Source organism: Canis aureus, chromosome 25 (genome assembly GCF_053574225.1).
Source record: "Canis aureus isolate CA01 chromosome 25, VMU_Caureus_v.1.0, whole genome shotgun sequence".
In the NCBI taxonomy this organism is placed as follows: Eukaryota; Metazoa; Chordata; class Mammalia; order Carnivora; family Canidae; genus Canis; species Canis aureus.
This window is the reverse complement of record NC_135635.1, coordinates 1,173,937-1,308,636: the sequence shown is the minus strand read 5'-3', so window position 1 is coordinate 1,308,636 and position 134,700 is coordinate 1,173,937. Positions and strand designations below refer to the sequence as shown.

Below are 134,700 nucleotides of genomic sequence, written 5' to 3'. Positions count from 1 at the left end.
CACCCTTGCCAGGAGGAAGAAGGTGAGAAGCAGGAGACTGATGCGAGCTAAGCCCAGCATGGACGGTGTGAACTGGCCTGCTAGCTTGGAGTTCTCCCTGCCGGGGAAGAGTCTCCCTAACACACCCTGGAATGGCAGCCCCCAGAGCCTCCCACCCTCCCACCAGCACGCAGCTTCAGGTCCCTGTACAGGGTTGTGCAGAGGCATGGGCAGACACAGCACAGCTGAGCCCAGCTCCACTCCCCCGGGGCCTATGCCACTCCCCTGACTGTACTTGGAAGCAGGCACCCTCTTGTACAGCCCCAAATACAGCCCTGCAGAATGGCCGTACAATCACTTGCCCTCATCCCCCACTGGGCACCTGACACCTTCCCCACTGACATAAATGTTTCACCTGTGTACAAGTTCTCAGACATCAGCACCATTCCAGCTGTCTGCACAATCCCCTGTGGGCTGGCCCTGGGTATGAGGCATCTCCCCTTTGCCTGGTCGCCCATGTACCCCTTTATGCAGCCCCTCCTGTGACCTTGTGGGCTCTGGGGTGCTGGATTCGAGCTTCACCACTCCAGCCTGACTCCCACAGCTTAGTGGAGGAAGAGACCAGAACACTATAAAAAGGGGTGGGGGTACAAAGATATGCAATATTCTTCTTCCTGTCGCTTTAAACTGACTTCCGTGAGCTTCTCTGTCAATCCGTGTCCAGTTCTCTGTGTCCGTTGCTCGTACCTAGTGTAGACTCTGTGGGTAGATGCCCTTCCCAGCTCTCTGTAGTGTGCCCTCCTATTCAAATGTCTGTCTTTAGCACGTTTTCCCTTTATATAGTCCTTGTACAGAGTTGCTTCATCATATTAATATTAATAATAATAATTAAAACATGACTGGATGACGATGTGATTTTTTTTGAGAAAGAATTTTAAACTGGGTCCCCACGCGTGGTCTCCTCTGCTCAGAAAGAATGGGATCCCCATTCCTAGCTGTTCCCCCACTTTACTGTCTCCAGCTCAGGTGAATAATAAAAATAATAAATGTATAATGATAAAGGAAGAACGGTGCAGGGGCAACAAAAATATACGAGCAACCAAGATCTGTTGATGAGCTGCCATCTCTAGTCCCAAGCAATTACTAGCAGAGAGAAAATTGGGGGATAGTAGATTGGGGGGGAGGAGAGGGATTGCTGAGGAGTCATGGGGCCATAAAAATACTGTAGACAGCCCAGAGGGTGTCTACCTTCAGGGCCAGAAAGAGGAAGCCTGAGCTGCAGGATCTCTGAGAAGTGAAACCAGGGTAGAGGCTGCAGCAGGTTGGAGCAGCAATGGCAAGAGTGCCCTGGGACATGGGGCAGGGGCTCGTGGAAGCACACTTCAGCGCCATGGTCTAACCCCATGGCTTCACTCTGAGAGCACATTTTGTGCATGCAAAATAACCAGGTAGGGGACTGAAGACCCCTTGGAGCTGGTGAAATAGGCTTCACCTCTCAGCCAGCAGCTCCCTTTGGGCCTTGCCAGAGAGAGGCCTGGGTGGAAGCCAGAGTCTGGGTTCCAGCAGAGCCTATGAGACCTCTGCACCTTCCCTTCACCCCTTCCTTCTGGATGGGACATCCTCCCTCTGCCTCCACCCTTGTGCCTCTGGTCCCTGAGTTTTCCTTTCTCACAGCCTGGCTCCAATCAGGGAGTCTCCTCCAGATTCCCCCTCCACCCTCCTGGGCCTGCTTTGGAATAGCAGGGGCCCCCACTGAGCCCAGCGTCCAAGCCACACCTCCTGCCTTGAAATCCTTCTCCCTCTCCCTTCCTTTCCTTACTCCTACAAGTAGAAAAACTAACAAATTTAGATTGAATCCCATTCTCCATTTGCTTCTAACACACAGCTTGTCTTGTGTAGCTGAGGGGTTTGGGCAGGACAGAGATCCCAAGCTCTGGGGGTCACTCATACAAAGCCCCTCTCCCCCCCCCAGAAAACAGGCAAAGCTGGGGACAGGATAGCTTCTGGCACTCAGGAGGACTGGGTGGCCATGCCCAGGTCTGAATTAAGGTGGGGGGGGAGGAGTTGAATCCCAGTGAATCCAGGCCAGAGACTACCCTCTTCTTAAGACAGATCTGTACAGGAAGAATTAACAGTGAAGGCATTTCTGGCTTAAAAAAAAAAAAAAAGGAGGAAATTTAAGGAGGTCAGGAGTAACTGGTCTTTAGTTTATTCCCTTGATTTATTCCCAGAGACACTGCAGAATCTGAGAGAGAGGCAGTACCTTGTTGGGTGGTGTCCACATAGGTCCCAAAACTCAATAACTGGGCAGACTGTCAGAGAAGGAAAGACACTATAACCTCCTGCTAATGGTTGAAAACATATCTTTGGGTCTCTGGGCCAAAGAGAATGTCGTGATTGGAGCCTCAACTCAAGTACTCAGGCCAAGGCTGAACTCTGCATCTGGGCAGGCATCCTATCTATTTTGCAACTATTTGGTTCAAGCCCTCAAACTGCAATTTACTCCACGGACTTTAAAACAAAGAATCCCGTGTCTCTAATGGAGTCTAGAGGAGCATGGAATGGAGAGGATTATCTGGATAATTCGGGCAGACAAGGATTCCGCTGTTTTGTATCTGCCAGCTTATACCCCCCAGATGAGCTGCGTATCCGGCCCGGTTCTCCACCCAGTGCCACTCCACTCCGGGCCGCACAGACACAGCAGGGTATTTAGGGCCGCTGTGGAGCGGGCGGGCGGCGGGGAGGGGTGCGGGCCGCTGGATCCCGGGGATGCTAATGCAGCCGGAAGCCCGGCGCGCGATCGATGGCTCAGACCCGGGGCGGAGCAGGGACCGCGGCCCCGTCTCCGAACAAAGCAATCCCCCGGGATCGTGGTTCCCGACAGGCCGGAGCCCCTGCCCATCCTCCCCGCCATTACCAGGAAGGCAGCAGCGGCTTTCCGGCCCCGGGCCGGCTCGGGAAGCGCACCCCGAGCCCCGAGCCCCGAGCCCCCAGCCCCCAGCCCCCAGCCCCCGAGCCGGTCCGCGCGGCGGGCGCATGGAGGCGCCGCAGGCTCCGGCTGGCTGAGCGCTCGGAGGGCCGCAGGCGCCGGGTCCCGCAGCCGCGCATCCGCCCTCCCGCGCCGGCCTCGGTGCAGACGGGGCTGCCCGCGGGGAAGCGTCGCCCCAGCCCCGCACCCGCAGCCGCACCCGCAGCCGCAGCCCGCGCCGCGCCCGCAGCTCCGGGAGGCCCCAGACAAAGGCGCGGCGGCCGCTGGCGGAGGCGGCGCCGGAGCACCTCCGCGGCCAGGCCCCGCGCACAGGGCGCCGCGAGGTCCGCCCACCTCGCCCGGCCCGGCCCCCGCCCCGGCTCCGGCTCCCGTGCGCCGCTGGGCCCCGCGGAGGGGAGACCCCGCGCGCCTCGCAGCCCCTGCCCCTGCCGCCGGCAGCTCCGGCCCAGCCCAGGGCCGCGGGCCCCGCCGGGGACGGGATGACCCCTGCTGGCCACAGCCGCGGAGGCCGCCGAGCCCCGCCCCGCCGGCCCGGCCCGGCCCCGGGTGCCCCGCGAGGGTGCGGGAGGCCTGGGAGGACCCCGGGGCCCCTCCGCTGGGCGCGCGCGGAGCCTCGGGGCCTCTGCCGCGCGGGGAGCCCGGCACCGCCGCGGAGCAGCTGCGCTCTGAGCCCGAGCCACTCCCGGGGCCGCGGAGCCGAGCCCCGGCTTGGGCAGCTTCCACCGCCCGGAGTGGACCACGTCCGGGAGGAAAGCTCCCTGCGAACGATGAAAGACGCGTAGTCCGTGTGCGGGGCGCCGGGAAGATGCTTCGGGAAATGCACACTTGGTACTGCCGGCACAACCAGCCTCTTCTAGCAGTCTAGAGTGCACACAGATCTCTATAGCACATGTCCATACGGGCACCGAAAATCTCTTTCTCTACAAAACATACATACAGAAGCACTTTTATTTGTACGGGAAAGCAACCTTCTGGGAAAAGGTTACACACAGCATGGATAAACACCACATGGAAAGGTTCATTTGCATGAACAGCACACTTGCATATATATGTGCTGCGCGGCGACTATACAGTCCTGCATCTATTTAGCTGCGTGGATGTATGCACTCCATAGGGCGTATGAAATCGTGCATGGAAAATGCATCCAAATCGTGTCCACCGAACAAGGAAAATACATCATCTTATTACATATGATGCACAAAGTGAATAAATATCATATTATTACATAGATGCACAAAGTGAATATCTACCCAGTGTATGAAAAAATATGTTGTGTAAGTTAGTTTGTTTACGTAGTGTGCGTGTACCAAATACATTGAATACATTCTTTGAGCTCACGTGTTTTTGTATTTATAATACACATTTATTTGGCTATCTTACAAACAGTAGCAGGAGGAAGTTCAGGCATTGGCAATGACAATCTCCATCGGCTGAGCCTCTTTTCTTTCTGTTTTTCTATTATTTCCGTCTTTTAAAAACCCCTTCTCCGTCCACACTGATTATTTATATAAGTGGTCTCCCATCTCCATGTCTCTGACACATCTCTTGTTGAAGTCAGGGTCTATATTTAGAATCCCAAGTCCTGTTTGCAGCAGGATAATCAGGGCCTGTATGGAAGGAGCATTATATAATTAGGTTACCCCTGTGTCTCAGGACTTGTTCTTCTAGACCTAAGGTAAATATATTAGAGAGTCACTCTAGGCTGCCAGTTAAGAAAGAGGGAGAGGGAAGAGGGAAGTGCCGGCCTGGGAAGTTGTGTAACAGGCAGGCTGGGGTAAAGGCAAACTCCAGGTGTATGCCCGGCACTCTGGGTTCCTGAAAGCTGAAGTTTGTTTAAATTTTTAAAAATTGATCGCCTCTCGGCCTTTTGGCTAAGATCAAGTGAATTTTTTAAAAAATTGATTCTTTAAAAAAATCTCCAGTGGAGAAAGATGGCATGAAATAAAGGCTGGACCTCGCCTTCTAGGACCCTCTCAAACCCCAGAGCAGCCCCACTCCCTTGGGCCAACCAGGGAGAGGATTCCGGCCCACCCAGCTCCTCAGCCCCACCTTAGCATCCTTAATGTTGGCCAGGTCTACACAGGCAGCAGGGGCGGGTTGGCCCATAACCCAAGTTCTTCTCAACAAGATCCACTCCTAGCACTTTCAGAGAAGCAATAATAGCTTAAAACATTTTCTGACACTGAGCTAACTCTGTTTCCGCCCCGGGAAATTAGTCCCACTTGGGTCTTTCCTTAGGAGCTAAAACTCCGAGAGTACCTGACACACGCCTATGGAAAAATTCTTTGAAAGACAATGCACTCACACCCCGCCGAGATATTGTTTATGGGTTCCGTGTAGACACTGCCATATTTTACTGTCCAAAGGAATCAATTAATTAGAGCCTGGCCAGTGCCCGCGCCGGCCGCTGCTTGGCTGAGCGCGAGGCTGAGATAGATGAGCGCGGCTGGCCCGGCCTTGTTAACAAGCGTCCTCATAAAGATGCAGCTGATAAGGCGGCGGGGCGCCGGCCCGGCCTTGGGGCGCCCGCCACGGGGGGCAGCGGAGTCCCCGCTCCGCTCGCCTTCACCCAGTCTTCTCCCCTCTGGCGCCTTGGTGCTGGCACCCAGCTCATTCCCTCTCCGCTCCACTCCTCAGAATTTTCCCTCTTCCTCGTGGAGCCCCAAATTTTAAAAGAGATGTTTTTTAATAAAAATATGTCCACCTCTTTCTGTGAGTGCCTGTCTGGCTGTTCCGGGACCTGCTGCCGCCTCCTTTCCTTGCATTACTGCGCCTGCTTCCTTTTCATGTCTGGCGCTCTCTTCCCTCTCTGGCTTCGTCGTTGCTTTTTCCACCAGGTTGGTGCTGGCTCAGGCCCCAATGAGCTTGTAAAAAAAATAATAATACAAATAACCCCTGGTTATCTTGTGGCAGAGTTAACACCCCCAGATAAGCCAGACCCCATGAAAAAAAAAAAGCCAACCCTGGATATAATTGCTGGTTTGGGTTGCAACACTTAATTCTGTTTATTCTCACCAATGTGCATACTTAACGAAGAGATATTGGTATTAAAGGGCAGGGGGGAATTAATTTTACTTTTATAGTCATCTATTAAGAGCACAAGATGATCTGGGTTTCCTTTAAAGGGACCAAAAAAGGGGGGGAGGGAGCGAGAAAGAAAGGGAGGGGGAAGGGAGAAATATGACTGAAGGCGAACAAAGATCTTTGCCTGAAGAAACAATGTAACACTAGACAGAACTATAAAGTCTGGGAATGTAGCAACGCTGGACCCTCTCAACTTCCCCCATTTGGAATCCTGTCCCCTGCACTTCCTGCTGAAATCCTAATCCTGACCACACAGCAGTATTCAAGGAAGAATTCATGCAATTATCCGGATAATTGTGGGGAAAAGAGAGAAAGCATTTCCCTTTTATTGTCTCATCCTCTCCGCTGTGCAGAGGAGGAGGAGGGAGCTACATGGGATATGGAGGAAAAGGGGGGTCTCCCAGGGTCACCCTATGACTTAGAAGATGGCTACTCCTGAGCCAAGAGGGTCCTAGGCAGGAGCTTATAGGTGCTTAGAGATTAATAAGGCCTCAGGGATCCAGTTTCATTTTTCAAAATATTTGTTTGATTTTACTTTGTCTGTATAGACCTGCCTCATCTAGTATTGTAATTATCACAAGTAAGTGAATAATAGATAATTATAGGGGTGTCGATAATATCATTTATTTTATAGCCACACAAGATATGATTAGAGTCAATGTCGGAGGCTCTGTTGGAGCCTGGAAGGCAACGAGAGGCAAAGTAGAGAGGCCTGGTAGTCTTTCCTTTCCTATGGTTATGAATCTCCAGAAATCCCCAATTGTCTAAATTCTCTCTCCAGATATCTTAAGGGAAAGCTCTACATTTTCAGGGGTTGGCAGCTCGGAGAAGGGCAAACAGCAATTTGGTACTTAAACCTCCCCCACAGTCTCAGGGGCAGTAGTCTCCGTTCCCCCATGATGAAGGGCTTCACCCTCAGTTCAAGACTGCCAGGGTCACAGAGACTCGGCAGTTTAGGCCGGTGAGAGGAAGACAGGGTCTTACCAAAACCAAGTTCATTGTCATCCCCAAGTGGGCATTGGGTCCAGAATGAAGCCCCCTTTGATCCCAATCCGGTTTTCTTTCCTGGACCTCTCCCCCAGGGACACCTGGATGGGGGCAGAAGCCAGGCTAGGACTTGTGGAGGCTGGTTGGGATGGGGATGGGGGGGGGAAACCCTGAAAATATGTTTCCTTGTTTCTGGGATTCAGAAGACCAGAAGCCAGAAGCCTAGGGGGTGGGGGAAGGGAGGGAGGGAGAGAGGGAGGGAGAGAGAGATTGTGATAGAGAGCCAGGCAAGAGAGGGTCAGGGGAAACCATGAAGCAGGAAGGCAAGAATAAAAGGAATCAGTGAAAGAAAAGGGGCAGGAGGAGAACCCACAGGGAATACAGGAAGGAAATATAATGGAAAAGGTAGAAAAGGAAGAAGAGGAAATAAAAAGAAGAAAAAAGGGGGGTCATTTTAAAAGGATGTTACAAAGAGCAGGAGAGGAAGGAGGGAGACCGAGGCCGCGGCTCGCTCGGCCAGGCCGCCTGCAGCAGTCTGGGTGGGCGGGGGGCGCCACGACAAAGTGAAGGTCAAGTTAGCATCGTACCTTATAAGGAAGGCGTCGGTCCTCCATTTCAGCCTTTCTTTCTGCCAGGACGTGGCCGTAGCATTTCTAGTCTCGTAAACACTGGACTCTTTGGGGCCTTTTAGAAAAAATAAAGACCCTCTTCCTTTATTGGAGGTGCGCTCGGCCGGCTGGGGGAAGCAGCGGACAGAGAAGTCAACTAATGAAGACTCCGGGAAACTTTTCTCTCCTTTTCTCTCTCTCTCTGGCTCCGCTCCCGCCAGCTGGGGCTCCCTCCCTCCCTCCCTCCTTCTCTCCCTCCTTCCCTCTCTCCCTCCTCTCCCAACCCGACACCTCTTCTGCTCTCCGTATCTCCCTCCCGGTCTTCCCTGTCTCTCGCCACCGTCTGTAACTCTGGGATCTGTCTCTCCACACCCCCCTCCCCTACTGCTGACTTCTAAATTTGTTCCATTCCACCACGAAAGGAGCAGGAACGTAAGAATTGGAAAGAAAATTAGCCATCTCAAAGAAAAGTTCATTTACAGCCTAAATGTCTATTAAGATTTCCTTCTGAAAACCAGGCGGTAAACTCGGTAAGGAGGAGAAGTGAGGCAGCGCCAGTGGGGAGGGCTGGCGAGGTGGGAGCCTTGGATTTATTTATTTCTCAGCTCCAGAGGCGAAGAGAAGGGGGAGAAGCAGGCAAGTGAGAGAGAAGCGCTGGAAGCCGGCAGCCAGCAAAGGAGGCGGCGCGGGCGGTGCGGGAGAAGGGAGGCCCAAGGACGGGCGGCGGCCGCGACCTGGAGCCCGGGCCTGGGGTGCCCAGACACAAGCGAATCTCAAATCCGTGGGCCTGAGAAGTGGGGGGAGAGGCGAGGACCGCAGGAGGCAGGGAGGCCCCGAGGACGGCAGTGCTGCAGCCGGCCAGCCGCAGGGAGAGGGAGTTCCGGACCCGCGGGGCAACGGCGACCCGGGGACAGCGGCGACCTGGGGGTGGCGGGGCGGGCGCCAGAGGAAGGATCCCGGAGCGCCATCCTGGATCCTGTCCCTGCAGGGTGGCACTGGGGGCGAGGGGGACAGCGGGGGACGGAGGGAGACAATCCAGCCAAGGGGGTCTGTGACGGACTCACCTCTTTTTCCTGGACCTGACAGCTTGTTTTCTCCTGCTCTGTGCCCACGGAGCCCTTCTTAGGCCTAATCGTGGTTTTTTAAGTGGGAACTCTAATGGCAGGGTCAGGGTGGGATGCTCAGAAAGCCATTCTGGGGACTTCTGGTTCAATCTGAAACTCCGCAAAACCCGAATTTTGTCACCTCCTCCCTTCTCAAGTGGAAACCGGCCTCGAGGACCAGTCCTCTCCCACTTTACCTACCTGGCTAAGGTGCCTAAGGGCTATAGGGACCTGCAGTAGGACCTGACACCCAGGTAGGAGCAGCGAGGAGCCCTGGGGCTGTCAGTGCCGCTCCCAGACCTCAGTGCCCAGAGCCTCCCGCCCTGCATTCCGATAATGAAAAACAAAGGGGGAGGACTTGATTATTTCTGATGGCATTAAAGGACCCAGGCTTAGAAAAACAGCATCTGACCCTGAGATCTAAGGTGATGGGTGTCTCCCCCACAGACATTTAATCTGGGCAGATGTCCTACTGCCTGAGCTCAAGGGGCCTTAAGGGGGTGGCCAGGGTGAGGACATTTGCTGCCAGAAAGCCCCAGGGAGGGAGCGGGAGGCCCGCTTTGGTATTATCTAGAGTTGTGTGGAGAATATTTTAAAAGGTCAGAATGAACTGGGGAGGCGCTTTCTGATGTCCCCCTCAGCTCTGGGAAGGGGAGCCCCGGAAAGGAAGGAGTTTCTGAGCTGGGGCATTTCCCCCTACTGTGGGGAAGACAGAGATACCCAGACCTCATCCTGCAAAAATGTGTTCTGTGCCTGTGACAGAGAATTGGTAGCTGCTTGGGAGATTTCTGGACTTTCAGGGAGTAGGGCAGGGTCAGACACTCTGGGGAAGGCAGAGGCTGAGGTGTGAGGTGGGGTAAGTGGAGGAATCTGGGGAGCAAGACTAGAAGGTATCACCCAAATCCAGTTCCTTAGAGAAGCCACACACACACACACACACACACACACACACACAATGGGCTCCAATATTGAAAAACACCAGATGATCTGCTTGGAAGGGACATAAACAGGCCAAGCGGATGCAGGTTCATAAAACCTGCAAAATCCCAGACAGGAACACTTAAAATGCCCCAGAAACAAAGCACACCGTGACAAATTCTCACCCAACACACAAGTACATGCAGCAGAAGGTTCCCAGGCACGCAGAGAGCCTCCCCACCCGGGGCCTCCCCACTTGGCCACTCAGGTGTACCTGCCCAGCTCCAGGAGCACACACACACTTGTGCACTTCCCCAAACCTACCCGCAGCGACCCTTGGGGGCAAGGGACAAACACTCGGCTGCACGAACACCCCACAGAGCCAGACCCGGGTCCCCTGAGCCTCCATAATGCAAGATCCATACCCGGAGATAAAAGTCTAGACAATAGACGGCTGTTTATGACAACGGGGCTCTCCAAGTTTGGAGCCAGGCGATAAATCTCTGGTGAATCTTCCTGTAACTCAACTTCTGGCTGTAGTGACGAGAGAGCCGCGGAGACCGCAGAGAGAAAAGCAGCAAAATACTCTTTTAAATCATGAGCAGAAGGCGACTTCCCCGCTGGGGCAAGAGAGTGGAGGCGGCCACACTCGCTCCACATGGCGCGTCCACACTGTGGAAGCTTTCGGATCGGGCTTCAGCACGCAGGCGAGTCAGGTTTCCCGGCCCCCCGGAAACTGGGGCGAAGTGTACAGGCAGATGGCGGGGCCTGGAGGCTGGGACAGACCCACAGACCGCTCTTGCTGCAGGCACAGGGTCTCTTTTTTGGTGGTGGTGACCAGAATCTTCCTGCTATGTGTCACCTGAATTTGTTCACCCCAGTCCCCCTGTCCCCCTCTTCTCCCTAGTGCTCTGTGTGTGTGTGTGTGTGTCTCTCTCTCTCTCTCTCCTCTCTCTCCCCCTCCTTTTCCTTTTTGGATTGATGGGCTGTTCCCTTTTGCATTTTCGACCCAGGCGTCTGATTACAAGTAAAGAGCCACTGAAGTTCATCTCATAAAAATGCCGCGAGCTCACTTTGATCTGCGCGGACTGGGTCCGAGCCTGAGCAGGCGCTAAAGCCGGGGAATGGCGGCTCGGGCAGGCGGCCTGGGCCTGGGGCGGCGGGGACGCCGGCTCGGGTGGCCCAGGGCCATCCCGCCCAGAGAGGCAGCTCCGCGCCGCCGCAACTGGGTTTGGGCACCAAGGTCCAATGGGAGCGGCTCCAATTCAGACTGCTTTTAAGACATTTCCTTCGTTTTAGAGCATTTGGTGAGGGGCCCAGTGAAACTGGCTCGTAAAATGGGACTTTTATGGGGAGAAACGGGGTCGCGTTGCTAGCCTCCTGGGACAATCCCTCGGGGGAGGAAGGTGGGTGGGGCTGCGGGGGGGGCGGAGAAGCTGCCCTTCTCCCTCCCCTTTCAGCTGGGGGGGGCTCGGGTGACCTCACTTGGGCCCTTGGGCTTGGGGTGACGGCGGCCGGCCGAGGAGAGGTGGGGGCCGAGCCCCGGCAGTGCAATCCCCCAGCTCTTCGGCTGGGGTGGGATGCGTCCCGGGTGCGCGGGAACTGCTGGCCTGAAAATCCCCGAGCGCCAGAGGGGTTGGTAAAGCTGGGGTGTTGCTCTGGGGGAGAGACCGGCAGGAGAAGGTGCGAGCCGATTTCTGGAGTGCTCGTCTGGCGGCCAAGGCTCCAGCGCCGGCTGCTTACCTTGCACTGACCCCACAGCGGACTGAACTTAGAGTCCGAGCCCATCGGAGCTCTCAAGGGCCCTCTTTCTCCTCCCTCGCTTCCCCTCCCGGTGATGGTCTCTGGGGTGGGCCCCGTGCCCCACGCCCTAATCTGCTCTCTAGATCGGAGTGGACAAGCTGCAGGGCCAGCCAGTGCAGCGTGTGGGGTCTCCCGTGCGGGGATTCAGAACTCAGCAGATACTGCCCCCTTCTGAAGCCGCCTCTGGTGTGGGCGTGTGGAAGGGAGCCCCCGAGTCTGTAGAGGTCCTGGCCAGAGTGGCACAGCAGCTGCTGGCGGGCGGGTGGGCGGGCTGGAGGTGCTGACCGAGGCACCAAGGGCTAGGAAGGACAGGCCGGCCCTGCCCGGGAGGATTTCAGGTGAAAATCGGGGCGCCAGGATTGTGGAAGGGCCACAGGCACCCGAGAGATGGGGGAGGGGAAGCCACCTCCGGCCAGGGACAAGGACTTGCCAGGGTTCTTGGGAGCTGACTTGGGACCATAGTTGAGCCTCAGTTGTGGGTGGGATGCACTGATGCCCTGGGGTGTGGCCTGGGACTAGCCACTCAGCCTATGCTTTGGAGTGGTCCCGGACCTAGGGCTGCGCGGGGAAGTGGCCAGCCCGCAGCGTGGGCATTTCTGCCCATCACTGCCTTGCTGACCTCAGTGGCCAGAGCCTTATTTCCTTGACCCCAGCAGCAATCTCCAAGTGCTGGGATTTTAAAAAGTTGTTGAAAAATTAAAAGTCAGACCAAATCTAGAAAAAAAAAAAACAACAACAACAAACAAACCCTGAACTTCATGCCTTGTTTTTTTGGGGAAGAATATTAATTCTCAGAAGCCTCTGTTGAGAGACCCTAGAGTCTCCTGGACATCAACTTCTCTGACATTCTTTCTTGCCTTCTTTTTTGTTTCAAGGAAATAAAGCCGCCAGTGGCTCCTTGCAGCCGCCTGGCTCACTTTTATGGTGGCCCTGGAATAAACTTTGGTGGTCAAATTCAAGTGCTCAGGCCCACAGCTGGCTCCTCACAGGAAGCGTACCCCCTCCCCACTGTCGGCCCGGGCAGCAGAGAATTTGCCTGGGGGCTTAGGCCCCACAACGCCCTGGAGGCCAGGATGGAAAAAGAAGCAGGGCCCTGGGGGGAACTGGGGAAAGCCGAAGCCCGAGACTCTGTGCCCTCATCCCCACCTCTGCAAGGGATAGGGGTACCTCTCACTTCCCTCTTGCTGGTTCCTATCACTGTTTGGGGAACATTCTGCCTCCAATAAACTTGCGTTTAATGAGGTCAGGACGAACCCTATAAAAGCCATAGTCCATAGTTCCCCATCATTATAATTAAAAACGCTAGCCCCAGGTCACCCTATAAAAGGAGGTAGAGGAAGGAGGAAAAGCAACAGATTTTTCTTCCTGCAGCTTCTCACTGACGGAGAAGCCCCACACTTGAGCAAAGTCCCAATCTAGTTCTTCTTTGCCCCCATTTAAGATCAGGCCGGGACTAAAGGCCTCAGGAAGCTGATGGGGCTGAGGATGCTGGAGGCCTATCCCTGGGTATTTCAGAGCTACCCCAAGAAGGGGACCCATGACCAGCGTGACTCCACTCCAGGCGATGCTCTAAAGGCTGCGCACCTTTGGGGAGGCAGGAGGGTTGAGAAGGAATGGATTTGGGGAGTCTTATTTGGGGACACGATCTGATTTTTTGTGTCTTCTCCATCTGGTTTGGGGGCCTCTGTATCTCAGCAAGCTCGGCAAGGAAAATCAAATCCAAATAATATTTTTAAAGTAGAAATCAATTTTAACCAAGAGTTAGGGGGTCAAAGGGGGTCTGGGCCATTTCTGGCTTTCCCTGAGTCCTTGTGGGTTTCAGTCCTCCCCTCCTACCTGAACAAATCACGCCCTGGCAGCTCCTCCTTGGATCCAAGGTTGCTTTCTGCTTGTGGGGAGTGCTTCGGCCCCTTGGATCCAGTCCAGAACCTTTCAATAAAGTGATTCTCAGCTGCCTAGATGTGTCCCACAGTGCCCAGAGGGATGGGAGGCGAAGGAGGGCAGCTCCTCTGAGTCCACCTCTTGGGCCACAGCTATGTAGGAGGCTGGTGGACCGGGAGGAGGGCAGGCCAGGGCTAAGAAACGGGAAAGAGGCACCAAGGCCTTGCCTCCAGCCACCTGGGAACAGGGCTGAGGGCCTCCATGAGGGAGTGGTCCCTGGCCCTGCCCTGCCCAGCCCACCCAGGTTCCTCAGCTCCCTTCCCCTGCCCTGCTAGTCTGTCCAGCAGACCCACACCTGGCCCCACTGCCCACCTCCCAGCCCCCAAATCATTCAGGGATAGGAGCCCCAAACCCAGCACCCACCCACCTACCCCCTCCCTTCATATACTTCCTGAACCCTGACTCTGGGCATCTTTTCAGCCCCCAAGCTGAGGCTTGAGCCCCCAACCCAAAGGACCCCCCCGGACAGAGAGAATACATGGCTCTCATTCTGATCTTTATCTGTGGGGTTTGAGATTTAAAAATCCACAGTGGATGTAGCTTTCTGCACATTGATTGACAATAAAGGCAGGCATGAAATATTCACCCAGGGCCACTCTCTCATACTAAATATTTAACACAACATTAGAGAAGGTTTTTCCCAGACTTCGCCAGGCACCGGCTGGGCGGCTGGCGCACTGCTTACCACTCGTTTATGACTAATCTGAGTCCCTAGCCGCAGGCAGCACAGCAAGCCAGACAAAGTTGGGACACTTGGCTTGCTGCTGGGCTGCCTCACCTTTGGAAAACTTCACACACTCTTCTGAGGAGTCTCTCCAAAAGAGAAAAAGGAGTCTTGACATACAGCCCTGGCCAAGAAAAGGATGGACTTCTTCAAACTCTTGTAAACAGGCACTGGCCCTCTGCGGGTTGGCGGGGTAAGAGTCCCTGAGAGTTGAGGGGGAAGGATTCACATCTCCGGCTGAACCAGGCGGTGGGGAAGGAGGACTTCATCCCCACCTCGGTCTTGGGTTCATCTCCCGGAGGAGGCAAGACCCCCCCACCTGCAGACGTGGGCAAGACCCACCTCCTACTCCTAATCCTGGGGTGAGGGTGGGGGGAGAAGAGGAAGAGCAGCAGCTAGGGGGAAAAAAAATACAATTACCCCCTCCCAGCCACCGCCCCCGCCCATCCCACCGCCCACCCCACCCCAACCCTCTCTCTCTCTCTCCTCCTTTGCTCGCTCTGTGGAATGGAGAGGAGGGGAGTGACGAGAGAAAAACGAATACAAATCTGCAATTGATTTTCATAATGTTTCTGCGGTGTTTGCAAACCAATCGCCTGAACGTCCCCATCTTACCTAAGAGAGAACCCCTCCTACGTCTGCGAAGTGCTCCGAACTGATATATGACAATATCTACTTTGGATCACGTGCTCGGGGAGAGAGACTAAGACGGATAACGCGTCATCTCGCCTTCCCAAATTTTTCCCCCCTCGCCAGATCGGGTCCAAAACCTCCATCTGGAGCCGGCAGGAGAGGAGAACGATGTTTAACTCGGTCAACCTGGGCAACTTCTGCTCGCCGTCGCGCAAGGAGAGGGGCGCTGATTTCGGCGAGCGAGGGAGCTGCGCCTCCAACCTCTATCTGCCCAGTTGCACTTACTACGTGCCCGAGTTCTCCACGGTCTCCTCCTTCCTGCCCCAGGCCCCCTCTCGCCAGCTCTCCTACCCCTACTCCGCCCAGGTGCCCCCGGTCCGCGAGGTCTCCTACGGCCTGGAGCCCTCCGGCAAGTGGCACCCCCGGAACAGCTACTCCTCCTGCTATGCGGCGGCCGACGAGCTCATGCACCGCGAGTGCCTGCCTCCTTCCACGGTCACCGAGATCCTCATGAAAAACGAAGGCTCCTACGGCGGCCACCACCACCCCAGCGCCCCGCACGCGGCCCCCGCCGGCTTCTACTCCTCGGTCAGCAAGAACAGCGTCCTGCCCCAAGCCTTCGACCGCTTCTTCGACAACGCCTACTGCGGCGGCGGCGACGCGCCCGCCGAGCCCCCCTGCCCCGGCAAGGGCGAGGCCAAGGGGGAGCCCGAGGCGACCCCGGCCTCGGGACTGGCGCCCCGGGCGGACGCGGGGGCCGAGGCCGAGGCCGAGGAGGAGAGCACGAACCCCAGCTCGTCCGGTTCAGCCCACTCGGCGGCGGCCAAGGAGCCGGCCAAGGGAGCCGCCCCCAGTAGGTAGCGGCGGCCGGGCGGGCGCGGGGAGGGGGGAGGCGCGGGGAGCGGGGAGCGCGGAGCGCGGAGCGGGGCGGCCTCGTGTTTTGGGTCAGTCCGGTTTTATGTGGAGTTTTATAAGCATTCAAAGGATTTTATTATAACCTACAAAGCCCTCTCTCCCAACGACTCGACTTTTTACGATGGAGAAGGGGTGGGGAGGGAGGGAAAAGGGCGCTTTGGAAAAGCCGGGTGAATGAGCCCCCCCCCTTCCCCGCTATCTCTCCCTCGGTCTGTGAAATTTTTTAAAAGCGCCACCATCGCGAGCGATATTAACTTTGATCGTGAACTTAGAGGAGCGTTGAAGGAAGGATGGGGAGCCGGGCTGCCGGGGGTGGGGTGGGACGGAGGGGAGGGGTGGAGGGGGAGGAAGGGGAGGGCGAGGGAGAGACGGGGAGAAACTCGGAGAGGGGGAGTGGTGGTGGGGGGAGAAGCAATGGAGCAGAACCTGAGACCGGGGCGGCTGGGCTGCTCTGAAAAGCTGCTTTTTTTTGCAACGGGCCGAGGGTGCGTTCCGGGGCCCGCGCGGAGCCCCCCGGGGCGACGGGGAGGGGGGCGCTGGGGAGAGGCGGCTGCGGCCCGGCCCGGGGCTCAGCCTCCCCGCGCCCCGCGGCCTCGCGGCGCCGGCCCAGCCCGGGAGCGTGGAAGGCGCGGCCCGCCGGGCTCCGGGGCCCCGCGCGCGGCTCTCGGGAGGCCTCGGTGCCTGCGCGCTCGGCCCGCGCGCCCCTCTCCACGGCGCCCCGCAAAGCCGGGGCGGGGGCTCCCAGCGCCCCCGGGAGGCCGCGCAGCGCCGGGCCGAGCCCCAAGGCGCACCTGGCCGGCGCCCCCCCGCGCCCCGGGGCCCGGGGAGGGGCGGCGACCCCGCGGGCCCGGCCGGCGGGGGGTCCGGGGCCTGCGCCAGCCCCGGGCCCGGGCGCCGTCTGCAGGCAGGCCCGGCGGGAGGGCGGCCGCGGCGGGCTGGGAGCGGGGCGGCCCGGGTCTCACGTGTCTCTCTCCCCTCTCCTCGCATCGCCCCCTCCCCTCCCTCCCCTCCAGACGCCCCCCGCACCCGCAAGAAGCGCTGCCCCTATTCGAAATTCCAGATCCGGGAACTGGAGCGAGAGTTTTTCTTCAACGTGTATATCAACAAAGAGAAGCGGCTGCAGCTGTCCCGGATGCTGAACCTGACGGACCGACAAGTGAAAATTTGGTTTCAGAACAGAAGGATGAAAGAAAAAAAACTGAGCAGAGACCGGCTGCAGTATTTCTCGGGAAATCCTCTGCTGTAACCGCAGACCGGGCCCTTCTGGGGGCGGGGGCCGGGTGGGGTGGGGGGGAAGAAAGGGGAGAAATTATTTTATTTTATTTTTATTTTTTATTTTCTAACTCGCCTTCTTTCCGCGGGTGGAAAACTGGACTGTGGCCAGGGCTGGCCCCCACTGCCGGCGCCCGCGCTTCTCTCTGGAACCTCCTTCACCTTCCATCCGACTCGCTGTGGGACAGGGACGGGCCTGGAAAGAGGGTGAAGGGAAGTGTCTAACCCACGGCGAGTGGACGTGGTTGGCGCCGAGGCCAAGACTCTTTATTTAAAAAGAAAACACACCTCGCGACACTGTCTTGCTGCTCGGGTTGGGCGGGGGCGAGGGTAGTGGGCGCCTGAGCGAGCAATCCTGGGACCGAAAGCCTTCCCTTGCCCAGTGAGAAGATCTCTGCTAAGACACGGTGTCTGCCAGGGGGGACTTCCTGGGCTCCCCACCCCTGCCCCACCTACCCCCCGCTGCTGGGGGGCAGCTAAATGTGATCCTGCCTTGCTGTGAAATTTCTGTACCTTCGACCTGGTGTTAGGTGTGCAAAGTCCGTGTCCTACCTCCGTCTGCGCCCAGGCCCCGCCTGAGCCTAGTTGTTCTCCTTGTGAACGTGTAGAGCCCTCCTTTGAAATTTCTTAACTGGTGCATTAAGGTTTCCTAACCTATTTCCAAGCCGTGCCCCACTCCATGGATTTATAGCTATAGTCTATGCAGTTGTTACCTCCCTTCTTCTTTTTTTTTTTTTTAAAAAAAAAAAAAACGATTAGGGTGGAGGAGGCAGGAGGGAGGTGGGATTGGACGCCTCCCTCATGCTGGGGCCTGAATTTTTGTAAATAAATTTCACAAGCGTTTCTTTCTACCCAGAGGGGATGGGTTGGGGGTTGGGGGGGGGAGACTCGCCTGGAATGAGAGTCAAATCACCCATCTCTCTCCATGAGCGTGAGTGCGCGTGTACGTGTGCAATCCCCACCTTGCTCCCGTCCCAGAGGGATTGCTGTGAATTTTTTTTTTTTGGTGGCAAATAAAGATATTTCATTCTGTTCAATATTATGATTTTATTTGACCCTTTTATTAGCCCTTCTCCTCTTAAAATCCTCAGTGCTCCCAAGGCGGAGGAGAAGGATGGTGGGTAGGGCCCAGCTGGTGAGGGCAGGCTGTGAAGGTGAGGTAGGCCCAAGCTGGTGGGCCTGTACCCTCTCTGCTGGCAGGGGCAGGAGCCGTAGCTTCCTGCTGCTCTCTGGCCCAGGACATTCCACGGCTACTCTTAAAGCTCCCCTTTCTCACGTGCAGCTTGCGCAGCGTCCAAACGCCCAGCAACGCTTTCCGTTTAAGTACACGTTTGTTGTGGAGTTAATTGTAACCATCATCGAATTTAAATTTATAGGAAGTTTCTTGGCTCCACCGCCCTCTCGCCAGATGTCTCCGTCTGTTGCAGTAAATGTGCAGGGTTGAGGGTAGGGCTTTCAGTTTTTTTTTCTCTCTATGAGAAGACTGTATTGGAATTTTTATATACACTTTTGAAGGAGGGAGGGGAGAGGAGAGGAGACCAGCCCCTTGCCTTTCCTCACCAAGGCTGGCCCCTGAGGGTGGGAAGGTGGGGCTGGGCCCCTTCCCCTCAAGCACAAATGGCCAGGCTCCTCCAGACACAACAAGATGCTAGATTGGGGCCACCCTGATGTTTATACGCTGGGTCTCCCAGAGTAGAACCCCCCAGAGATTTGTTTTGTGAGGGGTTGGCATGAGGTGGGGCACCGGATAAGGGGGTGACCCATGGGGACATTCACCGTACCTACCTATATTTGCAGCATGGTGCTTTTTGCTTTTGTTTTTTGTTTTTGTTTTTGTTTTCTGTATAAAGATAACCATAGTCCTTTCAAGCGATTTCAGCGAGGGCACTCTGGCAGTCTCTGTTCCAAATTCATTCGTTATTTAGGGGCAAAGATTTGGAACCAATTCTCTCATCCTTTCCCTCTCTTTGGAACTGTTCTTATGCAATTCAAAGAAAATGTTTTTGTCAATATGGTTCTGGGGACGGATGGACAAACACCCCATCATGGACAATCGCATCCGGGCTCCGTCGTTGTTTTTGATGACAGGGATCCGGGCAGCTTAGGCATCTGGAGCTGTAATTTATTTGTAGGTGGGAGTCTTGAGGCAATATCTGAAAGCTAGGGTGTATATGCAGCCCCACGGCTCCCTGAGGGGCCCCCCACAGGTATGGAGGCTGCTGTACCTACGTGCCGTGCCCGGGAGGTGGATCTTCCATGCACGCTCTCCGTAGAGCAAACCTGACCACATGCACATTGAGGGCTCACGTCCTCTGTGGTGTGTAGCCGCTGGCAGTGTTGCTGAGTGTCAGCAATGATGAGGCTGAGGGTGCTCTGCGTGTGCGTGTGCGTGTGCCTGTGCACGCGCAAGACCTGTCCCGGTCCGAGGCTATTTATCCCCGAGTCCTAGCAGGGAATGTTGGCACGCTGGCCGTGTTTCCTAGAAGACGGAGATAACTCTATAGAGCAAACCTGTCTATAGAGCAAAATATTAATGTCCAAATGGATTCTGATTTAGGAGAAAAATATTTAAAACCTACAGCTACCACTCGCCCTGCCATACGCGGCTCAGAAAAGATCCGGGGCCCAGAAGGAATTTCGGGAGGGAGGCCGGGGCGTAGGGAGAGAACAACAAAGGCTTCTGTGACCCGGCCCGGGAACCTGCCAGGCCTTGGCGACCCTCTAAAAAGAGAAAAAGGGGTGTCTGTCCCCCAAACAAACCCGTCTTCTGGCCCCTGGGATGTCCAGCCCCCCTCGGGCTCGGGGCTCTGGGGCTCAGCCTCCCGGGTAATCCCCTCCAGCCGAGGCGCTGCCCGGGAACAAAAGATCCTCCGTCTAGACGCCGCCATAAAGCACCCCCCGCGCCTCTAAACCCAGTTTCATTTCGCCCTTAACGACCCAGTCTGGCCTGTGTTAGAAAATGCTTCCGCTCTAAATAGTAAACAAACCCACCGTGGATGGTCTTGGCTCCCCCAGCACACCCCAGACCCCCACGCCATTACCCTCTTGCCCCGCATTTTCCCCTCTTCTCTTCCAGCTTTTCTCAGCTCCCGGCTCCCCAGCCCCCTCCCCCCCCCAGTAAATAAACCCGAGGCCGAGTTCAAAGTTTCTCGGAGCTAAGGAGGAATGTTGGTTGTAAAAATCCAAGTTTATAGCGCACGTGGGAGTTTACAAGGGTATTAAGTGGTGTGGGCTGAGAGAGAGCACTCCGGGCCCTCCCCCTCTCACCATGGGCTTTAGGGGTACAGGGAACCTTGGGGACTTGAAAGGAGAAATGGGTTGGGGCCAGCCTTGTGTCTGGGGTTTCTTTGTCCCTCCGACCCCGGCCGCCGAGGAATGGGGCTGCAGGGGCCCCTCGGAAGCCGGCTAGGCCGGCGCCGAGAGCAGGCCGGGGCCCGCGGTCCCAGAGGGAGGACGGGCGCTGAGCGGCGGCGAGCTGCAAAGTTACAGACCAGGTGTCTGACCGGGGAGCAGACCTGGGGAAGCCTAGAGCCCGGTCAGTCGGAGGGAGAAGGGCTCCGGGGGCGATTTCTCGAGTGGGCTGAAGGCAGAGGGGCATTTTCTCACCAGAGCCAAGAAGAACTTTGAACTTCAAGGAAGTCAAGGGCGCCACCCCTTCCCTCTCCCCGCCCCTCTCGGGAATCTGTTGGGCCATTCGTTTCTGGGCCACTATTCCCTCAAGGGGGCAGTCCCTGGGGTTTCCTGGTGCCCCGGGGCTGGATGACACTGTTTGCTGAACCCTCCCTGCTCAGAGCCCGCCAGAGCCCCGTGCACGCGACTACACTCTTTATTATTCATATAAACCTTTGGAAAAGGCAACGCCCGGGAAGTTTTTATAACTTTGTTTGGCATAAAACTTTTACAAGATTCCTCCTCCCTTTTCAAAAAACCTCAAGTTTTGGTCTTGCCGTGGAATGAAGTCTCGGGATCTTTAGGAGGTTGCGGGGAGAGAGGTTCTGGGGCCCCAGTGGGGGGAGGAGGAGGTGTGTGAAGCTGCCTCTCTCCGCCCAAGGCGAAACCAGGCTGGAGGCTGGAGTCAGTCTTTTCCTGAGGCCCACCTTGGACCGAGCTTTGGGGGGTTACCAGCTCATGGGGGCTACAGGCCTGCCAGACAGTCCCGACTTCTCTGCTCTTGAGGCACACCCTTACAGACCCCCCAAAGTTGGGCAATGTCAGCAGGACCAGACCTTCCCCATCACTCCCTCTTGTTCTCCTGCAGGCATCTGTCTCTCCCTCTCTCTCTCTCTCTCTCTCTCTCTCTCTGTCCACACACTGCCCCAAACACTCCCTTAACCCACTACACAAAGTAGAGACCCATACCCTTGACTCAGACCGCCAGTTTGGGAGAGTCCACACACACAGCCTTGCGTCCCTATTTCTGGCCAAGTCCACAATGGGGTTGAAGAAAGACAGAATTCAAAACGCCAAGAAATTCCTGCCCAGAGGTTCCAGAGGTTGCAAGACCGAAGGAGGAGGGCCGGCGGGCTGCAGTCCGGGAGCTCAGAGAACAAAGGTGCCAGTGTGGGGCCGTGGCTTTGGGTTGCTTAGCCCACGGGTGACCCCTCGGATCCCGACGCCCACCTGGGCCTGACAGCCCGCTCCTTCATCCCTCCTGACTCCAGCCTTGGGGATGCCAGCTGGGCTCAGACTGAGGCCATTTCAACGTGCAGCTCTGGAGGTCAGGACAACCGTAGAGCGACTTCTCCAAAGCCAGGCCTGGTGGACGCGGCTCCTCGGAGGCAATGGAACCGAAGGTACCTGAGCCCTGGGGCCGGCGCTCCAGGGAGCCGTCAGAAGAAACGGGAAGGTCCCGGCCGGCTCCTCCTTCCCTCTAATGGCGACTGCTGAGGCCTGGCCGCCGCCGCCGCCCGCGGCCCTACACTTCGCCTTGTGGGGAGCCGAGTTGTTAAGGCTGAAGGCAGGGGAAGGTCAACTCCAAGCCCGAGCAGTGAGGCTGGGGAGAGATGCCCCCCAGCCTGGTGCTTTCCCCTCCCCGAGCCCTGCAAGACAGGGAGGAACAAGAAAGCCTGGGGCTGGGGGAGACTGAAAGTCAAGGCGGAAGGAAAGCTTTGAGGAGGAGAGAAAAGAGCAAAGAATAACTTGTGTAAGAAGGAAAAAGAGAAGAAGGAAACGAAGGAAACCAATGAATGAAGAAAAAGATCAGGGGATAGAAAATGAAGGAAAAAACGAATTGCAGGAGAAAAGAAGAGAAGAAAAAAGAGAAAGAGAAACAAAGCGAAAGAAGGATGAAGAAAAAGAAAGGAAGGAAGGAAGAGAGAGAGAGAGAGAAAGAAGGAGAGAAAAAAGGGGGAAAAGATGCAAAATGGATCTTCGAGAAGGAATTTAGCCGGTAAGGGAGGAGCGGGTTTCTCGGAGCAAGCCGGCCCAGCCACAGCCCTGACTCCCCACTGGAAACCCAATCCACTGGGGCCACTTGGGAGCAAATCCCTAAAGTGAGGGGCAAGGCTACCCACCCCCCCAAGACATCTTCCCATCTGTCTCCTTGTCTCAAAGCTTCTTTCGGAAGAAGTGTTTGCTGCTGTCTGGTTTCGATTCAGGAGGCAAAGTTAAATAACTGGCCGGTCTCCGGCAGGCAGGGCAAGAATGCAGTTGTGCTGGCTCAGGTTCTCAGGCTTCAGGATGCGGGGATTGCGGGGGGAACGCTGTTTTGTTAGGTAAAGGTGAATATTTGTGGCGGGGTGCACGCAATTAAGCACAAGTTAGACAAGTGTACATAAACGGTAAATTCCACAGCATCCGTGTGCAAAAGTGTGCAGCGTCCAGATGCGAGAGGGACTCTGACGGCCCGGCTGCCAGGGTGGCTGCGCGACCCGGAGTAGACCAGAGGGCCCTCCCAGCGTCCTGGGTCTCCCAGGTCTCCCTGGTACCTGTTTGAAAATCTCTCTCTGGGGCTTCTGGGCATTAGCAGTTTGCCTGGTGCTGCCCTGCTCCCAACTCAGCCCTGGCGGAGCCCGCTGTTAGCAAAGGAGAAAAGCGAATTTCTCCCCCAAGTTTTGGGATGAGAATGATTTCCCTGGGCCCCCAAAACAAGAGGAAAAAAGCCTGCAATTTTCCCCACTGGTGTGATTTTGGTTTCCATTTCACTTGAAGAGATTTGAGTACACCAACTTGATTATTATTTTATTTTATTGTTTTACCCCAAGGAGAGAGTCGCTCTTCCTTTGCTCACTTCACCCTTGGAAGGTCCCGGATGATGTCCTTCACCTTTTGGGGGAAAAGCTCCTAATTTTCCTTGGAAAAATCGGGGTGTTTCCGCAGGCATTTTGAGGGCCAGAGCCAGGAAGACAGGCGGCGGTTCCTTTCTGTGCGACGAGCACTACATGTTTTCTTCTTCTGTTTTCACATGGGGACCCCTAGTGCCCCAGCCCTCGGCCTGCCCTCTGGAACCACGGATCTTCCTGGAACATGCAAGGAGCCAGCGAGGGGCATCCTCCTCCGCTCCCTGGCTCACGGAGCCACTGGCAGCAGGAGGCCCAGGCCCGGTCCCTGCTGCCCTTCCAGGTTCTGGATGCTGAGAAAAAGTGCAGAGTGCCAGGGCTCTCGGGAGGGTGGGTGCGATTGGTCGAGGTGTAGGCACAGCCTGAGCTCCGCCGCTCTGGTCTGCCGCCCCTGGATTCTCACAGCCCCAAGTTGAGGCAAGAAGGGGGAGCCCCGGGGTCAGGCATGGGCACAGGTCTCTCGGCGCTCCAAGAAAGTTGGGGAAACGGGTTAGCTGGGTGAGCAGAGCCACACAGACCTCTCTTGACCCCATCCAGCGCCCCCAGGGGACAGGCCTGAGGGTCTGGGCTCTGTGGGGCAGGACCGGTGGGTGCCTGGCCGTGGCAGCCCGAGTGCCTTTGAACGCCAGGCCCGGACAATAGGACGGAAGCGGCCTTTGCTCGTGGCCTCGGGAAAGACCGAGCCCAAGGGGGCAGGGCTGGGACCCACGTCCGACTGTACCTTCCTGGACCCGCTCAAACGCTTCCCTCGCCCCGTCCTCATCCTCTCGTCTTCCTTTCCCTCCCCCCCTCTGGCCCAGAATCCCAAAGTCTGCAAAACCCCAACAAGTGAGGCAAGTCTGCGTCGGCCCGCCCCGCTCGGGGTCTCGTTTAACAGCTCGGGGGTTGCGTTTATCCTGCGTAATTAGAGGCAAACATTTGTCCCACCGGGGGTCCCACTTAGGCTGATGAATTTGATTCCTTTTTTCATTAATGGGCCGTGTTTATCATACTTCTAATTATTTCAACTTTAAACACTATTCGTTCTTGTGAGGAGGTGAGAGCCAAGGCGGGAGGCTCCCTCTCCCCGGGGGGGATGATTCCCGTGGAGAACGGCAGGAATTCTGAAGCGGCCCCAACCCCTCCCAGGGCTGAGGCGAGGGGTGAGTTTGGGATGGGGGTCGGGCTGGTAGGGAGAGGCAGGTCCCGAGGCGAGCGACTCTGCTCCTCTCCAGTTGGCTCCCCAGGTCCGGTCTTGGGGCTTGCTGGTTTGAGAGGTAATCTGGAGTTTGTCTTCTTCGCCCTCCGCCACCTCCCTCGCCCCCTCCCGGGCTGGGCTCGGATCCTTCCCCTGCGAGGCTCCTGGCAGCCTTCCACCACCCCAACCAGACCCCATCCTGGCCCGGCAGGGGCTCCGGGAGCTCTGTCCCAGCCCCCAGCTCTTGACACGGAGAGAAAAGCCAGGAGAAGCTAGGGTTGGCCAAGCGGTACCTGGGTGTGGAGGAGAGGGCCCAGCAGACCCCCAAACAGGGGGCAAGGGCAGGGGACTGCGACGCCAAACTCCACGGACAGGCACGCCAGGCGGCAAAATAAAGGAGATGTGAAAGAGGGGGGGAGGGAACCCCCCAAAGCCATATAATTCTCAATTGCTTTGGTCTTTAATTTCATCGCCCCATAAATGAGGAAATATCAGTTCCCATACTAAATTTTTATCCCCGGCTGATAAATATGACGGGGAATTTTCGTTGGGTCCTCGTAAAAGCGAACAGTTTCGATCAAACTGGTGGGGAAAGACTTATGCAGATAATACAAACAGAGTGGCCATAAAGTCTCCGCCGTTTCCCGCGGGGTGGGACAAATGGCTCCCTGGATTGACTGCCGCCCGGGCTGTCCCAGGGCTTGTCTGGGGCCTAAACAGCCTAACCTTGCCCCGGCCCACCCCTGTGCCGAGCCCGCGGCAACCCCTGCAAATGAAAACACAAAACCATTTCTGAGCTCCCCTGGCCGGCCCTGCAAGCGAGTCCCACGGTACTCGTCTTCTTCCAGGATTCCCGGGTCCGGGGACCCCCGGTGCCTCCTCTCCTGCCCCCGGGATGAGCGAGGCCGGCGGGTTTCCTGCCGAGGTCCTTTTCTAGCCGCCGCGGGCTTGGGCCTCCTCTAGGAGCGATCGGGCCTCCGCACTCCTCCACCCGCGCCAGGGCGCCCTGAGCCCAGGGCCTCTCCCCGCCAGGCTCCGGCCCTTTGGAAAATGGAAACCCCAGGCTTCGTCCCGGGGAAAATGCGGGGCGACCGGAAAGGCAAGTTATTTTCCAGATTCCGTTTCCTGAGGAAGGGGTGGAGAGCTTTAGTTCGCTTTGGGAGAAAGGCGATGGAGAAGCGGAAAGAACTGTCTAAAACATACCTGCCCCCTTATTTCTCGTTTTCCTTTATTTAAAAAAAAAAAGAAGAAGAAGAAGAAGAAGAAGAAGAAGAAGAAGAAATGAAACCCACAAAAACAGGCTGGTTCCTCTTCTCCGCTCAAAAATGCAAACGCAACCAGCAGCAGCCGCAGCTCACTCGCCCTGGAAGGGACACTTCTCTGGGTCGGATGTTGTCGCCTGTGCTGTCCTGGTTTCCCCGTGTGATACGTGACTCCCACAAAACCAGCGCAGGGCCTGCAGGTTCCCTCTTCCTCTCTGGGAATATTCCCTGTGTTAGTGGGGCAAGGTCAACTGGAAAGCGGGAGCCGCCAAGGCCTGGAGCGAAACGGCCCGGCCCCGGCCCGGCCTGGAACCGACTCCAAGGCCAAAGGCTCTGCAGCCCCAGAGGCGGTGACCCAGGAGCCGCCCAGCCCGCCAGCCCGGGGCCGCACTCCCGGACGGTCCTGGAGCCCGTGGCTCCCTCCACCCTGCGGACCCCTAGATGCCCCCGGGAACCCCCTTTACCTTCCTCCAGCATCCTTGAAGTGATGGTGACCCCCTCCCAGGCCCACCCAGGCCCTGGAGATGCCCACAGGCAGCCTGCAGCTCGCGCAGCTCCCACCAAGGGAGGTTCCCCCAAACTGAGCTCCCGGGCCCAGCCCGGCGAACCGGGGCGCGCCAGAGCAGAAAGTTTAGTTCTGTTGGGGGAATTCCTGAACTTTTCCTGCCTTCCTCTGCCCACTGGAGCCCTCCCCGCCGCACCCCAGGCCTCGCCGCACACCCATCCCCAGGGAAGGAGCGGGGAGGCTCGGGCCGAGGAGAGGGAAAGAAGGGGCAGGGAGAAGGGGAAGAAGTACCTGAATCGTGTCTTGACCTTTTAATTTGAATTTGACTGTTTTGAGCACCGACTGGCCTTGCCCGCTCCCTCTGTCCTGCCTTTCCCCCCTCTCCGCCCCACCGTCCCCAGGCGGTGCAGGCTGGCTCCCGGGTAAACAAACCCGGTTCTCCCCAGCGCCCCCCCGCGCCCCGGCCCCCGCCGCCCCCGCCGCCCCGGGGGCGCTTCCTTTGTTCGCGGGAAGGGCTCGGGCGCCCCTACCCCGCGGCGGCTGCTAGGTGGCGCTGTTGCTCCACGCTGCGCGCTCCGCCCGCCGACAACTTGACCCCGCTGACGTCACGGCCGTCTGAATCATCAAGGCCATTTTCAAATCCCATTGGTCTAGCCGTCACATGGCGAGGCCCGAGTGCGCGGATAATTATGGGGCTGGTGCCCCCCCGCTCCCCTCCCGCCCCTCCAGCCGCCCCTCCAGCCGCCCCCCCCCCGGATGGGGGAAAAAAAAAAGATGTCAGCTCCTCCGCCGTAGTGTTGCTCCTTAAAAACCCCTCTCTCTGAAAATGACATGCCCTCGCAATGTGACTCCCAACTCGTTCGCGGAGCCCGGGGCCGCGCCGGGCGGAGCAGAGCGCTACGGCCGGGGCGCAGGCATGTACATGCAGCCTGGGAGTGACTTCAACTGCGGGGTGATGCGGGGCTGCGGGCTCGCGCCCTCGCTCTCCAAGAGGGACGAGGGCGGCAGCCCCAACCTCGCCCTCAACACCTACCCGTCCTACCTCTCGCAGCTGGACTCCTGGGGCGACCCCAAGGCCGCCTACCGCCTGGAGCAACCTGTTGGCAGGCCGCTGTCCTCCTGCTCCTACCCACCTAGTGTCAAGGAGGAGAATGTCTGCTGCATGTACAGCGCGGAGAAGCGGGCGAAAAGTGGCCCCGAGGCAGCCCTCTACGCCCACCCCCTGCAGGAGTCCTGCCTCGGGGAGCACGAGGTGCCCGTGCCCAGCTACTACCGCGCCAGCCCCAGCTACTCCGCGCTGGACAAGCCGCCCCACTGCGCCGGGGCCAACGACTTCGAGGCCCCCTTCGAGCCGCGGGCCAGCCTGCACCCGCGCGCCGAGCACCTGGAGTCGCCCCAGCTCGGGGGCAAAGTGAGTTTCCCCGAGACCCCCAAGTCCGACAGCCAGACCCCTAGCCCCGGGGAGATCAAGACGGAGCAGAGCCTGGCGGGCCCCAAGGGCAGCCCCCTGGAGGGCGACAAGGAGCGCGCCCGGGCGGCGGACTCCAGCCCGGACACCTCGGACAACGAGGCGAAAGGTAAGGCTGCGCGGCCCGCGGCCCCGGCCGGCTCTCCCGGGCCCGGGCGGGGCGGGGCGGGGCGGGCCGGGGGCGCGCGGAGGCCGGACGGGCCCGGGATGGATGCGCCCCAGCGCCGGGCCCCGCGCCCGGGAAGGGGAGCGGCGGCCTGGCGGGGCCGGGGCCGGGGGCCGGGGGCCGGGGGCCGGGGGCGCCGAGCCCGGGACGCTGCGCCCGCTGCGGCCGCCCGGGCTGCGCTCGCTGGGCGCGGGGCCGCGGGGGCTGCCGAGCCCGGGCGGGTCGGAGGCTTTTGCAAAAAGCTTAAAATGGCGATGCCGGGCCGGGGACGGGGGAGGCGAGGCGGGGCAGAGCGAGGATGCCGCGGGGCTGCCGGCTGCGCTCTCCCAGGTGAACGTCGCTCCCCTCGCAGCGCGGCTCGCTGCCCGGGGCTCTGGTGCGTGCGCCGCGGGCTCGGCCCCGGGGCAGGGCCCGAGGAGTGGAGGTGAAGGGCTGCGGCCCGTCCTCCCTCCCCGGGCGCGGCTTGGGGCTGCCCCTGGCACAGGGCGTCTGGCGTGGTGCAAGTTTCTGGTCTCCCCCTGCTAAAGGTTGTCTTTTTTCCTTTTTCCTTTTCTGTTCCTACTTCAATCAACAAAATGTATTTTTCCCCCATTGTTTCTCCAAAGGCAGCCCACAAATGAGTGGTTGGGCGATTTCTGTGTGCGTGGCAAGCGGTTTTCTCCCGAAAGGGAGTGTTGCGTTAGTCGGATTTATCTCACGGTGATTTTGGTTGGAGGGGGAAAGCCTGGCCAAGAGTTCAAGCTCAGGGTTCGAGATGCATCTCTGCTGCAGGAACCGGGGGCCTCCAGGACGGGTCTCTGACACCTGGAGAAAGAATGTGCCAGACACGGGAGCAGTGGAAGGGGCCTGAGGGGACCGGCTTTCCTCCGAAAAGTTGGAGCGGAAAGCATCAGCAAAAGGCCCAACTGGGAGGAGAGGAGTAAACGTGTGTCCCCACGCCCCCACCCCCGTGGCTCTGGCTGCGGGAGGCTGCTTGGAAGTGGGGCTCACTGGTTGTAGAGGCAGATGAGATCCTGAGAGCTGAGCAGACTGGGGGCGGCCTGGATCCTCAGAGTCTTGTGGCGCTTTGTATACGGATGCGGCGCACACGCATGCCTGGCGGCGACCTGTGTCACACTCACACACACGCCTCTCGCATGCTTCGCGCACACTCACGCATGCCCGCTCACACACACGCGCGCGCACTGTTTTGGCGGGCAAGGGGCAAGGACAGCGCCTTGCCCTCTTGGGTCTCCTCTGCAAAGGTGGCCTTGGCAAACCAGCCCACAGAGACCCCAGCCAGAGGAGCCCGGGGGTGTGTTCATGAGGCTCAAGGAGAGAGTGAGGTACTCACACCCACCAAGGCTTCCCTCTGGCACATGTGCGGCAGGCAGGAGGGCTTAATTTTGTGCCCTCTCCCCAGACCCTGAGCTCTGTTGGGATACAATCTTAGGGTAGGAAAAGCTGGATCCCGGCCCCACCAAAAGCAAAGTCAAGGTTAACAAGCCCACCTCCTAGCTCCAACTGCCCCCATTCCTGTAGGCTCCCCTTTCTCCCCTCCCTCCCCACTACCACCTAAGCCCTTCCACCCCAACTAATCCCTCTCAGTCAGCCTGTGCCCTTCAAGCCTCCACATCCCCTCTTACCGCCCCCTCCCATACGGTGTCTCAACCAGGCCAGAGGCAAGAGGGCTTTTGGCCAGACTTCCCCATTTGTAATTTCTTCCTTCCCCCCAAACCCAATAACCCCGATAAGAAAATAAATAAGACAGGGTTAGATGTGGAGAGCCCTGAAACAATCTGGCAAGAGGCTGCAGGTGCAGAGGCAGGAGCAGAAGTAAGGACCTTCAGATCCCTTGAACTACAGCCCCAAGTTTGCATTTTTTTTCTGGTGCCTCTCGGTTCCCCAAGGGCCCCTGCCTCATTCCCCATCAAGATAAGATCCAGGAATTGGGCAGTTCCATTTGGCAAAGGGGGGAAGGTAGAGCACGGAGCTATCAGCAGCCCCCTTCGCTGGGTGCCCTTCTTGGGTCTCTGGACTCTGGGGGGTTTTTTGCTAGAAAAGATGGCCAAGGTCTCTTCTGCTGCTTGAGGAGCAAAGCTGGTCCATTGCACCAAGACTGTGCACCAGGGAGAGAAGCTGTCACTAAGATAATGGGGGATAAACACTGTATCTGTGGCATCTCCTTGTATGAATAGACACATGTGCACATCTGTGTGTGTGTGTGTGTACATTTGTGTAGGAGTGCGTACCTCTACAGGAATGTACGTGTACATACAGGCACACATAGCTATCTAGGCTAGATGGAGATTTCCAGGAGGCTGCATTTCCTCAGGGTATCTCTCTCCCTTGACCTTAGGTCCTATGGCTAGGGCAGTTGTCTGAGGACCCTTCAGCATGCCCCAGAGCTGTTGCCCCTGACCTCTGCTGCCTGCACAAGCAACCCTGCTTCAGCTACTCACACCTGGGGGAAATGGCCAGGAGAGGAAGAGCTGGCAACGGGAGATTGAAAGGGGCAGAGTTGCTCTGTGGCACTTCAGGTGGGAACAAGGGCTGGGGGTCTGGAACAGGGACAGCTGCAATGGCCTCTGGCCACGGGGACTAAGGCGAAGTCCCTCTGTCCCTCCGCTGCTGAGTTGAGAGGGGTCAAAGCTCTCTGGGAATTGCTCTAGGCAGCGGGGTGGACTCCGCAACCCCCCGTCTGGGGCCTGGGAAGTGCTCCTCCTTTTAGTTGGATTTTTCCAGAACTGGATTGGAACAGAGAGGAGGGAGGGCCTGGTGAGGTGGAGAGCGCCCGCCAGGGTCAGTAAGCTGAGGGAGAGTGGGAGTACTCAGAATCTGCTAGGTCAAGGTGGATTTGGGTCATTTAATTCATAAATGCTTCGGAGGCAGGAACTTTCTGTCTTCCCCCGTGGAAGCCTAGGCCATCCAAAGAAATCCTAAGAGCCCTGAGCCCCAGAGGACCCAGCAGCCAGGCCTGTGGGGCGAGAGCAGCTCCCCGTGCTCCCCCAGCCGCCCCCCCAGCAGGCTGCCAGAGGCTGCAGCGGCTGCGAGGCTTTGCCTCTTCCAGGGATACTTATGTAAATAATGTTATTTTTAACAGAGGAGATAAAGGCAGAAAACACCACAGGAAATTGGCTGACAGCAAAGAGCGGAAGGAAGAAGAGGTGCCCCTATACTAAACACCAGACGCTGGAATTGGAGAAAGAATTTCTGTTCAATATGTATTTGACGCGAGAGCGCCGCCTGGAGATTAGCAAGACCATTAACCTTACAGACAGACAAGTCAAAATCTGGTTTCAAAATCGCAGAATGAAACTCAAGAAAATGAACCGAGAGAATCGGATCCGGGAACTGACCTCCAATTTTAATTTCACCTGAGCGCGCGGCCTCCCCTCCCCCGCCCCCGCCCCCCGCTCCTTCCTTTCCCCGCCCCTCCTCCCTTTGTGCCTGGTGGTATATTTTTTTTTTCCTCCCCGAGTATAAATGCAACGCGCCTGCAAAAAAAGGCAAAGACCTCAGACTCTCCTTCCAAGGGACCTATGGTTCGTGCCGCGAAGATGCATCCACCTAAAGCATGAGAAATGGGGTGCCGGGGCGTGGGGTGTGGTGTGCCCGCATAGATGAGGGTGGGAGTGTGGCTGGTGTGTGTGTCAACCCCTCACTCACCCACGCACTCACGCACACCATCCTGTCCTCCATGCAAAGTTAAGGTCGAATCCACCCGGTCAAGGGGGAAAAAGAGGGAAAAAAAAAAAAAGAAATCAACCAGAGAAGGTCTGTAATCTCGCAGAGCACAGTCAGGATCGCTCCTTCCTTGCTGCATTTCCTCCTTAGCATAATAGACGTTTTGGAAAGTTCGGCTAGTGTTTATGTGTTTGTCGTAGCGCCCAGCGCCTCCACCAAACCCTCTCCGTGTCTTTACCTCCCAGTCGCTCTGAGAATCTGCTTGAAGTCTCGTATTTGTACTGCTTTCTGCTTTTCTCCCATCCTCCCAGCAGCCCCCACATCCCCCCCGCCACTGACACCTCAGAAATTCCATCCAGAGGAATACAAAAAAAAAATTTAAAAATTAAAGCTAGAACATAGTGAAGCAAAGACAGACTGCCCCCCCCCCCCCGCCAAATATCACCCTGTCCCTGTCTGGGAGTTGTGTTATTTAAAGATATTCTGTATGTTGTATCTTTTGCATGTAGCTTCCTTAATGGAGAAGAAAATCCTAATAAATTTCCAGAATCGTAATCCTCAAATGGGTGGTTTTTTGTTTTCAAGTGTTTTTTAGCAACACCCCCACCCCAAAAGAGGCTGAGTGTGTGGATGTGTGTGTTTTGTGTTTGACTCATCTCCTAGAGCCTTTCTAGAATGTCTCTTGGCGGGTTTAATGTAAGTGAGAGACCATAACGTTGATTTAAATATTATCCAGGTGACCACAATAAGTCAAGGTCATAAAACAGTAATGTCAGGACGGTCTTGGTGCGCGCGAGAGGTGGATTTTATGATCTGCAAATATAATGTGGTGCTGCAGTAAAAGATGCATTTAAAGGTGACTGGAGGAGGGAAGAGGCAGAGAGCAAACTGCAATCTTGAGGAGCAGACGGATCTGATTGCCTGGGGTGCTGGGCCAGGCGCACCCCACCGCTGCCGGGGGAACCCCAAGAGCCCCCCACCTATCCAAAGAGAGGAATAAACTTAACCGCCGGAGGGGGACGAGGAGCCCAGCCACCCCCCCTCGACAGCAGCAGCAGAAGCACGGGCAGAGGCAGGAGGAGGAGGCGGCGACAAGGTAAGAGAAGCGGTTTCTTGTTCTTCTCTTGGCTCTGGAGTGGCGACTGGCGGCGTCCCCAGGTGCCCGGCGTGCAGCGGGCACGACGGGGACGAAGGTGTTGCGGGCATCCGGGCTTGCCGAGAGCCCAGGCTCGCCTCGTGGCCGCTCGAAGCGGAGGGCAGTGGCCGGGAGCTCCCGCTCCTCCCCTCCCCGACCCGCGGCCGTGGGCTTCGGCGGTTAAAGGGGTAAATTGGTGGTTTTTGGCTTCTTTCTCTCCGCGGGCACTTAGGGTCGCCTCGAGGTCGACACATGGATGTAGATGTGGCTCAGTCTGGTCGTCTGCTGGGGGAAGCAGAGGGAGGGTAGGCTCGGGGAGGGCTGGAGCTGGGGGCTTAGGTTTCCTGCTCTGTGCTGGTTTGGATGCGAGCCTTGTTCAGGCTCTCGGTCCCCACGCTCCCTGGCCGTGGGGCTTTGCCAGGCAAGTGGCCTGATTGGAAGAGGCTCTGGAGCTCGGGCGCCGTGGGTCGGCCACCCATAGAGGCAGGGAAGCCGAGCAGAGCTGCGAGAGGGAGAGGCTCAGAGGGGACCCAGGAGGAGGGCACGGGAGAGCCAGCTGGGCGAGCCGGGGGACCCAGCTCAAGAGTGGAAGGGCGCTCCGGCTTCCCCCAGGGCCAGGGCCGGAGGCAGGGGAATAGCTCCGCTGCGGGGCGGGGGGCGGGGCGGGGGTTTGGCGGCTGGAGGTCCCATTTCACCAGAGTTTCCCTGAGCAATGTGCTCAGACCAGAGGCTGAGGAGGCAGTCAGAGCCCCCTACCCACCCAGCCACCCAAAGTCTACTCTGGTCCTTAGGGAGGTTGTGGGGGCGGAAAGGGGGACGGGGCTGAATTTCTTCCTTCCGCAACCCCCTTCCCTTCTCCTCCCGATAGATGCAAAGCCGAATCTCCCGCCCTGCTCGCTCAGCTGATCTGTGGCTTAGGTAGTTTCATGTTGTTGGGATTGAGTTTTGAACTCGGCAACAAGAAACTGCCTGAGTTACATCAGTCGGTTTTCGTCGAGGGCCCCAACCCACCTACCCCACTCCTTCCCTCCCCAGGGGCACTGCCCCTTGGCCGGCCTCCTCCCAGATAGGGCAAAATGGGTACAGACTGAGGAGGGCAAGCTGTGCGTGGGGCCGCAGGACAAGTCTGGGGAGCCCCGCTTTATACTGTCCACTCCTCAGCCTGTCCCAGTCCCCGTGACTGAGGGAGAGGAGTTGTTCCCGCAGCTATTGTTTCCTGGACCCAGCTGATGGAGACAGACAAAGAAAGTCTAGCCAATTCCAAGGAAATTGAGGAATTGGAGTAAGAGGTGGCCTGGTGGGCCCGCTCAGTTGGGCAGCAGGGTGGGGCAGGATCAGTAAGAGAGAGAAGAGCTCGGGGCGAGAAGCGAGTCTCTGAAGGGGCCAGCTTTTCTCACCTGCCACCTCCAGAGACAAAAATCTGTCCCCAGTCGGCTGGGGCTGGAGTGGTCCCTTAGAAAAGTGGGGTGCTTGGGGGGCTCCTGAGAGTCAGGGAACTCTGAGTGCCAGCTCAGCCACCTCCCCTTCCCTTTCTACAGCTCCATCCCCGCGAGAAGGGCAGATTTAGCGTGTTAGTAGGTTAGAGGAGAGCCATCAAGTCCAAGTAGACCCCCCCCCACCCTACTGGGAAGCGTCAGGGCAGGAACCTGGCTCCAGCCTCTGTCTAGCTGTCTGTGGCCCGTAGGCCTGGGTCTGTGGTGTCTGTGGCTGTCAGGCAGCTGCTGGTGCTCGCGCTGTGTGGAAGTGTCTGGGTGAACGGAGGCTGCCAGCGCCCACCATTACCATATTGTTGGGAAGGCTGGTGGCTGTGCCAGGGGGAGGAGGGGAGCCTAATGGAGTAAAGGAGGATCTGAGCAATGTGAAACTTTGCAAAGCGTCTTCGCCTCCTTTCCCCACCTGGTTCCTCAGTTCTGGCCCTGGTTGCTCGAGAGAAGGCTCTCAAAAGAGGCTTCTCTCCCTGCGGAGAAAAATGGGAGGGGGGCTGGGGAGAATGGGGAGATACACCCCTGTTCTCGGGGAGACTGGGAAAGAGAAAGCCAAAAGGAGAAGGACTGGCTCTTGGTTCTCTTACTTTGGAATTATTATGAATATTAAAGCGTTATAAACTTTGAGAGGGGAACAAAATTATGTCCCTGTACCAAAATAGATACACGGAGTTCTATGACTGGGGGGGTGGGAGATATAGCTAACCTTGGAGACGAGTGGGGGTCTCTGTTTCTATATCTCTGTCTCCTCCAGACTCTCTCAAATCCCCAGTATATTTTTACGTGCGTTCTTCGTGTATTTCTCTCTCTCTCTCTCTCTCTCTCTCTCACAAAGAGATTTCTTTTGACCCCAAGGAGGCTAGCAGAGAAAATGGGAATAGAGACTTTGTTCTCCCTAGCTGAATTTGTTAGTCTGTCTTTCTGTCTAACCGCCCCCTCCCCAGCCTTTCGTGGGGGAAAATAATCCCTTCCCTTGAAGGGAAGTGCTCCAACCTCTCCATGGCTCCCGGGGAAATAGGGAGGTTTTCAGAGAGGGAGGCCAGCTGGTGCGAAGCAGGCAGGGGCTCCCCTGGTTTGGGAGCCCCTCGCCGCCGTCTCTGAGTTCTCAAGCTGTCAGAAGCACAGGGCCAGTTGAAGTGAAGGGAGTCCCAGGCAGGGGCGGGGTGCTCAGGAGTGCCTGGCTGGAGAGAGTGTCCCTGATGGGCCGAAATTCACCAATGAACGACTTTTGCGCTCTGGGTCTCTCTCTGCCCCCATTTCCGTTTTAAAGTCGGTGGGCTTAGGGGAGGGTGGCCACAGAGCCACGAGTCTGGGGTGTCCCCCTCCCCAGATCCCGGGGAATGGGGTGAGTTCTCATCGGGCCAAGGTGAGGGCCAGTCTGGTGGCCAGAGTCCACCCTGGGGCCCTGGGACCGTAGATGATGGCTAAGGCGACGGTGATTATTTATTCGCTTCGCTGGAAGGGAGTCTTCAGAAGAAACAGCGTGAAGAGGAGGGAAAAAATTATCTCTCTCGTCTGCGGATATTAAGATGGATTTTTATTTCTTAAAGGACCCTCCCCGCCGAGAGCGCATAAGCGTAAACTTAATATATGCTCCGCAGCCCAACTCCAGAAATCGCAATAAAAGTTAAAACCTCCCCTACTGGTTTTTTTTAATTATGATATGGGAAAGAGGAGCAGGATTTATAGAGCTGAACTCCCGGCGTGTGAGTGTTTAAGACTTGCGGGAGCCGGAGGACGAGGCAGGCGAGAGCTCGCCAAGGAGAGCCTCGGGCTCCGAGACGGCTCGCGGGCGGCGGGGGCTCCGGCCGGCCCGGCGAGCCTCCGCGGCCTCCCCGGCGGGACCCCGGCTCCCTCCTGCCCGGCCCACGGCCTTGCCTCGGCTCGGAGACGCAGCCTTTCCCGGGAACAGGTGAAGGGCAGCGGCGGCTGGGGCCTGGGGGCTGCGGGGGGGCCCCGGCTTTGTGTGTGCGGGGCCCGGGCAGGGGCGCGCGGGGCGCGCGGGGGTGTCGGCCGGCGGGAGCGCGGACCGGGAGGATCGCGTGTGGACTTGGGCCGCGGCGGAGCAGGGCGCGCTCCGGGGCCAGGCGGGCGGCGAGGCGGGCAACCGGATGTGCAGCCGCGAGCGAGGGCCTCGGGGTCCGCTTGGCGTGTGCGCGGCCGGGCGCGGCGGCCCCAGCGTGGAGCGCGCGGGGCGCGGGGAGGCAGCAGGCCCCGCACCCCTCGCCCCTGCGGCGTCCGCGCGGAGCCGGCCCGCGGTCGGAGCCCGCAAAGGGGGCGCGGGTGGGGGTCTTCCTTCCTTGCTTTTCCGCCCCGGAGCTCCTCGTCTCTGTGTGTCTCTCTCTTTCGGAGATACCTGGATTTGGTCCAGAACAGGTTGCCCGCGGGAGGGCCCCGCGAGCGGCAGCGCGAGGGAGGGAGAGAGGGAGGGAGGGCGAGAAGGAGGGAGGGAGGGAGGGAAGGAGGGCGGGCAGCGGCGGCTGCGGTGGCCGCGGCTTCCCTCCCCCGGCGGCCGCCCTGCATCTGTGGCCGTGGGGAGCCGAGGAGCAGGTAACGGCGGCGCTTCCGAGGCGGGACTGGACCGCGCCGGAGGCACCGAGGCTGCCGGGCTGCGCCCAGCCCCGGGGGCGCGAAGGTAGGGAGGCCGGCGCCGGCCGCGGGGAGGCCCGGGGTGTTGAACCTGTATTTGATTTTCCGCTCGCACTCGCGCTGCCAGCCTGTCTGCGTCCGGGCTGCGACGCCCCACACCCTTGGCTCTGGGCGGGGGCCCTGGCGCTCGGGGCTCTCGGCGGCCTGTGCGCTCCGGGCCGCGGGGTCCCGGCCGCGCGCCCCCGGGGCGCTCCCGGGGCCGCTGGAGGCCGGCGCCCCGCTCGCCTCCGCCCGCGCGGGGTCCCGGGGCGCCCCGGGGCCGCGGCCAGACAGCCCCGGGCCGGCGGGGAGGGCGGGGGGGCGGCCCGCCGCCCGCGCCCCGGGCTGCACTTCGGGCGCGCATTGTGTCTCGGTTCGCCACCTCGGCTCCGTCGGCCCGGCCGCCAAAGTCACCGCAGATTTCCCGGCGACGCGCTCGGCACACAAAGGCCAGGTGGCCGGGCGCGCGGCGCGGGGCGGCCCGGGGCCCGCGAGCACCCCGCGCGGGGCCGCCGCCTCCCGGCCACTCCCCGGGCTGGGCCAGCGGGGCGGGCCGGGGCGCCGGAAGTAGCCCCGCTGGCGGCGGGCGAGCAGGCCGTGGCGTTGGGAGGGCCACGTTCACAGGCCGCGGGGCCCGCCGCCGCCCGGGGCCCGGTACCCACCTGGGGGGCGTCCGCGGTCCCCTCGCGGCGGCCCGGGCGGCGCAGCCTCTGCGCGCAGCGCAGGCCCAGGCCGGGACGAGTCGCGGGTGGGTGCGTTTCCCCAACAAAGAGGCATCGGGAGCGAGAAGGGGGGAAAGTAGCGGGGACCCGGGGAGGGGGCGGGACGGGGAGAGGGCGGCGGAGGGGTGAAGCGAGCCCGTTGCAGGGGAGAAGGAAAATGAAAGCAAACGGAGCGCGGCCTGCTCGGCCGGCGCGGGCGGTGCTGGTGCAGCCGAGCCGGAGCGGGCTCCCCTCCCGCCTGCGCCGCGGGGGCGCCGGGAAAGCCTGTTTTAAATTTAATCCGAACTTGACGGTGTGGATTGAACCGGAGGGAATTTAAATCACTGAGAGGGAGGCCGCAGGGCGAGGGGAGGGGACGCCTCTAACCTGTCTGTCTGTCTGTCCTTCCCGGGGTGCTGCTAGCTGGGTTGTGGTGGTAGCTGGGCGGGTCTGAGGTGCTGCAGTGAGGGTGCCCCTCCCCCGTGGGGGGCTCTCCTGTGCCCAGTGAATTCTTTTGGGGGGTCGGAGGCAGGCTCTGAGAACCGGAGCGAAGGCAGGGCTGCTGGCTGAAGCTGGGGTTTCCCCCCCTCGCCAACAGGGACTCCCAGTGTCCTCCAGGGCCTGGGGTTGGCCCCACCGGTGCCGAGGAAGATGGAAGGGAGTGCTGGGGTGGGGTGGGGGGGGCGGGGAGGGAGTCTGGGAATCCGGCAGGAGGTTCAGCAGGAGTGGATGAACCTGGAAAGACCAGCCCCTGCATCCTTTATGCTCCTAGGTCTGGAGGCCTGGATTTGGGGTGGGGGGGGAGCCTGAAGTTCAGCTTCAGAGCCCTGACCTGCCACCCCTCCTCCCCCACATGCAGAGCCAAGGGGTACAGCCCACATGCAGCTGTGAGGCCCCGGGGACCTGGGCCTGGTGAACTCAGGGACTCCCAGCCTCTTCCAGCCCCCCTCCTCGCGGCTGCTGCTCTGTGCAGGGCCTAGGCAAACCCGGGCCCTGGTGGGGAGGGGGCTGTGGGCGAGGCCTGCTTCCTGATCCACAGCTGTGTCTGTGCCTGAGTGGGGAGGGTCTGAGTTCGCGCTCTGGAACCAAGGCGACAATCTCCCCTCAGTTTCACGGGGACTTTGACGGCAGCAGGGAGCCGGGGCCGGATCGGCCGCCCGCTGCCGCCGCCTGTGCTGCGTGGGCAGGGAGGGTGGGCAGGCAGCTCGGGAGTCCCAGAGGAGGAAGTGGCCACCGGGGCCAGGAGAGGAAGGGGCTTCTGCTTGCGGCCCGGTGTCAGAGGGGCTCTCCCGGAATGCAGAGGCCCACGGGGAAGGGTCCTCAGGGGCGCCTTTCTTCTAGGAAAACTGAGGTCGGGGCAGATGGGCCCTGTGCACTGGCGAAGACGCCAGAGGAGGAGCGGGCGTGAGACCTCCTGCTTCCTCCTCGGGTCTCCCTGGCTCCCTGACTAGAGCGTGGCTCAGCCCCCGGACGCCGCCGGGGTGGCTGCCTGGGCCGAGATAGGGCTCTGCATCCTCCGGAGGCCCAGTGTGCCCACCCCGGCGGGTCGCCCGGGAGGGGCCGGAGAGGAGGCCTCTTCCTCCTTTGTGTCCGGACAGAAGTGGCCGCCGCGCCCGAGCCGGTCCCGCGGCAAAGGCCGGCAGCCAGCGGGCTGCACAATGCCACGGCTGCTCCCGGCGCGCCCCTGCCCCGTCCGCGTCCCCGGCCTGTCGGCCTGTCGCCGCCCTTCCTCCCTCTCCTCCCCGCACGCCTTCCTCTCCCTGCTCGCCCATCTCTTTTCCTCTTGCCCCCTCTTTCCTTTAATTCTCCCCTCTCCTTTTCTTTTTATCTCGATCCTCCGTTTTCTTCTCTCTTTCCCTCCTTCCTTCCTCTCCATGGGCCTGGCGCCGTGTCTCAGTTGTTGTGTCTCAGGCTCAGTCTCTCTCAGGCTCTGTCCCCTGGTGTCCTCTAGGTCTCTGTCTGGCCCCGGGCCCGCTGAAGGCTACACGTCTCTGCTCACTGCTGCCAGCAGCCGCCCAGGAGCCAGGCGGGGTCCCCCAGCCGCCGGGGCTGGGGGAGGTGCTGGTGGTGCTGGGGGTGCTGGAGAAAGCCTCGGCAGGGGGACGGGAGGGAAGCTCCTGCCTTTTCCTTGAACTAGTGAGGGCGAATATCTGATTGACAGCTAACCCGACTCCATCAAGGCCAAAGAGATATTCTGTTTCTTGCTGTAATTTGGATTTTCCACACCAGTCCTGTCCGGGGGAGGGGAAGACAATCAGAGCTGAGGGCGAGGAGGCTGAGGCCCCGGGTCGTCTCTCCCCAGCCGGGCACTTCTCACACACCCCCGTGCGCGTCGAAATCCCAGCCCCGCTAGACCGAAAGGGAAAGAACCGGAGAGGGGGAGGAGCAGGGACTGGGGAGGGGACCTGGAAAGATGGGGCCAGTGCTGCGGACTGCACATCTACCCTCCCCCGCCCTGCCAACTTTCCTCCCCCCCTGCACCACAACACACATGATGCACTCTCTGGGACACCTCTCTCTAGCCCTTCTGCACACCTCGGAGGAGGCAGGTCGACAGAGGTGCGGGGGAGCACCATCCTCCACCCCCACCCCCAGCGTTTGGTCCCCTCCTGGGGACAGGAGTGGGAAAGCAGGGCAGGCGGCTCCTGTCTGGGAACCCTTGTCCTTCCCTGCTGCCTCAGAACCTGTGTCTCAGCCTCAGCTCCAGCCTATTTCCCAGAGCACAAGCTGGGACTCTTCTGTCCTGACCCTGAAATTGCATCCCCTGCTTCAGACTCACTCTGCCGTGCCTGGGGTGCATGGTGTCTCTGGGGGACACCGCCTGCCCTTCTCTCTACCCCCCAGCCATCCTCCCTGCCCCCTCTCCTGCACCCACACTGGCAATTTCCTGCTTGCCCAAAGCCCACCTTTCCTAACCCTCCATGGGGCAGTCTGACCGGAAGCAGGGGGCCGGGGGACAGACCCCCAAATTCAAGGAGGAGGGTAGCAACCAACTTATTGGGGGGGGGAGGAATCCAAGTTGTCTGATCTTCCCTACAATCACACTGCCCCCTCCGGAATTCCTGCGTCCGACCCCAAAGAAATGGCTTTCTCCCATCCCTCGGTTGCTCTTTTCCCGTTCCAAAAACAGCCTACAATTTTATTTAATGAAAGACACATTTATGAACAATCAAATGATCCTCATAAAAATTTTATTGAAGGACGTAAAAACAAGCTACTTGCCCACGACCGAGGTCGCTCTCTCTCTCTCTCTCTCTTGCCTTGCCCGCGCTCACCCTGGCTCTCTGCAGACAGAGCCCTGGAGTGACTTCTTTTTTTGGGAGGGGGGGGCGCGGGGTGTCGCAGAGATGGAGTTGGGGGGCAAAGGAGGGCGAGCAGGAAGACGGGATGGGGACGCCCCAGTGAACTTGTGCTGGTCTCTCCTCCACTGCTCCAAGCTGGCAAAGAAAGATAAATAGATACAGACAATAAATTTAAAATAAAGGAGCGTGCGTATCTGTGCCAAAGCAAAGAGAGGGCTTCTGATGATGAAGGTGTGTGAGGTCCCGGGGTCCCACCCCTCCCACGCGCAGACCCCCTTCCCCAGGCTGCCCTGCCCCGGATTCGGGGGGCCGAGTTGGCCAGTGGCAGGAGGACGCTCCCCTTTCCCTCCTTCCCTCCCTCCACCCCAGCTTCCCCAGTCCCCTCCCACCCTCCCTCCCTCGCTGCTGCTGCTCCTGGAAGAAATACATACAGACACAGTATTTAAAAACGCATTTTTAAAAGCCACGTTCCGAACTGACAATCGCTGATCTCGGCTCGCGCGGAGACTGCGGGCGCGTCGGGCCGACAGAGACGGATTACGTCAAGAAATAGTTCCTCCACCTACCTCGGCCTCTCCGCCCCTGCGGGCTGCGGCGCGCGGCTCGGCCCCGGGGGTCCGGGCGCCCTGGCCTCGGGGGCCCGCAGCGCCGCCCCGCCCCGCCGGCGAGCGCTCGGGGGCGCGGGGCGCAGGGGTGCGGGAGGCCCTGCGCGTGCGGGCGGGCAGGGGCAGGGGCAGGGGCAGGGGCAGGGGTGCGGGCGGGGAGGGCCGGGCTGTCCTGAGCGGGGGGAGGGGGGGGGTGCCCGGCGCGCTGGGTCCGCGGCTCCGGACCCCCAGGAAAACGCAGGGGTCGCGGGGATCAGCAGAGAGAAGGGGGTGGGAGAAGGCAGGAGAAGGGAAGAGGGGAAAAAAAAAAAAAAAAAGGCAAGAAAAAAAAAAAAAAAAAAAAAGCCCCTGCGCATTGATCCGCGCCGTATTTTTGGGTAAATACGATCACGTGGGGGCCGGGGAGCCAATGAGCTGCGGGGAAAAGGCTGGAAAAATAATTACCTGCCTTGATTGTTCTGTGAGCAGATAAAAAGTACATATACAGTTCATACAATAATCTTATGTATGTAAAACCCCGTTACGATGTCGGCGACGGGGCCCATCAGTAACTATTACGTGGACTCGCTCATCTCCCACGACAATGAGGAGCTGCTAGCGTCCAGGTTCCCGGCCACCGGGGCTCACCCCGCCGCCGCCAGACCCAGCGGCTTGGTGCCCGACTGTAGCGACTTCCCGTCCTGTAGCTTCGCGCCCAAGCCCGCGGTGTTCAGCACGTCGTGGGCGCCCGTGCCCTCGCAGTCGTCCGTGGTGTACCACCCGTACGGCCCCCAGCCCCACCTCGGCGCCGACGCGCGCTACATGCGGACTTGGCTCGAGCCGCTGTCGGGCGCCGTCTCCTTCCCCAGCTTCCCGGCCGGCGGCCGCCCCTACGCGCTCAAGCCGGACGCCTACCCCGGGCGCCGCGCCGACTGCGGCCCGGGCGACGGCCGCAGCTACCCGGACTACATGTACGGCTCGCCCGGGGAGCTGCGCGACCGCGCCCCGCAGGCGCTGCCCTCGCCCGAGGCGGACGCCCTCGCCGGCAGCAAGCACAAAGAGGAGAAGGCCGACCTGGACCCCAGTAAGTTGGGAGCAATCGCCCTTTACAACCGGCGCGGGCGGGCGGGGCTGGGGGCGGGGGGGAGCCGGATTACAGCCCCTCGCGGCCGCGGCGGCGCAGGGAGCGCGGGAGAGCGGGGGCGAGCGCTCCATAAAAGCGAATTACCTCGGGGGAGCCCGGGGAGCCAGGCTGGGAGAGGGCCGAGGGGGGCCCGTCCCCGGAGCTGCTTTGATGAGGCCCCCCCTGCGCGCGCACACTCCACCCCCAGCCCAGGCTGCCCCCTTTTCTTTTTTTTTTCTTTTTCTTTTCTTTTTTTTTTTTCTTTCTTTATCATTATTATTATTTATTTATTTATCTTGGCTCAGTCCCTACTTTCCTAGAAATGCAGACAAGGAGATGAGGAAGGGGATGGAGCGGATGGGGATGGGGATGGGGATGGAGATGGAGATGGCATGGAGATGGGGAAGGGGCAGGGGTGAGGGTCATTTCACGCTTTGAGATGGGATTAGGGGAGAAACGAGGAGGAGGACACTGGGGACACAGAGGAAATACCCCAGGGAGAGAGATCACCCCTGCCTCCCCGCCTGCCAGCGTGGGAGGGGGGTGGTAGGTTCTGGCCCCACTAGGGATCCATGACACAGAAGGTGCCTTGCCTGGACTTCTTCTCCTCCCCACCCCTCAGGAGCACTAGGTGAGGGGGTCTGCGGGGATTTCACAGCCTGGGAACTTGGGAGAGATCAGGACTTGCAGAGTTGGGGAAGAGAAGTGGGGTCCCAGTCTCCTTAAACTTGAGAGCCCTCTTCTGAGGGTCTGCAGGAAAGAGGGTTGAGAACCGGGCTCAGGGATGAGGACTGGAGGAGGAGAGTCACATCCTCAGATTAGGGAATTATATATATGTATGTATATACACACACACAGACACACACACACACACACACTCCCATCAAGGAGACTGGAGCCTTCTGAGTATTGCAAAGAAGGGCAGGGGTAGGTTGGGGGGGGGCAGGTGGGAGCTGCTGGGCCAGAGAAAGGGGAGAGAAGGGGAACCAGCAGGGGAGGGGGTGCAGCCCCTGAGTGTGAGGAAGTGTCTGGGGGAGTCCCAGGAGGGGGCTGCAGGAAATCCTTTCCTGCAGCCCCATAAGGGGCCAGGGCCTAATTATACCCCTCTGAAGGCTTCCCTCCTTGCCCTCAGCTACTCCCATAAACCTGAAATTGGAGGCTTGGCTCCTGCAAAGCCTGTCCTGGGGCTGGCAGGAGGGGGGCACTGGGAGCCAAACAGGGAGGCTCAGATATGGGGGAGCCTGTCCCAAGGCCAGCAGCTCTCTAGGGAGAGGAGAAAGGCTTTCCCCATCCTAGCATCACTCTGAGAATTCGCCTCAGCAGGGTTGAACTCCGAGAGGGAGCGGAGACGGGCGCTGCAGAGGGTAGTGAGGGGCTCAGGGACTCTCAGGGTCAGGAAACAGATCTGCTGAAATTTCAGGACTTGGTCGTGGGCAGGGAGGATGGGAGGGGGCAGAGGAGGAGGGAAGTGGGGAGGAGAGAGACCTCGCTATAAAAATAAAAAACAAGAGAGAGAAGCGTTTATGGGCCTATGAAACGGTTGGGAATTTGGACTTTTTATGAGCATATTCTCGAATTACTACTCTTGAAGCTGACGACCAGACTGTAGGGGCTTTGATAGCTTTGATTTCCTAGAGTTTGAGGTGCTAGGAATGGAAGAGGGGGAAGATGGGGAGGGGGCAGCAGGCAAGAGGAGTCAGGGAGAAAATTGCAAAAGCAAAACGTGTCCAAATTCAGGTTCACTCATTGCATCTGGGGCGCCTGGCTCAGCCTGGGGGTAGGGGTGGCGGTGGGGGGGGTCCTGGGCTGGAAAGGGGGCTCCACTGACCCCTGCCTGTGTTTGGCCCTCCAGGCAACCCCGTGGCCAACTGGATCCACGCCCGATCCACGAGGAAGAAGCGCTGCCCTTACACCAAGTACCAGACGCTGGAACTGGAGAAGGAGTTTCTCTTCAATATGTATTTAACCAGGGACCGTCGGTACGAGGTGGCCCGGGTTCTCAACCTCACCGAGCGGCAGGTCAAAATCTGGTTTCAGAACCGGAGGATGAAGATGAAAAAGATGAATAAAGAGAAGACCGACAAGGAGCAATCCTAAACCCTGCCCCAGCCTGCTGCCTCGGCACAGCCAAGGGAAAAACAAAAAACCCCACAAAAATACCCCAACCCAGGCGGGAGAGAGCACGAAAAGGAAAGGAAAAGAGCAAGAGAGAGAAAAGCCAATCAGCTTAAAAAGAAAAAAAAAAAAAAAGGAAGGGGAAAAGGAAAACTCTTGCAATTGGGGAGGGTTCAGTGTTGAGAAATTGGTGTTTTAGAGTTAGTTCTACCCAGCAAGGAGGAGGAGGAGGAGGAGGAGGAGGAAGAAGAGGAGGAGGAGGAGGAGAGAGAAACCGCGTTCTCTTCTCCCAGCGCGACTGAAATAAATAACACACACAAATGTGATTTTTCCCCTCCTTTCTTCAGAGAAGCCAGTACTTGAATCACTATATTTCTATTTTTTTTTCTGTATCGTATTTGATCCGGGCCGTCCCTCCCCGGGCCTGGGGTGCTCCGCGTGCAGATTTTGTACACACACACACAAAAGCAAAGACACCCACACATACACAGTAACAATCGCCAGCCCAGGAGCTGAGGGCCGAGGGCCCGGACGGTGCCGAGGCCGGGTCGGCGCAGGCCGGCGCCTCGGGCGGGCGTGTACATAGCAGTGTCTCTCCTCATCCCAGCCGCCGTCCTGTAACGTGCTTCTGTTTGTTATGGTAGAGCAGCTCTGTGTTAATATATCGAAGTCACTTAAAAAACCAGAAACCCAACCGCATCCAGTTCTCGTTATTTCTCCTCCCTGTGGCTCCCAGGCTGCTGTCGTGGAGGAGGCAAGTGCTCAGATCCTTTGGGGAAAGCCGGGGCCAGGGAAGGGGCTCCCTCGGCCTCCTCGGAAGGGCAAGTGCCTGCCGCCGCTCTCCAGGCAGCGTGGGGTGGGCGTGAGGGCTCCAGGGGTGGGGTGGAGGCTGCTGAGGCCCGGTCGCAGCCTGTGTCTGCCGGGGCGGCTGCCTGAGAGCTTCCTGGTAGCTCGTTGGAGTCCAGGGGGGTGGGGGCATGGCATGAATGGTTTTCCCTGGCTGTAATTAATTGTAATAATTTATGAGTACACGAGATCGGAGGGAAGAGATAGGTGAAGATGAAAGTTGGGTGCTGGGTGAGGGCCCGGGCTGGATTCTTGCCTGCCTGCATTGGTGCTTCGAGGGATGGCTGGGAGGGAGGGAGGGAGTGCGGTGAGCGGTGAGTGGTGAGGAAGAAGGCTGAGCAGGCCTCAGGGAGCAGAAGAGTCTCTGGGGACTGTGTTCCGAGTAAAGGAAGGGGGAGAGGGACAGAGAGAGGAAGGTAGAGGGAAGGGGAGAAGGAAGCAGGGAGAGGAGGAAGAAGAAGGAAGGAAGGGAGAGGGAGGAAGGAGAAAGATGGCAAAAGCAGTACAATCCTCATTAGGTTTAGTTTCAACTTCTCTGTGCATTCTCAGCTTTTCTCTTCGCTCTCCTCCGAGTTCTCTTTTCTCCTCCGCCCCCCTCTCTCTCTGTCTCTCTCTGTCTCTCTCTCTGTCTCTCTCCCTGTCTGGTATTTAGTTTGCATGTTGGTTTGGGGGTAACAGGGTGATGCTTGCTGAGTGGCTGCAGCCTTTCTGGGGGATGACATGGCCAAGGCCTAAGGCAGCTGGTCAGGGATTAGCCCAGAGTGGGGTGTTCCCTGGCGGTGGTGGGACCCCAGGCTCAAGGGTAGGGGCCGGGTGTGTGCCACAGCCCGTTGGTCAGTTGCACTGCACCCCAGCGCCTGCCCCAGCCCCGGCAGTTTTCATCCGCTAATCAGAAGCAGACACAAGCTGCTGGGTATGCCTCGGCCCGGCGCCCCCTTTCTCGGAAATCCCCCAATCTGGAAACTATTAAACTCAGACGGCTTGAAATATAGCGCTTTAATATCTCAGGCTGCCCATTCTGGCGAGGGATGCAGGGTGTTGTTCTGAGTACTTGGGGAATACCACCGTAAAAGAAAATAACTGGGGATCCCAGTCTTTCTGGAGCTTCCTCCATCGCATGGCCTTCCAGGATTGGTGAGGCACTTGGAGGGACCAGCCCCTTCCCCATCATTTGAATCTCCTACCCCCTCCTTCCATTCAGCAGGCCAATTTCGGGGGCTAGAGGAAGGCTGGAAGGCAGGGACGTTTTGCTGGGATGATCTTTGAGGGGGACGGTCAAAAGTCGCAAACACTGGTTTTCCCAGTGGCTGAAGCACCTTCTCCTCTTGCCCACTGCAGAGACCTCCTCCCTGATTCCAGAAGCAGTTGTTTTCTTGGCCCTTTCGCAAGGTGCTTTGCCAGTACTTTATTCTCTTTTCTCGGTCCTCACACACCCCACCCCCTTGGCCATTTTGCTCTCCTGGGGCCCTGGCCTCAGTTCCGCTCCAGGACCCACTCCCCCCCAGGTCCTGACTGCCTCCTGACTGCGGGGACTCAGGCTTTTCTCCCAGCCCAGGCTCCGAGGCGGCGTTTCCGGGCTTCCACCCCGCCCCTGCTCCAAGGCCCTGTCGCCTCCCCTTGTCCATCAGCGCGGCCTGCTTCCTGCAGCCGCCCGCCTGCCCGCCCGCCCAAGCCGGCCCTGCTTGGGGCAGGAAGGAGGGCCGCAGTGCTCGGGGCTCCAAGGGCCCTGGCGAGAGCGTGGGATCCAGAACAGGCCCACCCGGCCCCAGCCCAAGCCCACTGTTCGGTTCCAGCTCAGCCTCCGGCCTGCAGGTCAGGATTGGATTCCATTTTTTATTTATTACAATTTGTGAACTAAAACCACAACACAGCACACATCCCGAGAAAGAAACGAAAGCTGGGGTGGGGTGGGGAGAGGGGCTAGCAAACGCCCTCCTGCCCTAATCTTCCCTCCCACCTCTCCTCTGCTCCTTTGTCAGAATCACAAAACCCTAAAGGTTGTTCCACTTGGGAAGGCAGCGGATAGGTACATTTCCGCAGCCCCGAAATGCCACTTTTATGGCGCTGTTTGTCTCCCTACGCTGGATTCTGAATGGGGCTGAACAAAACAGCAGCGCGGAGCTGGCTAGACGTCTGGGCTTAATTGTTTTATGGTTTAAATAAGGTGGACACTCTTTCCTTTGAAATCGGATTATAGGAATGTTTTGTCTATGGCCCACGGAGAACAGGACCTCACTGGCTGGGAGAGAGAGGTGGAGAGAGAGAGAGAGAGTGCGTGAGTGAGAGAGAGAGGGAGAGAGAGAGGGATGGGCTACAAACCAGGGGGCCAACAGTCGGGAGAAGTCAGAGTCCCACCCCAAAGTCCTGCAGACGGCGGAATAGGCGGTGCGGAGCCAGCGGCAGGGTAAGAGGAGCGAGGAGTTTAGGGTGCGCGCCGCGGGTGGAGGCCTCGGGAGCCTCGGGGCGTGCATCTGCTTGAGCTGAGGTGTTCCGAGCCCAGAAATGCGCCTGAGTAGGGGGCAGATCGCGGCAGCTCCTTGGCACAGCGTCTCTCGATGCGGGAAGGGAGGGTGACAAAAAGAGAAAAGAGCGTGAAACCGTTGACAAGGCTTATCTGGAGACCTTGGGAAGCTAAAAGGACGGCGGTCCCCGGGGGAGCTCCCTACTGGGGACCCCCCCCCCCCGTGGCGCGCCCGCTTGGAGACTCCTGCCTCTGACCTCCCACCTTGGGGGCCAAGGCGGGGACCTGCTCGCCCCGGCCGCGGGCCCTGGCGGGGCCGCGCTGCGTGGGGGCGAGCGGACGCGAGGTGGCGCTGTTGCTCAATGTTAGAGGCGGCGGCGGGGCCCGGGCGGCCCGGCCGCGCTGACATCGGAGGCCGGCGCCCGCGAGCCGCCGAGGAGGCCCCGCGCCCGGCCCGGCCCGGCCCGGCCCGCCGCTGCGAGCAAAGCCATCCTCTCACCTGCGAGGTGCAAACAAATCGCGCGTGGCGGCGGGACACGGGCCCCGGCTCGGGCCGCAGGCTCCTGGGGCTCGGGAGCGCGGGCGTCGAAACCCGCCGCTGGCGAAGGCGATAAGGAAGGCGATAAGCGCCGAGCAGGCCGCGCGTGATTGACACAAGAAGGCAGGATGACCCGGACAGACGAACCGAAATCCGTGGTACCGAGGAGGGCGGAGCAGGCCCGGGGAGGCCGGGGACGCCCCGGCGAGGGTGGCTGCTCGGGGTTCCTCCATCTCCAAGCTCCCGGAGCCGCATCAACCAGACACGTGGAAAAGAAAAAAAAATAATCATAATCATAATCATGAAAAGGAGAATCAAATGAAAAAAAAAAAAAACCAAGAAAAGGCAAGGGACACCCTTCCCAAAACAAAACAAACAAAAAAAGGAGGGGGGGGAAATCGAGTCCAGCCGGGGGATTCAGGACTGGTGGGCTCTCAGAGCAGACGGTGGTGGCGGCACACTCGGGACAGTCGCATTCCAAGACACAAAGGCCTGTAAGAATAGCTCTGTGGCAGGGTTTTCGCTGGACCATAAAATGTCGAGATATCCCCCCCACACACACCCTCTAAAAGATAAGGCGCAGGCCCCACAGCGGGTCTGGCCTGCCGAGCCTCCTCTTTCCAGGCAGGGAAGGGAAAATATTTATGACAGTCCCCAGTGACCCAGATGCTGGGAGCCCAGAGCCTATCGGGTTCAGCTTGGTACTCTGAGCAGAGGAGGATCAGAGAAGGCAGGGGCTGGAAGCAAGGCTGGAGCCTGCTGTGCTGGTGGAGGAGGCCCCCTCCCCCCCCCACATGCCCCCTCCCAGCTGTCCTGGACCCCAGGGAGGCCTGCAGCCCTGGCGCAGCCCTCCTCTGGCCCTCCCCTCCTGCTGCTCCAGGGCCAGAGTTCTGGACGTTGCAGAGTTTGGGCAGACCCTAAGTCAGGTGGAGGTGGGTTCCTCCAAATTCAAGGGATCCTGGAAGTGTCTTTTGCTGAGGCACCCTTGAATCTCCTTTGTGAATTTGACTGACAGGGGCCATTTTCCCAGAGATTATTTAGATGATATAGGAACTGGGCATGGGCGGGGGCAGGGGGGTGGTGTTGTTCTACACCATACTTTCCTGCCCTGCCATTCCTTCATCCATCCCCAGGGCTGGGCTCCTGATGGGGAAGGAAAGATCTGGTTTTCTAACAGCCTCCTTCCTCATCCAAACCTGAAAGCCCAGGATGTGGAAAGAAAATAGGCAGCAAAATTTTTCGTGATGCAAAAAGCTAAAGACGCAGGCGTGTCCGTCAGGTATTATTTCCCTGCGTGCCTGGGTGCACGGTGCCCGTGAGGGGAGAGGGGTGCTTCCAGGCATGCATGACAGTTGGGGGAGTCTGCATGCGACGCCGTCTCAGGGTGGAAGGTAGCCCATCCAGGACGTGTGTATCCTGAATGTGCCCCACTACTGCCCTGTGTGTAACGGCCTCAGCCACCGTGGAAGGGGAGGACCGGAAAAAATCATTCTCTAATTCCTCTTTCTCATTCGTATGCACACAGCACACGTAGTATTCACAGCCCTCTCACTTTCTCCTTTTTCCCTCTGTCTGTGTTAAGCCCCACATAACCGTGCACACTTATGGCCAGAGAAGGGTGTTGATGGACTGAGGTTCTTTTATCCGTTAGAATTACCTTGAATTCACCTAGTCTCTCGGGGATGGGCGAGGAACCCCCTAGAGAAACTGTGGGTAAATATTTAAAGAGTGTCTGTTGACAGTTCCCATCCACATCCCGGCCTGGGCAGCCTGCCTGGGGAAGCAGGGGGTGCGGCGGAGCCAAGGGGCCCCTCCAGGCCCAGCTGGCATTTCCTATGGGGTTAGAGTACGCGGGGACGAGTAAGAGGCCTGCTGCAGATAGGAATAGTCTCCGAGAGGGAGCAGCCCGGATCAGCCCAGCCAAAGGCCGGGGACCCGCCGGCTGCCCTGTCCTCTGTCCCCATCCACTGCTTTGCTGTCAGCACCCCTGGCCAAGCTTGGAGGCAGGAGCCGGTGTGTGAAGGGGCGTGTGAGCGCCCCCACCTCCGCCCGCCTCCTCTGCCCACAGCAGGCAGGCACCGAGTCTTAGGGGTGGGGGCAGGAGGGGCAGGAGACCCCCCGGAGGGCTGCAGGGAGGGGGGCTGCTGTGCTGCTGCGCTCGCCCCTTGGGAGTCCCAGACCTGAGGACCCCCTGGGGAGCCCATCTCTGGGGATAGGGGCCCTGCTCCGGCACGCCCGGCGGCGGGGGAGGGGGAGGGGGAGGGGGAGGGTCTCGTACCTGTTGAGGTAACCTGAGTTGACCCGCGGGCTCAGGTGTCTGGGTCCGAGGGCAGGCGAGGCGGGAGGGGGCTGGGGAGAGGCACCTTGGGCTGTGAGCGCGCACCTTGGAGAGGCCGCCCCCGCCCGAGCCGGGGCTGGCTCCCCCCACACCACACCCCCGCCCTCGCGCCCTCCCCTCCCCTCCCCTTCCTCGCGGTCCCCCAGCCCTGAACCCCTCAAGCCCCGCCGGCTCTGCCTCTCCCTCTCCCTCTCCCTCTCCCTCTCGCTCTCGCTCTCGCTCTCGCTCTCGCTCGCTCTCCCTCCTCTCCCTCTCCCTCTCTCTCTCCCTCTCGCCTGTCTTCATGTCGTGGATTGATGAACGCGAATCGCGTGTAAGCGCCGCCGCCGCCGGAGCCGGAGGAATTCGCCCGGGCTGTTAGAGCGAGGCGCCAAGTGCGGGAGCGCGAGCTGCACGCCGAGCCCGAGCCCGGAGCGCAGCGCGGCCCGCGGAGCCCAGCCCGGTGCGGGGCGCGGAGGGCGCGGAGGGCGCGGGGGGCGCGGGGGCGCGGGCGCGGGCCGGGCGGGAGCGGCGGCCGCAGGGGAGGGGCGGCGGGTTCATGTGCCCAGCATGAGCTCCTACTTCGTCAACCCCCTGTTCTCCAAGTACAAAGGCGGCGAGTCCCTGGAGCCGGCCTACTACGACTGCCGCTTCCCGCAGGGCGTGGGCCGCAGCCCCGCGCTCGTGTACGGGCCCGGCGGCTCGGCGCCCGGCTTCCAGCACGCCTCGCACCACGTCCAGGACTTCTTCCACCACGGCGCCTCGGGCATCTCCAGCCCGGGCTACCAGCAGAACCCGTGCTCGCTGAGCTGCCACGGAGACGCCTCCAAATTCTATGGCTACGAGGCGCTCCCCAGACAGTCCCTTTATGGGGCCCAGCAAGAGGCGAGCGTGGTGCAATATCCCGACTGTAAATCCTCCGCCAACACTAACAGTAGCGAAGGACAAGGCCACTTAAATCAAAACTCGTCTCCCAGCCTCATGTTTCCATGGATGAGACCCCACGGTGAGAAGCCTTTTCTCTTTCCCCCTCGGTCGCCCGCGCTCCGGGGTCTTCCCCCCCTCCCTCGCCTCCTTTCTTGTCTGCCCTCGTCCTCTCCCCTCCTGGCTTTGGGGTCTCTCCGGCCCCACCCCCGGCCCGAGTGGGTTTCTGGAGGTGGGGAGGGTCAGCTGGGGGTGGGGCTCGGGGCTCGCCTGGGGTCCGCGGGCGCCGGGGGTGAAGGTGGTGGCCGGGCGCAGAGGCTTTCCGATCCTGCCCTCCACCTCCCACCTCCCACCTCCCACCTCCCACCTCCGGGGCCGGCTGTCTGTCTGCCTGTCTCCCTCTCCGTCCCCGCCTCTGGCCACCTCTGAGGTCGGAGTTGGGGAGGCGGCTGGCCAGGGGCCCGAGCACCCTGAGGCTATCAGCCTCTGGAGCAAAGCAGCCTCTCCACAAGGCAGAAAGCCTCAGTCCCCACAACAGTGGCCAGGCTGTCTTGGGGACAAGGGGGACCTCTGTTTCCCTCCCCTACCTGGACCTCAGGGTGACAGGACCCCCAAGGACAGGTGCCCCGGCTCTCTGGGGGTACCCACCGCCCCCTCGCAGACAACTAGCCTCAAGGCCACCACCCCAACTTTGCTTTACTTCCCGCAGTTGGAGAGAAGAGAGGGAGCCAGGGAGGAGAGAAGAGAGGGCAGGGGAGGAGAGGGGCCATGCAGATTAGAGGGCTCAGGGGTCCAGAGGACCCAAGCCGAGCTGTCCCCAGTCAAAGGTTTGTGGGCTTTGCCTGACACCTTCAGAGTGGCTCAGGCCATGAGCCCCTCCAGGGGTGGCCCCTCCTGGCCCAATTTCGAAGTAAAAGGGGAAGCGAGAAAGCGACAAGTTCCAGCGGGGATGGCCCGTGATTTATTTGCTGGTCTCCAGTTAGCAATCAGGCCAAGCAGTGATACATTCCAGGAGATCAATTATTTTTCTTCCTGGCAAGGCACTAGGCAGGCAGATCGAGGAGGGGGCAGTGAGCAGAGCCCCTCTTCTTCACCCCCAGACCTTTTTCCTTTCTTTTGGAAACAGACTCTGTCCCCAGCCCTGCTCACCAAATGCCACTCTGCACTTGTAAACAAAGCTGCAAGGGCCAGTTTCCTGAGACTGCAGGCCTGGGGTGGGTGGGGGACTCTGCAGTGCTCCTCCGGGCCCCTGCCATCCCCGGGTTTCCTGATAGACCCCAGTCCCTGCCCCCACCCCCACCCCACCTCCCAAGGTGAAGCTAAACCAAAACAAGCCCCCAAACTTTCCTGCCCTTGCCTGCTTCCCTGCTCCTGCCTTGTCTTCAGGAGGGAGGGAGGGGAACTGGGGAGACCATGGAAGGGGGGGGAAACTTTAGGGGAGAAAGGAGAAAGAGTGTCAGGGGAAAGCCAAGCCCCCTCCCAGACATAACCAGATTGGGGTTCTATTCTGTCCAGCTCCGGGGCGGCGCAGCGGAAGGCAAACTTACAGCCGGTATCAGACCTTGGAACTAGAAAAGGAGTTTCTCTTTAATCCTTATTTGACACGAAAGCGCCGGATTGAAGTCTCTCATGCCCTGGGACTGACTGAGAGACAAGTGAAGATCTGGTTCCAGAACCGAAGGATGAAGTGGAAAAAGGAGAACAACAAGGATAAACTGCCCGGAGCCCGAGATGAAGAGAAGGTGGAGGAAGAAGGAAACGAGGAAGAGGAGAAAGAAGAGGAGGAAAAGGAAGAAAACAAGGACTAAGCAAAAAAGAGAGAGATCCCCCCCCCCCCTTAGCAACTCCCTTGAAGTTTCGTTTTATGGTAGCGGATAAATTGAGAAGTTTACGACTGTCATTTGCTTTTATAGAGAATAGAATGACACTCACAACTCTAACTACCTGTCAGATACTTGCAGCTCTGGTTTTATTACCTTTGGACTTCCCTCGATCTTTATTTGTTTGGGGGCTTGAGGGGGGGGGGAGACCGAGACACAGCGAAAAGTTCGGACTCTGTCTCAGTCCTTGCCCCAACACACACACTTGTCCCTACCCCCACCCTTCGGAGTCCTGCCTGGATTTTAAGGTCTGAGACCTGGCCTCTTTGCCCCTCTCTCACCCCTTTCTTGCCACACTCCCACCTCCCTGCTTCTCTGGTATTTATTTTAGAGGGGAGCCCTCTCAAAATGCGGAAGAAGACTTGTGGCTTTGTTTTTATGCTAGGATTAGTGTATTAGATTTCCTTCTTTGCAAAAGAAAGAAAAGTGAGGGAAGGCAGGCAAGGAAAGGGAGATGTTTAAAGAAATTTTTTCAAAATGATAGCAAGGAATATCCCTTCTCCCTCTCTGGGGCTCCCCCACTTAGAAAGACTCCCCCCCCTTGACTTTCTCTAGAAACCTGATGGAAACCTGAAGGAGATGCAGGTCTCTCCCCTCCCCCTCTCCCCACAGGGTAGATAGGAGCCTGCAGTCGCCGCTAAAATCCTACCTAGCCATCCCATGGTCACTCGGGCCCATGCCTTCCTCCCTTTCGCTGTCTGATTTCTGTTGTTGGGCCCAGCTTCCTCTGAGCTGTACTAGTATTAGTGCTCAGAAATCACCATAATCATGAATACGAATGATAATAATAATAATACTGATAATAAATCTTTAACATACTACCTAAAGGGAACCTGCAATAATCTTGAAAAAAATAAAAAAGAAATTTTAAAAAATCCTAATATGCAAGAAAAAAAAAGAGAAAAAATTAAAATTCAAAAAAAAAAAAGAGAGAAACCTCCAACGTATTTTATCACTACCTATAGAAAGAAATCCTGCTTTGAGAGTATTCGTAATGCGGTTTTGTTGTTGTTTGTTGCTGCTTATTTCACTAAGAAAAACCCAACAACTGAGACTGCCTAGCCCGCCGGTCCTGTGCGCTTTTATTGTGCTTCTAACCCCAGTAGAGTAGAACTAAATTGCACTGAATGTATAGTTAACTCTGTCTTGAATTCTCTGTTTATGCAATGTGCTCGAAAGAAAAAAAAACGTTAAAATATATCTATAATAATAATTTTTGGTCATTCGTCTTTATGTCCAGCTATGAATGTAGATTTTGTGTCCCGGCAGCCCTGTTCCTGGTCCAAGTACTTTGTATTGTATACGTGAGTCATAATAAAAAAAAAAAAAGGAGAAAAAAATATTTGAGGCTGGAATGACTTGCTTTTTCTCCAAAGCCCCCCTCCCACCCCCAATCCTCTACTCCTCCTTCCCTCCTTATCCCCTTTCCCCAGCACTGTGGAGAAGGGCTCCGCCACTGATCTGACTTTGAGGTGGGGAACTCACGTGGAGGCGCCTAGGAGTTGAGAGGGCAGGCCTGGGGAGGGAGGGAGGGAAGAAGGGCAGGTGAAAGGTGGGGGAGGTGCAGAGGGGGAGGAGGAAGGGCAGCAGGCTCCCGGGTGCTCTTGGGAGAACCTTGGCTCCAAACAAAATGGGCAAAACATCTAGATGCCAGGATCCCAGTGGGAAGAAAGCGTCTCCCCACTTGCTCACCTTCCTCTTCCTTGGCCTTGGGCTGGGCCCAGACAAAGAATCTGCCCCCACGTCCCTCCCACAGTCAGGCCTCTTTCTTCCAGGGGCTGAGGATGAGGCAGTGGGGTTCTTTCTGAGCTCCACAGTCCCTCACGGTCAACCCTGGGCACCCAGCACCCAGCACGCAGCACCCAGCACTAGAACAGTGACCAGGGTGGGAGGAAGGTGAGGCTCAAGGCAGCCTGGAGGACTTGGCTGGGGAAGATGGCCAAGGGTGGGGGGCGAGGGAGCTTGAGCCTGGGGGAAAGGAAAGGGGAAGGTGAGTGAGTTGGTACACCTAGCAGCCTGGGTCCATGTTCTGAAATTCAGATTCCGTCAGCACAGAGCCATCACTGTCACCCAGGCCGCCAGCATCTACTCCAGCCTCTGTCCTGGCTGTTTCAAGCCGGCTCCCGGCTTCACCTTGGCAATTGGGCAGCCTGCCCTGCCCTGGTAGTGTGGGCCATTGGCCTGGGGGCGAGGAGGATGGGCCTGCTCAGTGGCGGGCCCTCCGTCCCAGCCACAGCAGGGTGAAGGGAGTCTTCATTGGACTCCTCAAATAAGGGGTTGAAGCCTCAGGGACTCAGGGGGCAAAGGGGTCTCTCACTCCTCCCTAGAGGGTCCTAGCCAGGGAAATCTGTTTATGCCAGTGAGATTCTGGTCAAATAATCCCAAATTCCAGAGATACAAGTCATCTGACTCAGTCAGGAGAAGGGGGAAAGGGAAGGAGATGGGATCTTCTGGTCCATAAAACCAGATTCCCCAAAGACTGAAATATTTTTGAGGCCAGATCTCTTTTCCTCTCTCTCTATCTCTCCCTCTCCCTCTGATCAGTGATTTTCCCAGACTTAGACCCAGGCTGACTCTTATTTTGTGTAATTTCACCTGCATCTGGGTCCCTGACTCCCTCAAAAAGTGGTCATGAATACAGGATTGGGTCAGGCATCCTTGATGGGGGCCGAGAGAGGCTGCGGATTTCCGAGCTTAGGCTGCAGGCAGCCGGGAACAGCTTTGAACGGCTCTGGGGGTAAGGGTGGGGGGTCTTTGGAAACCTGGGGTCCCTGCTGCGAGCCTCTGCGCCAGCCAGGTAGCCCCGTTTGCTGCAGGAGGCACGGGCTACCCGCCGGGGAGGCCAGAAGAGAGCATTTGGCTCCGACCTCAGGCCTTCCCACGGGCATCCCTGCCAGACTCCGAGGGTCGGCCGCGGGCCGTTTCATTTTTTATTGTGGAATTATGATTGCTATTAATAAACATCGCTGGCCCCGCCGTAGCCAAGTTGCTTGAACCCTACGCTAAGTGGCTCCGAAGGATCTCGCCGAATTTCCCCCACACCCAGCGCCCCATTCATCCCTGGCCCTGCTCAGCAATGCCCGTGGCCCCGAGCCCGGCGTCGGAGGGCGGGGTGCGTCTGGCGCCCGGCATCGCTAGAGATGCGAAGCCTCGGGTGGGCCAGACCGAGAGAGCTCCCGCCGCCCCTTCCAGCAGCACCCGCTCCCCCACCCCTTCTGCCCACCGCCTCTTTTTTCTCGTTTGGAGAGAAAAGGAGGTAAAACCCGTTTTATGGGGGAACTTAATTGCGAGCGGGATGCGCTCTCTTTAGAAACGCGTCCTCCCAAATGCTCCCGCCGTCCCATTACCGGAATGGGGACCATTCGGCTGCAGCAGATAGGACTTTCTCCCATTCTTTACTTTTTTATTAGCCAATCAAAGTGGCTTCCGAAAGCTATTTGTGATTTGTGAAAAATAGTATCTTTCAAAATGCTGAGTTGAAGCATCTCGCTCATTTCGCCTTGAATTTATTATTCTAATCTCAACCGTAGAGACGGGATAATGCAGCTATTAAGTTGGGGGGCAAATTCGTTTCTCTGGATTTTTTTTTTTTTTTTTAGTTCTCGGCATTTTATCTCCCTCCCCACTTCATTGCAGAGGCCAAGGGAGGTGCGGGCCTGCAGGGGACCTGGGGATGAGGGAGGTAGTGAGTGCTCTGAAGGGCTTTGTGGGGGACCCTAGGATGGGAGAGCGGACTGGCCTCCCCCAGCCTCATCTTCCTCAGATGGGATGCCCCACAGGCTGCCTGCCGGCCGCAGAAAGTTACCTCGCCCCAATTAGACCGAACTCGGGACAGGTTGTGCCACAGACGATCAGTAAAATTTCCGGTGAGCAGCCCGCAGCGCTGTCCCATTCTCCCAGCGGCCCATTGTGAGAAGCTGGGCCAGAGCTCCCTTGTCGTAATTTTTAACTACCTGTTATAAAATTTATGGGTGGGTTTGTAAAAGAAACTAGGTCTCTGCATCCGGCGGAGGGAACTGCTTCCCTTACTGAGGGAGGAAGTTTGGGGAGGGGATGAGGGACCCCCTATTGGTTGGGGTGGGGCACCCAGCCATGGAAGTCCCCTTGCCAGCTCCGTGCGGGATTCAGGGGAGAGCTTTGGGCCTTCAGATCTCGGGCTGGTGGGGAGTGTTGGGCTGCGACTCGGCTGGGCTGCGACTCCTTGTTGGCAAATAGTCTCTATGGGGGGGGGGGATTTATTCTGGGTTTCCCTACATTGAACTCATCGCCAAAATCAGGGGTCTGGAGAAAGGTGGGGGACATCTCTGGTGCTGGGAATTTAGCACAGAAGGCGGAATTAGGGGAAGGATAAGTTTCTTTGTGAGGGGGGGCTCCCCAAGGTGCGTCCCGGTGAGCCAGGCAGCAGAATTTTTCTGAAAACGGCAGGCGGGTGTGGGTCACCTGCCAAGACAGAAAAGGCTTCAAACCACCTTGCACCCGAAAGGGGGAAAGAAGTAGGAACCAAGATCCTGGGCCTTGGTTTTATTTGTAATTCTAGACAGATTGGGAGTAACTGCCATCTGAACCTAGGAGCCGAGGAGACCTGACGCTGGGGATGGTCCTGGAGAGGGGGCAATGGTCCTTTTCTCGGAGAAGGGAGCGTGGGGGTGATAGGCACTTTGGGGGGGTGGAGGCTGCCCGCAGCCCTCACCCCTGCCGGCCTGCGCAGCGGCCCAGGGAGCGTCCCAGCCCCGCGGCTGCAGACCTCGGCCCGCGGCCGGCTACGGGGCCTCCAGCGGCGCGGCCCTCCGGTTCCCGCGGGGCAGAGCGGGGGGCAGAGTGGGGGGCCGCCGGGGCTCCCCGCGGGGACGGGCTAGCTCCCCTGCAAGGAAAAAGGCGGGAGGAGGGAGCGCACCCCGCCTGCGCCCCTGCGCCCGGTGCAGAGCTCGGGTTCCCCCGCATCCCACCCTGATACCCCACTTATTAGGGGAAATATTTAGGATTCGGCGCGGCGGAGGGAGGCGGGCGGCCCGCGCGGGAGAGCCAGAGCCGGCCCGCGTCCCCGGCGCCCCCGCGCCCTTCCCGCGCGAGCGGCGGCCGGGCCGTGGCAGTGGGCGCGGGGCGCGCGGGGCGCGCGGGGGGCGCGGGGGGCGCGGGCGGGGCGGGGGGCTCCCTCTCCCGGAGAATTGGGTAAACATGGCGACCGCGGCGCCCATTTGCACACGCTACACAAATGCATCGCATTCCCGGTTGTTTGCAGAAAATTTACAGCTGAGTAATAAAAGTTTACGATCGACTCACAAGTTGGATTGGCCACAAGAAGTCATGTGGATTCCATCCATGAACGTGAACTTTTTATTGTGGTTTGTCCGTTCGGAGCGCTCCGCAGAACAGTCCTCCCCGTAAGAGCCTAACCATTGCCAGGGAAACCTGCGCGGCCGCTCCCTTCATTACCAGTATTATTTTATTTTTTATTAATCTGATTAATAATTATTTTCTCCCCGCATTTAATTTTTTTTCCCTCCCAGGTGGAGTTGCCGGAAGCTGGGGGCACCTGGGGAGGGGGATGGGGGAAGGGGCAGGAGTTGGGGGCGCCTCTCTCTCCCTCCCGACGCCCGGGCCCCCCAAGGGGCAGGAGGCTGCGGGAGCAGGAGTGGAGCCGCGAGCTGCAGAGCCTCCGCCCCTCCCCTCTCCCAGCCTCTCCCTCCTGCCCCCTTCTTGCAACTCCCCTTAATTTTATTTGGCTTTTCGATCATTGGGACTATTCTCTCCTTTTTTTTTTTTTTAAATTTTTAAATTTATATAAAGTGCCCATGTATGTGTGGAGCTGAGACAGGCTCGGCAGCGGCACAGAATGAGGGAAGACGAGACAGAGAGAGTGGGAGAGAGAGAGAGAGGCAGAGAGAGAGAGGGAGAGGGAGAGTGACAGCAGCGCCCGGTAAGTGTTTCCTTATTGGTTCAAATATGTAACTAATGGTCCGTAGCTGGGTGGCGGTTTCGAGATAAGGACAGCAGCGGCTCGTCTCGGTTAGAGAGGAGAGGGGGGCTGGCGAGAGGGGGGCGTGCGGGCCAGCAAGGGGAGGAAAAGTGGGGGTGGGGTGGGGTGGGGTGGGGTGGGGGTGGGGGCCGGGCTGCCAGCCGGTGTCCTGATGTCACCGTGCGCCCCAGCTGGGGTCGGGGGGCTCAAGGCCCGCGCCCGAGGGGCTCAAGGCCGGGGTCTAGGGCGCCGACCCGCTGCGTGGTGCCCACCCCGTCCTTACCTAGGAGGGACCCGCGGCCTCCCGGCTAATGGGACCGGGACGGAGGGGCCCGGAAGCTCAGGCTGCAGGGCCCGAGCGAGCACTGTAGGCCCTAACCATGGCCCCCCGAGCAAAGCCGGCCCCCCCAGCCCCAAACAAACTTCGCACGGCCCCCGCCGGGCCCGCGGCCCCCTCCCTCCCGGAGAGCGCGGCGGCCGAGCTCACACATGCGCAGTGCGGGCCCGGAGCGGGCGGCGGAGCAGGAAGAGCGCGCAGCGAGGCGGGCGGCGGGGCCTGTTAATTGGCAATTAGGGGGGAGGCCGTTGGCTGGTGCGCGTCAGCGGAGGAGGGTGCGCCTGCCCGCCCCGGCTCCCGCCCCCCGCCCCCCCGGAGCGGGCGGAAGGCAGGGAGGTGGCCTGCACTGCGGCGGGGGCGGGGGCCGCGGGGCTCCAAAGCCATCTTGTGCTGGGAGAGCGGGGCCGACGCGCCTTCTCCGCCCGGCGCAGCGCCCCCCACCCCAGCCGCCGCCGCCCTGCCCGCGGTGCCCACCGGGGCACGGGACGGGGACGGGGACGGGGACGGGGACCCGCCTGGGCAGGCCCCGCTGGCTGCGGGCAGGCCCGGGCCTCGCTGGCGAGCCGAGGCAGGGAGCACCCCAGGCGCGCCTGGCCCGAGGGGCGGGGACGTCGGAACGGGGCGGCCCGGAGGGTCCCGGGCGCTCGGGATCTTCCTAATAATTGGTGCTAATGGCGTGTTGTATGGTCTTAACCCGACACATATGGTTTCATAACACAGTGGCTTAATTTCTTCCAAATGTACGTGGCCCTGACTGTGTAGCCGCGTGATAGATGACCCCGCCCTGCTCCCTGGCCTGGGTCCGAGGCCGCCCCCCGTGCGGGTGAGCTTCCGTTCGCAAAGGGCGCCGCACGCGCAACCGCTTCCACGCCCGGGCGGACACGCCCCGAGCCGGGGGCGGGGGGGCGCGCGTGCCCCGGGCGCCCAGGGTCGCGGGCCGGGCGCTGCCCCCGCCGCGGTCCTCCGGGGCGGCCGCGCTCCTCCGCCGAGCCGCGTGGGGGAGGGGAGCGCTCCTCGATTTCCTGTTTCAACCCTGACCCGTCGCCCCGGGGGTCGGCGCTGGGAGAGGGAACCTGTTTTTATCAAATTCTTAAAAACACCATCCGACTGCATTCAAATCAAAGCCCTCGGGGTCCGAGGGGACGGGGACTCTCCCCTCCCCTCCCCTCCCCCGCAGCCCCTTCCCTCCTCCCCTGCCCCCCCAAAAGTCCCGTCTCGCATCCGACATAAAGGCCTCCGAGGTATTCTCTCGGGGGAAGAAATGGCATTTTCTCTCCCCCTTCCACTCCCCCCCCCACGAGGACTTGTGTGTCGGCAGAGGCGTCTGCCGAGGGGCTAATTTCGTTCCTTGTTTACGATCGAGAAAAGCGCTTGGCTTTCCCCAAATGGGCCCAGCCGCCTGCCTGCTCGGCTGCCGCGCGCTCCGCCGCTCCGCGCCCAGGCCGGCCGCCCGGCAGCCACGCGGCCCCGGGGCCCCGCGCAGGGCAGGGGGCGGGCGGGGGCCCGAGGAGGCCCCCACCCCACGCGGAGGCCTGGACGTGGGAGCCTCTCTCCTGGCGTAGTGTGGGAACCGCCGACCGGTGAGGCCTCTATTTCTCTCTTTCGCCTGTATTTTGTCTGCCCCCCACCCCCCACCCCTGCAGATGGCCGGCCCGACTGGGTGGGGGGGCCACGAGCCTCCTTTGTTCACACCCCCGTCTCTCTCTCGGGAAAACAGTTCGGAAGGCCACTCAGGACAGTGGGGATTCACCTGGGATAGTAGAGGGGCCCCCTCCCTTTGGAGGGGTGGGCCTGGCTAAGGCTGGGGTATTGATCTGGGCCCACAGGCAGCTAAAGAGACGGCTGCCGGCCAGATTTCAGGGTGCTAGGGTTCATGGGTGACGGGTTAACGGCATCATCCTGAGGTGTCCTTGCATAATATTTTTCTCGATTGATCTTCTGTCCCTTCCTGGCTAGGGTCCTGCGGTCCCCCATGTCCTTCACCCCCCAAGATCCTCCTCACGAGGCAGAGGGACGCAGAGAAAGCCTGGCAGCAGTTTTCTAGTCCGGCCAGGGGATAAATCCAGCCCTGAACGCCAGCCCCTTCCTTCCCTCCTTACTTTCGATTTTCTTTTCCTTCCTTCTCCCCCACTCTGGTGCTCACACAGGAGCACAAGAGAGGCCATCAGTGGCACCCGCCAGCCTCCTCGTAGGCCAGATTCCCTGTAAACGTGGTCGTTAGTGCAGGAAAGCCCTGGTGTGAGTATCTAATAATAGCCAGGGCCGCTGAGAATAGAATCTGGCCGGAGGACTCTGCACGCCCAGGACTAAAGCTGGCCAGAAGCACTGAATCTGTGGGTCACGTTCTGGCGACGCTCCCTGGAGCCCAGGGCCCCCGGCGTTCCCCCTCGGAGTCCACTCTTTGGGCACCTCAGGCCTGCCCCTTGAAGGCTTTGTCAGCCCTGCCACGGGCTGCAGTCCACGCGCCAGTTCCTAAGCGAAGGGCAAACGGGCAGAGCAGACCCTTTCTCTCCCTGGTCTGACAGTTGTGATCCCTACAAAGAATGCACCCTTGTTTGGAGAAGGCGGCCTGGTTGGGGTGGCTGTTGTGTTCCAAAACCAGGCTTCGTAGCTTTATACACTTATTATGTCCGGGCTCAAATGTACAGACTCCGACTTATGCGTGAATATATACAGACTCATATTTCCTCGGTGGTTAATTGTATAGCACCATGCTTGTCCTCGCTCAAACACCGTTTTATGTGCATGCAAAATTTTGTTAGTTGGGATTGGGCTCAGGGAGGCAGTGGGTGCACCCAGCAGACCCTCTCTGGGCACGCTCTCCTGGGAACGTGTGTGTGCGCGCGCGTGTGTGCTGGAATCGGAGTATGCGGGTTGCAGGAACCAACGGATGCCACGAAGGCTTTCTCGGACCTTCTTGCCTTCACTGTCCAAGCAGCTGGGCTGGGGCAATAGTGAATCCCTTCTGCTTTCTCTCCACCCACCCCCCAACCCAAACCCCAAACTTAACCAGCTCAGAGGCCGTTTACCAGGGGAGCCCTGTCGTGTTGCCAGTGAGTTTTGTGGGGAACTCTGTGGGTGAGGTGGGTCTCTGCGCAGTTCTGCGCGGCTGGCTAGGCCCTGGCGCTCCAACGTGGCTGGGACAGTGAAGGGGATCTGAGTGGTCAGGAAGGTGGCCTCTGGGCCGAGGCCGAGGCAGCCGCTTGGAGAGGCTGGTGCAGAAGGCGAGACAGAAGGGGCAGGGGTGCGGAGAAGGTCTGGCTCCCACTCCGCACCCCAGGTTCGCCTGCGTGACTGTGGGGGCCGCTGAGGGGCCCTCTAGGCGTCCCCAGAGCCCCGGATCTGGGGACTGGTGGCGCCTGTTTCAGTTGTCCCGCGTCGCAAGCGGCCGGGGAGGAGGCTGCGGCCGGGGTGGCTGGCGGGGCGGCCGGGCTCCAGCCTCCCCCGGGCCTCTCCCGCCGCCGGTGGGGCGCAGGGCCCGGTACCGTCGGAGCAGAGCGGTGAGGGGACGCGGGCCGGGCCGGCCGGTGCGGCTGCAGCACTGCCTGGGCCGCCAGGTCGCTCCAGGCCCCTTCGACCTCGGCCCGCCGGGCCTGGGGGCGGCCTCCGGGGTGCTGGGGTGAGCTGGCCCCGGGCGGTGCCCCTCGGCGGCCCGCGGCCTCCGGCTCGGTGGCGGCCGCCCCCTGTTTATTGTGTCTGTGGGTTGTTTACTTGTTTTGTCTGCTGCCACCCTGCGTCGGAAACCCGCCAAACCAGCAAACTCACCCAGGAGAACAAAGTGCGGCGCTGCCCGAGCTCCCTCCCCTTCCCGGCACCCTGCTCCGCCGCCTCCGCCCTCGCTCTCCCTTCCCCGGGGGAGGAAGCGCCAGCGTCCTGGAACAGGGCAGCTGTTTATAGGGGTGGGGAATTATGGGGACACCATAAACCTCCGGGTGTCCTGGTGCTGGAGAGACTCCGAGCCGCCTTCCCCTCGCCCCGGGCTTTTCTTCCTTCCCCCTGGCAACTGCCTGGCCGAGGGGGCCACAGTCGAAGCCGAGGCCCCCTCGCCCCAACTCCTCCACGCCTTTCTGCAGGAGTTTTCTGAGACACAGGTTGTTGGGTTTTAAATCAGGGTAATGGTGGCAGATTCATAAAACTAGATAAAGCATGTCGTTCCCCCCCGCACCCTCCCTTCTCCTCGACCCCCCAAAATAGCAGTGAATTTAAGCAAATCCTACAAAATTAAATTGCCCCTTCGCTAAAGATCCTATAAATCTCCAGGCCCGCCAGGTGTAGAGTCGGAGAGGCCGCTGTTCGCCTCTAATTTTGCTCCCGGCTATCAAATCTAAAAGAGTATCATCGAAGTAAGTAATATTCTCGTTTCTGAAATTAATTCCCCCCTCCCCATCTCTCTCTCTCTCTTTTCGCCAGCGCAGATTAAATGGTTCTCTCAGATCCCCAAACAATAAAGGATAAAATTATTTATAGGGAAATGAGGACGATGTTTCACTGTTGGCTTATTGTTCCAGAGCATAATAACATTTTATTTGCAAGTGGGAGAACTTAGGCCAGGGGGGGATAATGGGGGAAAGGAAAAGAAGTGCGGAGTGGCAGGGCACCCTCCCCCCCCCCCAGAACTCCTCCTGTATATAACTTCTATGACATTTACAATTTCCTCATGACAACTCACTGTGACGTCATAAATGCTGTGCTCCTGAATTTTACAATTCTCATAAACCTCCAAAGTGGGTCCACAGTGCTTATGTGGAGGGCTGTAAGAAAAGCCAGGAAGTTGGGGGTCCTTTGGCCCCATTCTGGGGGCCAGAAATATTCTAAATATTATTCTCCTCGTTCTTCATTTTTCCTCCTTGGCCAACCAGGGCCACTTGCGTCTCCTCCCTGAAATGTCACTCAGCATCTGAGTTCCCTCCCCATTCCCAGTGGGGATAAGGTACCGCGTGTCCGAAGGCTCTCTGGCGTGCCCTCTCTTCCTTGGGACAGAGATGGGGTGCGTGGGGACCAGGACCCCCAAAGCCAGAAAAGACTTCTTCCAAAGGGAGCCCAGAGGCGCTCAGGGCTGAGTGGGATGGTACAGAGACGCTTGGGGTCTGCTTTACTTTTCAAGCTCCGGTTAGTGAAGTGAATTGAGAAGCTAAACAACTGCCATGGTGGGAGTCTGTGTCTGCTGAGGGTAGCAGCCCCAAGTGGAGTGGTGGTAAAGAAAGGTCAGGCGGAAGTCTGGAAAGAGAGAAGGAGGAGAGAAAATATGACGTGAGTTAGCAGAGCCTCTCCACGTACCTTCCTTCTCTGTTTAATTGCACATAAAGCAGAAGCAGCTTGGGCAGCCTCGCAACCTCTTGGCTCAAAAGAGAATTTGCCAGCCCAGGCCTGAAAGGTGTTTGGGGCAGTTAGTTCTCAGGCGCCTGATGTGCCCCATCTGGCCTCATCCCCCTTCGCCCCTCCCTGCTGACCCCCAACTCCATTCAGCTGGCCAGCCTGGGCCTTGTCCCCGGAATATCAGCACCCCCAAATGGGATGCATTTCCGGGTTGGATGTGTCAGATTTCACCTTTCTGCAAGCGCCTCCAAGCCTGAACTTTGAGACTTAGGAGAAACATTCTGTTTTGGAATGCAGTGTGTGTGTGTGGGGAGGCGTCCCCCACCCTTCCTGTGAGAAGCTGGAGGTGAGCTATGCTTTGGTGTCCCCAAGCAGACCCAGTTCCCCGCATTCAGGTTCTCTGGCGGACTTGGAGACTCTCCTTGCACTCCTTTAACTCCGGGTTCTATGGAGATCAAAGGAACTCCTACACAAATCACTGGGCATTTGGAGTAGGATTTAGTTTTTTAAATTTTTAAGTTAAAAAGGTGTCTACTCATAAGCCAGTCGGGCCACCCGAGCAATAGCTCTAGAACAGCAAAGCCTTAACCAAACAGTGCGACTGTAAGGTGAGCTGAACAATTATTGAAACTGGGCTTTCTCCGCAAGAGGGATTTCAGCCCCTGCCCAGTGGCGCAAAGGGTGCTGGTTGGGCAACCGCCCTTCCCCTGCTCTCAAAATCAAGAATTGGCAGGGGTGAGTCAGGCGGCTGCTGTGGCTTCCAGGCAGCCAAGCGCCCAGGCCGAGAGCGCCGAGTCCTGCGGCTCCGGTGTCCAGGTCCTTGAGCAGCCTCCGGAGGCGCCGAGCTGTGGTTGGTGGCGCCGGCAGGCAGGAGTGGAGTGTGTGTATCTGTGTGCAAGGCTGGGTGAGTCACAGACATCTGCGCAGAGTTGGGGGATCTAGGGAAAGAGAGAAGACTAGCAAAACACCCACTAGCCAGGACCTCTGGAAAAGACTGTCCCCCAGCAAAAATTCCAGATCTCCTCCTCCTCGCTGCAGATCCCCTTCCTCAAGAAAGTACTATGTTTCCCAGGGCAGGGTGGAGAGGAAAGGCAGGCAAGGTGAGGCCTGCCCACGAACCCCTTCCCAGCCAGAGTCCAGGCACACCCACCCGCTCCCCCGTTCAGAGCTACACAGGCCCCCAGCCCCTGCCCTGGAGCAGGTTAAGGCTGGGGTAGGAGCGCTTGACTCATTCTGCGAGACCTTCGAGTGCGCAGCCTCCAAAGCACCCCTTAGCCTTGGGGACTCCAGGCCAGTGACTGCCCCCCAAGCAGGCCCGTGGCGCCTGCAGCAAGTTCCACTCCTGTAATTAGCGCTCATGAGAAGCATGTGTTTGGGGCTGAGGAGATGGGGGGACTGGAGCAGCGAGCGGCAACTTTCCCCCTTTATTCCTCTTCTGTGTTTTTTGAATTCTGTTTTCGAATCCACTAATTACAGCTCCGAAAGCGAAAATCTGCTCTGCCGCCAAACCCCCTCGGAATGCCTGATTCCGGAGGCCCAAGGGGCAGAGCAACTCGGAGACCTGCGGGCCTGATGGGGGTGTTCTCTGATTGCTCTAGGCTTGTTTTATAGAAACAAAGAACAAGTCCCCCCCTTCCCAGAACTTGTGCATATTTACAGAGCTCAACTGCAGTTTTAATAAAACATCTGTTCTTGCTTCTGCTGATGAGTTTCCATAATTGTTTTCAGACAAATTTAACAGGAAAATATAAATATATTTAGAAAAACCCAAGTCCCAGCTATCCCCCCATAGACAGCCGTTCTTTCGCCAAAAAGATAAAATTAACATAAAATGAGAAAAGGAAAATATAATCCAATGGAGGGAAGATCGGGTTCATCTGACCTGCTCTCCCCCCTTGGAGCGAATCCTTCCAGCAAATTTCAGCTGCATAATTAAAGACCAGACTGAAAGAAGGAGGCTCCTTTTCTCAGGATGGAAGGTGATGGGGGAAGAGTATGTTGGGAATTAATTTTGCCGAAAATCTTTAAGTAGTGGGGGAATTTATTTGTATTTCTGCTTCCTCTTCTCTCCCCCTTCCAGCATTTCTGCCTCTTTCCCCCAGCAGCTGGTTTCTGTTCATTATAAATCGGCGAGACCTTTCAGTCTCTGCCCTCTGTTTAGGGACGTAATAAAACACTTAACTTTCCGGGGCTGAGACTTACATTCTGCTCCTCAGGTCGCCCACCCCCGCGCCCACTACTTTTAGGCCCCAAAGGAGACTATCCCCAACTTTGGGGGCCCCTTGCCCCTCCAGACTTTGTTTAGGAGGGGCTCAAGGAAACCCAGGCATCCTTGCTGGGGAGCTGCAGCACATGCTTCCCCAGAAGCCCCTTCTTTCTCCCAGGGTCCTTCCTTCCCCCACCCCCCACGAAAGAGATTTTAAAAATACATAGAAAATCAACACTCACTGAAAGTGAAACCTCATTAAGACATCCTATCTTCCATCATTCAATTTGTTGTACATTGCAACAATTTAATATCTTGAAGGAAATATCACTGACATGATTTATCCCTCTAGCAATCTCTCTGAAATGGGGGGGGGGGGATGGAGGGAATTTACTCTCTCTTCCGGCCTGCTCTACGTGTTACTCTGCTACCCTTAGGGCAGAGAAGAGGCTGGGGACTCAGAGCGGCTACTTGTGTCCAGGGTCCAGGGGTGCGCCGACCTGTTTCTTAGCTCAGCCCCCTGGGTCTCGCCCCCCCTCCCCCCCAGTTCTTTCTCGCTCTACCTCTTGCCCTCCAGGGGGCCTGGAGCCCCAGCCAGCTGTTGAAAGCCTCTGTCCAGGCATGCCATGAATTCGAAGACAGCTGGATTCTAGAGCAAAAAGCAAGTCACGCTGGTGTCTGTGTTTATGTACCTGCCATGTCACCCCCAAACGAGACAACTCATCTCAAAATTTCTTTCTTAACTTGGAACCCTCCTCTACCCTTTCACTTTTATCTCCTTGAGCAGAAGAAAGTATGGTCCAAAGAGGAGGAACCTTGATAATTACAGGGGTCTTTCCCCCCACCCTCTTAAATACCAACAATTTCCCCTCCTTTCTGAAGGATTGGGGCTGCACTTTTAAAAGCCAACACAAATTGTCCGGCAGGAAGACTCTTCAATCCCCTAACGAGGTTCATGTATTAGCTAACATGTTGTCTCCACCAGCTCCTACACACTGTCTGCTTTTGGGTTCGAAACTTTATTTTTCCCCCCTAGCGACACTCCAGGGAAACCTTAACGTTACAGAAGATGAATAAACGAGTTTTTTCCCAGCGTAGTCCCGTTTATGGCTTTATTGCTACCCATTGATTACTCCGCTTTGTTACACAGAAGGAAAAGATCATAAAATCCGGCGACATCCGGGTTCTTGTTATAGCCAGCCCCCCCCCAAAATGGTGAAGAGAAAATATGAGCTTGCCCTGCTCCCGTCGCTAGCCCCACCGCCCCCTCTTTGTCAACTCAGAGCATTCTCAGCCTATGTCACGATATCAAATCAAGTTTGGGTTAATCAGGAGAAAAACCCCATCTGCACACCTTCCGCAGCTTCAGTCCGCCCACTGCCTCAGAGCCTGGAACTCAGCTGCCTTTTCCTACCCTTCTCTTCCCTTTTCTCGGCCCCAAGGTGGAGAGAAAATGGGGGGTAGGGGCTGCTGGGAGGCCCGGCTGCACCAGGTGAGGCTGGCCCTGGAACGAGAGCTCCCCAGGAGCCCCTTGCTGGACTCTCCCCAGCCCCAGGGCTCAGGTCCAGGGGTGCCTCCCTTGGCTGGGGGCTCCTGCCTTGTGCAGGGGCTTGAGCCTGCAGGACGCTAACTGCCCTTCAGAGCCCCACCAGCCTTCCCTCTCTGCCTGGATCCTATGTGAATCACCCCACCAGCCCTCGCTGGCTCCAAATCATAAATTCTCACCAACATAAACAGGAGTTGATGTGTCTAGAAAGACTCTCAGAGTTCTTTCTTCTTCCTTCCTTTCTTCCTTTCTCTCTCTCTCTCCCACCTTTTACTTCTCTCTCTCTCTTTCCTATTGTATTTTTATACATGTTCCCTTTTTGGCAGAAATGCTGCAAGGGTTTCCCCCAAAAAGGGTGTTCTGAGGGGCAGAAGGGGGCTAAGAGGAAGAGGGAGCAAATACATGGCCCCTCTGCCCCCTTCAGCTCTGCCACTGTACCCTGAGGTCTCATCTTTCCCCCTCAGACCTGCTTGCTCCCCATATCCCCCCTGACACCTCAGACTGTCAGCCACGCTCTCCTTCCTCTGAGCACCACGTTTTGTGCAGTTTCTGTGTACTTTTGATTTTTTTTTTAATTATTGGGGGGAAAAATACTGATCTAGTGATGAGAACTCACTCCATGGAGGGTCAAGCTAGGATTTCCTGTAGGATTTCTGGGGATTTCCCCTGAGCTGGGAAGGGGCTCTTCCCATGGAGAAATCAGGACATAATTTTAGAAGGGGTGGGGGAGATAGAAAAGATGAAATCAGATTGGAAATAGAGGGATTTCTCCAGACCTGGCTCTGGCCACAGCACAGCAAAGTTAGCTGGGACTGAGAGATCTCCCAGCAGTGCAGCTCTTCTTCCTCGGGCCCCAAGGCCCTGCTGATGCCTGCTTACCGTCCTTCACCTCCAGATCAGTTCCCTAACATATATGTTTTTTAAAAAGAAATCCAAGTCTTACTTTCAAAGCACACACTTAGTCTCAACTAGGGAATCAACAGAAGCAGAAGCGATTTTTTTCCCCCTTCTTGACATCTGGCTTGCGATTGGCTGGAAGGGGGTCAGCTGACTTTGTCATTTTGTCTGTCCTGGATTGGAGCCGTCCCTATAACCATCTAGTTCCGAGTACAAACTGGAGACAGAAATAAATATTAAAGAAATCATAGCCCGACCAGGTAAAGGCAAAGGGATGAATTCCTACTTCACTAACCCTTCCTTATCCTGCCACCTCGCCGGGGGCCAGGACGTCCTCCCCAACGTCGCCCTCAATTCCACCGCCTATGATCCAGTGAGGCATTTCTCGACCTATGGAGCAGCCGTTGCCCAGAACCGGATCTACTCGACTCCCTTTTATTCGCCACAGGAGAATGTCGTGTTCAGTTCCAGCCGGGGGCCGTATGACTATGGATCTAATTCCTTTTACCAGGAGAAAGACATGCTCTCAAACTGCAGACAAAACACCTTAGGACATAACACACAGACCTCAATCGCTCAGGATTTTAGTTCTGAGCAGGGCAGGACTGCGCCCCAGGACCAGAAAGCCAGTATCCAGATTTACCCCTGGATGCAGCGAATGAATTCGCACAGTGGTGAGTTTTACAGCTCCGAGATATAAATTAAATAAACTGAACTGGCTTTATGACCGGCTTCCCTAGAAGAACGGGCGGAGAGAGTTTTTTATGGCCCCATAAAAACAATCACGCTCGTCTCCTCGCCGACGCCGAGACAGGGCCCCCTCTTCTGCCCCTCTGCTCGCCTCCCGCTCGCTGAGGCTCGCTCGCTCGCAGGGGCCTGGCCCCCTCGGGCCCTGGCGGATTGGAGGGCTCCCAGGCAGGCCGAGGGGGCAGGGACGGGGCAGGGGGCCAGGGGCGGGGGCGGGGTGGGGGAGCCCCCCCAAGTCAGGCTGAGGAGCAGGGAGGGGGCAGAGAAGTGGGGAGAAGTTTGCAGGGAGCTGGGGCGCTGGGGGAGGTGGGGGCGCCCAGTTGTTGAGCAATGGGGCCCTCACTCCCCACTGTTGGGGGTTTTTCCAAACCCAGTTTTTAGACTTCCAGCTTTCTGCCTGGTTCTTGCCCCCCCTCCCTCCCCGCCTCCCCCCCTCCCTGCCTCCCCTTTCTTTGGGACACTCACCCACCAGCGTAGGGGGGACTGGATGGAGTTGGGACCCTGGCTGTGCCCCCAGTGGGGGTGGGGCAGGGCAAGAGGGAGAAGGCTGGAGCCCGGGGCCCGGGAGCCGCTGGCCACGCTGGGCGGGTCAGGACCTTGCCAGGCGCGGCCGCCCACGGAGGACGCCTTGCTGACGGTTCTCAGTGTGTTCTGTGCCCGGATCTCTAGGGGTCGGCTACGGAGCGGACCGGAGGCGCGGCCGCCAGATCTACTCGCGGTACCAGACCCTGGAACTGGAGAAGGAGTTCCACTTCAACCGCTACCTAACGCGGCGCCGGCGCATCGAGATCGCCAACGCGCTCTGCCTCACCGAGCGCCAGATCAAAATCTGGTTCCAGAACCGGCGGATGAAGTGGAAAAAGGAGTCCAACCTCACGTCCACGCTCTCGGGGGGCGGCGGAGGGGCCGCGGCCGACAGCCTGGGCGGAAAAGAGGAAAAGCGGGAAGAGACAGAAGAGGAGAAGCAGAAAGAGTGACCAGGACTGTCCCCGCCGCCCCCTCTCCCTCCTTCTCCCCTGCAACCCCCCCCCTCCAATTCCCTGCTAATCACACACTCTGTATTTATCACTGGCACAATTGATGTGTTTGGGGTCCCTAAAACAAAATTAGGGACTCAGATATGGACCTGAAAGTCAACTCTGGACCCCCTCCCTCGCCGCACAAACTCTTTGACCACGCGCCTCCTCCTCCTCCTCCTTCTCCTCCTCCTCCTCCTCCTTGCTCCCTCGCTAGCTCGTTCTCGGCTCGTCTGCAGGCCCCTTCCCCCCGCCCAGGCCTTGGGGGCTCGTCCCTGAACCTCGCTTCACACTCCACAGATGGCCCTCCAAACGAGGACTCGGCCCCCACCCCCTCGGCGCCCCCACCCCCGCCCCTGCGCGGAGAGCAGCTCCCGGGCCAAGGCCTCCGCTCCCGGGCCTCAGGGCCCGGCCTGGCAGCCGCGAAGGCCGGGAGGCCCAAGGAGGGCGCGTCGTGGCCCCGCAGCAACCCCCAGGGCCTCCCCGCAGCCCCTGCCCGGCCCCTCTGCCCCAGCAAGTGCCCGGCCCAGGCAAATTGTATTTAAAGAATCCTGGGGGGGTCATTATGGCATATTACAAACTGTGACCGTTTCTGTGTGAATATTTTTAGCTGTATTTGTGGTCTCTGTATTTATATTTATGTTTAGCACCGTTCCGTGTTCCAAGCCCATCCTAAAAGGGGGAAAACAAAACAAAAAAACAAAACAAAAAAAAAAAAAAGAGGGAAAATCACAAAAAGGGAGGAAAAAAAAGTGAATGACGTTTGTTTAGCCGGTAGGAGAAAAAAGAAATAAATTTAAAAAAAATCCCCTCGTGTTACCCTCCTGTATAAATCCGACCTCTGGATCCGTTCTCGAATATTTAATAAAACTGATATTATTTTTAAAAGTGGATATCGGGGATTTCTGTTAATTCGCTCGTGCGCCGGCCCGGGGCGAAAGTTGGAGCAGGCTCCGCGTCCGCCGCCGCCTGCAAGCCCCCAGCCCCCTGCGCTCGCCTCTCCCGGGAGGCGGCGGGGGCGCAGGCCTGCAGGGGCGCAGGGGCGCAGGGGCGCAGGCCGGGCCTCCCGGGCTCGGGGACGCGCTGGGGGGCTTCCCCGCGGAGCAGCGCACTCACCCCGCAAAAAAGGCCGCAAAGGATCTCGCTGGGGGTGGGGGAGGCCTGGGCTGCTCGCCTGGGTCTGCAGCCCGGCACAGGCCTTCCTTCCTGCCCGGGGAGGCCTGGGGTCCTGGGCGGGTGAGCCCCGCGCCCCCAGGGCCAGGAGGGAACCCGCTCGGGCCCGCGCCCCGCGGCGAGCAGCCCCCGGCCCGCGCCAGGCCGACTGTTGCGAGCCGTGGCGGAGGCGGCGGGAGCCGAGGGCCGGGAAGAGCGCGGCTCCGAGCCCTTCGGCGCGGCCCGAGCGACGCGGGGACATGTCGGGAGAGAAAGCCTGGAAACTGAGCCTGCGCTGGGGCGCCTGGCAGGCCTGGGACAAAATCCCTCCTTCCCAGGGCCCGGCCCGGGTCGGGCCCCTCGCTCCTCCGCCTCCCCAGCCTCCCCGGCCCCGCGGCGGGGGCGCAGCCGGACCCCGACCTCGCCAGCTCGGGCCTGGTCTCCTTCGGCCCAGCCGGAGAAACCCGAGTGGGCCGGGGGGAGCGAGGAGGGGCTCTCCCGCAGGGAAACAATCCGCCAGAGTTTTCCAGACCTTCCAGATCCCCGCCAGCGCCCCCTCCAGCGCCTCCGCCGGCGGGGGGGCAGGAGGGGGCTTCTCCGGGCAGGGGCGGGGATTTCCTGGGGAGAGGCAGGCAGGAAAGACTGAGACGTGGGGCTAGGGGAGGGGGTCGGGACGGGGGCGGGAGGCTGCGGAGCCCCTGGCCTCGGGCTGCCAAGGTGGCCCAGGCTGCGGCCCTGCCCACCTCCTGCACCCCCCCCCCCCAAGCCAGGTCCTTCCCACGCCTTCAGACAGCTCGGAAATTGCTCTCCTGTGGACCTTCTGTATCTGGGTCCCTGAAAACCTGTTCCAGAGGCCTTTTCCAAAAAGGGCACAAAACAGGCCTCTGCCTCTGCCCTGCTCATATGATACCCGTGGAGGCTTCAGGCTTGCTTCTGCATGCCCTCAACGAACATCTATTTTCTATCCCAAATATGTGGCAGAGGTACCACGTGAGGGTCACACACAGGCATGCAGAGCAGTCCTCCAAGCCCATTGTGTCTGATGCTACACACACACACACACACACACACTCTCTCTCACTAGGTGCCACTCTGGGGTCCCAGGATGCTGAGGTCTACTCAGCTCCCCCTACACATCCTCACCTCCAGGCTCATCCCAGACTTCCCAGCACTCTCAGCTTCCTGACCCTCCTCCCCCCGCCATCCAGTTCTGCTCACTCAGGACCCCCCTCCCCTGGCAGGCATCTTGTCATCTTGTCCACCTCCCCAGGGACTGGGTTCCCTTCCCCACGCTGACAGTCACCTCCTCAGCAGTAGCAGGGCCTTGGGGCCTCCAAGGAGAGGGGCCCTCCACCCTTGGTTGGGAGAACCTGGGATAAATCCCGTGGGATCTCCAACCTGGGCACACTCCCCCCCAACACACACACACACACACACACACACACACACAGACACACACCCCTAAAATCTCCTTTTCCTCAGCCATTCTTGAAGATCGAAAGACTCTGGGTGTGGGGAGGACGGGGCTATCCGCTAGTGCTTGCACCCTAAGCAAGACCTCATCTTTCCTTAAAATTAAAGACAATTTAAAAGGCCATTTCAAGGGTTTGTTGCAGCAGCAGCAGCAGCAGCAGCAGCAGCAACCAGCCTTCTCTACAGGGTAGAAAATCCAGCGGTCTGAAGGCGGGCACACAAGCCAGGCTGCAATCCCCCCAAGTAGGCACCGGGTGTCGCTGTGGGCTCGTTGTCCCGGCTACCCCCCAATTCCAAGAACCATTTTTTTCTCCCCCTTCTCTCTCTCTCTCTCTCTCTCCCTCTCTCTCTCTTTCTCTCTCACTCCCTCTCCCCCCTTGGTTGGGCTTTGCCAACATATCAAGATGCGTTTCGCCGGCTTCCATCACTAACCTCCCGGAGGTCATCAAGCCAAATTTATGAGTGGCCGCTCGAGTCACGTGACTCTATTTAAGGCTCCCTTATTTGGGAAGAGCGCATAGGATAAAGAAAGAGATATCTCCACCTATAAATTGTGCACTTTGGAGAACAAAAAACCCCTCAACTTCAAAGAGTCACAAATCACCCTTAATCAAAAAGGGTGCAGAAAATTTTTTTTTTGGGCCCTCCCCGCCATGAGCTCCTACGTAGCCAATTCATTCTATAAGCAGAGCCCCAATATCCCTGCCTATAACATGCAAACTTGTGGGAACTATGGATCGGCCGCAGAGGTGCAGGCATCCAGGTACTGCTACGGTGGATTGGACTTAAGCATCACTTTCCCACCGCCTGCGCCTTCCAACTCTCTCCACGGGGTAGACATGGCAGCCAGCCCCCGGGCTCACCCCGACCGCCCCGCCTGCAGCGCCGCGGCCGCTCCGGGACACGCTCTGGGCAGAGACGAAGCGGCTCCTCTGAACCCCGGGATGTACAGTCAGAAGGCGGCTCGCCCAGCGCCGGAGGAGCGAGCTAGGAGCACTGGGGAGATCAAAGAGGAGCAGGCGCAGACAGGGCAGCCCGCCGCCCGGAGCCAGCCACCGGCCCCGCCACAGATTTACCCGTGGATGACCAAACTGCACATGAGCCACGGTAAACTTTAGGACTTCATTTTGCGCGCTCGGGTCCGCCTGGGTTTTATAGGCCATGCGGGGCAAATAAAGAAAAAAAAACCTGCGGCCATAAATTTTACGATCCAGGCATCAATGGCTCGTAAAACTGTCCACTAAAAGGCTTAGAGGCTGTGTGCGCCCAAATTTACGACGACATAATTGGATCATAGGAACAAAACGTGTATAAAAGGCAATATTCAATTTTTGGGGGAGAGGGAGGGAGTTAAAAAAATAGAGGGATCTGAAGGGTGAGGAGCGCGGGGCTGCAGAGCGGGGATCCCCCCCGAGGCTCCCTCCCTCCCTCCCCCGTGCAGCCGGCGCCCGGCCTGGGCCGCTCCGGAGGCTTCCAGCGACTCGGGAGGGGCGGGAGGGGGGTCCCCGGAGCTCGGTCTCGAGGGTGCTTATTGTTCGGTCCGAGCCCGGGTCTCCCTCTCCCCCCAGCCCTCAGCCCCTACGGCTGCAGAGTGAAGGCTGCGGTGCAAAGTTCCTGCCGGGCCGAGGCGCCTCTCCCGGGCGGGCCGGGCCGGGCTGCACCGGGCTGCGCCGGGCTGCGATGGGCCGGGCCCGCCTGCGGCCCGCGGGGCCTGTGCCGGCCGCTCCGGGCTCCCTGCGGCCGGGGTGGGGGCCTGGGCCGGGGCGGGCCGCTGGGGCGCTGCTCCCTATTCACCCCTCCCTGGCTTGGGGGGGCTTCTATTCCAGAGACGGACGGCAAGCGGTCCCGAACCAGTTACACGCGCTACCAGACTCTGGAACTGGAAAAAGAATTCCACTTTAACCGCTACCTCACTCGCCGCAGGCGCATCGAGATCGCCAACAACTTGTGTCTCAACGAGAGACAGATCAAGATCTGGTTCCAGAACCGCAGGATGAAGTGGAAGAAAGATTCCAAAATGAAAAGCAAAGAGGCTCTCTAGAGGCGGGGGGGCCCCCCCGCACACAGCGCCCCGAGCCCGCTTTCCTCCCCGCGCCTTTCCTCCTCGGGTTTCCTCTCTCTGTGTCTGGGGCACGGCCGGGCGGCCGGGCACCGGCTCGGCCCCGCAGACAAAAGCGCTTCCCCCGGCTTCCCGCACCCTCGCCCCTCGCCCAGCCCAGGGCCCGGCGGGGCGGCCCGGGCTCCCTGCGTCCTGGCGGCCCGGCCCGGGCTCAGGGCGAGCTCCGCAGGCCTGCGGTGCCGGGGCTGCCGCGAAGGCCCAGGGCCGGGCGGCCTCTCCGGCTTCCCCCCGGCGCCGCCCGGCCGCGTGAAGGGGGGCCCCGGGCGCCCCAGGCCCCGCGGCCCGACCCCTCGGCCTCCCCTGCCCTTTGTTCCCGGCTTAGGCCGGCGAGAGTGGTTGTGCTTGGCCGGGTCGGCGCCGGACTCGGGGTGCTTCCGTGTAGCGACTAAACTCCACGTTCGGTCTTTAAATGATTTGCATATGAAAGGGGGGAGATGACTGAAGGCCCGCCTAGGGCCCCCCGGTTGCCCTAGGCTCTCCAAACCTTCTCAGCCACCCCTCAGCCCCGTAACGTCTCCAGCCTGCGCCCTCTGCATGCCCTCTCAGGCCCCCCCGCCTCAGCTCACCAGCTAGCTCAGCTCTGGGGGTTCCCTGCCACTGGACCCCAGCAAGCAGTCCCAGAGGCTCCTGGCTGCCCACTAGTCCCTGCCACGACTCTGTGCCCTCCTGCCCCATCGCTGTTGTCCAACTATTTATTGACTCCAGGTCTTTCCTGAAACTATATTTTGTCATATCAAATAAAGACAAAGAGAGAACAGGACCAAAGACGCAGCGGTCCTCTCTGTTGGGGGCATGTATTGGGTAAAAGCGTCTAAATGGGCTATGGGACATAGGAGAGGCCCACAGCCTCTCGGCCTCTTTGTAAAAAAAAGAATTTTTAGGGACTTCTAGAGGGATTGAGGGCAGGGAGGTGAATTTGACCTCCTTTCCAGATCCCTGGTTCCCAGAATGGCCTTTGCGGGAAAAGGGGTGGGGGTGGGGGCATCTAGCTTGTGTGGACTGGCTCTTCCCGTGATGTGGCTCTCCGGGGCTTTCAGGCCTCTGCGCCCCATTCCCACCTTGGCTGGGTAGATCTGAGGCCTCTAGACTGGCACCAGCCCCATTGCATGCCAGGGCTAATCTGCAGGGACGGGGGGCTCCTTGGTTCTCAGACTCGGGCCCTTCTGGGCCTCTGAAGATCTCTCCCAGGGCTAGGTGGTCTTTGAGAGACCTTGCTGGACATAGAGGGAAGGCTGCCATTTGGTCCCAGAAAGAGTTGGTGCTGCTTGGTGAAGGGGTCTGGGGAGCTGGAGAAGGTGTGTCTCTGCCTTTTATGATACTGGGGGAGATGGGAGGAAGGAGGGCAACCCACAGTGTACCTGCCTGGCAAGAAACGTTCAGACTGTTCCCCTCACTTCTAGGGCCTAAGGCTATGCAGGACAATTAGCTGGGCAAGGAGCTGCATAGACTGGTGCCTGAGTCCTGTCTGTTTGCCATCATTTGTCTCACTCTCTGGGATTTTGTGTGGAGGGGGAGGGTGGGCTAAAGGGAAGGGGGGGGAGGCAGATAATTCAGGTGGTGCCGAGGCTGGCTGAGGCCCACGCTCTGCTCTGCTCCAGGCTCCTGGGATGGGATGGGGGAGGAAGTACTTTATAGGAGAAACAAATGTGGGAAGGGTCCATAAAACTTTACTGCATTTCCTCTCCCGCCTCCCACAACGGGGTGATTTCCTGGAGCCAAGCCTAGGCCCCCCACACTGGGGGAGGGTGCGGTTCAGGAGCTGGGCTAGGAGGCTGCTCTTGAAGCCAAGAGGGAGAGGGAGCAGAGAGACTCTGGGGAGGGGCAAGGGGAATATTTATGATTATTAATGCTGATGCTCCTAGGATTTATTATAAGGACTGACTTCTCTGCATCCCACTGCCTAAGCTATCCATCTGTCATTTTTTTTAAACCCGAGAGTCTGTCCTCACCCCGTGCCTCGCATGTAGGAGGTCTCAACACATGTTTATTGATCTGTGCCCATCGCGACACCCTTCCCTCGCACGGCACTCAGGCCAGGTTGGGGCGCCTGTGGGGTCTGTGCCTGACTGGCACCCGGCAGTCCGCCGGCCTAGCACCGACCCGGCTCCCCTCTCAATCCCTCGCTCTCGCTCTCCCGCAAATAAAATGTGTAATTTTCTTCAGGGAGTTATTTTAATTTTTTCTCCATGCTGAGCAAAACTATTGGGCGAGCGGTGAAGCGTGGAGAAGCACTGGCGTCTCCAGTGGGTAACAGTTAACTAAGAAAGAGGCCGTGGCGCCCGCCATCCCGCGCTCCAGCATCCCTGGCTGCCGAGGCCCCAGCTTCCTCCCCAGGGGACGCACCGGGGCTTTGCCAGGGCCGGGGCAGGGTTGCTCGGAGCCGTCGCGGGCCCAGCAGCCCGCCGTGCACTAAAGGCCTCCTTGCTGCAGCGCTAAGGCCTCTGTCCCTGCAGGAGCTGGACGGTTGACTCAACTTGGCCAGACTTGGGCGGACGCCGCCACGCCAGCCTGCCCCCGCCCCTCCTGTCAGCCTGCAGGCCTGCCCCAGGCCCCAGGCTCTGCTGCAGCGTCAGCTGCCACCGCCCAGCCAGAGGCCTCGGACACCCTCCCCTACGTGGGGACTAGGTGCGGCCCAGACCCTGGCTTGCTCCCTGCGCGGAGGCTTCTGCTTCGAAGCCTGGGGTGGATCTCCCACCAGCCAGCCTCCTGGAACAATCCCCAAGCGCCAGGATTTGGCATTGCTCTGGGAAAGTTAGTGGAGGGGCTTCTGGGTCCCCAGCAGAGACCAGGGAGCCTGCCTCCCCACTTTGCCCTGAAGCCCACCCCCTCTGGCAGCCAGTAAAAAAAAGGGGAAGAAGCGTGACTTACCTTCCCGGGGGAGTGGGAAGAGGGGGACACGACCCACTCTGAGCAATTAGAGGAGAGAGGAGGAAAAAAAAATAGGAGGAAAAAATATCAACACGACCTCGAAGGCGACAGGTCCTTATGGAAATAAGTAAGTAAATAAATAAATAAGGATCCACCCTCTCCCCCCTCCCCACCCTGCAAGGGGGGTCTGGGGGTGGGGCAAGGAGCAGCACAAGGGCTTTTTAGTGTAACTGAGCATTAGAGAAATACGCACGGCTTCTATGTGAATTTAGGAGTTTGAAACTTTTGGAGGTTATTTATGTGAATGGCCCGAAGGCAAGCCCGTGAGTGGCTCTTGGGGGACCACGTGATGTCATTAAACCAAGTTTTATGGTGTAGGGAGAGCTGACAAACCCACAATATATTTACATCATATATAATCTTAACTGTCCAGCCACGCAGCTGCTGGTGAGGTTTAATGCTAGGACAGAGGGCCCGGCAGTTAGAGGGGATTACGGCGCTGGGGATGATGGTGAGAGGTTACATCTTCGCAAATGAATCCCAGGCGAACGCTGTAAGTTAATTTTCTCTCTCTCTGACCCTTTCTCCCGTTTACCTAATCCCCCCTCCCCGTGATAGAAGGCAGTTCCCACTCATTAAGGGGAGGGGAAGGAGGCCGCCCCGGCATTCCCAGGCTAGGGTGGGAGAGGAGTAGGAGCCGCTGGGAGGTCGGCCGGGAGCTGTCTCCTGTGGCCGGCCCTCCCCTCCCTGCCCTTTATTCCCTCCAGCTGCAAGGCAACTGCGGTGGAGAGAGGCCTGGGTCCTTTAGAGCTTGGCCAGGTCTCCCTGGCCCCCTCTCCCTCCTCAGTTGGGAAGAAAGACTGCGGCAGACACCTGGCTGTGCGGAGTCTGTAGGAGTGTGTAAACTCTGGGCGCAAGTGCAAAGTGCGCCTGGGGCCCTCCCTGGGCTGGAGGGCCCGGGTCAGCCCTTGGGCCAGCGGCTCCGCGTCCAGGCAGGTGAGGCAGCTGGAGAGGGAGGCCAGGAAGGCAGGCTTTGGGACTTCTGAGCCCACAGGCTGCGACCTGCGACGGCAGAAGCGTCTTAGAGGTGGCTGGCGGAGCCCAGAGAGTCTCCAAGCCTTTCCCTTTCCTCCCCAGCAGGCCTGGGGGGACAGGACATCTGTCCCAGCGTCTGTAGTCTGGGGTCAGAGTGGGCCAGTGCGCTTTCAAGCCACCTCCCCCTAGTTGTTGGGTCTTTGCTAGGGTCTTTCCCTAGCCCTTGCCTGAGATAAAAGTAGGCCCCGGAGGCCTGGCCATCCCCGAGGTGAGTAGAGTGTAACGGTGGGAGAGTGGAGGCAGGCCAGGCTAGCCCCAGCCCTGGGGGGAGAGGGGCTGTGGGGCCCGTCTGGGCGCCGAGTTCTGCGGCCGCCCCAGCTGGGCTTCCCTAAAGGTTTCTGGGAAGAAGCGGTGGAGGCGTCGGGAGCCGGAGGCACGTGTCCTCCACACCTGCCAGTGCCTACCCCTCCCCACGGTCACCCGGAGCTGCGCCGGGACAGCGCCACAGTAGAAACCCGGCTCCCTGAAGGGCTGACCCGGGGGACCTCGGGGACCCCGTGGGAGGGATGCCGGTGGGGACCGCTCCAGGCCCGGGGAAGGGGGCGGACAGCGGGGGCAGGGCAGGGAGCTGGCCTGCACCTCCCAGAGGGAGTCTGGGGGACGACGGGGACCTGACGGGGAGGGAGAGGACGCAGTGCCGCGCCCCAGGCACCGAGGAAGGGGCGGGGAGCCCAGGCCGACTGGGGAGGGGAAGGGGAGCCGCGACCCAGGACTGGCAGAGCAGCGGCCTTCCCCAGCTCTGCACCCCTGCGTGAGGACTCCCGAGGACTCCCGAGGCCGGCGCTCTGGGCCTCCGGGGTCCCCTCCACACCTTTATGTCCCTGGGAAGCGGGAGGATCCCAGACGATCTCCCCAGTAGCCCAGTCAAAAAGTGACCTCGCAGGTTCTGCTCTCTCACCCTCACTCCGAGCTCCCCACCCGTCTGTGCGGAGGGGCTTGCATTCAAGCCTGGGGAGGGGGGTTAGAGGGGTTTTCCTTGCCCCCCCCAGCCTCCCCAGGGCTTCAGGGAGCGAGTGTACTGGTCTTCAAGGACTTCCGGCCGGCGCCCCACACCCAGGCAAAGGCGGCCTTCCTGGCCTCTTGGCCAAATCGCAGCCCCAGCCCCTTCCTCTGGGGGAGCCGGGTGAGTGTCTCTTAGGGGTTCTAGGACTTCCTCATCTCCTATTCTATTTCTTAGGCTCAAAAGTTCCCTTTAAATATCACCCCTTCTTCCTACCCCAGTGATAATAGATCATCCTTCCTCACAAATAATTTGTGTGGGCCAGTTTTTCTTCTTGTTCCTTTTTTTTTTTTAACGTTTTGTAGGACAAATCTACAAATGGAAGAGAGACAAATATAAATTGGATCTGAGACTCTTGGTTCTCCACCCCACTCCCTGCACTCGATTTTGGGGTCTTCCTGGAGCGGGAGATGGGCGATCAATCAAGTGCCAAGGTGCCCCAGTCAACCCGGGAAGCTTTTAATTTTGTTCCTAGGTCTTTAACCCTAGAAGAGGTCAAATAACCAATCAGAAATGCTCTAAGCAGGGTCACATGGCCCACACCATCCAATCAGCCAAAAAGTACTCGGGTCTCTGTGTCGCCCTTCCCCTCAACTGCTCTTCCTCCTTCCCTCCCTCACCACCCCCTTGAGCTCCTGGGTCCGCCCTATCTCAGATACCTAGGGGAAGAGCGATGCTGAGAATATCCTGGCCCCTCCCTTTGTCCCTGAACTGCTTCTGGGGCGTCTTTGGCTTGCATCCACCAGTTCTAACAACGTGCTTCGAGGTCGGTCTCATTTGCACAGGGACTTGACGTTGTGGGGGTGTCCTCTGGATCATTCCCATATTCGCGGGTCAGATCCTACCCAATTCACCGGGCTTTATAGGTGTGGACTCTAGATTAGGGTGTACAGTAGGAGTGGATATGAACTCCAGCCCTGAATTCAAATTCTGACCGTGATTATTGCCTAAACACTTACCTTGTACCAGTTTGCATTCTTTTCTGAGCCTCCTGGGGGTCAGCTGGGAGCGATTAAAAAAGACCTCTTTTTGATTTATCCTTCTGGAAGTGCCCAGGAGCCGTTTATCAAAGGACCTCTGATGTGGTTGGAGAAGGGAGCAGAAGCGGAGACTTTTTTAAAGTTGTGTTTGGTACCTTTAGTTCGTTGAATAACTTTGAGCCAGTTGAAAAAGGGATTTGGAAAAAAGAAGTGAGCACAGAAAATCAGGATCCTCCCTAGATATGTTATAAGCAGTTGATGAATTTAAATCTTTTTCCTTTGCATTCTTTTTAATAATAATATAATAATAATAATAATAATAATAATAATAATAATAAACAACTACGTGATGATCCTGTGTTCTGGCCAATAGCTAGCTATCCAAGGGCACAGCCACCAAAGGTATGGATTTCTGGGTTTGTGTTTACGTGGGTCAAGTCAGAATAAGCAGTGTGTGAGAAACTATTTCTGAACCAGGGCCTCTGATGACACAGAAACTGTGCATGTAGGACAGAGTGCTTGTGTTTCCTGAACACTTGGGCTGGTCCCTGAGCCAATCCACTCGTGGGTCCAGACCCAAACATTTCTCCTTCTGGTATCCTCCAGTCTCCAGGACTTTGTTCCATGGTTAATTTTATGGTTAAGTTCCCCTTCCCTCCCCTTCTCTTGATCTGCCCTCTTTGAGCTGATTTGAGGGTTAGGAGCTCTGATGGCCTGTGCCACCCAGACCTCCAAACTCTCTTTGGGGGCATCAAGGTTACAGGGGTGGAAGGAATAACCCAGTTGAAGCTGGGCTTTGTCAGCACTCCTCTGCTTGTTGGTCTTCCGGGTGGGCCTGATTTGGGGACAATGCCATAGAACAGATGGGAAGACGGAGGATGAGAAGTCAGAGGAAGGGCAGCTCTCCTCAGAGACATGGAGTCCCCCACTTCCCAAGTCAACTTCCACCACACCGCATCACTGACCTCTTTCATGAGTTAGAATTAAAGCACGCAGCTTATTATCATCAAAGGACCTGGTAGGTGGTGTGCTGGTCTTTGAGACCAACTTTCTCCTCCAGCATGGGTCTCTCACACTGGAGCTTCCAGGTCTCATGAAAGGTGGAAAAAGAAAATGGGAGCTTGCTCCTATCCAAACAGGCACTGGGAAGAGATTGTATTGCCTCACTTCCTCCTAATACCCCTGTGAACTTTATCTGTCTCTTTGACTCTCCCTTTCTGTGTACAATTGCTTTGGGCTCAGTTTTTGAGCTGAAACGTCCTTGTCCTAGGTTTCAATTCTGTTTTCTTTGGCTGGGGGTGCATGAATTACTCTGAGCCTCCTGTTGGTGGGACTGGAGACCCTGGAGCTCTTTGAGGTGGAGAAGAGAGACAATCTGGATTTAAGACCCCCAAGCTAAGGCTTTCTGGGTTAGAGATTCAATTTAAGGAAGGAACTAGACTGCTGGAGGGCCAAGAAAATCACATTCCCTTTTATTGGGTCCTTGGTAACCCAGAATAGTGTATCTGTATATATCCCCTAGTTGCTTTGATAGGGCCCCAGAAGCTCAAGGTGTCTGAACTGAGGAACTGGAGTGATAGAGATCTCTTTGCCCTTGAGCCCTACAGAACTCTGGGATTCCTCTTCCTCTGCCATTCCTAAGGGGCAAAAGGAAAATAGAAATACCTAGGAGGATTCACTCTGTGTGTGTATGTGTGTGTGTGTGTCTGTGTGTGTGTGTGTGAGAGAGAGAGAGAGAGAGAGAGAGAGAGATGGGAGTGGGATGGGATGCAGTTTGGGACTTGGGAAAGTTGGGCAAGGTAATCCAGGACCTTGTTCAGCCCCTGAGGACCTTAAGATCTACAGTGATCTCCAGGCCTTAAGATCTACAATGAAAAGTTGAATAGAAGACGTATGCAGGAAGGCAGCTTCTTCTCTACACTTGGCACCTATACAGAGAAAGTTCTACCATGACCTGCAGCTGCACACGGGCTGGGTGGAATGTGTGGGCGCCGTTACCTGGTGTTCCTTCCGTACTGCGGGTGTCCCAGCCCTCAGAGGGGTAGGGCAGGCTGGGTTCTGTCCTTGAAAGATCCTTACATCTCCCAGTCCCTGGCCCTGAGCACCCCACTGGAACGCAGGGAAGTACATACACGTGCCCCGGTACAGTAGGGTGCCTCTACCCCAGGCAGAGTACAGTAAACCAGCTGACTTCAACCAACTTCCCATTCGTTGTCCTGCCTCATTCTTCTCATGGTTCAGCCTGGAGACCATTTGTCCTCCCAGCCCACCCTGCCCCCTGAAGCCCTGGATAACTGTTAAGTTTCCCCTCTTCTGCCTCCCTGGAAAACCTAGACCCTGGAGTAGCCCCCACAGATGGTGGCAGCCGGGCTCCTGATGACCTTTAGTGTCCTGTTGGCCTGTTGGGTTGTGTGTAGAGGGGAAGCAATGTGGGACCGTGAGACCAGACCCTTGTCTGATCAAATCCTTTTTTTACTTGCTATTCTAGGCTCAAACTCAAACTCAGGGCTGGTTCTTTGCTCAGTGCTGGGAAATTTTCATCTAGTAAATACTTTTTTAAAAAGTCAACTTTCTGGAAAATCCAGTGTGTGTGTGTGTGTGTGTGTGTGTGTGTGTGTGTGTGGTGTGAATGAAGGGAATAAGGGTCAGGTCCCTCATTTTAGATTGTGTCTCTCCCCTCCTCTGGGTGGAGGATAGGGGCGTGGGCTGAGGTTTTATTGAGGGTGCTTTTCCTGTTGGGAGTAGAGACAGGGTCGTAAAAGCCTAGAGGAGGCTGTTTTGATCTGGTGACTTCTCAGGAAGTAGCATCTGAGGTTTTGCTTTGTAAATCACTCTCCCCCAAGCTGGCCAGCTAGATTGGATTGCACTTCCCCAAGCCCACCTGGGGGCCCTCCTTACCTCCCTTTCCCCAGTAAACCAAAGGAGAAATATAAAAGGAAGTCCAAGGCTTTCTAAATCCTATGCCTCCAATAAGAAAAAGGCTCATTGGTGATTTTTTTTTTCCCTCTCAAAGTTCCAGATTTAAAAACCATGCAACCTTTCATTTTTCTTTTTGCCTACAGAGAGCTTGGTCCCTACCCCATCCCCCCACCCCTCAATTAAAAAGGAACTAACATAGAAGGCAATCAGCTTCTGAGCCTGGTGGTTAATACTATGATTCCTGGACACCCCACCATGACTTCTGGGTCTGCTATTCCCCTGTGACCCCTTTCCTGAGCCCCAAGCCCTGTCTTGGAAAGATGGGACTTCAGGTGTATAGAGAGCTCTTGAGAAGAGGCATTGGGAGTGAGGCATATAGAAGAACCCATCTAGCACCGAATGAATGGAAGAAACTTTCCATAGTCTGTGACTGGGTTTTGTGTAGTTAAGTTCCAGGTGTGTGTGTGTGTGTGTGTGTGTGTGTGTGAAAGCCCACAGCCTTCTCACAGCTCCCAGTAATGCAGTAACTGAGCTGTCTCCAAACAAAATCGCATTTTACCTGAATGGCTCCATTTTGTAATGTTAATGAGCCTTCCCTAAAAACACCTCAACCTCCGACGGGTCCCTCCACCCCCAGCCTTGGGCCAGGGAGCCAAAGGGAACAGGAAGTAAAGAGCTCTCTACCTCCGCGTCAGGGATGCTTTCAGGCCCAGGGATCAGGGCTCCTGTCCATCGCAGGAGAAATGCCCCCATATGCTGGAAATGAGGCCATAGATTACATGAGTTCTTGGGCCTCTTAGCACTTGCGCAGGCTCTAGTCTACCCTCATTTGTTTCTCAGAGAAGTCTGGGCTGGGACATCCCAAACGGCACTAGAGAATCTCCCTCGTTCCTAGGTCTCAATGCAAATACACATATCGTTATAGAGAGCTGAGCAGCCCAATAGCTACACATGTGAAAATGTATTTATGGACCCATCTATGTCTATATAACAGGATGCATGTTTTATATCACTCTCTACTCCACATTTAAATGCAGGTGTATAGATCTTTAGATTTATAGATCCACAGTGAACATACCAGTCCTCTGTCGAATTCCTGTGTGCGCATTACCTATCGTTCTGTAGTGGTTGGATGTATACGCTGGGAGGTATCGGTACAGCTCTCTCTAAACACCTAGATGAATATTTGGGGTTGTTTTCTCGAATGGAAAGAACTATGTGTGTGCTGCTCAATCTCTATTTTGAAAATTTTATCTAGATTTATGCAAGGACCTCAACCCATAAAATAACTACATATCGAAGCTACGTATTTGGAGATCTTTATGGTCTTTGCAGTTTTGCAGCGAACTTAAACTTTTCAGCATATGTTTGGGGATGGTTCCATAACACGTATATCTGTGTGTAGGGGCATAGATCTCCCTCTGGAAGGATTTAACCTTAATGCATCTCTGTCTATCTCTGTGATCAATAGAGACATCAGGCAAGTGGGGATGGAGAACAAGTATCTTTTGGATGTTTTGCTTATTGAAGGGAGCGATTCTGTCCAAATCTAGTCCAACTGAGTCATCTGCCCCATCCAGGAACCACAGCAGCTCTCTCCAGGCTGTCTCTGTGACCCGAAGTCCCAGCCAGGCTCCCCATCCTGCAGCACCCCTCAAGACAGCCACAAAGGGGAAGGGGAGAGAAGAAGGGGAGGAACCCTTCCGTTGGGCTCCTCTTGGCTCTCAGGTGGAGAGAGGCATGAGGAGTCCTTCCCAACCCCAACTGGGCCTTTGGATTTGGGGGGAAAGGGTGTTGAAGTCCCCGGCTATTTTTGTAGGGTGCCCAGGCGGTGCCAGGGTCACTGCCCGACCCGACGTGCCCCCTCCCCGATTGTTCCCGGGCTCGGGGCCCAATTAAGCGGCCGCCGCGCTCCCTGCAGCCGCGCTCTTATCGGCCTGGATTGATGCCTCCGCGGCTCCTGTATATCATTTCCAAGATTTTTTCTGTCCAACTCCTCGGCTCCTTTGGCTTCCGCGGCTTTGACTAATGATTGCTACAGATGCCAACGTCTCCAGAATCCTAATAGCCGGGCGGGCGGACTCTTATTTACCCGGCAACATTGCTGCGTGGGGGGGGGGGGCGGGGTGCCGGGGGTCGGAGGGCGTAGGGGGGACAGGTGGCGACCAACTCAAGTTTCAGGGAACTTCTTCCCCAGGGAGAAAGCCGGTCCCAAGTCCCTCCTCTCCCCAGGGGGGAGAAATATCTGAAAATACTAATAGTATTTTATCCTTGCTCGCCTCGTTGGAAGGGGGCAAAGGATGGGCAGGGCGTGGGGAGTAATCGGAGGAGTGTTTAGTGGTTGGGCACCGACGGGCGAGGCCGCGGGAAGGCCGGCGGCCTGGGGGAGGGAGCCGGGGCGCAGGGCGCGGGGCGCAGGGCGCAGGGCTCCCCGTCCTAGGCCGCGCGGTCCCCTCGCTCTCCCCACGCCGGCTCCTCCCTGGCCCAGGTCGCAGCCCCTTCCCCCTGCGCGGCCCTGGCCTCACCTCCGGGCCCTGGCCCAGGGGCCGCCCCGCGCATCCCGGGGGCGCAGGTGCCCAGCGCGCAGGCCTCCGGGCCGGGCGGGGAGGCAGGCGGCCCCCAAGGCTGCGGCCGGCCCCGCGGGGTCGCGGCCCGAGCGCCCCGCAGCCGCAGCCGGTCCCCGGCGTGACCTGGGGCGCGCCCCGGGCGGGCGGGAGAAGAGGAGGCCCAGGCCCGCGGCGGGAGCTCCCGGGCCGGGCGTGCAGCGGAGGAGCGCGGAGCGAGCGGGGAGCACCGCCCGGGGTGCAGACCCGGCCAGGGCCGCCGCGCAGGACGCCCGCGGGGGACCCGCCCGCACACACCGACGGAGCCGAAAGGTTGAGCAGGCGGAGGCAGAGGCGTCCCGACGCGGCCGAAGCGAAAATCAATCACGTAACTAAGCCGGGGAGAGGGCGAGGCCCGAGGCTGGGCCGGGTGCGCAGGCGGCGGCCAGACCCCGCGCGGCTGCGGGCAGGCTCAGGGCGGACCGCGCTGGGGTCGCCCCGAAGCCCCCCTCGCGGCCCTCCAGCCTCACCGAGTCGGGGAGCGCGCAGTTCGGCTGCTTCCCTAACCCCGCGCTGCCCGGGATGCGTCCAGGGAAGTTTCTGAGACAGCCCAGGGGGCACCGAGAGGCTGCCTCTGGGCGTGAGGAGGGGGGAGGGAGGGGGCACCCCGGGGTTCAGGCTCTTACCTGGTGGCCTGGGCCTCGATGCCCCTCAATGCCCCAACCTGGGAGTCAGGCAAGCCTTTAGAATGACTCCCATCTGCGGGCCAAGGCTGGGAAGGGGCTCAGGAGGCAGGTGGGTTTTATTAAAGGAGAAACTTGGGGCTGAGCAAACCGGGCCCCTTTGGGTGGGGAAGTGGGGAAGGAGAAGGAACTGTTCCTGGAAGAAGGAAAGGAGGCTCGCTGGGAGCTGTTTGGTGTGGGGGGGGATGATGCCCCGGTTATTACAGAGGTTGATAATGGTGATGATGTCCTACGGCTGGGTCAGCCCGGGGAGACCGAGCTCTCCGCAGTCCTTTCTCCAAAAACGGTTTTCTGGAGAAGTCAAGCGGGCCCCAACTTGGTCGTTGTTGGGAAGAATAAAATAAAGACCTTCCCTCCCTTCCCCTGCCCACTCCTCTCTTACTACTTGAGGGCTCTGGAAAATCAGGGAATCTTATAAAATCTCCATCACCCGCCCCCCCACCCCCCGCCGCCCCCATTATTTCCCTCTGTTCTCTGCAGTTCACTGAAATGCACCGTCTTGGGGGGCGGTGGGCTTTCCTGGTGCGCCCTTCTCATGAAGCAAGCAGCTACCGATCCAAGGCTCCAGGAATGATGTCTCTGACCCTCGATGAGACACCCAGGATTCTCTTGCCTGCTCGGTGGAATTATCCCTCCATCCTTAGCCTTTCCCAGTCTCTGCTTTCCTTGGTCCTGGGTGCCTGGTCCCACGGGTCTCTGGTAGCTCAGAGGCCAAGAACAGACTGGACCATTTTGAGGTGCCCTCATCAAGCCCCCAAAGGGTTCCCTGCCTCCTATCATTTCCTTAATCCTGGGAGCACCAGGCCAGGGAGCCTTCCGTAGCTACCCTAAAGCCAGCCTAATTCCTAGAACTTTCAAAACTGCATTTCACCTCCTTTAAAAAAGTAAAAATCCTTCCCCCACCCCAAACAGGAAAGTTTAGGTTACAAATCTCCAGCAGGGCAAGCTTCCTACAGCTTCAAGTCAGAATTTTCAGCAGCAGCAACAACAATATTAATAATCAGAAGAATTAAAGCTTGCATCAAAGGCAGAAAGGGACACCCCAGCTCAAGTTTTAAAGGGGACATAATCCAGCAGCCTTGAATGAGAGTGGGGGTCAGTGAGGCCAGGATGAACCAGGAAGGGGGTGGGGAACCCAACCTCTAACTAACAATTTCTCCAGCATAAAAATGAAACATCAAATTCGTTAGCCCAGGGCCTTCATTTTTCCCCTTCCACATTATAACTAGTTATTGAACTCGCTGGAAGATCTAAAGGCCATTTGCGAAGAGACAAATTTCAATGGAGTTTCCCCATCAATAACCCCATGGCAGTGACCTATTGGAACAAGTCAAACACCCGAGGTGAAATGCAGGTCACTCTGTCTAACCAATATTAAAATGCGGCCACTTTTTAAAAAGCCACTTTAAACGAGATTTGAGGAAAATTGAATTCCAAGGAAGGCGAGGCAAGGAGGGGGAAATCCAGGAGAGGACCTTGCCTATGGTCTCCGAACAAACAAGAGAAATTCATCTTTAATATTTTAAAGGGGGGCAAATTAACATTCCATGATTGCTTTTTTTTTTTTTTTGAGACTATAAGCGATTCCAGGAGAAAAAAAAAAGGTTTAGTATTTTCTGGTGACACGTCCGGGTTATTAAAATCATTTTAGACCAATTCATTACTTTTACTGACAAGAGATTTAAGAAAAAATCAATTAAGCATTTGCATATTCTTTTGCATACATTACTTCTGCCTGCTGGCGTTAGAAAGGGACAAAAAAACACATATATACATACACACACGGCAAAAAATGGGATGAGAGTCTTGCTTTAGTTTGGGATTTTCAAGTTGCTCAGAGAAAAAAATAAAAATGAAATGAATTACTTGGCGGCATACCATCTAAAAGTCAATTTATTTGAGGAAGAGGAAAGAGATGTGTTGCGATTTTTAATCTCTAAGACAACAATAACAAAAACCACATACACACACACACACACACAAAATCCTGCACTTCTGAGAGTGGGAAAAAGGAGTGACCCTCATTTTCCTTCTCTTTGCCCTCCAAATCCTGAGTTGGTTCTCCCATTTATTTTTCTCCCTAGGAAAATCCAGGGAGTCTAAGAGGTGAGGTTTTAATGCAGCACAGAATGTGTGGAGCCGCCGAGGTCCCTCAGCCGGCAGCTTGTTACTGGGGAGGGGAGGAATATGGGTTATCCAACGGTCAGTATGGTAATCCGGGCACAATAAGGCCTCGCACACAATGGACACATATTTTTCTTCAGCGGTGTCAGAAGGGAAGCGCTTTGTACTGAAACATGTTTCCGAAAGAGAAACCAGATCGAGATTTAGAAAGGAGGTGGGGAGGGTGGCATTCAGAGAGCGTTTGGAGGCTGGCAAAGGGTGGTCAGAAAAAATAAAAAATAAAATTGGGGCAGAGAGAGGTGGAGGGCAGAGCGGGGCTGGAGATCCTTGGGCTGGCAAGGCAGGAGCAGGAGGGCAAAGCACAAAAGGAGACAGGACCAGATACAGGGACTCCTCACGGAAGAGCTGCTTTAGTGCCCCCCCCCCCCAACATTAAGCCAATGCTAAGTGCAGGAGCTCTCCAGAGGGATTTTATTTCTGTGCTTGTAATAATATCCAGGTGAAATGTTTGCATGTGTGTGTGTGGTAGAGACTGGCTGGCTTGCTATTTGCCCCTTGTGATAGGCGACTTCCTTGCTATGAAGGTATAGGCACCCAAAGAGAGTTTTTTTTCTTTTTTTGCAAATGATGTAGATGAATGTGGGTACATGGGGGGAATCTCCCAGATTTCACTTTCTGGAGGCGCACGTTGAATGAGCTGTGCAAACCTGGAATGAGAACCCCACCTATTTATGGCCTCATAAGGAGGCATTTAATGTGTTAATAAGTATGAATAGCATGTATGCGTGCATGTTTGTTAGCTGTGATAACCAAAGGCAGGCTTGACATTCAGCTGGAGGCAGCTGAACTCTGTAGCTACTTACACATACTGGCCCAAAGTGGGTTTCCTGCTCCCGCTCCTTGACCCACCTGCAGGAGCTCAGAATCCCGGGGAGCAGGGGCGTGGGATGGGCGACGCCTTGGGAAAAACTCCTTGACAAGCCCAAGAAGGCGAGGAGATGGAAGAAAAGAGGGTTGTGGCAGGGGGCAGGGCAGGTACAAGGTGAGAGTGAGGGCTGGGAGCGGAGGAGCCAGGCCAAGACCTCACCTTGCCAGGGCGGGGAAGAGAATATTCTGGGCCCGGAATGGGTGGGGCAGCCCGATCCAGGTGTTGGCCTGAAAGGGAGGCTGGGGGTGGGGCTGGAAGGCTCCTCCTGCCTCAGCCACCCTGCCCCCACCCTACCTGAGCTCCCCGGAGCCTTGGCTCTCCCTGGGGGACGGCCTGGGGCTGCGCTCCTGACTCTTTAGGTAGGCGGCGTTCAGCTTAGGTTTCCCCTTGCCCTCTTCCAGCAACTTGTAATTAACCCACCCCTGCCCCCAATAATCACAACAGATAAAACCCTCCCAGGCTCCAAACCACTAGCAATGGAGCAGCAGCCTTCTCCTCCTCCCAGTTTCACGGTCCTCTTGCAACCAAACTGGCCAGTGCTCACAGGCAGGCGGTCCCAGGCAGGAATGGGCTGGGGCTCTCCTCTGGGAGATGGTGGTCCTCCAGGGAGTTCCAGTTCCCTCACCCGCCCGGTGGTAGGGGGCAGGGCACCGTCCTCCTGGGGCTCGGGTCTGGGGGGCGGTGCCCCACGCCGGGAGCCTGGGGTGAGGAGGGACCCCGCACTGGAGACTAGCGAGCGGCCCGCGGGCCCAGGCGGCTCTCCTCCCTGCCCTCGGGGTGAGCCCCAATTTGGACGTGGGGACCCCCTCTCCTGCATCCCTAAGGTGGTGAAAGACAGGTGGGGAATCTCCCGCCTTCAGTCTCCCTCTCAAGAGGGCTTTATTATTTTTTTCCCTTTCCCCTCCTCATTCCCTTAATTGCAGATGTTCTAATTAAACCCTCAAATAGTTGTTATGCCGTTTTAAAAGGTACTTATTCAAGTGTCAACCAGGCTGGGCTGGGAGGAGGCAGCGTAGGGCGGCGAATTAAAGGTAGATTGACTAATCACGGCGGCGATCATAATAATAAAATCAGAGGGAAAAAAATCACATTACGACTTTTCGTGGAAAGGAGGGTGCAGGCAGCCAGCGGCCGCCAGCCCTGCGCCGCCGCGACACAAAGAGTGCGGGCGATTCCGCGAGACTGATTTATGACGTTTTACAGCCCTATAAAAGCTGGAGCGACGAGGCAAGCGCTCCTACCACCGCTGGCAGATTTAGTCTAATAAATAAAACATAAACAGTTAACTTTATGTGTCACTTTTATTGTTATCAAGTAAAATATAGCCAAGCCCCGGCAAGCTATGATTTTAAACTATAATTGTTATCAAGTACAACAAGGGGACCCAGCTTCCTCCCTGGGCTCTCCCCTCCGCCGCCCCCCAACTCTGAGTTATGGGATCAGCTAATTGGGATCCGTGGCACGGCGTGGCCACCCCCGGCCGCCGTGGGGCGGGGGGGGGGGTGCTCAGAAAAAGCAGCCCTTTTTGGCCTCCTCCCTGGCCCCGCCACCCCACCATCAGGGTATTGGTGTGGGTGGGCGGCCGAGGGAGGGGAGCGGGGAGGGATGGCCTGGAGACCCCCGGGCCTGCCCAGCCTCCCCAGCTTGGTGAGCTCACCCCTCAGCTTTTGGAAAGCAGCCTGGAGCTGGCCCTCGGGAATGTGTGTTTACATGTAAACACATGTGTTACGTGGCTACGGTCCCTGGCCGGAAGCAGGCTCTGCCCACACAGGCCTCCCTCCGAGTAGGTCGGGCCCTCCGTGGGGATGAAGGAAGAAGAGCTCCCAGGGCCTTGGCCGGGCACGGTCACCGGGCACCGACTCCTGGCACGGGCCGCCTTGCCCCGGGGCCTCGGGAGCCAGGCCCGGAGGTAGTTGTCAGGAGGCAGCAGGCCAGACGGGCCGCCGCGGACGAGCAGCGAGCCTGGGAGAGTGTCCTCGGGGCTGGCGCAGGGGGTCCGCGGGTACCAGGGGGGAGGGCCCGCTGCCGAACTCCGCTCTTGCCAACCACTTCCTGTCTCTCTTCAGTGGGGGCTCAAGCCCCAGACCTCCAGAAATGACGTCAGAATCATTTGCATCCCGCTGCCTCTACCTGCCCGGTCCAGCTGGGACCCTGCCTCGCCGGCCCCAAGGCCAGAGGGTTGGGTGAGTGTGTTTGGGGAAGGGGGCTGGACTCTGGTATCCTTGGATGGGGGGCACCCCAGGCTCTCCAGCCTCCTGGGCTCAGCCTGGGCCCCTCCCCATCCAACCTCCACTCCAGTCCTCCTCATTCAACTTCCTCTTCCTGCAAAAGAGGGGCGCTGCCCGGTGACCTACACAGACTGAGACGGGATCGCCATGAATGGAGACCTCTGGAAAAGCTCAGGAGCCAGGCCCAGGGGGCCCGCCGGAGGCCCACGGGGAGCCCCAGCGAGGGCGCTGAGCCGCAGCCTCCCGACAGCCTCCCGGTGCCCAGGCTTTGCAAGGGCGCCGGGCGCTTCCCATCTCCTTTTGCAGGGGAGGGTTGTCAGTTGGTGGGGTGCGCGCTGGGGGCACCGCCGCCCCCGCCGGCTCACCCCACACCACCACCCCCACCACCCCCAGCACCACCACCACCACCACCACACACAAAAAAAATTGGATACATTTTGAATAAAGCGATTCGGTTCCTTATCCGGGGACTGGGTTGCTCCGTGTGATTGGCCGGCGGAGTCACATGGTGAAAGTAACTTTACAGGGTCGCTAGCTAGTAGGAGGGCTTTATGGAGCAGAAAAACGACAAAGCGAGAAAAATTATTTTCCACTCCAGAAATTAATGATCATGAGCTCGTATTTGATGGACTCTAACTACATCGATCCGAAATTTCCTCCATGCGAAGAATATTCGCAAAATAGCTACATCCCTGAACACAGTCCGGAATATTACGGCCGGACCAGGGAATCGGGATTCCAGCATCACCACCAGGAGCTGTACCCACCACCGCCTCCGCGCCCTAGCTACCCCGAGCGCCAGTATAGCTGCACCAGTCTCCAGGGGCCGGGCAGTTCGCGAGGCCACGGGCCGGCCCAGGCGGGCCACCACCACCCCGAGAAATCCCAGCCGCTCTGCGAGCCGGCGCCTCTCTCGGGCGCCTCCGCCTCCCCGTCCCCAGCCCCGCCAGCCTGCAGCCAGCCAGCCCCTGACCATCCCTCCAGCGCCGCCAGCAAGCAACCCATAGTCTACCCATGGATGAAAAAAATCCACGTTAGCACGGGTAGGCAACTTTGCTTTTTGCTCTCCCCCTCCCTCCCCTCTTCCCCAGCGCTCCCCACCCTCCCCGGCCCCCTCCGGCCCCGTCCTCCTTTCTCTCCTTCCCCCTCTCTCTCCAGGAGCGACTCTGGGTTAGCACAATTGAACTGGATTTACGAGCGAGAATGGGTAATTACATCCCCCATAAATTTTATGGCTTAGCTACTCTGGGCAGTCCGAGCCATGTGCTACGATCTGTTATGTATGTGTGAAAACTATGCTCGCTTTCTAAGGGCGCATAAATAATTCAGTGTCGTTACAATGAGGATTCCCCTCTTATTACACTACAAAGTCTCCAGCTCCCTTCAACTTCTTTATAACCCATTTAGCTTGATGACTTTATTTCCACCACCCCCTCCTCCCGTTCCACAGAGCTGAGGATGGGGTGAGGGTGGGGGGGCGGGAGCCTGCTGCCTCTGAACCCCACTATTTGCTTTTCCCCTCCTCCTCCTCCTCCCCCCCGCCAGTGAACCCCAATTATAACGGAGGGGAACCCAAGCGCTCGAGGACAGCCTACACCCGGCAGCAAGTCCTGGAATTAGAGAAAGAGTTTCATTACAATCGCTACCTGACCCGAAGGAGAAGGATCGAGATCGCCCACTCGCTGTGCCTCTCTGAGAGGCAGATCAAAATCTGGTTTCAAAACCGGCGCATGAAATGGAAGAAGGACCACCGACTCCCCAACACCAAAGTCAGGTCAGCGCCCCCGGCCGGCGCTGCGCCCAGCACCCTCTCGGCAGCCACCCCGGGCACTTCTGAAGACCACTCCCAGAGCGCCACGCCGCCGGAGCAGCAGCGGGCAGAGGACATTACCAGGTTATAAAACATAACTCACACCCTGCCCCCTCCCCGCGCCCCCGTCCTCCCCTCACACACAAACTGACTCTTATTTATAGAATTTAATATATATATATTTTTTGGTTCTTTTCCTCTCTTCCTCCCACCTCATCCCTTGTCAATTCCAAACTGACGAAACAGATAAACAAGCCCTCTGCCCTTCTCTCCCTTTCCACTGTTAAGGACCCTTTTAAGCATGTGATGTTGTCTTAGCATGGTACCTGCTGGGGTTTGGTTTTTCTGTTTTTCTGGTTTGTTTTGTTTTTTTAAGGCCGTTTTGGGGGGTTATTTATTTTTTAAGGAAAAAGCTGCAAAAATTATATATTGCAAGGTGCGATGGTCTGGTTTGGGTGAATTTCAGGGGAAATGAGGAAAAGAAAAAAGGAAAGAGCGATTTTTAAGCCAATTCTCATCCTTCTCCTCCTCCTCCTCCCCCCCCCCCTTTCCTTAGGCCTTTTGCATTGAAAATGCACCAGGGGAGGTTAGTGAGGGGGAAGTCATTTTAAGGAGAACAAAGCTATGAAGTTCTTTTGTATTATTGTTGGGGGGGGCTGGGAGGAGAGGGGGGACGACAGCAGACAAAGCTAAATGCATCTGAAGAGCCTCTCAGAGCTGTTCAGTTTAAGGAGCCAAAAGAAAATAAAAATGAACTTTCAGTTCAGAGAGGCGGTCTATAGGTAGAACCCCCACCCCACCATCGTGGTTATTGTGTTTTTGGACTGAATTTACTTGATTATTGTAAAACTTGCAATAAAGAATTTTAGTGTCGATGTGAAATGCCCCGTGATCAATAATAAACCAGTGGATGTGAATTAGTTTTACGTCAATGTCTGATGGTTTCTTTTTATCCCCCTCCTCCTTCTGGCCTGCTAACATCCCACCTTCTCCATAGTTGCCTAAGTTTACTCTAAGCAAACACACAAATCTTGACTCTCAGCTCCTTTTCCAGTGTCCTTAGGCGAACCAGCAAGGGGGTTGGGGCAGGGGATCCTCAAAAGAGGGGTTGTGGAAGATTAGTGCTGGTTTCTCGGGTCCCTTCCCAGAGTCTGCAGAGAGGCCAGACTCCCGTGGGGGGACTTACGGTGGGGCTGGGAGGGTCCCACTCTTCTGTACTTAGGCACAGTGTCTTCTTTTTGTTGATTTCTCTCTCCCCTCTTCTCTTTTCTCTCAGCTGAGTAGGCCTGCCTGATTTGCAGACAAGAAGGCAAGTTTAGGGAGTGGGAGAGAGGAGTTTTCACCTTTTAGGACTCTTTTGGGAGGAGGGATTAAGGAAGATGCCCCTTCCACATGCATGTGCTTCTTAAAAGGAGGAAGATTTTGAGCTGGTGATTCTGGAGCAGCAAAGTGACCTGTCAGGGTGGCTTCTCTGTTTGTTTAGACTTGGAAAGAAGGGTGAAGTGGAGGCCAGAGGCCTGGGAGGCCCCCTTGCATGGGTAGGCCTCAAAGCCTGCTGCCTGGAGATAATGAACAACTTTGATTTTTTTTTTCCCCTAACTTTTATCGGGGACCTGCCAGGTGTTGAGAAAAGACACAGGGAGAGGCAGGGACCACCCCTCTTCCTATAACCTCCCAGGTTCTGACAAGGCTTGGGTAAAGCTGGAACAAGGCTCTCCGGCTGTTAAAAAAAAAAAAAACCAGAAAGCCCCCAAAACACCAAAAAAAATTTTTCCAATCCTTTCCTTGGGGATTAAAAACAAGGGGAGAGAAACAAACAAACAAATAAACAACAGCAACTGGCCTGGATTACCTGAATCATTAATTTAAGCCAAAGGCTCCCAGATAATCCTGATCCTGAAGACCAGGCCCTAAGCCAGGCCTGCTCAAATTTTTGCTTGTTTGTTGGGAGGAGGTCAGGGTGGGAACTTGGTTGAGCTTCTTGGACAATTCATTCAAATTGCAGAATAGAGGGCAACCAGAAGTAGAAGAGGGAGGGAGAAGAGATGTGGGAGTTGTGGAGGAGCTGGGGATACTCCTCGCCTCTCTCCCCAAATTCTGGGGTGGAAGGTAACAATGGGACCAGTCGTGAAAATCTGTTGTTCAGTGTGTTTGGATTTATTTCCTCTCGAACCACTTGCTGGCTGGTCCTTGGAGTGGAGTGCGTGTGGGTGCGCGTGTGTGTGCATATGTGTGTGTGTGTGTTTTGGGGGGAATCACTTGGCCCTGGAGGTCTACTTTCTCCTCCCTCAATGGTGCCCTGGAGACAGCAAAACACGCTGCCTACAGAGTGAGGAAGTGGGATCCACAATTATCTGGAGTTATTTTATGTAATCAAGTGAATTAGAGGCCAAATCTGACTGCAGCTCCTATCATCTTGAGGCAATTGACTTTGGGGCAGGACAAGGGGGTCTAATTGTGCTTGGGAAAAGGGAAGGGAAGCCTGAGGGGTGGACTTGGGGGGTCTTTTCAACCCTGTAAGGAAGTTTAAATGGGAAAAGAGGGGAAGAGAAAGAAAAGGAACTTGAGATCCATAGTCTTTTCTAACTTCGCTCCTTTGGTTTCAGAGGAATTTATCTCCATCTCTTCCCAAGGGCGGAAGAGACGAAAGCAAGCGAGGAGGAGAAAAATTCTCTTTTCTTTCCTAAGCTTCTCCCTGAACTTGCCGAAGGGACGCTCTAGCTCAGGGAAGCAGCAGGATCATCGGGACAGTTCTTTCCTCTGCCTTCTTTGGGGCTTCAGTTTCTCCCTCCTCCTCTCACACGTACGCACAGAGTTGCTCCCTGTCCCTCCTGGTCTGACAAGGGGAAACATCAGAAATCCACAATTCTTGACAAATGAAACAAAACTAAACCCCCTTACATTGAAGATTCTGGCCTCTGGCCTTCCCTCCAGTGGGTTCCAATCTCTCTTTGGCCTGAGCTCTCCTTTCCTTGGGCCTGACCACCCAGGATGGGATCAGGGTGCCTGAGAGGGCGGGGTGGTGAGTGGGGGGCCCCAGCTCCAGCAGCCTGGGTCCCCGCCGCTCCCGCTCCACGCCATGCTGCCACAGCCTCCCTGGGAAGCCGAGGGCCGAGCTTTTATGGAAGTTGGGTTGAGCAGAGGGGAAAGGCTGGTGGGGGGGCGGGGAGGACGCAGCCAGGTTCACGGGGAGGACACAGCATTTTCTCTCCCATCGCCTTTATATTCGGCAGCGCCTCTGACCTCTCCCCCACCCCCACCTCCGACCCTCCCAAGCCAGCCCTTGCTCAGCCCCTGGCCTCCACAGAGGATGCCACTGCTTTTGCAGGGCTGGGGATTTCTTGCCCAGAGTCATGGGAGAGGCCGGGCGCTGAGTGCCTGCTGGCGGTTGGACCTCTCTGCAATGGCTAAGTTAAAAGAAGACGGGGTGCACGCGGCAACGCCAGCCGTCCAAGGTCCTCCTCTCCCAGCACCAGGAGATGCCCACAGGTCACAAGTCCCCCTGCCATGTAAGTAGTTAGCACTGGATCTGCCCAGGGCGAGGAGCACAGCAGTTTCAACTCCTGCCTCTGCTTGCCATTCAATGCGTAGCTGAACTCCCGGGCTTGGGGACGGAAGGCGGGAAGTCCACTCAGGAGCAGAGGGCTTCTGCTGGGGGGGATGGAGTTTCGATGCCGAGTCCTGCATCTGGGGAGTGAAGGCGCTGGGCTCAGGAAGGAGAAGGTGTGGAGGGAAAGGGAGCCTCGGTGGGGGAAGGACTGGGGAACTCGAGTTCTCTGAGGGCGCCTTTCTGCTGCTTGTGTGAAGTTTCCTACAAAGTTTTCTCTGCAATCTGTGCATCAGCTTTTTCGTTTTTTTTTTTTTTTTTTTGTCTTCGTGCATGGACTTAGGGGATTGCAGCTCAAAGCTGCCTTGCTGCTGTGAGATGTATGTGTATGTGTGTGTTTGGGGGAGTGGAAGATAAAGCAAGGGGTTCTCCAGAGCTTGGGACCAGGTACCGTCTCCTAGGCACCATTTGCTTGTCCAAGGTTAGGGAAGCGGACTCTGGAGGGGGCCCTTCAGACTGACGCTGTGACGGGAGGAGCAGGGTACTGGCCAGCCCACCTCTGCCTTCTGCCTGGTCCTGGGGGAGCATGGGATTGCCCTCACAAAGCTGCTTCTCCTAGTTATCCACAGCTGTTATCTGGTGCCCCACCTTCAGAGAGCTAATGCTAAGAGGCCCTTCCCAGGCTTGGGAAAAGAGACGGAGGATCCCCCAAGTCCAGCGGCCACCAGAGCAGAGGGAGTATTTATTACCTCTCTGGATATCATTATCTAAGAATACAATTTTATGAACTTCCTAATCTGTTAGCTTGATTTATCTAGATGGGCAGGAGCCCAAAATAAATATTTGGGGGATTTGGTAGGAAAAAAGTCTCTGCCTGTGACCAATCTTTCCGATAGAACTGATCACCCCTCTCCCCCCAACTTGGCCCGCTTTCCCTGCGCCCCACATGCGCAGCCCCATTTGCGTGTTTCTCTGCAGCGCGGGGCTGTTCTGGGCTATGGGAGTTTTCGTTGCCTCTTGAGAATCAGGAATGGCCTTGTCCACTGTCTGAACCAGAGGCCTGAGGAGGTCCCTCAGCCACCTTAAAATCTGTGTAGCTCCAGAAGCTGGGATGCCTTTTGCATTTGGTAGCAGAGGGAAACCAAGGTTTGCTCCTCTGCCCCCCAGGCCCAGGAGCCCCTTCTCAGGCCTGGCTCTGCCTCTACTCCCCGGAATTTGTCTTCTCTCCTCTCTGGGGTCAGCTCCGTAGCTTCTTTACACCGAGGGCGCATCGGGAAGCAGAGCCCACATCCGCGCAAACAGGGCAAGGGCCTGGGCCGCCCCATCTCCCTGCTTCCCAGCCCTGCAGATGCGCTGGCTGATAAATTAGGAGGCAGGGAAGAGGAGGCTGGGCAGGGAGGATCTCCCACGGCTGAGGGCGAATAGGTTACAGAGGCCAACAAACCGACAGGGCTGTTTGGAATGTCCAGGCCCCATCAGCCATCGCCGCTTTCCCAAGATGTAGGGTCCCCTAGGGTCTCCTCTTCCAGCCTCGATGGGGTACGGGTCCAGCCTGAAGAAGTGCCACCTCGGCTCTCTCCTCCTTTCTGACCCAGTCCTCCCAGGTGGGAGAGGGCGTCAGCGTGAACTTCCGGGGAGAAGCCTGGGAGCGGCGCGGGAGGCCGGGGTCTTCGGGACGGGCACAGGGCGGCGGCTCGGCCCGGCTCCCTCCCGGCTCCCTCCCGGCTCCCTCCCGGCTCCCTCCCGGCTCCCTTCTGGAGCGATCGGGGCCCTGAGGCTGGCGACGGCGGGCCCAGCCCGGGCAAAGGTGAGGGGCGCCGGGCTCCAGGGCTCCGGGGCTCCGGGGTGCTCCAGCCGGGCCGACTGGGCGCCGCATCGCCTGTAGCTGGGTCACGACCCCGGCCCGGCCGTGGACAATAGGGCCCTGGGGGGGGGCGCAGGCTGCTGACCGGCGGGCGGGTTCACAGCGCGGTGAACTCCACTCCACCCCGGGCTCCCTCGCTCCTGGGAGCCCGGCTCCCTTTTCTCTGCCCTAGTCCACTTTTTTTTTTTTTTTTTGCATGGAAAATCGAGCACAGCCTCAGCTCCTCCTCGGCCCCCCAACATCCCACCGTTACCGCCACCAAATCAGACTTCATTTTCTTTAGGAATGAAAACCCCGTTCTCTGCCCAGTCACCGAGCCGGGGAGTGGGACCCTCCCAGGATTTTTGTGGGGCGCAGAGAGGAGAAGCACCCCAGGCGGCCCACCCACCAGCAAGCGGTCTCCTCCATCACGAGAATTCCGGGCCAGGACGGTCCTCCCTGCACCTCCACCCCAAATCTTAGGAAGAATTGCTTCCCTCTTGCCCGGGCCTTTGTCTCTGGGCACCAGATTAGGATCAGGGCTGTTGTAAAAGGGGGAATGTGCTCTCAAACCTGCGGGGCAAGGACGGGACTGGGCTGTCCAGGGGGGGCGGGGGCGTGAGTGGGGGGTGCGGAACCTGGGAGTTGTCCCCCAAGCAGTGTGTTCGGGCTCCTTGCTCTCTCCCCATCCCAGGGAGCGCCTGGCTCTTATTTGTGACTGTCCCTTTGGGCAGTAGCACAGTGTTCGCAACTTTGTACACGTGGAGTCTCTGCACTTGCCAGAACAGACCTTGGAAAATAAGGTTGCAGAAGAGCGGTTGGTTCTAGCTGGAGGCAATTAAAAAAAAAAAAAAGGCAGGCAGTTTGGTAAGAGGAGAAAATGGGGGAGGTATGGAGTGTTCCCCACGTCCGTTTGCTCCTGCCTTTCCCCAGCTCCCCACCTCAGCCCTCTCTTGCCTGGCCAAGCGCAGAGGTGAGGTGGAGGGATGACCCCCACCCCCTACAACCCGGAAACCTTTCTTCCATTTCGACCCATTTTGCAATGCGACTGCCTGTAGCCCTGTCTTCGCTTGGGCTTGGCCGTTTTGGGGTCTCCGACTGGCACTTCTACTGCTTTCTGTGCTCCATTTCCTCACATCCTTGCTCCTCTGCCCTTCTCCTCCGCAGCAATCCTCTGGGGCCAGCCCCAGCCCCAGCGCTCCTCCCAGAACCTCCCTCCAACCGAGAAAGCAGAGAAGGGGAACCAAAATGGGGGGGTCAGCAATCTGGGCGGCACAGCTGAGGTTCAAAGGTTCCTGGCTGAGCCTCCAGTCCAGGCCACCTCAGGAGGATGGGACCGGCCACTCCAGAGCCAGCAGCAAATAGAACAAGGTTTTACAGCCGGGCAGATGTCAGCTTAGCCAACTCACTCGGATTCCCCTTTATCTCCTCCACCAAAGAGGCTCCAATCCCCACTATACCTTTGTTCTCTTTCCTTTCCCCCCATCTCCCCCTCCTCTTCCTCCGTTTGATCCTGCCTTTCCCCCTCAAATTATTTCTTTAGATCTGAAAGCATCTGTTCCTGCCCGCCCCTCCCCCCACACCCTCCTTTCCTCCTTTGCCTCCTCCCTCCACTTCTGGGAGTCAAAGAAGCCCCCAAATGGAGGGCCTCTGGCTTCTAGCCTGCTCTGCTGCCCCAGGGCCCAGAGACCTGTGAGGCCAACCCTTGAGAACCCCCACCCCCGCCCCCATCACTTACATTTCATTCTCCCAGCTGGAGAGGGCCCCGGAATTGCAGAGTTTGAGTCTTGGCCCCCAGGGACCAGTCTCTTCTCCCACTGGGACAGTTACCCATTAGATTCAGGTGAAGGCGAGGAACCTGAGGTCGAAGGGTTTGGTGCAGAAGTACTTAGGTAATTGCCTCAGTTCTCTGGGGGCTCTATTGGGCTCCAGAGTTTGAACATATCTTCATATCCTGACTATAGAGGGGAGATGGCCTTGGCAGGAGAGCCTGCCCCTTCCCTTGATGGCAAAGTCATTTTCTGAGCAATTAGAATGCCCCTCGACCCCTCGGAGAATTCCATCACCCAAACAGGGGAGACCCAGACAGTGTCCACACTGTGCACATTAGAGGGCCTCCTTTCTCTCTCTTCTCCAAAATAAAGAAGAAGCATATCCAGAAATACGTGGTCTCCAAAGCTTCAGGAGAGGGTGGTAAAGCCAGTCAGGGTAAACAATAGACTGTCTTTTCCTCGCTTATTCCAGTTCGGTCTGAGTCCAGATAATTCAGGCCAAGACTCTTGAACTCTGGCTGGTAGGCCTGTCTTTAGCAAGAACCCACTTTCCATCCCAGAGCACCAGGACCATCCTAAGGTCTTTGCCCTAGTTAGTGCCCCCCCCTGCCCCGCCCCCCGGGCCCCGTTGAAAATTGGTAGAAGAGTAAGTCCTCTGCTCCCTCCCTTTCCTCCAGCTCCATCCTGAGAGTTAGCCCTGCCTGGCATCCTGCTCCCTCTCCTGTCCTTGAAGACCAGTGGTTGGCCAAGAGCCCCAGATTCATGCTCCCCGTGGCTCACCACTCAGTTTCCATGGCAATGAGAGGCAGCCCAACTAGTCCCTGCCCTTCCACTGCCTGGCTAGACCTATCCCAGCCAGGATGTTCTCTGGGGGAACCTGACCTAAGAGAGATACAGGAGACAGGAGTCTGTGTTTTGTTAGGGCATCTTTGCTAATTAGTCAGGATGGAAGAGGGCAGGCGGGGAGAATCCCTCCCTCAGGCCTGTGACTTCACGCGGCCCTTTCTCTCCGCATTCTGTTCACATCTGCGTGGGTTGGTGACTTTGCTGAGGGCGTGTGCGCGTGTGTGTGCACGTGTGTGCACTCGTGCACGCGTGTGCGTGTGAGTAGAGGTAACGCATGACAGCAAATACCGTCCCGGCTAGGGCGCCTGTGAAATAGGCTCTTCGACTTATCACTCATGTCCCTGATAACAGGCTCCCGCTGTTCCCTCTCCACACGCTGCTCTCCAAGGCTTGCCGCTTTCCTGAAGACCGTGTGGCCTGAGGACTCACCCTCCATCCTGCGACTTGGCTCCTTGGGCCCCTTGGGCCCCGGGTGACTGCAGAAGGAGGCGGAGCCAGAGGCCTCTGGAAGATTAGATTCCTCATTTAATACTTTCACTTTTTCCAAGTTAAACCCAAACCACAAACATTTATCTAACCCTCCAGCCCACAGTGCTCTGCCCATAGGCAGGACCTGGGAAACCACGGGCACCATCACACCAGCAGCAGCGATAGCAGAGGACTCTCCGAGGGCCGGCAGCTGCCTTACGTGGCCGTGGCGGTGGCGGTGGCGGTGGCGGTGGCGGTGGCCGTGGCGGTGGCCGTGGCGGTGGAGGAGGACGTGGATTGATGTATGAAAAGCACTTAGAGTAGTGCCCAGCATACAGTAGGCTTTCAATAGGCTGTTTTGCCGTTGTTGTTGTTGTTGTTGTTCTCCTTCTTCTTCCCCCCCCCCCTTTTTCTTTCTAGTAACAATAACAGGCATTTTCTTAAGCGCTTACTATAGACCAGGCACTGTGCTAAATTTCTACTTCATGGAGCCTTACAATAACACTGTGAGGACGTCGTTGTGTATCTGCATTTTACACTAGAGGAAGCTGAGAGAGGCCCAGGAGGCTAGTGACAGGCCCCCCCCTCCCCAGGCAGAGCCAGAATTCCAGTCAGGCTTGCATGACTCCAGAGTGGGTGCCCTGAACCCCTGTAGTTCTTTGCTCACGGAGGCACTGGCCATCAGGATGGGCTGAGGTTAGCAGGGAGCACGCCAAGGCCACGGGGCCGTGCCAGCCTGAGCGCAAGCAGGACCTCCAGTAACCTGGGCTTTGCTCCTCACTTGGCCTTGGCAGGTTCTTGTCCTCCTCAGCAGGCTGCGACCCAGTGGTTCTCAAATCTTTTGGTCTCAGGGTCCCCTTACACTCTTAACAGTTATTAAAATCTCAAAGAACTTTGCAAATATGGGTTATACCTATCAATATTTACCTTATTACAAATTAAAACTGAAACCTTCTAAAAAAATCTTTGAAAACAATAATAACGAATCCATTACATTTTAACATAACCAACTTTTCAGGAAAAATAACTCTATTTTCCAAAACAGTTTAGTGAGAAAAATGTCACTGTTTCACATTTAATGTCTAGCTTAATAGAAGACGAATGGATTCTGCATTCAATTTGTGGCAATACGCTGTTTTGGTTGAACTACGTGAAGTACATAGCCTCCTGCAGATAAGTAGTTGGGAGAGGAAGGACCTCTCGTGGAGCCCCTTAAAGGGTCTTCAAGAACCCCCAGGGAATCCTTGGACTATATCTTAAGAACCAATTGAACTAACCAGCAGAAGCCACTCCATACATTGTATCATTGGCGGTGCCTCTAACTCCAGAACCTACCATCATTTCACTATTCCGTGTTGTACCCGGAATGTGTTATCTTAGGCAATTTATCCAATTTTTCTGTTCCATAGATAGATTAACAGATAGAAAGATAGATACATAGACATACATATATGTTATGTATGTCGTAGATACGTACTCATCATTTTTTAGTATGAAAACGTAGAATAAAATACAAATTTATAGATGAAATGACCTTGCTAAGTTTAGCCCTGTTTGAGATGGGCAGTTTAGCTATTAATATCAGTCTTGTTTTTTTTTTTTAATTTTATTTATTTATGATAGTCACACAGAGAGAGAGAGAGAGAGGCAGAGACACAGGCAGAGGGAGAAGCAGGCTCCATGCACCGGGAGCCTGACGTGGGATTCGATCCCAGGTCCCCAGGATCGCGCCCTGGGCCAAAGGCAGGCGCCAAACCGCTGCGCCACCCAGGGATCCTATCAGTCTTGTTTTTGAGGAGGGGAAACAGAGCCAAAGTGGGTGATGTGACATGCTGAAGACGACATGCTTAGCAAATGGTGGACAGTAGACTAGAACCCCTGTCCTCTGACTCCTAGACCTGTATTTACCCACTCAGAATCCCTCTCTAAAAAAAAAAAAAAAAAGAATTCCTCTCTAGAGACATGGCTGTATCATGTGTATGGGAGGTGGGTGTGTGCCATGCATAAATTCTTTATGGAAGAATGTATGATGCTTGTATTTATCTGAACATAACTATGTGTGGAGGAGAAAACTACCTTGCACCTGCGTCTAAAGTTATAGTTTTGTCAAGAGGCACAAGGCACCAGCCTGACAGTGTTTTTTCCCTCCTCACCAAGCTCTCCATGTGTCTGTAGTCCTGGGCTTGATCTGTCCATTGTCAGGAACAAGCCTTCCCTCCAGATCTCCTGTTGGTACCTTCTCACCGAGGGTGTGTATATTGCCCAGATCTTCACATGCGCACACGCAACAGGAGTAACAATCTGACATCCCCTTCTTTTCTTCACCCGAGCATCATGTCTAACATGTTTTCAGAATAAGTGATCTACAAGTGTACAACCAAGGAAAGCATAGCTGTGTGAACCAAGGTGTGTATCTGTCTCCATAGATGCAAATGTAGAGCTCTTGGGTGTCCATATACTTGTCTGGGCAAGCCCCATGCAAATGTATGAGCTACTGGAGTCTCAGTTATTTCATTAATCTGATAGGTATTTATTCACAAATTCTATATTTTATGGCTGTGTGAGACTCATGTTTATGCAGGATCCACTGAGAAGAACCTTCGGTCAGAAGTCAGGCTGCCTGAATTCCACTCCGAGCTTTCTGCTCCCAGTTGCTGTAAGCAAGTCCCTTACCCAGTGAGAGCCTCCACTTCCTCATCCTTATAATGGGGGAAACAGTCTCCGCTTCATCTCTGGGGACATAGTGCCTGAGTGAACATGATTCTTTTTTTTCACTATCGAAAAGTCCAAACACAATAGTAGAGAAAACAATATAATCAAACATTCATATATCCGTCACCTCACTTTAACAATGATCTTACCCATGGCCAATAGAATTTGATCTACAAGGAACCCAACACTACCTCATATATTTTGAAACAAAATCTCAGGCGTCCTATCATTTCTCCTATGAACATTTCAACGAACACCTCTAAAAGATACTCTTTTTTATGACATAACCACAATATTATTATCATACCCACCTAAAAATTTTTTAGTAAAACTTGTTAGATTTTAAAGAGTGGAGAAAGGTCTTTGCCAATGCAGAGAGGCTGACTCCCTTGTGCCTCATGCTGAGTTGATGAATATCAATAAGGGAAAATGAGTAGAATGGGGAGGAAAGGATGAACTTTTCTTTTTTATTTCCATCTTAAAATCCTAGTTCAACTCCAGACACTCCCCTCAACTCAGTAGGTCCATTAAAAATGGGCTGACAGGGGACCCTGGAGGTCTAGAGCTGGTGGAGGCGGTCAGAAGGGGCCCTTGGAAGACTGTGCAGATCTCATTTTGGAAGAAAATAGTTGTTGAGCCAGAAGGAAGCTGAGCAGAGGGCCTGCCCAACCATTCTCCAGCATCAGATTTCATCCTTGGGTTGCCAGGCACAGACTTCACAGCATCTGAAGTCTCACTAGAGTTACTGATCTCCAAAGGCCTGCAGACACGTAATAGCATCCTCCTACAGAAACCCGAGAGCAGATGCCCGCAGAGGCTCAGGCAAATCCACCTGCCCATACTCAGGCCGTGTACAAACACATGCAAACCCTCAGAGACAGATGCAAACGTACAAGTACATATCAGCAAACTTAGCCATGTGGGAAAACACAGAGACGCAGATCCAAACACACTCAGACCGATGTGGACATGCAGGGATCCAAACAAAGTTCTAGAACAAAACCACAAAGAGCCAAATACAAAAGCCTGGACACGTGCAAACACACATTATGCCACCTTCACTCACGACCAGTTAACACGGCCAAGGTCCATTGTAGCTGGCTCCTTCCCTCTCGTCCCATCCAATGCGTCACACATCAGCCAAAGCTACAATCTGTGTCACATTCTTGCAGATATGCACCAGAGAAAGTCATCCCAAGGTCGTCCCACTGCCCCTGACAGCATGAGTTCTCTGTCCCCTAGTTCTCTCTCAAAAGACAAGGCTAGGAGTACTGTGGCGTTGTATGTATGATGTGAGGGTCCATATGGACACACGTTCCTCTGCCCTAAGAAGTCTGCTCAGCGAGAAGGGGGAGGACACTGGCCGTGTCCAGACTGTAAGTCAGCCGAGACCGACAGGAGAACGTTGCTTTGCTGACACTGTCCTACAGGTATGAGTGGGCTGATTTCTCGCCGAATTGGTTAACCCACGTGTGTGTTTTGGCATCTTATAGATGTGGCCCGAGAGTGCTTTCTCTGGGCCTGAGTGAGGCTGCGTCAATTGTCGGGTATGGGTTTGACTCTTTTTAATGAACTTCCCAATCCATTCAAAGAATAAGGTGAAAAAAAAATAAAAAAATAAAAAATAAAAAATAAAAAAAAGAATAAGGTGATGCTGCTGAGCGGATCAGATGGTGCTTGGCTAGGCCCTGCGTGGCCACAGGGTGGTGGCTGAATCAAAAACGGTGGCCAGAATCCGACAGTTTAAAAATAAAATCCATCGATTAAGCAGAGATAAACCAGTGGGGCTCTTTGGCACTATGTTCACCCAAACCAGTCAACTGACTCAAATGTCCTTGTTTCAACCAATTTTGGTGAGATGCAGCAGCAGCCACAGCATCGGACCCGGGGGACCCAAATACGCTTGCACTGAAAGCTGAATCTGCACTGGCATTTAGGGTAGGGGACGGGCTGGGTAAGCGGCTGTACGTCTTTCGGAAGGCTAGAGCCATGGTGCAGGGCTGTGTGTGTGACTGGATGAGGACGTGTGTCTGGCCCTGTGCCCGTTTACAGCCGACATCACTGGCGAGGAGGTACAACCTGTGGAGTATAACCGGGGTTTCCCTCTGCACCGAGTCACAGGCTCATGTGGAAGGGACCTTCGAGCTCATGTGGAAACCGAGGCTTGGACAGTTTTAAATGCCCAAGATCACGCAGAGGAAAAAGGGCCGCGGCACACTCAGACACCATGGGATCCGCTAGGGTCGCCGTAATCACGCACCACAGACCAGGCGGCTTAAACAATAGAAATTTATTTTTTCGCGGTTTTGGAGGTTTAGGAGTCCAAGATCAAGGTGTGGGCAGGGTTGGTTTCTTTGGGGGTCCCTCTGTCCTCGGCTCGTAGATGGTCTGCCCACGAGGTCCTGGCTTCGGGTGGCCTCTCCTCGGTGTCCGTGTCCTCGTGTCCTCCTCCTACCAGCAGACCCGTCCGGCTGGACTAGGGCCCAGCCGTGTGACCGCGCCTTACCTCCGCTGCTCATCAAAGGGCCCATCTCCACATGCCGGCGCGCCGAGGTCCTGGGGACTAGGCTGTCAACACACGAATTTGGGGAGGAGGGTGATCCAGCCTGTAGCCGACCCCAGGACTCCCAGTCCGGCGCTGTTGTGCACACAGCAGTGGACAGTTCAGTTCTGTCCCTGAACTGGTTCAATTTCGTTTTGTTTCTTAGGGATGTGGACGTTGTTTAGGGCCAACATGAGACTTAAAGATGTTTCCGGGCCAAGGCCCGGGGGCCCTGAGTGAGCACTGCCCGAGGAATCCAGGATTAGACGGACCAGCAAATGCTGGGACAAGTAACCAGAATCTTCGGCCTGGAAGGAACCTGTGAGGTTGACTTGCCTGGACCAGGGGATGAGAATTCACGTGGTGCATTCAGAGTTGACAGTCGTCTGAAGACTGGGGACAGGGCGGGGCGGGGGGGTGTACTGGCAAGTTCCTTCTTATGTATGATCAGCATTCCTTGTGCTAATTAAGCTCACCCCCCCATCCCTGACCTTCAGTCCTCAGAATTGGACAAGAAGACAGGGTTCTTGTTTTTTCCTTTGAAGCTTGGAGAAGGCTTTACAGCATATTAAGGAAACTTCTCTCTCAGGGACAACCTCTTTCCTCATGTGAGGCTGGAGGGTGGGGAAATCAGAGGCAACAAAGTTGTGCTTACCCCTTTGCTTCCTGCCTGAGATCTTCAGCCCCTCTCCAGGCCCTGGCCAGCTCTAGGGGCTGGTGTAGAAAAGGGGGAGCACAGAGTCCCCCAACTTCACAGAAAGCACAGGTGGGCTCTGGTGGGATTATGGAGCATAGTGTGGACATGATGGAGCCTGTGCCCAGAAGTGGCTGCCACCAAGCAGGAGGGCCTACATCACTCTGGTGGTCGCTGCTGCCTGTGCTCTCTGCGTGAAAAGGCAGCTTGGATCCTGGCATCCAGAGGGGGCAATTTAAAAAGTATCCAGCTGAAGTGCAAAGAGAGCCAGATGCAGCACAGCTTAGGGATCAAAATCCCTGGGTTCTGGTCTCTGTCTGAGCCTCAGTTTCCCTTCCTTCACAGTGAAGTGGTTCGATTAGGTCATCACTAAGATCCTTCCAGCTCTGAGCAAAAACTAGAGGATGCTGGGGGGCAGGGAAGGAATACTCTTTGTAGAAAATCAAATGATGGACTATGTGTCTCCGTGAACCAAACCAGGCACAGAAAACTCTCCATCTTCATTCCAGAGTTGGTGGGGGGTGGGGAAGAGGGGGTGTTAGCTGTGGTGTCTCCTCATTTGACAACTCAACCTTTTCCGCAGAGCCCCTGCCGGCACACCACGGGGAGCTGTTTCCCTTAGGGACCCTGGCCCAGAGAGGAGGCAGGCAGAGACAAGATGGGGCAAGACAATGGGAGGGTATTTGCCTGATGCCAGCGGTCAGGTAAAAGCGGAGAAATTAGCCCCCTATCTGCTTAGTTTCAAATATCAGAATAAAGGGATCCCATTTTATAGCTTTCGTCTGAAGTTAATGGATAATGAGATGCAGGATCAGCCTTATGCAGTGATGCAGTTTAAAGCCCCTGGGAAGACTCTGTTTCCCCCTCCCCAATTACCTCGCCAGGGAAATGCCGTGAGTCCCACCATTAGAGCACATGGTGTTAAGTGCAGTCCTCTGCAGATCACATCCTTTCAAATACAAAAGCACCGCTGGGATACTTCATCAAACACGGATAGAACCAGAAAGGCAGCGCTTGGTGGGGGAAGCTCAGGGAGTGAGGGGTTCTGAAGATTAATCTCTAGATACTTCTCAGAGTCACGTTGGCTGACCCTTGCGAGAAAGGTAGACTGTGCTTGGGGAAGTGGGAACTCAAGGACTCCTCTAGAACCCCGAGGCCCAAACTATGGGAATATTTCTAGTTTCAGGAAAGGGGTGGACTCCAGGTGGTGAGGGTAGTCATTATGTGAGAGATCACAGGGGCTGCCAGGAAAACTGAATTCAGAGAGATGAAGATGCCAAGTGTACGTGCCCTTGGATTGGCCACTGTAGAAGCCACTGAAGAAGTAGGCCCCCGTCTGTATGTCCACAGGATGTAAAACTATTTCAGGGAAAAAAAAAAAAGTCAGTTTCATTTCCATGATTATCTGCTGTTTATCTAACCCAGGAGGCATGACTTGGAAGTGTTAGAACGTAGCAGATGGGGAAACCTGGTTCAAACCTGGCTTTGTGACCTTGGGCAGGTGACTTAACCTTTCTGAAATTACATTTCCTCATCAAATTTTGTGTAAAGCACCTGGCATATAGTCATCGTCTATAAACGGAAGCGATTATATTTATGAGTATTGAGGGGGCTTTGAGGCACTATCCATAAATCAGAACCAAGTCGTGGAATGAACGGCCACCGTGTTCAGAACAAACCAGAAGCCCACATCCTGACAGTTCGTGCATAATGTTCTTTTTACCCGGATGAATCCAGTTTATTTCCTAAACTTAATTTTATCTCCCAAGATCTGGTCATAAAAGGTGCAGAAAGTGTTCTGGATTCCTCTAAGCAGCCTGGAAGCCTTAGGTTTGGGGCCCGGATAGCTTTATCCACAGACACGATGGATGGCTGCCTCCGTGATAGGGATTAAGAAAAATCATAAACTTCGCTCACACAGATCTATATCATGCCGCCTGCCATGGGTCGGAAATTCCATCATTATGGCTATTTCCTTCCATTTGGGCAATGGCTCCTGAAGGCCTACACCAAGAAGTCCGGTGTCCCTGGAGAATGTGCATGCCAACACATTGGTGTCTTCCTAATCTGGCAATCTGGTTGTTACCCAGTAGACAGATTAGAGTGGGGCTCAAGACAAGTACGTTTCGATAGGACTGGGGACATGAAAGGGCCAGAGGCAGACAGCGACAGAAAAGCTTGAGGACTAGGGAAAGAGGAAAAGACACCAAATAGGTTATGGGATCCACCAAAAATGTCGACTATGCACCTATGGTTTAGAGAGCTAAGAAGCAGATTCAATTCTAACTCTTTATATTGACTCTTAAAATAAAAGATTTTATTTATTTATTCATGAGAGACACACAGACACAGGCAGAGGGAGAAGCAGGCTCCATGAGGGGAGCCCAATGTGGGACTTGATACCCGGACCCCAGGATCACGCCCTGAGCTGAGGGCAGATGCTTAACCTCTGAGCCCCCCAAGCGTCCCCCTATATTGACTCTTTATATTCAGTTCATCTTTATAGTGACTCTACCTGGCTCTTGTGTTCTCCAGCCTGGACTGGCTTCTTCCCAGGAGCGACTGTGTGTGCTTGGACAGGGAGGTGGAGAGCTCGGAGTCTGCGTAGTCTGAGCTGCAACGTCCAGGATCTCCACGACCGGCCAAGTGGCCCTGTCTGTGGTCAGGACTGTCGTGATGCCGGCTGTAGTTCTCTGTCCTGGGTTGGGGCTGAGGAGGTGAGCAACTGGGACTCCAGGGGGCTCCTCGGGTGGTCCAAGAGACCACTCAGAATCTGTCACCCAAAAACACGTGTCTGGTTTGTGTTTTCATTATGATCTCTGAGAAGGTATGAATTTTTCTTTAAAAGCGAAAAGAAATGAATGTTCTAAGAAGGATAACCATCGTCATGATGATCCTCTCTGGAAAAAATACACGCGTGAATATATAGGCATGTGTACATTTATAGACATATATACACGCGTGCACATGCCTGCCTTCCTTCCTTCCTTCCTTCCTTCCTTCCTTCTTTCCTTCTTTCCTTCTTTTCCTTTCTTTTCTTCAGTGCCAAAAGAGGCTACGGCCTCTAAGGCCTGGCCTGAACCACCTGGAAGCCCCTGGTGTGCATGTTACATCTGCAGGACGGGCCATACCCCTACACCTGCCTCGGATGTCCTGGCATCGCGGCATACCCGTCCCCTCCCTGACCCGTGTGCCTCTAAACCCTGTGCAGGCGATTTCTGCCCCCGGAGGAGCGATCAGAGAAGTAAGGGCTGGGTTCCGTCCACACCACCCTCAACATCGCTGTAATGTCAGGGAAACGGTATGAATCCTTAGAACTTGCTGGGGCTCAGCTACTCTCCTCCCCAACCGTTTCCCCCCCAGATGAGGGGGAAGGTTCCTGAACAGGGCGGGAGAAGGCTGAGAGTGGGCGAGGAGAATTGGGAAAGGGGAGGCTGAGCTGAACAGGTGTCAGCACAGGGAGGGGCTGCGCACATGCTCCTCTCTGAGAGGGGGACTCGGTGGATGGGGGGAGGAGGGGAAGCTGAAGGGTGGTAATTAGCCGATTATTGTTTCCCCCGGGTGTTGTGAGAATTCCTTAGGAGACACTTGTAAAAAAGCAGAGGGAAGACAGTAAATACACATCTAATGATATGCTAAATAAATTATTATTGTTATTATTATGACTATTATTATAGCAATTGCAACTTGCTCCTTGCGTCTGAGTTTCCACCAGAGATGGGAATTGGTCCCCCCACAGCCGGGCCTGCAGGCTGCCAACACCCCCGGGCTCCCCCCAGCCCCCGAGAGTGGTGGGAAGCAGGGCGGGGAGAGCAGGCCTGGGGAGCAGCCACTGTCCTGGTCTCTGCGGGGAGCAGGTCAGCTCGGCCCACGGCCTGCGGCCCACGGCCCACGCGAGGCCTCTGCCTGCTGCCTACTGTAGTGAAGGGCAGAGGAGGACAAGGGCAGGGGAACCGCCTGACTCCCAGGCAAAGGCACCCAGGGAGGGCGCGGAAGGGGAGGCAGCTGGAGACGGGGCGCAGGGAGAAGGGGTGCCTAAATCGGGGATACTGGGCCCCGAGGTATCGGTATCGGAAGTCTGGCGGGGAGGGGCGGACCGCCTCCATCTGCTTCTCAAAGGGGCTCTGGGCCTGGAAGCGGCTAGGAGCCCTGACACCCCAGAGGAAGGCACCCAGGACTCCCCAGGATCACCGGCAGTCCGGCCAGCATGTCTCCTTCCCGGCTTCTGGCCCAGGACAGCCAGGAGCTGACCTGCGGGCTCCGGGGTGTACTGGGGCGACCCCGCCCCGCCTGCCCGGGCTCCTGCTCAGGCAAACGTATGAATGTGGGCCCCGTTCTCCCTCTGGGTGTTCCTTTCGGCAAGGCACCGCCATCCCCATGGGATTAGACACCCTGGGGAGGAAGGGGCTGGGGTCCCGGTGTGACTGAGCCCCCTCTCTGGACCTTGGACCCTCACCCAGACGCACGGCAGACTGCCCCCCAAAGGCTCACCCCTAAAGGCTCTCATGTTAAAAGGGAGTCAAATCTGGGAGAATCTTCCCTGCCCCAAGCCCACCCTTCCTACAAAACCAGACCCTCGCAGGGCAACTGCCTATCTTCGCCCATCTGCTGACGGTGACCCACCTGTCCCCAAACTCCGGGACCCGTTCTACAGGCACCAAATCCACAGGGAATGATGACGGTTTATAAAAGAACTATGCAAAATGACCTGATTAGGAGATATTACTGAATCAGAAAATTTGTGAGCTTTTTAATGTTTAAGAAATTTTTTTTTTAAATATTCAGTCATTCTGATGCATTTGGTAGTAACCCTGGAGCCCGGCTGAGGCATAACAAGGCCTTTCCCTCCGCCAGGGTGGCTGTCTCAGGCTGATTTATTTTTGTTTTATTTATGTATTTCTTAATGGACCAAGTGGTGGTTCCTCTTGGGCCCCTCAGGCTGACAGGCAGCTCCTTCCTCGCCAGGTCCCGCTCTGGGTTGGTTTTCATGTACTCAGGGGTCTGGGGAGCCAGGACGCTGGTGAGGGGGTGCCGAGGTACTCCGGAGAGGCAGGGCCTGGCTCTGGAGCCTCATGCCACCCCCCACTCCCCCGTCTCAGCTCGGGTGCTCTCTGCTGGGCACTAACCACTGGCCCCACCAGAGCCCACTGCCTCCAGCAGACACGGGCTCTGGGCCTGGCTCCAGTCACGGTGCCCAGGTGCCTGCTGGCCCGCAGGGTGGCCGCAGAAGGGGAGACTGCCTCTGTCCAAAGCTGTTGCACTGGTTGCCATTCTGTACTTCAACGCCTATCAGGCCACCCCTCTGTAGCCGGCGGCAGAGTCCCTGTCTTGGAGAAGCTCCGATCCCATGTGCAGGGGTGTGCGGGGGGTGGTGGCAGTTGGCATTTAACCACAGCCCAGGGGTCTTCACTCCCGTCCCAGCATCCTAGAGAACTTGGAAGCCCGGCCGGCCACTGACACTGAGTGCAGGGAAACTCCCACAAACAAACCATTGAGCAAAGGGGTCTGTGACTCCCTGGTTTAAAAGAAGGAAAGAAAGAATGAATGAACTGGGGCCAGGAGAAAAATGTCTTTTCTTCTGGGATGGTTGGTGGCCAAGGAAGGCTTGTGGATCCTGGGCCCAGTGATGCCTGGAAGGAGGCCGGTGGGAGAGCCAGGTAGATGTATGTAAACCGGGGCGCGGGGCGGGGGTGGAGGGGATGAGATCCAGAGGTGCCAATCCATGTTCCCCACTTATTAAAGTCAGGTCCTCCATAAGGGCCCATGGCTGTGCTGTTAGGGAGCTGGAAGGTCGAGCCTTCTGTACCCAGAAGGAAGGGAACCCCAAGCCGGGAGCCACAGAGCAGGAGTGGCACAGTGGTGCAGATATAGGTCCCTGAGGCCCAGGGCGTCAAAGAATGGGGCTGAGGAAGGCCTCCGGAAACTCCCACCAGAACAAGCCCAACACTTGAAAATTCACCTCTGGATCCACCAGGCTCCCACCACACAGCCCTCCAGGGGCTCAGGAGGCCCAGGTGAAAGCAAGCTTTGTTTGGCCACAGCACCTGGCTTTCCTGGTCCTCTAACCAGAGAGCAGCAGCAGTGAAAGCCGCCCTGTCCCTGCCCGGTCCCTAAGCCTCTTCACCTCTGAGGCCTACCTACCCAAAACCAGGGTTCAAGAGAAGTGCCGAGAACGCAGTAGGGCCGAGGTGGCGGCTGACCTCCAGCGGCCTGCTCCCTCGTGGAGAGCTGGAGCGGATCTCCGGGTTGTGGTACTTACTGTTCACTGCCTCCCCTTCCTTGAGCCCCTCGCCCGCCCGTGGCCACCTGCCCTCCCCAAACCCGCACCCCATCTCCGGATGGGTGCCCCAGCTATGCCCCGGCACCTTCCATTTGTCTTCTCTCCTTGAGGCTTCCTATGTTGTGTTTACCCTTTGGTAACTCCCTCCCCCCGTAAGTGGAGATCTCTGCTAGCTGATTTCCTAGATGGCCAGATCCTGCTTTCCAGTTGGTTCCCTGGAAACATTTCCGTGAACAAATGTCTCTCAGCCCCTACATATAAATATGTCTGCACGGAGATAGACTGGCCTAAGCCCCCATACACACACATCACGAGGTAATTACACCCTTATATACATACAGATATCTCTACAGAGTTATATTCACAAGTGTCTATAACTCCGCGGAGAGATAGCAGCGTGTACGTATAGGACTATAATTACTTATGTCTATTTTTATAACTATGCAGTTATAAATAGATATGCCTATATATAGTGATAATAATATAGAAATATCTCCATGGCCATATATGGCTCCAAGTGAATGCTCTAACTACCCTATATCACAATCAATAAGTATATATCTCCTGATACATAATTCCAGCGATATACATTTATCTATATAGCTGCTCAGAGATATAAATCTGTCAGGATATCAAATGTCCATAAAACTGGATGGCTATAAGAGAGTCGTATTTTTTCTCGTATATAAATCTGCTTCTGTAACTGTTGTATATGCACAAATACAATGGAAATAATTATATTTTCCTCAAGCATAAATCTGTAAATACAAGCACAGCACATTTAGGTATGGTTAGAGATAGAGCGATATTTCCCAGACATCAGTCTGTCAATAGAGCCACCGGTGCCTCCAAACAGAGAGAGTTATAGTGGGGGTTATAAATAAAGTCTCCAGATGTGAAGGCATCAGGAGAACTAGGTGGAAACACGGCTCTAAGCCGGCCTTCCTCCTCCTCCTCCTCCTCCTCCTCCTCCTAGATGTCCCCGAAGTGAGCAGGCTCACCTAGGCCAGGGTGCAGAGGTGTCCGGGCCCTGACATTCCCCCAAGGAGGGCTGGAGGCCGCCGGGCTCGGGGAGAGGGCCCAGGAGCCCCAGCAGCCCTCTCCGGGGGCTGGGAGCTCGCTCGGGCAGGCGCACGGGCCTGGGGGACAGAAAGGGGGAGCGTGGCTTGAGTCCCTCGGCCCATCCCAGGCCCGGCAGTGGGGAGCCCGGCAGAGGGGAGCCGGCGGCAGGGCGGGAGGCCCAGCGCCCGGGGCGGCCTGTCCCCTCGCGCCGCTCTGCTCGCCTCCGGCCGAGGAATTTTACTTTATTCGCGCTCCCCCGCCCGCCCCAGCCCGCGGGTCCTCAAGGCCAGGCCGCCGGGTCCCCTTTGAATCTGCGCCCGGCTCCGGCTCGGGCTCCGAGGTGACCCGGGGAAGTGTACTCCTCCGGCCCTTGCAGCCCAGACGGGCACCGGCTGTTGAAAAAGAACCAAAACCTCTGAAAAGGTTTGTGACTTAAATCTTTTAAAAGTTCTCACGCCTGTTTGTTATGGTCATTTCGCCCCCCCTTTCCTTTCTCTTCTAAAAAAGTTGGCTAATTTGTGTTGTTATATTTACGCTTTGATTTCTTTTTTCTTTTCTTTCTTCTTCTATTTCTTTTCCTTCCTTTCTCTTTCTTTCTTCTTTCTTTCTTTCTTTCTTTCTTTCTTTCTTTCTTTCTTTCTTTCTTTCTTTCTTTCTTTCTTTCCTTCTTTTTTCTTTTTTTGGATACAATTGTTTTTAAAGAGGGGGATTTCGTTGGACCCGAAACTTCGGCGGGCGGCGTAGTGTGCGGCCAGCGCCCTCTCCCTGCACACCTGCCTCCCCGCCCCACCCCCGCCACAAGAAGTGCATTAGTGGGATTATCAGAAAATTGTACCTGGAGAGAATGAGGCGAACGTGGAGGGATCCGGGATCGCGGTCTCCTCTTCCTTTCTGGAAATCCGCTGGCTCCAAGCGCACCAAGGACAATTCAGCGCCTCAACCCCTCCTTCCTTCTTCTCCTTCTTTTGCTCTTTGGGTTTTTTTGTTGTCTTGTTGTTGTTGCTGTCGTTGTCGTTTTTCTTTGCTTGTGTGTTTGAAAAGCCCCTAGAAAGGGAACCTGCCCGGGCCTACCGGAAACCCGGCCCTGCTCTCCGGCTCCCGGGGCCGTACGTGCTTTCCTGCTTCCGTCCGACCCGCGCGGCCGCCCGGCACCTGTGTCCCCAGAGGGGCCGACCCGCTCGGCCACCGCCTCACCCCCCTCTGCCCCCTCGCCTCACCCTGTTCGCTCGCCCTCCTCTTCAAAACGGGGGCTCCAGAGACTCCCCAAAGCCACTAATCACCCCCACATGTGGGAGCCCTGCCCTGATCGCACAAAGCCAAAGCCGGCGAAAAAGCAGCAGGCGGAGCGGCCTCCTGGCTCTCCCTCTCCTCCTCTGGCCGGAGGACCCGGGCGGACAGGGGTTCCCAAACCCGGCGCCCCCAGGGCATATAGGAAGAAGCTAACTTGCCTCCTCCCTCCCTTGTCTTCCCCTCAGATGCTGTGATGGTGACTCGGTCCCCTGGCCCCTCCTCAAAATCTCTCCTCTTGCATTTTATTGTTATCCTGCTAGGGAGGGACTGTTAACTACTGTTTTATTGTTATTTATTATTTATTGTTATTATGATTGTTGGTAGAGATTTGTTCACGGGGTTCAGGGGACAGCAGCCAGGCCCGGAGGGAGGCCTGCTTGTCTCTCTCTTTCTCTCTCTCTCTCTCTCTCTCTCTCACACACACACACACACACACACACACACACACCCCTAGCACAGTGCACACACTCCAGGTAAATGCCCACAGATGCCTGCTGGATGCAGGCCCTGCACAGCCATTCACAGGATGCAGGCGGCCTTCCACCCCGGCTGGCAAACAACACGCTGCCCACGCACACCAGCGTTCAGGCAACCACCGCCCCAGCCCCAGCCCCAGCCCAATGCCCAGACCCACGCACAACCAGCTTGTAAGGAAAGCAAAATACATAAGAACCCACTTGCAAAGCTCCCTTCTCTCCCACAACCTGGAGGGGTGAGTCAGGCCTCTGTCTCTTTCCCCCAGTCTCTCTCTCTCTTTCTCTTTTTTTTCTCCTTGTTTACAGCTTCAGAGAGCTCAAGGCCCATAAATCTTGAGGGGCCTACAGAGCGCAGAGCACATTTGTATGCATCGTTAGGACTCGCTAATACCTAAGCCCATTAACGAGCGTGTATGCGCGTGGTTTCCGGTGTGTATTAACTTATAGTTAAATTCTGGAGGAAAGGGCATTGTGAATTAACATATACCAAATCCATCACCGGCTTTTGTCATATCATATTAGTCAGCCATGAGTTTTGGGGAGCAGGTTGCTAGATTTGGGGTGTACCCACCCTCCAAACTTTCTGGAGCGAGTCTGGGGGGTGGGTTTAGGGGAAGACAGACACCCCTATTCCAGCCCCGGTCATTCAGGGACTCCTGGCCCGTGGCCGCGGACCTGCAGGATGGTGGAGGGGCTGGGGACCGCCCGGAGGCTTTGGGCGGTGGAGGGAGGCCGCGGGCCAGGGGGAGGCCCTGAGGGCTGCAGGGCTGCAGGCCAGGACCGTGCTGGGGCCGCTTGGGCCACGGGGACGCTTGGGCCGTCTGGTTTCCGCTTTGGAAGAGAGAAGAGAAAAGGCAAGTGGAGTCGCTAAACTTTAATTAAACCGAAGAGGAGGCGGTGGGGGGAGGGAAAAGAAAACAAAACCGATGGGAGGAGGAGGAGGAGGCCGAAGGCCAAGGAAAGGAAGCGGCCGGCGGGAGCGGGAGGCCCGGAGGTTTCTGCAGGGCCGCAGCTGGGCCGTCCCCCACCCGGCTGCTGCCCGTCCAGGACGTTAGCTCCAGCCCTCTGCTAAACAGACGCATAGAATTTAAAACAAAAGATTTTATTAGGAGAAAGGGGGAGAAAAGGAAAAGGATAAAAGGGAACCAAAAAAAAAATGAAGAAAGAAAGAAAATCCTTTCTAATTATACAGCACGTTTCAGCCAGGTCTTCCTGGTCCCAGCGACTCCGAGCCTCTTGGAACCCCAAAGATCTGTGTAATCGGGCCGTGTAGACAGAGATGAAAGACGCCAGTCCTGGAGAGAAAGGGGGGAGTGGACGGTCCCTCTCTTGGGGTCCCGGAGCAAATGCCAAAGACAAGCTAAATTATTGTGTCCGTGTGGATGCCGCCGCCTATTTAAACAGGGCGAGGGGGCTGGGGGTGCAGGGGGCAGGGGAGGGGGCGGCCCTCCCCGCGCTGTGAACTTTAGCGGGGCCGCCGCCTGTCAGCCCCAGAAAGCGTTAAAGGTGCAGAGCCCGCGCCAGCCTCGCAGCCGCCTTTGTACGCGTGATTTATGGCTTCAATCTTGGTTCACCGAGAGTTCACACGGCTTTCGCTGCTGTTGAAGGTTAAAAGATGGTCTTCGCTTGACAAGTGGGACTATTGAAAATTCCTTCTTCTTCGGTTTTTTTTTTTTTTTTTTTTTTTTAAGAAGCGAAGAGTGGAGACTCAGAAGAGAGCACATTTGGGGGGAGGGGACGGAGTTGCAGGTGGGGGAAGTGGTGGGTCAGGAAAGTTGGTCCCCCTGCGGTCCGGATTTTGGGGTGAGGACGTTGGGAAGGCCGTGGAGAATAGGAGGAGCTAGGGAAGGGATCAATGATCTCCGGAGGCCGAGGGGCGGCATTCTAAAAAACACAAGTGCTGCTGCCACAATTACTTATCTGGACAATTTGGATCCCACCTCAGTGGTCCTCCTCTTGAGACTGAAGCGGGGCCCAGGAAGGAGCTGGAGTGAAGGGCGAATATGGGGTCCCCATGGCACCAGGTGCCCACCAGGTGTGCTGCACTGACCGCCCACCTAGCCCAGGCTCTCAAGTGCACCCGCGTGCCCACAGGTGTGGAAGAGAGGGCCTTAGATCCCAGTTGTTCCAACTCCCTCCATCCTGAGGTGTCACCTGACACGCAGATTTGATGCAACTGCTGAGGCTGATGGGAAAACCATAGCATTGGGACTGAAAAATCTTTCTAAAGCCAGATCCCCTTGGCCACTGGCCACTTGCTCCTTCTTCCTTCTGGCATTTTGAAAGCAGAGGTGGTGGTCAAAGATCTCCTCGTGGCCAGGAGATAAGGCCCCTGTGGTCCACAGCATTGAGTATCTGGAAGCACAAGAATCTCCCTTCCCTTTCAGATGCCCGAGAGAGAGATCTCCTGAGCTGTGAGGGTCTGAGTGGCTCTTTGAGTTTCCTTTAGAATATTTTAAAATGCATTGAAGTGGGAACTTAGGATTATGGGTGCTGAGGAGGAGAGCAGCAGAGAGCTGGATCTGGTGCTGGGCGTGCCTGCGTAGGCCTGTCTAGGTCCCACTGCCAGGACTGATGCCATTTGGAGGTCTGCTCCCGAGATCAGAGTCGGCCCCTCAAATCCAGATCCTGGAACTAACGGCATCCACGCTAGAAGGGGCACTCCCTGTTGCTCTTCCCGCCTGGAGCTGGAAGGCCTCCTCCCACCATAAGATGAGGGCTCCTAGGCAATCCCAAGACAATGGGGAGGTGGAGGGAGAAGAACCAGAAAGACAGGCCACCCATCTCTCCAGGACACCCAGTGCCAGCTCCTAACGCAGGGCGCCCCACAGAACAGGCAGCAGGGAACAGAGAGGCCCCAGAAATCCAGAGTCCAGGTTCTGGCCTCAGGAAAGAACAGAGGAGAGTGGCCCTGTGTTTAGAAGCTTGGGGGTGGCTGTTAGGAGGAATTAGCCAAGGAAGCTAATGAACCCCATCCACGGTCTGGTTGGGAAGCAAAAGAATGAACTTAAAAGGGCCTCTAGAAGTAATGGCTGCAATGAAGTCCCCTTCGCACCCCCTCCAACTGAATTCCTCCCTGGGAAATAATTTCAGCAGGCTTGTGCTTATCTGCAAGTCTGGAATAATTATGAATTATTAATTCATAATTAAGACTTGATTGTGACCATTGCTCTCCAGTGGGCTCATTTATTTCCTTCTCCTCTGTGAAGCGCAGGGCAGCCTCTGTTAGCCCCTGCCCTCAGAATAAGCAAACTGAGGCCTGGTGCCCTGGAAGGCAGCCCTTGAATTCAGGTCCTTCTGTGGACCGGTTGGATGCCTCACTACCAGTCGGGTATGTGCGTCCCCACAGGGTATTTGCATTCAATAAACCAGCTTCTGCCAACTGCAGGTTTCAAAGTGCTTTGCAGGCTTGGCCCCTAGAAGGGGGGCGCGAGGAGTGCTAGTGAGACTCCCGTGAGGGAAGCAGCTTGGCCAAGCCCTGGGGGGGAGACAGGAGTTCAGGCCTCGTGGCAGGACTCCCAGGCCCAAGAACCCAAGTGATCTGGGATCCGGAGGGCCCCCCACCCTGCCCTCGGAGATGCCGGTCTCCCTCAGCCCTCTGGAGACGCCCAGTGCATACCTGGCGCCTTTCCTGACCCCCTCTCCCCAAGCCCCACTCCCCTTGGGGAGGCAAAGGCTTCAAGACACACCGCACTCTGGGATGCTGGGGGGTGGGGACGTGGGATCTGCCGGTCTTTTCACATCTGTAAGGGCCTAGAGAAGAAGAAAACTGTATCCTGTGAGATCATTTCCATCTGAATCCCTGCCTGCAGCTCCCGTCCCCCTGCGTCCCCCTGTGTCCCCCTGCGCTGAGACACTCTCTTCATCCTCATCCCCTCTTCCCTCCTTCCCTGCCCTCTGAAAATGCCCACCGGACGGGGAGGCAGCGGCAGCTCCCACAGCTGTGTCTAGAGAGGCAGCCAGAAGTAGAAAATGAGGGGGGCCTCAAAACCCCTGCTTCCCGAGAGTTTTCCCTCTGTTCCTCAAAGCCAGATCAACACCCCAATCCAGGGCCCCTCCCTCCTCCTTCCCTCAACTCTGCCTCCTGGAGATGGAGCCCTTCCCCCTCCCGGGTGGAGGCTGGGACTGCTCTCAGAACTTGGCTCTGAGGACACCAGCCACCTCTCCTAGGACATTTGGGGACCCACCCCCTTGCCTCTCCGCGCCTGTCTGGTCCGAGGGAGCCAGGGCCCGCGCACGGGAGCGGTGCGCTCACCTCCACCGCCTTCCCCACCGCACTCGCTCCCCCTGCTCCAGTGGCTCCAGCACCCCAGTTCTCCCCAGGCCGGAAGGCAGGTAGGAAGCCCATCCAGAGAGCCCCCTGGAGTTGGCAAGCATATTTTAATTTACTGTTTGATGGCAAATAAAGAGACCTGGGAAAAAGGGAAGGAGCAACTGTGCCTGGCGACCTCCCCACCCGCCCCTCCTCTGGACATTGGCTTTCTCCATGAAACAGTGCGCTGTTGTTCTTGGACAACCGTTCCCACCATCTCCGTTCGAAGGGTTTGAGTTTCACCCTCCGTTCACCCCCATTAATCACCCCAGCAGCTAAACATCACCCAGCCCCCTCTGGCCCTTTCTCTTCTTCTTGCCCTTAGTATTCATGGCGGGCATTCCTCCCGGCTGCGGCCTCACAAAGACCCCTCCCCCGACACGGCCCTCCCCCAGCTCCCCAGCCCTCCCTCCGTGGGCACCACTCACCTTGCCCTGCGTCCTGAATGCCAGCTCCCACTCCTGAACCCGTCCCCCAGCTTTCGCCCCGGCCTCCGCCCGGTTCCCTCCCCACACCCTCCTCCCGGTGCCTCTTCCCATCCCCTCACCCCCTCACCCGTCCCCCTGCTCCATCCCACACGCTCCGTTCCCCTGCCCTGCCCTCCCCAAGGACGTTCCCCAGGCCCTACCCTCACTAGCTTTGAAGCTCTTCCCTTCCAGCCTTGGGAAGCGGAGAGGCAGAGAGGCCGTGCAGCCCAGTGGGGAAAGCACGGGCTTTGAATTCGGATCCCAGACCTGTCCCTTGCTAGTCTGTGCAGCCCGTGGGCAGACTGCTTAACCTCTCCGAGCCACCCGTGGAGTGGACCTACCCACTGACCTTACGAGTTGTTGTGTGGATCGGATTAAATTTTATTTGCATAGATCCGAGCATTCAGCAGGGCCTTGATAAATGGTGGTTATTAATATGAGAAGCTTCCTGTAAGGGGAATAAAGGATGCTCTTCAGATTCCAATAAAAGCGCAGGGATTGCCCCTCCACCACCTGGAAGGGAGGGGGCAAAGCTTACACAGCCTTGCAGGTAAGCGGCCCCTTTACCGGGCAGCTGGCCGGTCTCCTCTTTGGCTGCACGTGGGAACCCCATGGAGAGCTTTAAAAAATACCGATGCCAGGCTCCCGGCTCCGGAGGCTCTAATTTGGTTTGGTCTGGAGCAGCGCCCAGGCATCTGGAGTTGGAAAGACTCCTCAGGTGATGCTAACGTGCGGCCTGGGGTTGAAGTGTGGGCCCCAGGAGGTGACACCGCCACCCTGCCCTCCCGTAGTGTGCCAGCAAAGAGCAGGGGGGAAGGATGCTCAGCCCAGAGCTGCCTTTGCAGTGCAGTGGGGGTCCCTCCTCGGCCCCGCGGGGGGCGGGGGGCCCATTGGCTTCTCTGGACACCTCGGAATTTTAGAGACTCGTCCTTTTCATTCCTCAGCACTGCTAGGATTTTGAGAGGGGCCGCCCCCAGAGGAGACAGGGGAGTGCACAAACTGACCTCTCTGGGGCCCCCTCTCCCCTCAGAACAGCGGAGGGCCCCGGACCACCAGTGGCAGCGGCAGAGGCAGCCAGGAGGAAAATTTGTAGTTACATAGTAAATGGAATTTCTACCTGGTTGCTACAATAATAGGCCAAGCAATTAGGATACAAGTTTCCAGGATCTTTTCCTATATTTCCAAAAAGATAAATCACCCCCAGGAACAGAATCTGCATATTGTAATTAACTGATAAATATTTCATGCCTGGTTCAAACTTTCTCCTCTTCTATTTAATGGCCGCAAACTTGAGCGTCAGGAACCAGGGGAGGGAGGGGAGGGAAGGGAGGGAGGGGAGGGAGGCCCCACCTTGGCTTTGGGGGAGGGAGACCCTGTCTCTACTGCTCCTCTATTTACTTGCCTCCTGTTCCTTTAAGGAAACATTGCTCACCTGCAGAAATTGGGTCCCAGGTGGTAGGGAGGGATGCGGGCTGGGGCTCAGCCCCGACCTTCCCCAGGGGAGGCGGTCTCTGGTGACCCCGGCCCGCATCCATCCCTACCACCTGGGAGCCCAAGGGCCCGCTGTTTGGCGGAAGCCCGCTCTGCCATTTATGAACCGGTTGGCCTAGGCAGTGTACTTAACGCACCTGAAACTCAGTGTCTCCGTCCGGGAAACAGGCACGGCAGTCTTTTCCTTGTAGGAGTCCTTGTCGGGGCACGTTCTCGGGCTTATGAGCGGGAACATCTATAATAAACAGTCACCCCATTGCAGGGCAGCCCTTCCCCTGCCCCCCCAGGGTTTAGGGCACTTAAGCAACTGAATGCTACCTGGAATATGATGCGTGCATATCTCATCTAATCACTGCCAGAGCCCTGAAGGGAGGGTATTAGTGTCCCTATTTATTGTTTGTTTATGCAAATGAGGGGGCTGGGGCCTGTAGCGCTTCCGGGGTTCCCCAGCGAAGTGGGGGGGGGCGCACAGGCTGTGTGGTGTTACAGTTGGGCTCGTGGCTTCCCATCTCCCGCAGGTGCGCGTAAGCTACCCACATCGACGGTCTCAGTTTCTCCAGCTGTACATTGGAACTCTTCAGGGTACCCAGCCAGGAGGTCACTGCGAGGGATGCACGCGCAGGGCCCAGCCCAGGCCTGGCACACGGTGGGCGCCCAGCAAGCATCAGCAGGCGCCCCGGCCCCCTCCTCCTCATCACCATCACCGTCACCACGGAGCCACCGGTGGCTCTGGGCCGCGGTGGCTCCTGCCCTGTGGGGGTGTTGGAGGCCAAGTGCGGGCGAGGGTTCTCCGCAGGCCACAGAGCAACTCTCTCATTAACTGTCCCTCCCCCCCCACACTTCAGTCCCCAGGACTTGGGAAAAAGGACACTAAACAGATTATGACTCCATTTCGGGAATTAAATCAAAACTCAAGACTAACTCAATTTGGCTTCTGATGAGAGAGAAAGGTTAAAAGGGAGTGAGGAGGCGTCTGGGTGTGCTCTCAGAATTGTAATCGGCTCTGGATCCTTGCCCCGGCCCCTCTGCGGGGCCAGCACCCATGGGGGACCCCTTGGGGTGGAGGAGCCTCAGAACTCCGTAGCCCGGAAGCGGGCGAGGGGATTGGCCAATTGTCCCAGAACGTGTCCTCAGGAGGGATCCTCTCCTCGCAGCCCTAAGTCAGCCTAGCCCCGGAGGGAAGGGGTGGAGGGGACCCCAAGGCGGTGGGGTGAGGTTTCAGCAGTGGGCAGGCCTCACCGGAGCCAGCAGGAGTCGGGCTGGGGCAGTCACCTCCCTGGAGAAATACCTGGCTGCAAGGGCCTCTCTTTAAAGACCCCGAGTCAACACTGACCCTGCCATGTCCCCCGTCACCCCCCAAAACATTACCACACACGTGGGTGCGTCAACATGTACTGGGTGTGGGGTTTCCGCCCAGTCGCTCAGCAGGGCCCGGCCAGCCCTGGGCCTGGGAGCTGAAAGTGGGAATCGATTTCGGCTTCGGGGAGGGGGTAATTTTCCTCAGTATTTTTTTAACTAAAAAGACTTTTTAAAAAGATTTTATTTAGTTAGTTATTTTTAAAAGGTTTTATTTATTTGTTCATGAAACACACACACACACACACAGAGGCAGAGACACAGGCAGAGGGAGAAGCAGGCTCCACGCAGGGAGCCCCACGCGGGACTCGATCCCACGACCCCGGGGTCACGCCCTGGGCCGAAGGCAGGCAGGTGCTCAACCGCTGAGCCCCCCGGGCGTCCCTCATTTTCCTCAGTATTTTGCCTCGGCTGCTAACAGTCTCCATCCGGGCTTAGAGCCTGATTTCCCATGATACAGAAGGGGAAACTGAGGCTGCGGGCGCCGCGCGAGTAGCTGGCTCGGCATCAGAGGCGGCGCAGGACCTGCGGACGATTCCCCAACACAAACCGGGGTGCAGAGGGACAGAGGGCAGGGAAGGCCCCGCCTCGGAGCCCAGCCGGCCGGCGGCGCGGTGCAGGGGGGCCGGGAGCTCCGGCGCGTCCTCAGCCGGCGATTACTGTCAGGGACCATCCATCAGCGCCGCCGGCCCAGACTGCCCGCCGCCCGCCCCGCCCCGCCCCGCCCCGCCAGATCGCATTAGCCGGGCGGGCGGCCGGCTCCCCTTCTCCCCTCCCCCCTGCACCCCTCTCCCCTCCCCCGCCCCGCCCCTCCCCTCGCCCCCGCACCCCCCCCCCCGCACCCCATCTCCTCTCCCCTCGCCCCTCCCATCACCTCGCCCCCGCCCCGCCCCTCCCCTCCCCTCCCCTCGACCCCGCACCCCCCACCCCATCTCCTCTCCCCCCGCCCCTCCCATCCCCTCGCCCCTGCCCCCCCACCCCTTGCCTCAGTTCCCCTCCCCTCTTTTTCTCCCCTCCCCCTCCCCTCTTCTCTCCCCTCCCCTCCTCCCTGCTCCGCCCCCCTCCCCTTCTCCCTGCCCCGCCCTCTCCCCTCCCTCACCCCGCTTCCCTTTTCGGCCTCCCTCCTCCCCACCCAGCTCCCCCCATCCCTCCATCCCCTGCTCCCTCCCTGCATCCCTCCCCCCATCCCCCTGCTTCCCGCTCCCCTCTTCCCTGCAAACCCCCTTGCTCCCCTCTTACCCCCCTCCCCCAACCCAGCATCGGTGGGGGGGGGCGCTGCTCCCGGGAGGGGGCCATGCAGGGAGGGACAGAGGGATAAATACGTATAAGGGGGGGCAGGAGTGAGCTGGCTGGCGCTGAACAGGGGGTGCAGAGAATGGGGTGCTTGGAGAGAAGGGTTTCCAGGGGGAGAAAAGAGGATGCAGGAAGAGAGAATTTGGGAAAGCAACCAAAGGGGTTGGAGGGAATCTTGGAGATAAGCTACGCTGCGCCGTCACTTTAGTCACTTTACGGAGGGAGAAACTGAGGCGCAGGCTGAGACGGCCTTCTCAGCCCCCCACTGCAGCTGCGGGGTGGCTTAGTGTGGCCCCCAGGCTCACTCAGCGCAGGGGCTCCAAGGGTCTGCTCTGTGCTGGCCTCAAGGATGCCAACCTGCCTGCCCTCTGGAAGCTGCGGTCTTTCCTGGGCGCAGGGGGGTCTGGGAGCCCCACTTCTTCTGGGTACTCAACTCCCCTTGCCCTCTGCCCTTCCACTTGGACCCTGGAGGCCATGGCAGCTCCATAGAAGAGTCCCCTCCTTCTTGCAGGACTCCCCAGGGGCTGAGACAGGTGCTGAGACAGGTGCTTGAAGGTTTGGCCACCTTGTCTTGCCTCCCGTGGCCTAGGAGCTGGACTGAAAGCTGGGGCCAGTTAGTCTTCTGGGGTGGACGGGGGTGAGGTGGGGGTGGGTGGGGGGGGTGGAGGGGGGTTAACCCCGCACATCACAGGGGTGAGAGCAAGCCAGCGTGGAGGTCTGTGCAGGATGTGCTTCGGGCCACTCCTGCTGGTGCTCTGAAGCAGCTGCACTTCCCTGAGGCTGCGTCATCCTCCAGGGAGGCACCTGTGCTCCTCACCCAGATTTTCCAGAGCCTTGTGTGGGGCTTCGTGCTGGCATGTTAGCAGCTCCGGAGAACCTGGTCCCTGTCCAGGGGGTGCTCTAGACACAGATGGCCTGGCACCTCCCTGGCTTCCCCCAGGTCCTGCCAGCTTTGCAACATCCTGGAATCCCCAAAACCTTTGCAGCCCTGGATCATCTCCTTCCTCCTGCCTCTGGGGGAACTGAGTGGTTCCCTCTAATCCCCCACAACCTCTCCCCTTAAGCCTGTTCCCTGCAAACAGGAAGCGCCTCCTTATGTCTAAACTTGGTCCCTCCTTCCCCATCATCCATCATCATCACTTTGACTTGACTTGGGATTTTGTCAGGACCAAGGTCAAAGCCGTGCATCTTTTTCTACAAACACCTTTCCCTCCCGGTCACACTCACCCAGTCCTCAATGGCCAGGCAGGGAGTGGGGACGAGCTCCCTCCAGGAGCTCTGGAAACGTCTCTTTCCTCTATCTGAAACAAGCTCCTGTATGCTCAGGGTTGTGGTAGTTGTTTTAAAGAAGGGACTGGGGGCGCCTGGGTGGCAGTTGGTTAAGCATCCAACTCTCGGATTTGGCTCAGGTCCTGATATCAGGGTCGTGAGGTGGAGCCCACCTCGGGCACAGAGTCTGCTTGAGATTCTCTCTCCCTCTTCTTCTGCCCCTCCTGCTCGTTCTCTCTCTCTCTAGTAAATAAATCTTAAAAAAAAAAAAAAGGCAACAACGAAGGAACTAGCTTTCATACCCAGCCCAGGTTATATTTAGAGGCAGGAAATTGTGAGTTTCCAATCCCAGGACCTCAGCTCCTGTACCGGTCCGCAGGTGGTGTGGGGCTCAGGGAAGGGCGAGACCTGAATAGGGCAGGACAGGAGCAGATTCTTGGGGAGGGGGCCCCCGGAGGGCAAGATGCTCCTCAAGGTCCAGATCAAAGGCCCACGGATGAATTTCAGCATTATTCCTTCTTGCGAGCAGCAAAGTGATGCCCTCAGGATCTAGTCAAGTGGAAAAGCCTGGCTGTTTCCACAGCTCCTGACGCTTTATCCGGAGGAGGGTATCAGGAGCGGTGCTGGAAGCTGAGAGGTTGGGAGGCGACCAGAAATTCTTCCAAGGGCATGGGGGGGGGGACGGAGCGCCCAGCACAGCACAGCATCCGAGGAGGGAGGCCTTGGCGTCAGTCCCTGGGTCTCTGCGCTGATTCCACACGCAGTGTCTCGTGTGATCCTGTGCGCTGGGGGCGGCGCCTGGCGCAGAGCACATGCTTGCTGTACAAATGGATGAATGAAGAGCCGTGGGAGGAAGGTCACGATCCTCGATTATAGATGAAGAAACAGAGGCACGGAAAGGTTAAATGACTTGCTCAAGGTCACTTGTCTTGTCAGAGGCAGGGCCAGATTGCAGTGGAGAGCCGCTTTGGTGGTCGAGGGAGGTGGAGAGGAGGGAGGCAGGAAGGGAAGGCAGACAGGCGCTGTGGGGGGGGGCGGGGGGGGAGAGGAGAGCTCCGTAAAGACTCCCGGAAAAGGATGGCATTTAAGACCATGCACCTTTTATTTTATTTTTGAAGGTTTTATTTATTTTTTCATGAGACACAGAGAGAGGCAGAGACACAGGCAGAGGGAGAAGCAGGCTCCACGTGGGGAGCCCGATGCGGGACACGATCCCAGGACCCCAGGGTCACGCCCTGGGCTGAAGGCGGCGCTCAACCACCGAGCCCCCCAGGTGCCCGGCCGTGCACCTTTAAGATGCCTTTGAAGGGTGACCTGTAGCAGGGGCACAGCCCTGCCAGTAACACAGACAGACCAAGGGGCGAACAGAGCGCGGAGGACCAGGACAGAAAGCCGACCCTGAGAGTCTGGACACCTGGCCGCAGACCTCCACTAGCCCCTAGTGCTGTGTGACGTCAGACCAGCCACAGCCCTCTCTGAGCTCTAGGGCATGAAGATACCAGGTGAGGAGGAGGGTGCACATGGGCCCGAAGGGCCAGGTCGTTGTCCTCAGGCCAGCGATGGTGGGCATCGGGGTCCCTTTCCCTAGATCTATCCTGTGAGGTTATCGTTGTTACTGGTTTTGCCTGATTTTAATCATCTTATGTTTTTTAAATAGAAAATACATGTAACATGGTTGAAAACTCAAAAGGCACCAAAAGTTGTGCAGTGACAAGTAAGTCTCCCTCCCATCCTCGGGGCTCCCGGGCCACCTGGGTCCTGTCTCCGTTACTGCATTAACCTCTATCTTGCATCCGCCTCCAAAGATAGCTTCTGCTTCCCCCGACTTGCCCCCTGCCGTCCCCTGATGTCCCCACGGAGCTGAGCTGCGCGCCGAGATTTTGAGGGGAAGTGGTGAAGGTACTGGTGGCGCCTGCGGTACGGTACAGTGTGGCCTGCCACCCCGGGGAGCTGGCCAGGGGCACCCCATAAGGTCCTTCTGCCTTATGTATTAGGACAGGCCGGAGGCTGGAGGCTGCTCGGGGCTCGGGTCTTGGGTGCTACCCACGTGCGGGGTCCCACAGCCCCGCGGGCACTCCGCCGTGGCCTGGCTGCCAGCCTGCTCCGGCTCCCACTCTCCGCCCCTTCCCTCTACTACCTGCGGCGCCCTTGGGAAGTCTTCCTGGAGGCCTGGCTGCCACTTCGGGTGCAGCCGGGACATTATTCTGCCCTCGGTGGACTGGGCTCCCTCCCGTGCCCTACAGACACCGCCAGCCACCCCCCCAACCTGAAGGCTCTGGATTCCCGGTCCAGCCTGCATTTCCAACTGCTTCACGCTTGCCTGGCACATCCCCTTCATATTATTGGCCCCAAGTATACTTCGGCCGTGGAGATGATGAAATCCCGACCTAGAGCCGGGTCTTCTCCCAGAGTCGGAGTAAGTCCAGGCCAGCCCCTTTGGCAACTACATCTCCCCACTTGGGGTGATGCCTTGGGCCCAGGCTGTGACCCTGGGTCCCGGGATGAGTTCCGCATCGGGCTCCCTGCATGGAGCCTGCTCCTCCCTCTCCCCATGTCTTTGCCTCTCTCTGTGTCTCTCATAAATAAATAGATAAAAATCTTTAAAAAAATAAAAATAAAGATTCATTGATTTATTTCAGAGAGAGAGTGTGTGTGCAAGCTAGGGGAGAGGCAGAGGGAGAGGGAAAGCAGACTGCTGTCTGAGCACGGAGCCTGACCCAGGGGTCAGTCTCCAGACCTGGAGATCATGACCTGAGCTGAAACCAAACCAAACGTTGTCTGTCACTTAACTGACAGACACCCAGGTGCCCTGAGAAGTCTGCAACTCTAAGTACGGTGGTCAGCGAGGTCTCACTGAGAATGTACATCTGAACAAAGACTTAGAGGTGAAGGGGTAAAGAAGCCCCGTGGATATTTTGGGGAAGAGTTTTCCAAGTGCAGGGAACAGGTGGTGCAAAGGTCCTGGGGCAGCCACGGGCCAGCGAGTTTGTGGTGTCTGGAGGCCAACGTGGCCGGAGTGGAATGGGCGAGGAGAGTGGGAGAGGATGACAGGGGCCACGTGGTGCAGGGACGTCTATGCTGTCTTAAGGACTTTGATCTTCACTCACTCTGAGTAAAGCAGGGAGGAACGACATGCCGGGACTCAAGTTTTAAATGGTCCTTCTGCCTTATGTATTGGGAATCATTTGCGTGGGGCAAGGGAAGCTGCGGGGAGACTCGCGGAGGGGTTATGCGCAGGTGCACGTGAGAGGCGAGGGGCCTGGGCCCGGTGGCAGCGGTGGCCCTGGGGACAAGGACTTGGATTCTGGATTCGGTGACGGTTTCTCTTCCTCGGCTTCAGTCCCTTGGCTCCCTTCACTTTCTCTCTTTTTTTCTAGGTTCTGTGTTTTCTCTGTTCCCGCTGCAGGACGTGGCCCAGCACCCGGGGCAGAGGCTGAGGGCAGGGCAGGCTGGCGGCAGGCCGGGCCCAGGCTCCAGAGGGCGCGACGGACAGTCAGTCGTTGAGGGCGCTCAGCTGGGCCGCTCCAGTCCTCTCCGAGCCGCCCTCGAGGAAATCCTAACCAGCTCTCACAAACATGTCAAGCCCAAAGCTGCTGTGTGTGTTTGAGCGGAGCTTCAGACAGCTACTTAACACCGGGGCCTCCGGGCCTTTGATTCCTGCGCCCCTCGCCTTGCCCTCTCCCCCCGTCTGGCTGGTGTTTATCGGCCAAGACGATGTTTAAATCACACTCGTTTCCTATAAACATTTCACTTGAAATGCCATCCGCTGCCCCAGAAATTCATCTATCACCAGCTCGGGGTGTACTTGAGGAGCCTCCGGGCGATGCTCCCCGTCTCTGTCCCCTGCCCCCCACCCCGCCTCCCCGACCCATATTCTCAGGTTTCACGCTGTAAGAACAACTTCCCCTCGGTGTAACAGGGCACTTAGTGCCAGGATTATTTATAAGGCCGAGATGGCAACGGGCGGTGGGGAGCAGCCCGGCCCGTGGACACTTCCTCTTGCAAAGCTCAATAAACGGCCTGGAACGCTGTGTGCCACCTGATGTCTCGGCCTTTTGTGCGGGTCCTTTCGGCTGCAGGGGGACGTGGAGTTTGGAGGACGGGGGTCTGGACCGGGTCACGGCTGTCGGCGGGGTTTACGGGGTTTATGAGCCGGGTACCTCGACTCCCTGCCTCTCGTTTCTGGCCAGGCACTTCCTTCCTCTTGGAAACGAGCTGCTCCTGGGCTTGTCCCCCGGCAGGGAGCCCGCGGCCTCCCAGGGAGAGCCACGGCACCCTCCCCGCGGGGTGGTGCTGGGGGTCGAGCCGGGGAAGGCATCTGGATGGAATGCAGGTACAGGCGGCTCCAGGGCTTCTGCTCGCTAGAGGTTTGAAGGGGCTGCACTCAGGCCCCACGGAGGGGAGGCCGGGGGCTGGGCGGATGCACTTGCTGAGGGCTGACAGCTCTCCGACCATGCTCCCCCCAGCCTCAGCAATTCGCCAGTTGTCCTCATTAGAAGGCTCTGCTGGTCTGGGGCTGGAGGATGTGACCCATCTCACTTACTGGCCAGCGTCACACCAGCGTAAAGCACCATCCAGCCTTCCAGGTCCTTCCCAAAGGCCTGCTCCAACCCTCCCTGGACACTGGGGCACCTGCACCCCCATCCTGTGCCCACCCACTGCGTGCCAGGCACCTCTGAGGTGAGTTCAGGGAAAGCCCTGGGCGAGAGACTTCTAGAAGGTAGAGAGGGATGAGGGTGAGGCCTAAGGTGGGACAGGCGGGGGAGCAGCCCTCATCTTTGGGGGCCAAGTAATGCTCCCTTTACAAGCCAAATGAAGAAAAAAAGTTCTAAGGGGAACATATGACTCCATAAAATAAAGGGACATAATTGGGAGCGATATCTAATTTATCTATTGAATGCCTCCTACGTACTCTTTTATCACTTAGATGGACAGAGTATAATTGGTGTGCTGAACGCCATCAATCTCAGGGCCTGGGCTTCCTGTGCTGGCTACACCTATTACTGTCAGATTATGACACTGTAATACCAAGATCAATGACATTTTAAATGTGCTCCAGTTATGGGCAATTGCTGACAATAAAAACAGTGACAAATTGATGAAACTTGGGCAGCGATGATCTGGTGTCAAAAATAAACCATAAATAATCTGCTTTCCAAACTGGGAGAGGTGCCTGGGACGCCGGCTTCAGGGGAAACGGCCCAGGGGAAGACAGCCGATCCCACCCCCCACAGCATCTTGGCCACTCAGGAAGCCCCACTCGCTCTGGGAAGCTCCCTCCAGGCTGGGCTGCGAGGGCCCAACAAGGAAACGGAGGGGTGGCCTTTGGTCAGGGCCCGGCAGCCCCTCAGAGAAAGTCCCTTTCACTGAGACCTGGGGAAGCACCTGCGGGGCCACACAAGCTCACCGAGATGCGGGAGGGGGGTCTTGCTGGACGCTGGCCTAAAGGAGGAAGCTGGGC

At 57.2% G+C, this 134,700-nt stretch overlaps 8 protein-coding genes and 2 long non-coding RNA genes across 21 annotated transcripts; 7 read left to right on the top strand and 3 right to left on the bottom strand.

Moving 5' to 3' along the window:
- Window positions 1-4,020: 4,020 nt before the first annotated feature.
- On the bottom strand, window positions 4,021-7,875 carry LOC144297547 (uncharacterized). The gene is made up of 3 exons (XR_013364545.1): window positions 7,627-7,875; window positions 5,673-5,832; window positions 4,021-4,575 (listed from the first exon to the last, which is right to left on the bottom strand). It is a non-coding gene; the product is annotated as an uncharacterized LOC144297547 (long non-coding RNA).
- A 7,055-nt stretch (window positions 7,876-14,930) lies between these two features.
- Window positions 14,931-16,938, top strand: HOXC11 (homeobox C11). Its single transcript, XM_077871823.1, has 2 exons — window positions 14,931-15,622; window positions 16,698-16,938. The coding sequence occupies exons 1-2, from the start codon at window positions 14,938-14,940 to the stop codon at window positions 16,928-16,930; spliced, it is 918 nt and encodes a 305-aa protein (XP_077727949.1). The 5' UTR covers window positions 14,931-14,937; the 3' UTR covers window positions 16,931-16,938.
- Window positions 16,939-26,906: 9,968 nt separating this feature from the next.
- Window positions 26,907-133,277, top strand: HOXC10 (homeobox C10). Of its 2 annotated transcripts, XM_077869790.1 has the most exons (3): window positions 26,907-27,755; window positions 30,895-32,574; window positions 132,617-133,277. In XM_077869790.1, exons 1-2 carry the CDS (start codon window positions 27,005-27,007, stop codon window positions 31,170-31,172), a joined length of 1,029 nt encoding a protein of 342 aa, XP_077725916.1. In that variant the 5' UTR covers window positions 26,907-27,004; the 3' UTR covers window positions 31,173-32,574; window positions 132,617-133,277. The 2 variants fall into 2 exon arrangements, 1 of the variants encoding a protein (XP_077725916.1); XR_013363710.1 differs by lacking the exons at window positions 26,907-27,755; window positions 30,895-32,574 and adding an exon at window positions 116,982-117,708.
- HOXC4 (homeobox C4) lies at window positions 36,580-96,445 on the top strand. Of its 6 annotated transcripts, none has more exons than XM_077869789.1 (4): window positions 36,580-36,732; window positions 93,548-93,664; window positions 94,308-94,752; window positions 95,255-96,445. In XM_077869789.1, exons 3-4 carry the CDS (start codon window positions 94,314-94,316, stop codon window positions 95,608-95,610), a joined length of 795 nt encoding a protein of 264 aa, XP_077725915.1. In that variant the 5' UTR covers window positions 36,580-36,732; window positions 93,548-93,664; window positions 94,308-94,313; the 3' UTR covers window positions 95,611-96,445. The 6 variants fall into 6 exon arrangements, with proteins under 6 accessions (XP_077725915.1, XP_077725913.1, XP_077725911.1 ...); XM_077869787.1 differs by having other exon boundaries at window positions 36,584-36,732; window positions 93,813-94,752; XM_077869785.1 differs by lacking the exon at window positions 36,580-36,732 and adding an exon at window positions 59,304-59,433 and having other exon boundaries at window positions 93,813-94,752.
- Window positions 41,536-45,249, top strand: HOXC9 (homeobox C9). Its single transcript, XM_077869791.1, has 2 exons — window positions 41,536-42,396; window positions 44,288-45,249. Exons 1-2 carry the CDS (start codon window positions 41,859-41,861, stop codon window positions 44,530-44,532), a joined length of 783 nt encoding a protein of 260 aa, XP_077725917.1. The 5' UTR covers window positions 41,536-41,858; the 3' UTR covers window positions 44,533-45,249.
- On the bottom strand, window positions 47,210-51,176 carry LOC144296714 (uncharacterized). 2 transcript variants are annotated; one of them, XR_013363709.1, is made up of 3 exons: window positions 50,674-51,176; window positions 48,357-48,887; window positions 47,210-47,945 (listed from the first exon to the last, which is right to left on the bottom strand). XR_013363709.1 is itself a non-coding variant. In XM_077869782.1 (3 exons), the coding sequence occupies exons 1-3, from the start codon at window positions 51,016-51,018 to the stop codon at window positions 47,388-47,390; spliced, it is 1,182 nt and encodes a 393-aa protein (XP_077725908.1). In that variant the 5' UTR covers window positions 51,019-51,176; the 3' UTR covers window positions 47,210-47,387. The 2 variants fall into 2 exon arrangements, 1 of the variants encoding a protein (XP_077725908.1); XM_077869782.1 differs by having other exon boundaries at window positions 48,357-48,635.
- Window positions 51,229-53,586, top strand: HOXC8 (homeobox C8). Its single transcript, XM_077869781.1, has 2 exons — window positions 51,229-51,718; window positions 53,152-53,586. The coding sequence occupies exons 1-2, from the start codon at window positions 51,283-51,285 to the stop codon at window positions 53,442-53,444; spliced, it is 729 nt and encodes a 242-aa protein (XP_077725907.1). The 5' UTR covers window positions 51,229-51,282; the 3' UTR covers window positions 53,445-53,586.
- HOXC6 (homeobox C6) lies at window positions 59,304-72,425 on the top strand. Of its 5 annotated transcripts, none has more exons than XM_077869795.1 (3): window positions 59,304-59,433; window positions 70,103-70,448; window positions 71,191-72,425. In XM_077869795.1, the coding sequence occupies exons 2-3, from the start codon at window positions 70,295-70,297 to the stop codon at window positions 71,496-71,498; spliced, it is 462 nt and encodes a 153-aa protein (XP_077725921.1). In that variant the 5' UTR covers window positions 59,304-59,433; window positions 70,103-70,294; the 3' UTR covers window positions 71,499-72,425. The 5 variants fall into 5 exon arrangements, with proteins under 5 accessions (XP_077725921.1, XP_077725922.1, XP_077725920.1 ...); XM_077869796.1 differs by lacking the exon at window positions 59,304-59,433 and adding an exon at window positions 61,261-61,389; XM_077869794.1 differs by lacking the exon at window positions 59,304-59,433 and adding an exon at window positions 63,453-66,029 and having other exon boundaries at window positions 66,602-70,448.
- On the top strand, window positions 73,414-77,770 carry HOXC5 (homeobox C5). Its single transcript, XM_077869800.1, has 2 exons — window positions 73,414-75,269; window positions 75,989-77,770. Exons 1-2 carry the CDS (start codon window positions 74,816-74,818, stop codon window positions 76,201-76,203), a joined length of 669 nt encoding a protein of 222 aa, XP_077725926.1. The 5' UTR covers window positions 73,414-74,815; the 3' UTR covers window positions 76,204-77,770.
- On the bottom strand, window positions 108,983-119,463 carry LOC144296721 (uncharacterized). Its single transcript, XR_013363711.1, has 3 exons — window positions 118,121-119,463; window positions 112,459-112,716; window positions 108,983-111,302 (listed from the first exon to the last, which is right to left on the bottom strand). It is a non-coding gene; the product is annotated as an uncharacterized LOC144296721 (long non-coding RNA).
- Window positions 133,278-134,700: the final 1,423 nt, after the last annotated feature.

Bases quoted from the DNA above. Each gene is read 5' to 3' on its own strand.
- HOXC10 (XM_077869790.1), top strand. From the start codon at position 27,005: ATGACATGCCCTCGCAATGTGACTCCCAACTCGTTCGCGGAGCCCGGG. The intron at 27,756-30,894 runs GTAAGGCTGCGC...TATTTTTAACAG, and splicing joins CTCGGACAACGAGGCGAAAG to AGGAGATAAAGGCAGAAAAC.
- HOXC6 (XM_077869794.1), top strand. From the start codon at position 70,049: ATGAATTCCTACTTCACTAACCCTTCCTTATCCTGCCACCTCGCCGGG. The intron at 70,449-71,190 runs GTGAGTTTTACA...CCGGATCTCTAG, and splicing joins GCGAATGAATTCGCACAGTG to GGGTCGGCTACGGAGCGGAC.
- HOXC4 (XM_077869784.1), top strand. From the start codon at position 93,202: ATGTGTTACGTGGCTACGGTCCCTGGCCGGAAGCAGGCTCTGCCCACA. The intron at 93,665-94,307 runs GTGAGTGTGTTT...TTTCCACTCCAG, and splicing joins CCCCAAGGCCAGAGGGTTGG to AAATTAATGATCATGAGCTC. The intron at 94,753-95,254 runs GTAGGCAACTTT...CCCCCCCGCCAG, and splicing joins AAAAATCCACGTTAGCACGG to TGAACCCCAATTATAACGGA.
- HOXC5 (XM_077869800.1), top strand. From the start codon at position 74,816: ATGAGCTCCTACGTAGCCAATTCATTCTATAAGCAGAGCCCCAATATC. The intron at 75,270-75,988 runs GTAAACTTTAGG...CTTCTATTCCAG, and splicing joins CAAACTGCACATGAGCCACG to AGACGGACGGCAAGCGGTCC.
- LOC144296714 (XM_077869782.1), bottom strand. From the start codon at position 51,018: ATGAAGACAGGCGAGAGGGAGAGAGAGAGGGAGAGGGAGAGGAGGGAG. The intron at 48,636-50,673 runs GTACGAGACCCT...CGGCTCCGGGAG, and splicing joins AACTCAGGTTACCTCAACAG to CTTGGAGATGGAGGAACCCC. The intron at 47,946-48,356 runs GTGAGAGGATGG...CCGCATCGAGAG, and splicing joins GATTTGTTTGCACCTCGCAG to ACGCTGTGCCAAGGAGCTGC.
- HOXC8 (XM_077869781.1), top strand. From the start codon at position 51,283: ATGAGCTCCTACTTCGTCAACCCCCTGTTCTCCAAGTACAAAGGCGGC. The intron at 51,719-53,151 runs GTGAGAAGCCTT...TATTCTGTCCAG, and splicing joins TCCATGGATGAGACCCCACG to CTCCGGGGCGGCGCAGCGGA.
- HOXC9 (XM_077869791.1), top strand. From the start codon at position 41,859: ATGTCGGCGACGGGGCCCATCAGTAACTATTACGTGGACTCGCTCATC. The intron at 42,397-44,287 runs GTAAGTTGGGAG...TTGGCCCTCCAG, and splicing joins GAAGGCCGACCTGGACCCCA to GCAACCCCGTGGCCAACTGG.
- HOXC11 (XM_077871823.1), top strand. From the start codon at position 14,938: ATGTTTAACTCGGTCAACCTGGGCAACTTCTGCTCGCCGTCGCGCAAG. The intron at 15,623-16,697 runs GTAGGTAGCGGC...CCTCCCCTCCAG, and splicing joins GGCCAAGGGAGCCGCCCCCA to ACGCCCCCCGCACCCGCAAG.